The following is a 127,312-nucleotide window of genomic DNA, read 5'->3' as shown; positions in this document are numbered from 1 at the left end:
CCCCCCCCCCCCCCCCCCCCCCCCCCCCCCCCCCCCCCCGCCCCACTTCAGGGAACTTACTTACAAACAAGTCCCAGAAACCAGTCCCAGGTAACAAAGCCCACATACAAGGGTGGGTCAGGCCAGGTGGAGGTATCCAATCAGTGGGGGCGCATACTGTCTCCTAGCTACCAAGTAGTATGGGCCCCGCCCTTTGGGTCCCCTTTGGGCACCAATTCATACCAAGGTGATAGGCTAGTTCAAATAACTACTAGAGGGTAAACTGTAATTCAATTGGTCACTTATGTGTGACCTAGCAGGACTGTGCAGCTTTTTCTGTGTTACAATCTTATTGGTCACCTGTGCGTGGCCAGGCCCAACCACATGGCCTTTGCCCTTAAAAGCTAGTCTGTAAAGAAGAGAGAGGTCACCCTCTCTGTAAGGGGCGGCCCCGACCGGTCTGTTTGATGGTCGGTTTGATTCTTGATACTTGGCGTGAGACAAAGCTTTGCTTGACCTTCGCTTTGTATCAGTCCCGCTCCTTTGACCATGGACCCATTACTGGGGGACCCAACAGCAGAAAAGAGGCACCTGAGGATCTCAGTCGATTAAGTGTCTGCCTCCTGCTCAGGTCAGGATCCCATGGTCCTGGGGTTGAGCCCCACATTGGGCTCTCTGCTTAGAAGGAAGCCTCCTTCTCCCTATCCTCGGCCTGCTGCTCCCCCCGCTTGTGCTCTCTATTTTTCTCTCTCTCTGTGTGTCAAATAAATTAAATAAATAAAATCCTAAAAAAAAAAAAAAAAAGGAGTAAGCGGAGGAAAAGGAGTGGGGGAAGATATGAAGAAATATGGAGGGAGGACCTGTGTCTCCAATGTGAAAGGCCAAGATGAAGGAAGAGACTCTTCCCTGTGAACTTTCAGGACAACAAGAATGAAGAGAACAGCTTAAAAGCTGAAAGAGAGAGAGGAAAGAGAGACTGAAAAAAGACCAGAAACAAAAATGCCCTCAGCCTTCTAAACCACAACTTCAGAGCTGAAAGGTAGAAGAGGAATGCCTTCAACATTACAGTGAAAAATTACTTTCAACATAAAATTCAACTACTGAGTCAAATTATCAATCAACTGTGATGTTTAATGAAGATATTTTTTAGACTTGCAAGGTCTCATAAAATTTACCTGCAGATATTTTCTCAAGAAGCTAAAGAAGGATATGCCCCACTAAAATGAGTGAGAAGCCTGGGACACCTGGGTGGCTCAGGAGGTTAAGAATCCAACTTGATTTCAGCTGAGGTAATGATCTCAGGATCATGAGATTGAACCCCAGTTCCGACTCTGTGCTCCCTCTGTGACGAAGTCTGCTTGAGATTCTCTCTCAACCTCTCCCTCTGCCCCACCCCCCTCATCTAACTTAAAAATACAAAAACAAAAACAAGATGAGTGGGAAACCCCCAAAGATCCAGAAAATAGGATTCTAACGCCAGAGAGAGGAAAAGGGAAGGACAGCTGGGCAGCAGACCTGAAGAACATCCAACCCTGACTGGACGGGAGCCTGAGGACTCCAGGGGAAATTCTCCTGAAAGAAAGGCTAATGTCTCTGACCATGTGGAGAGTTGAACAGGAAAATTTAACAAGGGTTATATTAAAAAGGCAAATGCTAACTACACACACATATGCACAAACCAAAAAAAGTTATAACAAGAAAGGATATATTATCATAAAATACTACTTGCCTTTAAGGTGAATAATGTTTCATAATTACTATCACAATAATATAAACACTGAATATTGGTTTAACCAAAATTGTAATTTATTAGTCAGGATTTCAAAAAATGAAACAACTCTCAAATGGGGTAACTTGAGGAGAATTTCATAAAAGAGGCTTTGTGGGCATGGTGAAAAGAAACCACAAAGGAAGATGCGGTACCAGTATGAGGAGCTATTACCCACCCCTTCTCCCCTCCTCCCAATATACAGATCTGAGGATGCAAGGGGGTGGGAGCAGTTCTCAGAAACTGGAGAGAGTCTCTGACAGCACAGCCAGACATGCAGCACCCCCAAGAACCTAATGTGATAACTAAGGGCACAAATACCTTTACTCTCTTACTCCCCCCTAACTGCCTGCCTGTGCCCCACATTGATCAAACCCACCCTGAAGACAAGGGGGCAGAAAGTCCATTGATGGGGTCTGTATAGGTTAGAAGAGTTCTGGAATGCAGAAGAAGACATCAGAACAAAGCTTTAGTGGGTGGATATAGGAAGGGAATGAAAGAGAACACAATTCTCATGTGGCATAAAGAACAGGAAGTCAGGAGCTAGTGTCTAAATCGGTCAGTCAAGAAAAGCAAGATCAACATATGATTTAGAAATACGGCAGCCAACAGCAGAAAATAACAAGAAAAGTTGAAACAGGGTACTCTGGGACTGAGAGTGACAAGGGACAGGTCAGAGGACTACTGTTTTCTTTTTACATCTATTAGAACTAAAAAAATTTTCAAAACTTTGTATATGTATAACTTTGATTAAATTCAAAAAATAATATCCAGTCTAGTCATGAGAGAATCATCAGACAAATCCCAACAGAGGGGCATCCTATAAAATATCTCATGGATGCTCTTCAAAATTGTCAGGATCATCAGATACAAGGGAAATCTGAGAAAATCTCAGTCAAAAGGACCCTGAGACATGAGAGCTAAATGTTATGTAGTATTCTGGGTGGGATGCTGGAACAGAAAAAAGATAAGAGGTAAAAACTAAGGAAATCTGAGTAAAGTTTGGACTTTTGTAATGATAATGTATCAATATTGGCTTATTAATTGTAACAAAGTGTACTATACTAGTAATGTAATATGTTAGTAATAAAGGAAACTAGGGACAGAGTATATGGGAGCAGGAACTCTATTATCTTCTCAATTTTTCTGTAAACCTAAAATCATTCTAAAAATATTCTATTAAAAATAATAAGGAACTTTGCAGTAGAAATAACCTTAAAAGACAAGAAAACTTTATGCATTTTATTATATTTGCATTATTTAGAACTTTAGTAGGGTTGGATGTTTTTCCAGGTTTTTTTTTTTTTTAAGATTTTATTTATTTTTTTGACAGAGAGAGGCACAGATTGAGAGGAAACACAAGCAGGTTGAGTGGGAGAGGAAGAAGCAGTCTTCCTACGGAGCAGGGAGCCTGAAGTGGGACTCTACCCCAGGACCCTGGGATCATAACCTGAGGTGAAGGCAGAGGCTTAACAACTGAGCCACCCAGGTGCCCCTGTTTTTCCAGTTTTTTTTTTTTTCCAAGATTTTACTTATCCATTTGAGAGAGAGAGTGAGAGAAAGCATGAAAGGTAAGAAGGTCAGAGGGAGAAGTGGACTTCCCATGGAGCCGAGAGCCAGATGCGGGACTTGATCCCAGGACTCCCGGACCATGAGCTGAGCCAAAGGCAGTCAACCAACCAACTGAGCCACCCAGGAACCCTTTTCCAGGTTTTTTAAATGATTTTTTGCATTCAAGATATCAAATTCCAGAATTTCAACAGTGATCCTAGTTATTTATTCATTGGACAAGTATGTAGCAAATGCCAGCTCCACACAGGATATACCCCGTGCCCTGTACTTGGGATACAGGGACCTTTTCGAAATACAGTCCTGCCCTTGCCCTTAAACCTCTCAGAAGTTCCTGGGTACTCTTAGATTCGATTCACATCAGGGTACAAAGTCCTGCCCACCTCTCCCTGCAGCTTGGGCTCACCTTATAGCATGCTTCCACACCTCACTGCTCTCCAATCACAATGACCTCTTTTGGTTCTTTGGTTACCAATCCCCTCAGGACCTTTGCCTGTGCTGTTTCCTCTGACTAGAACACTCCTTCTGTCTTTGCTCCCCTTCTTTTAGCCCAGGTACCTCAGCTCAGATATCACTTCCTTAGAGACTTGTAATTATTCCCAATCATGTAGCTGAGTAATGTCAGTGTCCTCAAAGGAATGTTTGCTTGTTGGTTCTATGACAGCTGGGACAGCATCTTCTTGGGGACAGTTTCTGACTGTTCATACTGGTCCCTGGCTTCTGGCATAATGCCTGATATCGTGCAAGGACTCCATGGGTACTTGCTGAATGAATGACTGAGTGAATGGTAAACAGGATACAGTCCCTAGCCGTCTAGGGTTCCGGTCTAGTGCAGATCCAAATCAGGATGTTAGCTCTGGAAGGAGGTAGAGGTGCCCATCTCCCCTAGCTACTGACTGGGTTCCAGCTACCCCTGGGCCTGACTACATCAGCTCCTGGTCTACTGCTTACAGTAGTAACGTTCACGGACCCTCATCGCCATTTGCTTCCTTCAGACACACAAAAACCCACTGAAGACTGCATTCCCATCATTCCTGTGTGGTTGCTGGAAAAAAATCCCTGACATTCAGAGAGGCTAAGACAATTGCTCAAAGCCACACAGTCACTGAAAGCCCGTATTTGTTGCTGAAAGCCCACATTTCACCTAGGTTTCTTATCGCCTCCTGAACTGCACTTACCCTCAAACTTAGCACCAGCTCGGGTAACAGCAAGCACTAGCACCTGCGCTGGAGGTTTTGTCCCCGATGATGTGCTCTTCGGGCCGCGCGGTCTGAGATAGTTCGAACGTTTCTGACCTGGACCACGCGCGCCCCCTAGGGGTTACCGTGGAGCCTGGACGCACCGGTCCTCCTTTCCTCCTGGGGGAAAAAATCGGAAGTGACGGTGCACTCGTGAATTGTTTTGTGGTTGCAGAACCCACCGCCCCCCCCCGCCCCCCGGCACTGCAGGGCGGGTTTGTGGATTCCAGGGCGTGGGGTTCGGTCATCCTCTCCAGGTCCAACGCCCAACCTCGTTCCCAGCCTCTGGGCAGTCTGGAAGGAGTCAAGACCAGTTTGGAAAGGCTGCGGGGCTCCCCAAGCAGAGAGAGAGAGAAAGAGAAAGAGAGAGAGTCGCCCCAAGCAGAGACTGTGTGTTGGGGGGTTGTGGGGGTTTGGGGGAGGTGGGGGTTGGGGGGAGGTAGGGTGGAGGGCAGTGTCAGATGAGTCTAGGGCTGAATCTCGGCTTCCCGAAGGTGAAGTAGACATCTACTTTGTGGGAGCCAAGACTGTCCATGGCCAGACTGGCATCCAGGCAGCCTTAGAGGACTCTGACGGAGGCTGGGGCTCTCAGGACAATGGTGCTCCCCCAGAGCCTTGGGAAACTTGCACCCCTCAGCCTGCTGGGAGCCTGGCAGGGAGGCATCCTTTGCCTTTAACGTCTTGATTAGTATATAAAACATACTTGAGTGTAATACCAAAATAAATTAGAATTTTGGCCCATTGCTTCTAACCACTGCTTATTAAAATGGTCTTTAGTTCTTCTCTGCTAAAAATGATTTCAGGATACAAATTATTTCTATCATCACTTTATCCTTTCTTATATTTCCGGGGATATTTTGACTCCTAACAAAATACAGTCATTGTGTTAAGGGTTTTTCTTATCTGGTTAGTTTCTAGGTAAATTGGGGAAATATATTTGCATTTCATCAACAGCTTATTTAAAGGTGATTTAATCTGTTTAATCCCCAGTTTCATTCTAAACAGGAGTGGAGGCAGCAACAGTTTCTTGCCCAGTGATGTGTGCCAGGAAGAGAACCAAGGATGGGGGCAGAGAGGTGATTCAGTCAGGGATGGTGATGGGCTGCTGAAATTGTGACGGGGCACAGGCAATCCTGGCTGTGGTAGGTGAGCCTATGTATTGTGTTTGAGGATGGCCTCATCCTCCTGTTACCTACACAGCTGAACTAGGCTGTGGTCTGGAGGAAGATGTGGTCCATGGAGGTCACGTTAGTGGCCTGGCCCTCTCATTTAATCTCAGCTCTCAGTACAGAGGTTCACTTCTGCAGCCTCACAAACATTCTGGAGGGTCCAGAGCAAAAAGAGGGCATGAGAGGCAAAGAATCAATGGAGAAGACCAGAATGGGGAGAATGTTGCCAAATGTCAGTTTATTACCTGAACAAATTTGACCCTTTGATGTATGTGGTTCTCCTCCCACCACAATTCCCCCCTCCCACCCCCCATGCTTAAGGCCTTCTTAGAAGGTACATAAGAGGGCGTCTCAGTCCCTGGTCCTGAGGGATGTCAGTCTAACAAGTTTTACAATGGACACATAAGTCTTTTCTTTCTTGTGTCCTCTGTAATCCTATAGTTGGAGCAACTCTGAACTCTGCTGCATATTTTCAGAGGTTCCCACTTGCCCAGTGAGGCAGTGAGCTGTGCATGGGTATGGAGACTGGAAAGGGAACAGGGGTGTTGCTCTGTCTTCCCTGGTCACTCAGTCATATGGTGATGTGAGTAAAACCCAAGTAGAAATGCTGTCCTCTCCAGCACCCTCCTTAAGGCTCTCCTTTGGCCATAAACTCCAAGTACTGCTCCTTTTCCTAGAGTCCAATTGTGGAACAAAGAAGAAATGCAAATGGCCACTAAATACATGGGAACATGGTCCACCTCATTATTAACCAGAAAAGCCAATTAAGATGGTTTCAGATGGGGTGCCTGGCTGGCTCACTTGGTGGAGTGTGTGACCCTTGATCTCAGGTTGTGAGTCTGTCAAGAGGGGTGGTTAAGTGTATTGTTTTTGTCAGATTTGGATTTGAATCTCAGTAGGTACCAGCTGGGTGACCTTATGCAAGTGTGTTAATGTTAGAATGTAGCCTTTATTGAACACTTGCTATGTGCTAACCAGTAGAATCCTCCCCAGACTAGCATACTTTTGTTTTTCCAGTTTACAGGGGGCAGGGACAGTGACATGGAGCAAGTCATTTTTCGGAGGTCTCAGCTAGGATTTTTCTTTAAAAAATTAAAAAAAAAAGATTGTATTTATTTACTTGAGAGAATGAGAGAGAGCATGAGAGGGAGAAGCAGACTGCTGAGCTCAATGCCAAACTCAGTCCTGATCCTGGGACTCCACACGATCATGACCTGACCAGAAGGCAGTCGGTTAACCAACTGAGCCACCCAGGCGCCCCTCAGCTAGGATTTTTATAACCACCACATTACCCTAACTTTCTTGCGCCGGAAACTGGGACAAGAATAATACTAACACTTCCACTGTGAGTGGGAAGATTCAAGAGGCCTGGCAAATAGTAGGTGTTGGTTAAATTACTTTAAAAACCATTTTTATTATATTCTTTGTGTTTTCCTGAGTTTTTTGCTGAGAGCAGGCATCACTTGGACAGATCCTTTGGATTAAAAAAAAAGGCCTGTCAGGTAGCGAGAAAAAAACCTGCCGATCCCAGCCCCTCAGTGGAGATTCGGGGTGTGGCCATAGTTGGGGAGGACTACAGGGCGGGACGGGGCCAAGACAGAGGGCTGGGCTGGAAGGGCGGGGCCACGGTGCTAAAGTCGGGGCGGGGGGCGGGGCCCAAAGGGAAGGGGCCGGGCGCGGGCCGGCGGCGCATGCTCGGTAGTGCGGCCAGCTCCGCCGCCGCCGCCGCCGCCGGCGCCACCGCCCACTTGGGGCTGGCCAGAGGCAGGCAGCCGGGGTGCAGAGTTGGGTAGGGCTGGGCGAGCGCACGGCCATGGCCCCGTGGCTGCAGCTCTGCTCGGTCTTCTTCACGGTCAACGCCTGCCTCAACGGTTCGCAGCTGGCCGTAGCGGCAGGCGGCTCCGGCAGAGCGCGGGGCGCCGACACCTGCGGCTGGAGGGTAAGGAGAAACTTTTCGTCGTCCCCAAAAGCGTGGCGGGCGCAGTGCGCACAGGTGCTTGTGGGCAGCGGAGCGGGTGCCGACCTGCCTGCCCTACGCGGAGTCAGCGGCAGGGCTGGGATCACCGCTGCTCCCGCCCTTCTTCCCTCCCTCCGGGGGTGAGCGTCCGCCAGCCCCAGCCGGGATGAAAGGGGCCGCCCGACCCCCGGCTTTGTGTTGCTAATGAGGCGCGGCCACTGGCCGGGGTCCGGCTCCCAGAGGGCGGGCGAGAGGGGCGTCCCGCGGCGGGCGGGAGAAGGGCGCCCCACCCTTTGTTTCCGGACCCATGCCTCCTCCTCCCCGGGGCTGGGATGCTCCGAACTGTCTGGACTGGGGGCGCTTGGGAGCAGGAGTGGTCCTGTAGTCGACTCCTCTGGTCCACAACTCTGCAGAGCCCCGGGACTGACAGAGAGGGGACCCAGAGCGCTGGGGAGGGATGCGCCCCCTCTCGTGGCCGCATTGTTCCTTCTAGGCTGGGCCGTCTTACCCCACTTTCACCCCACCCCCGATTCCTGACTTGCTAGGAAATCTTGCCCTTCGTCTAGCGAAGGGTCTCATGGATGACCTACACCCCTTCTCCCTGGCCCCAGCTTGACTTGCAGATATTTTTCTAGGCCAAAGGAAGGCACGAGTTTGTCACCTCGGTCAGATGCTCCGGAGGAGAGTGGAGAGGTGTACATTCTTAGTCTCGTGTTTGGAGTCTTCTCCCAGTAACCGAGCAGTTTGATGCTGTCCGGGTGGGGAGCCATGTGCGCGGGGATGCTGCGATCCCCGGTGCCCACCAGGGTTCCTGTGTTTGGGCAGCCCCAGGACCCGGAGACTGCTTCTGTCTGCCCCGCACCTCCCACCCAAGCCAGGGCGGCCAGGCGTCACGGCACTCAAGGCCTTCAGACTTGTGGAGAGCTTTGTGAGGGCTATGCACTCAGGCAGCCAGGGACATGACCTTGGCTCTGCTCCCGCTTCTAGTTTCTCCACCTGAAAAATGGGAATAAATGGGGATTTCCTTGTTATCCCAGCACTGTTGGCGCTGAGAGTTGGGTCCTTAGAACAAAGTTGACTCACCTCTTCAGAGATGTACTGAAAGGCTTCAGCACAGTCAAGGCCTAGGACCTGGCACCCTTTTAGAGTCTCAGGATGTTGCTTCCAGCTCCCTTTCCCACAATCAGAGAAACAGTGCAGAAAACCAGGTATGAGCCAGGCAGCTGGAATAACTTCAAACCTAATAGCCTAGCTGCACTAAGACTATGCTAGACTTATACTAAGCTATAACACACCCTCCCACCACCAACCCCATAGGGAATATAACCTTCCTGTTTTGAGTAAAGCATCACATTTTAGTAAAATCTCACAATTATTATCTTTTTAAGATACCAAGTTCTTCCCAGTTTTTAGATCAAAAAGTTTCCCTTAAGGCTATCTCATATTGACTTATTAGTCCTGCTAAACTTTTTGGATCTAAATGGATATTTTGGTTTTTGAATAACTGTAAGAGCATCACAAGCATTTTATTCTGAGTTTACATATGACAGCTTAGGTGGATCAGTCCAATTGCTATTTTTCTGCAATTGTCTAGGTGGCTTCATGTGTCAGTTCACAAAGTTTGGAAGTTTTAATGCTTTGGGTATAAGAGCGACCCAAAGGAGCCACGCTGATGGTTTCGGTCTCTATGCTGTGGGAATGTGTTTATTTCCCCTAATTGTGCATCCCTGCCCTCAGTGGCCTCACAGTCAGGCTGACCTCTTTTCTCCCACCACAACTCCTAGTTAGGGGTGACCTTCTCAACAGCTTTTACCTTGGTCTCACTAATTGTGTCCTGTTCATCCCTTCTTGAATGAGCATGGAAGCCTCTGGGCCATCTCCCAGATTCCACACTCTTTCCAACCTGCTGCATGGCTCCTTTCCTCCTGGACTTGCCTTTTCGGTGCCTCTGATGGAGCCACCAGCTCTCCTCAAACCCTCTTGCCCACCTGCCTTGCATACCTACCTTTCCAGCCTGTCCCTAACTTTTGTGCCCTTTATGCTGCTGAGACATGCTTTCTGCTCTTAGGATGCCTTTTCCTCCCCTGAGAACCTTCTGCTTGTCCTAAGATTCAGCTCGGGTGATACCACCTCCAGGAAGCCCACCCTGAATGCCATTCCCCTTGCTTTGCCTTCTCATGCAGGTCCTCGCACTTTACTACTCACCACACTACATTGTCAATATTTGCTCATATCTGTGTCTTAGGACAGGTTTCTTTAGCCAGGCACTTAACCTCATCTTGGTGGCCTCAGAGCCTGTAAATCTTGGCTGAGCCCAATTAGACCCTGCAGCCTTCTTGCTTAATCCTGTATTAAGTGATGATTTTAGGAAGTGGATGGAAAGATGAGAGCACTGAGCTCCAGTGTCCTCTCCACAGCAGGCTTTTGCACATGCTGTTCCTGTCTGTGTTCCTTCTCTTTACTGATAGAAAGTTACCCTTCACCAACAGAACCATTCCACCACTATCAAGAAGCAAGAGTTAAGATCCAGTGTAAATGAGGATGCCAGTTTTAGAAACTGTTTAATGGGGCAATTAAGGGGCCGATACCATCTCGAACACAGCTCAGTGTTTTAGGAATGAGTTTTGGGCACACTTCTTTGACTCTTAAAAAAAAAAAATCTCTTAGGGCCCTTGCCAGGTAAAGTTGCTCTTGGAGTAATAAATACAATTTTCCCAAAGTAACAGTTTCTGTCAGTCAATTGCGCTGAGGTTTTTTTTTTTTTCTTTCTTTCATCTTGCTAGTTGTTCAAAATACACTGATGGGACAAAGAATTAGGCGTCAGCTCCCACAGGTTTTTGTTTAGTGGCATTTTCCTGCAGTGGAGAAGGAGGGAACAAGGAATGCCTTCTTATCTAAATGGGGTACATCTTCTCTGGTCTTTTATCTCTGAAACAAATGTCTACCCTGCAAAAAAGCCTGCTCCTCCAGGAATTCAGGAAGCCAGAACGCTGGCATCGTCTTTACAATGAAGTGCAAGTTTCCCATTTAAGGCAAATACTTCATCTCAAAAGGTAGGAAGGAATAGGGTGGTACTTGGAAAAGAAGAAGTTCCAGCTGGTTAAAATTTAGGTCCTGATAAAAGTCCAATCCAAGAACTCTCCTTGGCTGTGGGCCCAGGCATGTTTATTTGATTCTGAATTGGATGCGTTTTCATTCACTTGCAGCTCATGGCTCCCTAGCCTGCATCTGGTCTGCCTGTCTTGTGGCCATGTCTTCCATGTTAGACATGGTCTCGTGTCTCTTACAGAATTCTTGGTTAAAAAATGACTCAGCCCTGGTTGACACATTTTTCAGAGAGACATTTTTATAAGAACTGCAGTGCTTTCCTCCGGCCTGTTTTGCCGGGTTAATTGGGAATCCTCCTGGCCTGGGTCCATCTCTCTTGAACAGCCCTCCCTTCTTTCCCCTCCCCCATCCATCCCACCGGCGCCACCCCCCCCACCAGTCCCTGCAGTGCCTGGGGCATTGTGCTAGTTGTATTAACAAGGGGATACAGCTGGGTGAATGAGACCAGCAAGTAAGTACCGGCTAGAGACCCTTTCCCTCTGAACACAATTTCTCAAAGTAAAGTCTAGGGGCTTCCAGTATCAGGATTGCCTTGGGAGCTCGTTAAAATGCAGATTCAAGGCTAATGCAACCAGAATGGGAGTGAGATGGGGGTTCAGGAATTGGCATTTTAACAAATTCCTCTCACCGTTGAGAGCCATTGCTTTAGGAGAGAGGACTCTCCCCCAGGCCAGAGAAGGGGGAGAGAAACCACATTCTAAACATTTAAAATCCGAGTTTGACTTTAAATGACTTGCCTGGATTTAGAGAGGAAGTGGAGACTTTGTCAGAGCCCTGGCCAGTGAAAGGGGTCAGGCTGGCTGAGGGGATCCAGGGGAACCAGCTGGGCAGGGCACCCTGGTTTGGGTGGATGCCTTCAGCCTGGGGTGGAAAGGGAAGCCGGGAGTGAAGGCGACCCTGACGCTTCTGTGGGTTCCTCCCCAGAACAGCTGGGCTTGTCTGGAAAACAGTCTCAGGAAAGAGTAGGGTAGGATCCAAATCATATTCTCTGCAGTTCAGACCTTACCAACGTCCCTACAAAGGAAAGAATGGCTAATGCTTTTGTAAGTCTTTAAGTTGAGTATTTTTCATGCTTCATTTGGCCTAAAATGTGTGTGTGTTTAAGCTTTTAGACCCTCTTTTCCTCTTATCGGTCCCTGAGCTTTTCACATAGCGTGCCCAGCAGATGTCTGCTGCTGCTGGGGCCACCCCATCACCGATTAATTGTACCTTTTCGTTTCTCACTCCTTGTGTCTGCCTCTGATGGATGGGCTTTTAGTCTTCTGGAAGCTTGGTGACTCCCCCCCCCCCACCCCAGTTGTAAGAGTATGTGCTGAGGAGAAGGGGGAGGGGTGCTCAGGTGCCCCTAGAAGCTTGACAGGGTTGGGGGACAGTGCCCTCGGAGGAGACCTTTCTCCTGCACTCTACTCTGGCAGCTGAGACTTTTTCTGTTTCACATCTCCCCCAAATTTGGAGGTCCCCGGCCCTCAGCAAGCGCAGGGGGCCTGTCTGTGCTGGTGCCATGGGCCCCATCTCCCAGCAGCCAGACTTGGTCGTCTGGTGGGAGGCAATGTCCTCCTGGGCAGTGTTTGTCTTGGCTGCTGGGACATTCTGAATGGTCCTGACACACGATTAGGTGACTGATGGCCCCACAACACATTGTCTCCTCCAGGGTCCGGGGCCTTTGAAGCTCTTCCCTGTGGGAAGTAAAGAGACTATTTGCTCTATTAAAATGCCTTGGAATTTCCTCTGTTTAACCACAGGCCACTTCCTCTCTGCCACTCTAAACCCGGCAGGGCTACTGGCTGATTGAAAAGACACAAGCCCAGGAAAGAGCACATCCAATTGAAACAGATAGTCTTACTGCAGATTAAAGCTGGGGCAAATCTTTAAGAGGAAACCAAATCTGAGAGGGAAATCCTCGAGGTGGCTTCTTATCTTGTTCAACATTTAGCTGGTTGACATAGTTCACACTTGAACTCCTGAGTGCATCATAGGTTACTTTTTTTTTCTTTTTTTTAAAGTAGGGAAGTCTACGTTGTATCCTAATCAGTGTGCTATAGCTACATGTGGCAGGTTAAAATCATGCAATCAAGTGGATTTCTCCTTGTGTGAGTTGGAAAGTCTTTATTTTCTGGGAAGAACATGGTATCTGTCCATAGAAAACCATACCAGGCTTGTTCTCTTTGTGCAGTTTCTGTCTGCTGATTTTTATGGGCTCAGAAGTCCCAAGTAAGAAGTGTGTAGCCTAAAATCAAGAATATCTCTGGGAGACTGTCCCTCACCCTTTCCTAAGCAGTATCTTGGGAAAGTTTAATTAGTAACAGCAGGCGTGAAACCAAAAATTATCTAAGTAACAAAAACCAAACATTTAAACCCTGTGTGTACCCTGGTTTTTTTTTTTTTTTTTGTGATGGGGCCTAAAAAAGGAATAACTAGCTGGTTTCTAATGGAAACTATTATTTTAACATTTACAACTCCATTGTTCAAAGCATTTGTGATAAAAACGGCTTCCCTTTGCTTTGGTTCCTTGTTTGGAAATGTTGGGGGAAGGTGGATGTAGCTAATTAAGGCTACACCATTTAAAGGGGAGACTTAATAGGTACCAGCTGTCCTCGACAAATCACTGGGTGGATGACAAAATAAAGATGTGATGTGAACACACATGTAATTCTCTTCTAAAACGGAAGTTGGCCTATAAATTGTCTGATTTGATAGCGTGACTGGAAACTACCTCCATTAAAAAAATCTGTGCACTTTCAAGAAGCATTGGTTTTATAGTAAACCTAATGGTAAAGTGTCTTATTTGCATAAGGCTGGTACCTTAGGAGTTGAAAGGGCAGTAGATGGCGAGTATTGTTGGAAATTTATTCTAATTTTATTGTATGTTCCTTCATTCCAAACCTGGGCATTAATCATGACATTAATCATGAGGCTTTTACATTAAAATTACTACATTGTAGGGAAGGTTGCTTGAACTTAAGAAATGTCCTATAAAATTGAAGCGGCAACTTTGGAAGGGAATAGAAATTGATAGCATTCATTAAATGTTCGAAGGGATATTTACATTTCACACATTAAATGAATATTTCAAATGAATCCTTTTGAAATCATAAGGGATTAGGCTTTAAATATAACCTTTTTAGATGTAAAAACTTTATTTCCTTAAAAACTAGTTTTTCCAAGTGTTCTGTTTTGTCACTTTTGTAGAACGACACCCCCCCCAACCGTTCCCCCCCCCCAAACTGAATGGTAACTCTTTAAAAAATGCTGGCTATGGCCCCAGACTTCTGTTCTGAGATGGGGATAGAGGGAGGGTTTCCTTGGAACGAAGAAGTGCATTTTCCTGAGACAGGCCATATGGTTTAAAAACCCTTTCCTTGTGATTTTATTCTCTCCAGGTGATTTCTGGTTTCTCCTCTCCTGAAATGGCCTCTCTTTTACCAGAGGAAAATGCAATGTAATCCAGACCGATGCACTAGCAGTCGGCCCTAGCAAGTGTGGGCCCTGCTAAGTGAAAGTTTTATCGCTGCCTTCCTCTGGAGTGGGCACCATGGCTCTGGGTGGGGCACTGGCACTCACATGGACAGGATTTACTGTAACTGCTCAGGATCTGAAGTTCAAGAAGACTCGTCTGGAGTGAGGAGGGAAGACACGGTATTTTGAGCCATGTCAGGTCTTGGTGTGGTTTTGGAGTTTACTTATGTTTTCCAGGGAAAAGACAAGGACAGTAGGCCCAGGCTCTCTCCCCTGTCTGCACTGGCTTCCCACCCAGCTGGGGCTGCAAGGAAAAGGCACAGGGGCCCAGAGACAGGGAGGTGCAGGAGGGATTCCAAGGTACAGGGAACTCTCTGTCCTCTGCACCTCCCCACTCCTCCCAGAGAAACACGAACCACAGTTCCTGCTGCTCCTCAAACTAGAACATTGTGCCTATGTTGTTGCCTGTGGGTATGTGCCAGTGCCCGGGCGCTGCTTGACACTGTTGGAAATCTGGCATTTTAGCCGTTGTCCCCATTGGTTTCCAGTCATTCTGGCTTCCTGGTCTGCCTTAGTTTCCCCTGCTGTGGAGGAGGCTTACCTTTCTCTGGAAGGCTTCTCCATGTCGTGCTCCCCCTCCGCTGTCCCCCATGGGAATTTCCCCTGTGCCAGAAAGCCTGTCTGTAGTAAAATCAGACCCACCCCATCATGGCTCCAGATTTAGTGAGAATGCATTCAGCCTTTTGCAGTGATGCATTGAAGAAGACGACAAAACTTGATTAGTTTATGAAGAAGAATCTTAACTTGGATGGTTCAGAGGAGGCTTAGAAGAAGGGGTTGGGTGGCCCTGTAAGCAGAACCAGGAGGTGGAGAAATCCTTTGAAAGAAAAGTGTGGCAGAAAGAAAGAACTGGCAAAGCTGGGGGAGGGTGGTTCCTGGCCCAGGCTCGGGGCAGGAAGGCTGAGGATGTGTAGGTTGGGACTGGAATATAGAGTGCCTTGAATTTTGTCTGTGTGCCCCTGTCAGGAAACCCCATGAGGCTTGACAGGTTTCTCCAACAGATGAATCGTTTGATAAGAGTGACCCTCAGTGGCCATTTCTTCATTCAGTGTGTCTTTGGGGCTTTCTATGTGCTGGGCCAGATTTCTGGAGCTTTGATTGCAACATGGAAACAACCAGGACAGTGGAACAGCGATGTGACCACCCTGTTTGAAATAGCAACTTGCCGCCTTTGCCTCACTTTGTTTTTCTGCACAGAACTTTTCACCGTGAGACATCTATGGTGTTTTCTTGTCTGTCTGTCTCCCCCAGGGCAGTGTCTGCGGCATGAGGCCAGGCCTTATCAAGAGATTGGGGGGTGGGCATAGAGTAGGTTCTCCTTCCACGATCCTTGAATTGACCAAGTGCCCTGCAGGAAATTATAGTTGATGGTGAGAATGATGGTGGCACCTGTGGACGACCTCAGGGGGTCTCTCTGCTGAGGTCACCTGGAAGGTGAGCCATCGTCATACAGATGTCCTCAGAGGTTCTGGGGTTTCTTGTGTTTCTCGACATTAGTGCATCACGTGGCATTCGGTACTCAGAGTCAGCATAAAATATGCTCTCCCTAGTGACATCATAGATTATTGGCACCATGTGCCCCTCCTGGCCAATGCCAACTGCTGGGCTGCAGGGTGGTCCAGGGGATGCCTGAGGTGGCGATGGGGCCAGGATTGGTTGGGGATCCCACCTTGTAAAGTGTTGGTTGTGTCAAGAGGAGATGTCTGCATTATGTAGTTTACACTGCACTGTGGATAAAGAAAAAAAAAAAAATGTAAAAAGTTCCTGTCCAGTGCTAACCATGCATCCTGGTTTCGGACTTTATGAAATGATTCCCATTCCCTGGGAGCAGCTGCCAGCAGGTAGGAAATCTTTGTCTTTTTAACAGAGGTATGGGTCTCGTTTTGTTTCATCCCCTCTGGTGGTGAACACGTTTCATTGTCTGAAGTCACGAGACGGTCCATCCAGAATCAAAGGTGCTCTCAGCCTTCTTTCCAGGGCGGTGGGTTTGCTGGCCAGCTGTGGTAATGAGTTTTTGCCCAGCTTTGATTTTCATGGCTTGCCTCTCTGTGGGAGGAACTAGATATTTCTGATCTTACCTCTGCTCATATTCAGATCCAGCCAAGCAGTCAGTGACTTCCCGGGCTTTTTTGTGGGAGACTGTGGGAAAGGTCCTGGTTGGCTGGCTATGAATTAATGAAATCCTTAGAAGGCTTCACTAAAGATAGCTCCTGTGGTTTAAAAAAAAAAAAGGCATTGCCTTTTTAATTTGAGAAAGAGGTCATGGAGTTTTACCAAAATCAAGCAGAGAAAATGTAACATCTGGTTGTGCTGCCCAAAGGCTGCTTCGGGGCGGTGGGAGCCGTGGGTTCCCAGTGTCTGACTCGCCCAAGGTGACAGTCCCCCAGGTCCCTCGTAAGGCTGCTCTGGACACGCTGCCTCTTTTTCATTGTTCTCCTCCCTGGGTTTTGAAGTCCTCAAGAGACAGAAATTCTACCCCCACATCTTTACACTTGAGCACATTCCCCATTTACTGAGCTTTCTTCCTTTTACTTAAAGGGTCACACTTTTTTTTTAAAGTGCATAGTTTTCGAGTTGGTCAAGACTAGTGTAATTATTGCTTTTATCTCATTAAAGAAAGATGAGGGTGGAGAATAGGGGGAGACTTTGGGCGGAAGGCAGGGGGGTTTTAAAGAGCTGTTCTAAAAAGTTTTTAAATTAGTAGGCTTTCTGACATGAGGAGAAAGAGAATGATAAATTGCAGGAGAAGAGTTTTACGGAAAGGCATAAAGCAGCTTTTAAAGGGCCTATGACTTTTTTTAAAAGCAGAAACATGAATGCCTTAAACGTCTGTTGTATGCACATCCCCACCCCCGTTTGCCCAGTTAAGTGGCCAATGTTATATTATTAAGTTTTTTACATTTTATTTTTATCCTAGACCTATGCTGTATTAAGAGTTTATGTAGTTTTGTTTAAAAAAAATATTAGTCGTATTTTGGGCATATATTTTCTGAAACCAAACAACAAAGTGAAATTATTGCTGCGTAGCCCCCCGCCCGCCGTAGGTGGCCGGTCACTGGTACTTGGACTCCTCTTTACTGTATTTCTCTCCCATATTTTGGATTCTGAAATGTTTCAATCCTATAGAAAAGTTGAAAGCACGGTAAAATGAGCACCTATTTCCTCTTCGCCTGGAGTCCCCCGTTGCTTGCCCCACCTACTGCAGTTACGGGGCAGATCTTCGTGATTTCTTTCTGAATCACATTCCAGGATTCAGAGGATCCTATTTAAGGATCACTCTTAAATAGATCACTTTTTTTTTTTTTAAAGACTGTATTTATTGGATAGAGAGAGAGAGCGAGCACAAACAGGGGAACAACAAAGGAAGCTGCAGAGGGAGAGGGAGAAGCAGACTCCCCGCTGAGCAGGGAGCCTGACAGGACGCCATCCCAGGACCCCAAGATCCTGACCTGAGCCGAAGGCAGGCACTTAACTGAGCCACCCAGGTGCCTTCTAAATAGATCACTTTTACAGAGTCACCCTGTCTCTTCAGTCTCCCTTAACGGAGGACAGTTCTTCTACCCATTTCTTTGGTCCTTCATAGCATACACATTCTGAAGAGTCAAGGTCACTTGTGGTGTAGACGGTCCCACAATTTAGATTTCTGCTCATTTCCTCATAATGAGGGCCGATATTTGGCTAGATCCCTCCAAAGGTGATATTATGACATTGTGTGTTAGGTATCATCAGTAGGTAACAAATATGGATAGTTTCAACACTGAGCAAAATTTGGTTTTTCTGCTTGAAACTATTGTACGTGGAGACCTTTCCAATGGTTTCATCCAGTTCAGTCTGTGTTGTCTTTTTTTTAAAGATTTTATTTATTTATTTGACAGAGAGCACAAGTAGGCAGAGAGGCAGGCAGAGGGAGAGGGGGAAGCAGGCTCCCCACCAAACAGAGAGCCCGATGTGGGGCTTGATCCCAGGACCCCAGGATCATGACCTGAGCCGAAGGCAAAGGCTTTAACCCACTGAGCCACCCAGGCACCCCTGTGTTGTCTTTTTAAAAAAGGAGATGCAGGGCTCCTGCGTGCTCAGCAGGTTGAGCCTCTGCCTTAGGCTCAGGTCATGATCTCAGGGTCTGGGATCGAGCCCTGCATCGGGCTCTCTGCTTGGCAGGGAGCCTGCTTCCCCCTTTCTCTCTGCCTGCCTCTCTGGCTACTTGTGATCTCTCTCTCTCTGTCAAATAAATAAATAAAATCTTTAAAAAAAAAAAAGGGAGATGCTTTATGAAGGTTTCCCTTTTACTTTACTGAGAATCCAAAACGAAGGGTGTCATGTGTATTAGGCAGAAATATAACCTCTTCCCTTAAACTATTTGAAATCAGCTGGGCTCTCAACATTAGGACTGTAGCGTCTCAAGAATGTTTAAGGCTTTTGCTATTCACACGGGCTTGTTACAAGCCCTAGTAGGTGTTGCCCTCCGCAACTTGGAACGAGTTCCTATTAAAACCTCTATTTGGCTGGGGAAAGTTTCCGGTTGAACGCATCCTCACACCAAAATTCAGTCATTACTCTCCTTTGTGGGAAGAAAACATTGAACTTTATTTCCAGGAAAGGCCACTTCACTCAAAAACATGTCCTCGAAGTCAGTTTCCAGCCTTTTGGTTCTGTGATCGCCTGTTGCCTAAATTACTTTATTAGAATCCCCTCCAGGCAGACCGTTTCATTAGTTTAACCCGAATTCCTATCTTCTACCTAATTCCGTGGCTTTTCTCTTCTTTGTCCTTGCCCCTGATGTAAGGGCGTGTATAGTTAAAGACCTGGAAAGTACATATCGAATCTTGTTCAGAGTAAGTTAAATCGTCAAAAAGCGGCCCGTTGTTATTCTTACAGGGTACCAGGACACTGCCGAGACAAACCCTCCATCTTTTATTCATAAGTGCGGGGAGACAGGGAGGGCGCAGGCGGGCCTGTGCCCCTGGGCATTTGTTCAGCTCTCCCCACGGGGCCCCCTCCCCTGCTGGCCGTGAAATGTCATGCCGAGACCTAATAGTGGGACATTCAGCACGCAGAGAATGGGCCACAGAGGTTCACCTTTGCTTTTCATGTTCTTTTCTGGCACCGGGTCCCTGGTCCCCTCCTTGGTCTGACAGTGAAAGGCCAGAAAGCAGCAGTCTGGAGGCTGGCTGGGATGCGGTACAGCCCAGCCCAGCAGCCTGCTCCCCTGCTGGAATGTGCCGGACACAAAGGCCCGGCTGGGTGTGCCTGGGGGCGGGGGTGGCGGGTTGCCTTGGCTGGTGCAAGTCTGCTCTGGTCCCAGGGGAGAGAGTTCTCGTTTCCATGGCTGTGTCGGTTTTGGTGGGAAAGAGGGTGCAGAGTGCTTTTGATTTTCAGAAATCACTTGGGGTTCCCCATTACTGTGCAGAGGGGGGGCCTGGGGCAGAGAGCTGAGGCCTTGAGACCCTCGGGCTCTGAGGTGGTCTTTGGAGAAAGAGAAATCAGGCAGCATTTGCTGAGTAGGCCTAGAATTTGATTCAGTCAATAGTTCTCAACTGGGGGTGATCTGGGGAATCCCTGGAGACCTTTTTGGTTGTCACAGCTGGGGAGGGGTTTGCTACTGGCTTTTTGTGGGTAGGGGTCAGGGATGCTGCTAAATACCCTGAAATGGGTAAGCCGGCCCTCGATGATAAAGACTTAGTGGCTATAGTGCTGAGGTTGACAGACCCAGATTTAGGGGTCCCATTTTAGCATTTGAATTTCTCAGCTCACTTAGCCTCATAACACTTTTCAACTTCCTTTCAGTTTAACAGAAAGCAGTTGGTTCTAGAAATCTGCATTCAGGATGAATTTCCATTAAACTCTCCAAGACCTAGGATTAAACTATTGTGGTGCTCCTTGAAGATAGACCCTGAATGCAACTACTATTTTAAATGCAAAAGACGATTTTTTTTTTTTTTGCCATAATTTGATCAAAGTAGCATAACCTGTGCCTCTGTTTTTGTTACTCACTGATGGTCTGTGGATAACATTACATTTTTTCAGCATGAAACCCAATACTTCAAATCCCTAAAGCAGTCTCAAATTTATGGTTAATAAAAGCTTTTATTGTACTGGATGTCATCTGTTCTATCACTCTGGGGCTAGAAACTGGCAAGCAGTGGACAGGAAATATTTTCATTTCAAATCGCTTCAATCTTATGGTCTAGGGGCAAAAGTGTCTGATTTCAGGAAAGCCACGGTGAATAGCATAGTAATGAATGCATTTTTAGTTGATTAAGCAGGCATTCTCTCCCTTTCAAACAGTCTTCTCTCTTTGGCTTGGTGGAGCTAAATAAACACGTGATGTTACATGATAGCATTTCTTGTGTTGGCCATACTTTTCCTTTGATCATCTTGAACTTTTCAAAGTGTTTTCCAGGAATCCTCAGCAGAGCTGAAGAAGTTGGAGAGAATGGCTAAACTCAAAATTGTTGACCCTCTTTGTAATCGTTTACTTTCTGAGCAGAGGTGGTTTCTGAGATGATGTTGACTCCTCTGAATTCCCCTTTAAAAATGGAATTTGGGGGGCGCCTAGGTGGCTCAGTCAGTTAAGCTTCTGCTTTCAGCTCAGGTCACGATCTCAGGTTCCTGGGATTGAGCCCCGAATCGGGCTCTCTGCTCAGCAGGGAGCCTGCTTCCCTCTCTCTCTCTGTCTGCCTCTCTGCCTACTTGTGATCTCTCTCTGTCAAGTAAATAAATAAAATCTTTTAAAAAATAAAAAAATATGGAATTTGGTATCTTGCCCTTGGGATCATGCATTTAGGAGGAAAACACTTATTTATTTATTTATTTATTTAATGGCTGTCATTTTATTATATTTTGTGTCCTGATCTCCCCACATCCATCAGGTAAACAGGATGAGGAGAGTTCTATCCAAAGGCAGCCCTGTGTGGTGATGATGTATCCAGGACAGGGGCAACTTTTCGTCCTGGCTGCTCAGTGCCTTTGAACATATTATCTAAATCATTACTTCCCAGCGAGTCTCGGCGGTAGGCAATTATTTCTGATGTGGTTCCTTTTTTGCCAGATGAGGATTCCATGGCACAAAGAGCCAGGAAGGGATTAGGATGGCAGGGCACGTGATTCAGAGAGGACTCTCTCTGCCAGAAACCAGAGTCACAGGGTGCTTACCCTGCCTGTGCCCCCAGCAGCCAAGCCTGCCCTGCCTTCCGATCACCCAGCCCGCAATGGACGTCTGCCGCGTGCAACAGAGCAGCTAAAGGGGGTGGGAAGAGAGCAAGCCTAGATACCAGAGAGCACTTTGCAGATAATTAACCTAGGATTTGGCATTTACCCTGGAAGTTCCTAAACCTAGCTGAGTATCAGAATCACCTGAGGAACATGGTATGGGGAGCGGTACAGATTTCAGGCCTCCTCCCAGACCTGCCCAAGTGAGATTTCCAGGGGAAGACCAAGACTCTTGAGTATTTTTTAGAAAGCTGCCAGATCAGTGGTTGCCAAGGTTTTTGGGGTAGATGCAGGGTTTGACTACCAAGGGGCTTTACAAGGGAATTTCTGGGGGATGGTGGAACTGTTCTGTATGCTGATAGTGGTGGTGGATACGTAAATGGAGACATCGATGTATGTATAAACTCATGGGAATGTTCATTTTACTATGTTTTAATAAGAAATGTTACCCAGGGAGTATGTGGGAGAATGTCACCTGGAATCGCAGAGGCAGGTGGGTGGGCGATGAAACCTCTGAGCTCAGCGCTGTCTAGTAGACCTTTCTGTGATGATGGACGTGTTCTCTGCACTGTGCTGTTCAGTAACTATTGACCACTTGTGGCTGTTGAACGCTTGAAGTGTGACTGGTGTAACTGAGTAACTGAATTTTAAATTTTATTAAAATTACTTTACATTTAAATAACTACACATGGCTGGAGGCTACCATGTTGGACAGCTTGCCATTAGAGACCAACCTTGCCATACTGGTGGGCTTTGGCTCTATGCTAGGTACACACGGAGCCCAGTGGGTCTTTATGTTTGAGGGACAACAGTAAGTCGTTCTGAGTGTAGGGCAATACAGGAACATGGACAGGATGTGTAGGTTGGTAAGGACAGAGAAAAGGAACCTTGGAATGAAGACTGATGTGGGATCTGCCCAGAGGACACGCTTGCTGAACGGAGGAATCTACTTTACTTTCTCTAGTGTGGATCAGATAGCACTGACTTTGGCCCAGTTCTTCCTAGGACTTCCCAACCTTGTTCTTCTTAAAAGATGCAGCAGTTATTTTGGAAACTCTCTAATTGTGCCTCGTTCCTCTGAGATGATAGGTTATATAGGAAGCCATTGGAGGGCATGAGGGAACAATGTGTCAGGGAGTATCTGTGACCTGGCTGGGGGTATGCTGGGCCCCCCTGCCAACCCTGAGAGAGAGTGATGAAGAACCATTGTGGGCATATCCTGCTCCTTTTCAGGGAATGAGATCCTATAAAAAAATGCATTTGGGGCATAAACCTGCATATTACATTCAGACACTCTTAAACTTCCCTCCTCTGTGGCCCTTGGATTTATGTTATCTTAAATAGTGTTACATATAACACATATAAATATGTTCTAAAGAGTAAGATCCAAAGAGTGGCCCCTTATTAGCACAAACCAAATGGTGAAAGAAATTAGGTTCCAGTTTGTAGACATATTATGTCTTAAATAAATTTACTGAACGGCTAACAAACTTCACGAAGTATAGGCTTATAACTCAGGAGGTTTTGTTAATCTGATTTAAAAATAGGAATGCCTAGTGTGTCAACTATACTTTAATAAGAAAATAGGGGCACCTGGGTGGCTCAGTGGGTTAAAGCCTCTGCCTTCGGCTCTGGTCATGGTCCTAGGGTCCTGGGATTCAGCCCCACATTGGGTTCTCTGCTCAGTGGAGAGCTGCTTCCCCCCCACCCACTTTTTTAAAGATTTTAAAATCTTAAAAAAAAAAAAGAAAAGTGCCTAAACCATGGGGGGTGGGGCTTAAAAATTAGTGGAGCTATTCCTTTATTTTTATATGAAAACTTCACTTCTTCGGGTCCACAAGAGAAGGCCATTCTGAATCAGAACATCTTAAAGCAGGGTGTCCTTGTACTGTCTTTACAAATCGGTGACTTCAAGCTAATGTGAAAGAAAGGGGTGAGGGTGCTTAATGGACATTAAATGTGGTTCTTCCACTCTTGAACACACAAATGCATCTTGTTACAGGGTTTGGATCACTGAATTTATTTACTTATTTATTCATTCATTTTTTTTTTAAAGATTTTATTTATTTGACCGAGAGAAAGAGAGATCACAAGTAGGCAGGCAGAGAGAAAGGAGGAAGCAGGCTCCCCGCTGAGCAGAGAGCCCGATGTGGGGCTCGATCCCAGGACCATGAGATCATGACCTGAGCCCAAGGCAGAGGCTTAACCCACTGGCCCACCCAGGTGCCCCTCACTGAATTTACTTTTTATGGTTATTTTTGCTTAAATTTGTTTTCTTTTTTTATTTTTCTTTTTATTTTTTTAAAGATTTTATTTATTTATTTGACAGACAGAGATCACAAGCAGGCAGAGAGGCAGGCAGAGAGAGCGGGGAGGGAAGCAGGCTCCCCACTGAGCAGAGAATCCGATGTGGGGCTCGATCCCAGGACCCTGGGATCATGACCTGAGCCGAAGGCAGAGGCTTTAACCCCCTGAGCCATCTAGGCACCCCTCTTTTTTTGTTTCTAGTTCAGGTGTAAAATTTAGTGATCACCGGGCGCTCATATGACAAGTGTCCTTCTTAATCCCCACCTATTTTACCCAGCCCCCCCTTCGCTGGTAACTATCAGTTTGTTCTCTGTCATTAAGAGTCTGTTTCTTGGTTTGCCTCTTCGCCCCGCCCCCCGTCCGCATGTTTGTTTTTTTTCCTAAATTCCATATGAGTGAAATCATATGGAATTTTGTCTTTCTCTGACTAACTTACTTCGCTTAGCATAATACTCTCTAGCTCCATTCATGTCTTTGCAAATGGCAAGATTTCATTCTTTTTGATGGCTAATATTCTGCTGTATAGATATACCACATCTTCTTTTTTCTTTTTTTTTAAAGATTTTATTTATTTATTTGTCAGAGAGAGAGAGCGCGAGAGCGAGCACAGGCAGACAGAGTGGCAGGCAGAGTCAGAGGGAGAAGCAGGCTCCCCGCTGAGCAAGGAGCCCGATGCGGGACTTGATTCCAGGACGCTAGGATCATGACCTGAGCCGAGGGCAGCTGCTTAACCAACTGAGCCACTCAGGCGTCCCTACCACATCTTCTTTATCCATTGATTAGTTGATGGACATTTGGGCTGTTTCCATAATTTGACTATTGTTGATAATGCTGCTATAAATATGTATCCCTTCAAATTAGTTAAAAAAAATTTGTTTTCTAGAGATATTTCCATGTATTGACAGAGTTCACAGACATGGCACTTTTACTGGCCATATAATATTTTCATGTTGTATGTACTCCTTTCTTGGCCCATAAGCCCTGTTGATGAAGAATTTGTGCTGTTTCCAACAAATTGCTATTTTAACGCTGCTTGAACATCATACACATTGGTTTCCTGCATGCCTGCTTTGCCATTTTGGTTTGGTAGACTTAGCATATATTTCCCAAATGAAATTACTGTGGCAAAAGTTTTGAGGTCTTACTGCATGTTTGTTTGCCAGTTTGTCCTGTATAATGATGAAGAATTGTGTTTTGGGAAGAGGGCAAATTTGGTTTTCAAATTCCAGCTCCGCTGTTTTGCCCTCATTTACTATGACGTTGGACAAATTTCTTCATATGTACAATGGGTTAATAAGAGTTTATTCCCCAGGATTGTTTTGAGTCTTAAGTAAGATACTGCCTTTATAGCATTTTGCTTTGCACCTGACCACATAAAAAGTGCTTAGTCCTTGGTGGCAATCTGTTATCAGAGGAATAAGTGAGCCCATTTTTCCACATCCTAGAAAATATTGACATTTATAATTCTTATTTATTCTTTTGTTATTTTGGATGTACCTTATACCTGTCTTATTCTGCATTTATTAGAGAAGGACTGAATCTTTCCACTTAATTCACCTTCTGAGTAAGTTTTATTGCTTTTAAGTCTGATAGTTTTTTTTGTTTTTGTTTTAAATTTTTTCTCTACCATATAATTAGAACTGCTTTTTTTTTTTTTAATTTTTATTTATTTAATTTGTCAGAGAGAGAGTGAAAGAACATAAGCAGGGTGAGTGACAGGCAGGGGGAGAAGGAGAAGCAGACTCCCTGCCAAGTGGAGAGCCTGATGTGGGACTCCAACCCAGGACTCTGGGATAATGACCTGAGGTGAAGGCAGACACTTAACAACTGAGCCACCCAGGTATCTCTAAGTCTGATAGTTTTAAAGTGAGGTATGAATGAGATGTTGCTTAGTAGAGAGTATCAGGGAAGATGTTTAAGTGAAAAAATGAGGGTTTTAAAATAAGAATATTGATTCTTTCTGGACTTAATAACATATTATGAAAATAGTTGAATTTAAGCATTATGGTGGGAATTCTATTTGTATCAGTAATTTGGCTAGTAAACCTTTTCTTCATTTATATATTTTCCAAGGTCACTTTTGAATCGATCACATATTTCCTCCTTAAAAAATATATAAATCAACCTGTTTTATTGGAGTTCTCACAAATTCTGATCGTGGTTAGAAGCCACTGTTAAACTGTCTCATTTACATCAGCGTGACCTGCAAGATGAGGGCATCCCAGGCTAGCTGTCTGTGATTTGGACAGGGCACAAGATCCCGCTGACTCTCAGTTTATTTACCTGTCAAATGGGGCAGTCAGACTAGAATTTGTAAGATTCAGACAGTTATTTCTATTGAGATAACTTGAGCCTTTCATTCAGAGGGAGCGGTTTTTCTCTCCTACCCATTCCATCTCCTCACTGAGTGTGGTCACATTGGTTTCCACCAGGACTCTTACCTCGTGCACACCCGGGTGTCTGTGTTTGATCTCTCTAGAGAAAAGATACCAGCCTGTGGCTATGGTGCAGATCTTTCTCTAATAACATGAACTAATTGTCTTTCACCTAGGTTCTGAATTTAAAAAAAAAAATTCCGACCTAAGAGTGCACTTGGGATGAGCACCAGGCGTTGTACAAAGTGAAATCACTCTGTCGTACGTCTGAAACTAGTGGGACGCTGTACGTTAACTTGCTGGAATTTAAATAAAAACTTGAAAAAAAAGAAAAAGAGAGAGAGAGAGGCAAACCAAAAGAAAAAAAAAATTCACACACAGATGACTTTATTTTTTACACAACGTGCCCCGTCCACTTGCTGGTTGTGGTTGATTTGCCTTTGGGGTTTATCTGAGCTGCCCAGGGGCATCCATCTGCTTTCATCCTCGGCATTTCCTGTGTGCTCGTCCACCTTGTTCACGTGGCCAGAGGCCCCTTTGCATCACTTGTTTTTTAACATCACACCGCAGCCCAGATAGTCTTCTGGGCCAGGAGCTCTTAGGGCCTAATCAATCACTGAATCCATAAACAAGGGCACTGCCTCAGACTCCCCATGAGCTCATGAATTACATCAGGGTGTTGACAGTCCTAGAGGCCTGGACCACTCTTGTCAGCGACTGTCGGAAGGAGAGGATTCGGGATATGTGCTAGGTGGTAGCGGGGATAGGAGAAAGGCAGCCGCAGATGATCAGATGATCAGAGATAAGAAGTAGTTTGGCAGATTATCTGCATGTGAGTAATTGCAGAGCTGAGAGATTCACTTTTTTGGTTGTTTCCCTTGCACCCCCTTTTGCACCAGGCTGTCTTATTAAGAACACTAAGGAATTTGTGACACTCAGACACCCTAGCCCTTCACTCAGGGGTTGCTGTCCCCCGGGTTTCCCTCAGAGTCCAGGAGCTGTCATCCTGAGTGATTGCCACCTGCCCAGGTGAGGTGGGTCCCCGGTGAGGGTCCCTAAGAACATTTTTGGAAGAGCTCCTTAAAAGCAACCCCTTCATGTCCATAAGAGTGGACAGAGCGGAGGACCTGGACTTAGCGTACATGGGTGGGTAGAGAGAGAAGATCAAAGCAGAGACGTGCTTTCAGAAGATAAGGTGAAGGCTCACATTGGTGTCTTCTGATGTGCAGAAGGAGCGGAGACAGGAATGCCAGACTGGCTGTCAGGAGGACTGGCTCCTGTGGAGGGGCCTGTGACACAGGCCAGATGAGCAAGGGACCGTGAGAGGCTGGGGAAGAGGTCACCCGTTCAGAGACCAGCAGGGCCTGCAGCTTGTGCATGCTGAGAAGGCTGAAGGGAGGAAGAGTCTTCTCTCAGCGGTCATACCCCCGGAAGACCAGAGCTTAGATAAGAGTGATGACAGGTTGCTCTGGGAAGGGATGGGGTGGTTTGTTTGTGTGTGTGTTTTTTTAAGATATTTATTTGAAAGAATGAGCAAGAGGGCATGAGCAGGCAGAGGGGCAGAGGAAGAGGGAGAAACAGACTCAATGCTGAGCAGGGAGCCTGATGTGGGGCTTGATCCCAGGATCCTAAGATCATGACCTGAGCCAAAGGCAGATGCTTAACTGACTGAGCCACCCAGGCGCCTCGGGACTGGGTGGTTTTAAATCAGAAATTCCAGCTACAACAGGGGCAGAGCAAACAGTGTCTTCATCCCCCGTGGGAAGGTCTGAGATGTGCGTGGTACATGCAGCTTGTACCACGAAGGACCCTCCCCCTGAGAAAGCCTGGTGTGAACACCTTCTCTGAACCTTTGCCAACACCCCATAAATGGTGGTCCCTTTTCTGTGGCCTGTGGTTTGTGGTGCTCTGCCAGAAGAACGATGGGCATTCTTGTATGTTTGCAAGATCATTTGAGGGTCTCCCCGGCCCACCAGCTGGCCATTCACTGAGTGTACTCACGTGAGCCACACTGCTGAGGTGAGGCTGAGAGGGGGTGAGGGAGGCGGTGGCCTCCTTGCAGTTTACTCTTTGCTCGGGTTCTACCCCTTGTTCTGCCTGGCGCTGGCGGAAGCTTCAGCCTTTGCAGAAAGCTCTTGGCTGGGTGAACGCATCTTGAAATGGGCTTCGTATCCAAATTGAAAAGGAGGTAAATGGCAGGGACCCTCTCTCCTGTTCCCACCTACCTCCTGCTTCTGTTGGTACAGATACATTTAACTCCAAATAAGTGGCTGGAGATATAACACTGTTCTAATTTGGAAACGTGACCCTGGCTACGTCCGAAAGGTGCCCTTTTGCCCAGTCTTCACACAAGTCACGCAGGTGTGTCACTTCTGCCTGAATGTCACTTCCCGGAGCCCTCAGCCCCCATCTCAGTCACTGCTGGGCCCTTCCCCACAGCCTAGCCCTGCCCTCCGCACTTTCTAGGTGTTCTATGAGTAAGGACTAGATTACTCTGCTGAGGGCGGATATTCAACTTATACCCATAAAGGCTTTTGGCAAAAGGGGTTTATGTGGGGGCAGGGGCATTTTGGGGAATGTGTGATGCCTGGAGGGTCTTCATGACGTGGCAGTTCCTCATGTTAGCACAGCCTTGAGCCTCCCGGCCTCCTTCCTGTAAGGTTCCTGACAACCTCCATGGACTAAGACTTTTCATCTGGAATGTGTTCTTGGGAGTCCTGGGGGCAGGAGGAGGACGTCCCCAGGGCTGCCTCTCTGATGGGGGGGGGGGTCACCATTTTCACCCTCACGAGGCCTGATGAGGGTGACTTGGCCTTCATCAGGATTGCCCAGAAACTGTGGAGATGAGGTACTTCCAGTCCTGAGACAGTTCCATGCCTTTGCAAACAAAACACTTCAAAAAAGGGTGCCGCCTCCACCCCCATCCTGGTGAAAGGTGGCGGAAGGAAGCAGTGGCTGACAGCTGAGTTAAACAAACTTGAAGGTAGGTCACATTTCTGACATACCACTTTCCTCCACCGTACCAGCAGCTGCCCTCTACTTTGAAAGGGGGCTTAGCTGCTCATATAAACTTTGGTTCGTGAAAATGTAAACTATTATTAGGATTATCTTTTTATTCACAATATATGCCTGCCTCTCTGTCTCCCTTATTTATGCTCTTTTTGAAATGCTCCTTTACCTTCTGTACCCAGAGCCAGCATCAATGGCTGTAAAAGCAAAGGAACACCTCAGAGCAGACTCCCTCCTTAAATCTCTCTGTGGTTGAAAAGGACTCTGGGAGTGAATCACTGGGTGGAGGAAGCTTCAAATCTCCGCAAAGCTTCCAGGTTAAAACTGGGATGTGATGTTGACAAAACATTTCAGTTTAAGAAAGAATTTTTTTTTTCTTTCTTTGCAGGGGTGGGGTGGAGGTGAGGATTTTCCCCAAGGGTGATTATTTTATGCTTTAATAGAAAAGTGCTTGATTCTCACTTGAGGATCTTAGGCTGTCACCGTCTCTCCCCCATTTCATCACCACCCGGTAGACCCATTTACCACGCAGGATGTTCTGGAGGTTAGAGAAGGTCCAGAGGCTCTCGCTGCCACCAGCTGTCCCTGCCTCCCTGCTACTTTGCGGGAGGCCACAGAGGTCCTGTCTCACGTGCTCCTGTGTGGTTTGTCAGTGGAGGGCAGGTTTGAGTGGGAGCCAAGAAAAACTAATAACCTTTTCAATTTTTAATAAAATGTCTCTCCCACCCTTTGTTTTTTTCCCTTCACTCTTCCCTGAAAGAAAGAACAGACTGACTTTTTAAGCACATCTGGACACTTTTTGTAAAGCTTTTACCCCGAATTCCCAGAAGGAATGTATTGGCTCCCATTTTTCTAAGCAAAAACTGAAATGCCTCCTTTGTTTATAAGTACTGTGCTTGCATATTTTAATAAAACTATAAAGAAAGAAATTGCTCTGATTTAAGGGTCCTTAGCTAGGGCAACACATTCTCCTTTATGCTCCTCTTGAAGTCTTTGAGAAGTGCTAAAAGTTTATGGTTGGTTATTTTTGGTGGGGGTGGGGAAGGGATGCATAGGGGAATCCATGTGTCCCTTTTGGAATTACTTTTTCTTCTTTCTGTGGCTCTGCTGTGGGTATGGGGCAGGGATGTTCATAGCCCCGCTCTGTTCTGCTCTACCCATACATTGCCCTCATGGTGAATACCATATAGATACAATCAGATTATAATGTTCCAGATCTGAGAGCCCAAAGGTCTGCAATGGAATACATCTTCCCTTTATCACATAGTGTTTGCTTTCTTCTAAAAGAAGGAAATCTTCTAGAACCTTGTTGTTGCTGAGAAAATGAGGCTAATCTTTCATTAATATTAGTCTATTAGATGTTGGCATGGGGTTCTTCTAGGATGGGTAGAATTTTAAAAGCTTAAATGGGTGTCAGACTTTTTTTTTTTTTAAAGATTTTTATTTATTTATTTGTCAGAGAGAGACACAACGAGAGAGGGAACAGAAGCAGAGGGAGTGGGAGAGGGAGAAGCAGGCTTCTGGCTGAGCAGGAAACCCGATGCAGGGCTCGATCCCAGAACCCTGGGATCATGGCCTGAGCTGAAGGCAGACGCTTAACGACTGAGCCACCCAGGTGCCCTGAGTGGCAGACTTCTAAACACAAGATAAAGAGGCATTTACCACATTGGGGAACTTACAAGATGGCATGGCTCATTTCAAACTGGTGATTGCAGGAGTTTTCTCGTATGCCTTTAAAAATTACGTTTATGAAATGAAGTTGTACCTTCAGAAACATACGAATGTAGTGTGGTTACATTATAAGAGTTACGGCTCTGTTACTACCCAGCAAATGTTCATTAGTGATAAGCATTTAACCAGTGTGGTATTTATTGCTTCTTAGAATATGATATTCTCTAGACCTGTTCTGAGTGTCTGGAAATAAACTGTAGAGGTGAAATCCTCTTCTCAGAGTTGAAGCAAATTTTGACCACACTTGGGCTTTTTCCCTTTACTTTCACGGAAGAAGGCTGTTAGCCCCGGAAGCCAAAATTGTTCTACAAAGCCTGTCAGTGCTATAGGACATACATCTGTCGAATGGTGACAATTGTTGGATGATGTCCAAAACAGAATAGTCTGAAAATTAGTATTTGTATTTGTGACTTTGTGTAATAATTCACCGTTTTTCATGAGCTTTGGACAAATAGGGTTTGCTTGAACTGAAATTTAACTTGATAGCTTTGAGTCACACCAACAATGTTCTAGCTTACCTTTTCAACTTTTTGTCTTTGAGTTCTAGGAGATTGTTGGTGATTTGGAATGCTGGCTATTAAATGAGTTGGTTGGAGTATTTGGTTAAAAAAAAAAAATGACCTGATTTAGCACTAGTGGTTAATTCAGTGTTGGTTGCCTCCATATTTTCCAGATAGCATTGTTTCAAATATTGCAAAAAGGTTCTGTACATTTACCCGTGGCTCAAACTATAAAGCACTGAGCAGATCTTGGGAGGCACAGTGACTTGGGGTCCTATGTTCTTCTCCCTCACCTGAGACATGGGGGGCTTGTCCTGGGAGGATCTTGACTCCGAGGGTAGCTTTGCCTCTGTCGTAGCTTTGACCTGCACACAAAAGCCTGGCGGTGACCAACTGTCTTTCAGTACCTTTTTCCAGTGCTATCATCATTTGTTTTCTTAAGTTTTCAAACATACAAAAAGATTTTACTTAGATGGCCCTTTTCATACGCTTTCTACTTTTATAGGAAACTAGGGAATGCGTCTGAATAGCAGTGAAAGACTTGGGAATTGATACGGAGGAGTGATTCTAAATGATCCATCAATATGATTTCCTCAGGGATTTGTATCATCAGCAAGGTCGTTTTTGTGTGGAAGAGATCCATTTTGACATTTTTTTTTTTTTTTACATGCAATCTATTTGATATTCTTTTATTCTGTTTCATTCTTCACTGCCTCATGGCTTTTCCGGGCCCCTCTACTCAGCCAAGCTTCTTTTTTCCTCCTCATGTGCCCTAACTGTGGGTAGTCCCACAAAGCCCAGTTCCCGACCTTTTGCTTTTCTTTATTCCTTCTATTAGCTCATCTGCCCCTAAGGTTCTGTGACATGACTTCACAGATGACTGTATTCTAATCCTACATTTCAAAAAAAAAAAAAAATATTAGAAGAGACTTTCTAGTCACCTCACCTTCACTGTTTTTTTCTACATCCCCCTTAAAAAAGAAAGACTCTTCCTTTACAGTGTTCTCTTTATTGCTCCCCAAACCACGTCTCCCAAATTCCCAAACTAGGAGCCCTCAAGGTATCTTGGAATAGTCCATCATCACCTCTGGAACACATTGGCCCCGAAGTCCCACCTGCCATTTGTTCTTAAAAATGCCCCGCAGACCTGACCTCTATCATCTCCCCCGCCATTGCTGCTGTGCCACCTCACATCTGGACGCCTGCGGTGGCCGCCTCGCAGGCCTACCCGGCTCAGCTCCAGCTTGCCACCTTCCTAGTCTTCTTCTTCTTCTTCTTCTTTTTTTTTTTTTTTTAAGATTTTATTTATTTATTTGACAAAGAGAGAGAGAGAGAGATCACAAGTAGAGAGGCAGGCAGAGAGAGAAGGAGAAGCAGACTCCCTGCTGAGCAGAGAGCCCGATGTGGGGCTTGATCCCAGGACCCTGAGATCATGACCTGAGCCCAAGGCTGAGGCTTTAACCCACTGAGCCACCCCGGCGCCCCGCCACCTTCCTAGTTCTTCCTGCAAATGTGTCATGGCACTATTTTATTACTGTTAACTTCCTCCTCGAAATCCTGCTCAAAAGTACTGTAAAAGAGACACAAGATAAAATATACCATTTTAAACATCATTAAGTGTTATTTCGGTGATATTAAGTATATCCACATGGTGGGGCAACCATCCCTTCCTTCCAACTCCAGAACTTTGATCTTCCTAACCTACAACTTTGTGCCCATTGAAGAGTAACTCCGCATTCTCCCCACCCCCACCCACCCTGCAGCCTGCGGATTCTGTTTTCTGTCTTTGTGAATTTGACCACTCTCGGAACCTCAGTCAGGGGAACACTACAGCTTCTGTCCTTTGGTGCCAATGTCAGATTTTTTAAGATTGTATTTAGTGATTCTGGTCTTTAGAAATTTCCTTGAAGAGCTAATAAGAGCCAACAAAAGGCCTTTGTTTCAGTCTTATTCTCTCGCATGTAGTGAACTCTTACCTGGGAGCCTGGAACTGGTTTACCCCAGGTGCAGACAGAGTCAGGGTCGAGATGTGTGCGAGGGACTGGGGAAGATGAGAGGGGTGCTGACGGAGACTCCCGGCTTGGACCTCCACTCACCAAAAGTTACTGATTTTGTCATGGAGGGAAAATGGGGTGAAAATTGGAAGTGGATGGTGACCAGGCCTCCCCTTGCTGCTTCCCAAATCCATATTAGGGGCAGGGAATCAGGCCCATACTGAAAATAAATGACACGTGTAAGGAGACCCCACTTTGGTCTTCGCTGTTTTGTCACTGGCACCTCTGGTCTGCAGGCCCTGGGGTCTGCCTCATCCCTTTGATTCAACTCTCTGTTCCTTTTGGTTTATCCTTTCAAGCTGCTGTTTTATTGCCTCTTTCTTCTCTACCTGGAGCTTAGCCCATTGCCACCTTGGCTTGGATCAGAGGCCCTTCCCCTGGACTCCTGCCTGCTAAATCAGGCTGGGGCTCACCTCTGTGAGGACCACATTGTTCTTTTCTCGCCTGACTGCAAGATGCACCACATGCAGAACTGGGCCCTGGCCCCTCTGGTGCCCATTCTTTCAGGCCCGTTGGCATGTTTCACATAGAAGCCTGAGGGTATTGGTCATCTACTCCAGGACCGCTAGAGCCCTTGTTCTGGCTAATGAGGAAGGTTCCACAGCTACCTTGAGGTGTAGTGGCCATTCACCGAAAGCTTGCCATGGGAGCGGTGTAGTTGGTTACCTGTGCATTTGTGCATGCGTTTGCTTGAAATAGTCTCCCCCTTTCACTACCTCAAAGCTCCCAGTGCCCTAGGGTCCAGCTAGGGACCTATCTCCTCTGTGAAGACACTTATCTAGGGAGCCTTCTTCTGTTCAACACCGCCTTCTGAAATTCTCTTACACTTGGAGCTCAATCACATAACTTAGCACATTCATTCTTAAGGTTATAACATTATCGTCTCTAATCTCATGCCCTTTAGCGTTGCTTTCCAAAGGGAACTGAAAACTTTTGGAGGAGCCTTATTCTCAGTCAATCATAATGGCCTTCCCAGTGTACAGTATGTTTCTAGCCTTTAAAACATCTGTTGATAAATTCTAGGAGGTTATTCATGAGTAAATGAGGAAGAGAGAACCTTGGGGTTAAGTGTTGCTTTTAGATCGGGCAAAGGGCAGAGGTCATTCTTCTTCGATGTCCAGGCTACACATGTGTTATGATTTTAATCACAAAATAGACTTTACAGTTTTAGTAAATAAATGGTTTCATCTCCTCAGCTTGCTGTATAGACTCTCCCCAGGCTGGTGTTCTTCAGCTGCCCTTCTCTGAAGAGTTGAGCTCTTGGGTTTGTTTTTGTTTTCAAAAGATTTTATTTATTTATTTGACAGAGAGAGATCACAAGTAGGCAGAGAGGCAGGCAGAGAGAGAGGGGGAAGCAGGCTCCCTGCTGAGCAGAGAGCCCCATGTGGGGCTTGATCCCAGGACTCTGAGCTCATTACCCGAGCCAAAGGCAGAGGCTTACCCCACTGAGCCACCCAGGCGCCCCTGGCTCTTCGGTTTTTATGTGGCTGTAATGTGATGACTGCGTAGTCCGAGGATGTTGTCAGCCCTCTTCTTGGGTTTGTGAGTTTCCTTTTTTCATTTTACACAATTCTGTTATTTACATTAGACTAGCCAAGTTATCAAAAAATCCCCTAAATTCATGTAATTTTTAAGAACCTTCAGGATAAGCTAGAGTAATTTGGTTATTCAACAGAATAGCATGAAGACATTCAGGATACCCACGTCAGCAGGAAGCCTACTGAAATATCAACAGGTCTGCACTACACCGGGAAGCCGTCTCAATGCTCTGTCCCTGTTACCTTTCCATGTGTGCAACCAGTTGTAGAACAGGTGAAAGGGCCTGTCTTACTACTTTTTAATAGGTGCTTTCTCTTGGTAGAGAATGATGGATAATTAAAACTGGCAGGACCTTTAGAAAGAATTTGGCCTAGTTGTCCTAATTCTTTTTTTTTTTTTAAGATTTTATTTATTTATTTGACAGACAGAGATCACAAGTAGGCAGAGAGGCAGGCAGAGAGAGAGGAGGAAGCAGGCTCCCTGCCAAGCAGGGATCATGACCTGAGCCGAAGGCAGAGGCTTTAACCCACTGAGCTACCCAGGCGCCCCTGGTTGTCCTAATTCTTACCTCATTAGTATTTTTTGTTACTTCTTCCATTGGCCCCACGGACTTCTCCCAAAAGGCGCTGCATTCATTTTTAGCTGTTGGAGATTTATCAGAACAGGTGTTCTCTCTATTAGGATCTAACTTATGTCAAGCCATAGCCACAGAGCTTTTGTCAAGCCATGTGATGCATATAATAGGGACAGTCCAGAAGACTCTTCAAGTGATGGAAAAGGAAGGACGTTGAGGGAGAGTTTTATATCCATTGTTTTTAATGGAGATATAATTAACATGTAACAGTGTATACATTGTATACATTCAGGGTATACGATATGTTGATTTGATCCATTAAATGTTTCAGTATGATTACAGCTGAACCTCTAGCCAACACCTCTACCAAGTCACATAATAATTTTTTTTTTTTTTTTTTTTGGTGGTGAGAACATTTAAGCACTAGTCCCTTAGCAATTTTGAAGTATATAGAATAGTATTGTTGAAGTTGACTGGGGAGGATTTTCATATTGTCTGTACTTAAATTTCCTTTGCTTTGAATTTGTTTTATTTTCAAAAGTAATAAAGCCCTGGTCAAAAGAAAAGCATACACTTTTCCCTAGAAACTTGAAAAACCCATTCTTCGGGTTCTCTCTTTGAGAACCAGGGAAGATCACATCCTTCTGAGGAATTCATTTTCGCCAGAAACTCTGACCTCCCTTTTTTATTTTATTTTTGAAATGTTTAGTCACTGCTTTGATTTTTTTTTTTTTTTCCTGGTTAAGTCTTTGTTTCACCATAACCTCATGACAAAATGTTACAGCTTCTAATTTTTTTCCCCCATGTTGCTTTGATTTTGTAAACATCTCTCCAAGGGAAAACCTAGTGAGGGGACAAAATGTGTTGATTTCTGTCTACTGTCTGACCAAGGAAGTGCTGTGTGCCATTTTGCTCGTGTCAGTCTCGTTGGAGATGAGCTGGAACCCACCCCAGGACCACTTCATCAGGGAAGAAGTGAGCTCCTAACTGCTGCTCCACTGTCTTGTCTGTCTCACACGAATCTGCTTTCTAATTTCCCCCTCTATACCAACCCGTGCCAGGAGTCCTTGGAGAGGTAGTATGGGGAGGCCTTCATTCCTGGGATGTCTGTATTGCCTCTGTTCACCCACGGGAAAGTTGATCTAAGTCTGAAATCAACCAAGACAGTGATTCTTCATTTTCACCTCATTCTTTGCCCTCCTTCTCAGGATGACATTTTAGCTGTTCAAGGAATTTAAAACAAAGCTGAACATTTCTTGGCAAACACAATTATTTCCTGGCCTAAATCACCCAGTGATTTAATTGGTATGTCATTGTGTATGTGTGTGCTTTAATGGGAATTCCAGGTGGTATCATTGGGAAATTAGGAGAGTCTTCTAGATTTATTGCTTATAGTTTAAGGGCAGGCTGCTGGCTTCCATCCAAGAAGGAGGGAGACGTAAAAGTTGCAAAGACCATTAGTGTCTGAGTATATTCTTCCGATTGCCGGCTATTTTGAAGTTAGCTTGGCAAAAGGTAAAAGTCAGAACCAGTAGTGAAATACTTCACTCGTTTGAAACTTGTAAAGTTCATCAAAATAAACTTGTGGGGGGCTTGGCATCACAGAAGTGCTCGTGTCCTTTCTCTGTCTACCAACATTTTTTTGAAGATATGTCTGGAGTAGAAGTGAAAGCCAAAGATTAGTCTTCATTGAAAAAAAAAAAAAAAAGGACTTTTAGATTATCCTCCATTGCAGCTCTTGGGCAAATATTTAAAAACATATCCAAAACCTAACCCAATTTTTTGTGTTGACCACAAACACCGTAGACCTTCAAGGCAACTGAGCAGGAGCAGGGGAAATCAGCTGTTCTCTGGGTCTTCTGGATACTGTGAGTACCGTTAAAAAAAAAAAGAAAAGAAAAAGAAAGAAAGAAATAAGAAATAGCCACATTGTTTATTTTTTAACTTGATTCAGTGAAACTGACTTGACTGCAGATATGACTATTGTCACCTATGGCCTGAAAGGTGTGTCCCACTTAATGGGCTCCTGCGCATAACAGCAGAAATAGTTGTCTTTTACATTGCTACTTTGTAAAGTTCATGAGTCCTAACGTCCTGAGCAAAGTGGACAATTATAGACTTATGAAGGATTAATACTGCCTATGAAGGATGAGGTTTGAGGCATCAATCCAGAGTTCTATTTAAAATTGAGGTCTTGCTCCCAACTACCTCCCTCTGCCATTTGAATTTTGCTTTTAATCACCAAAGTTTCTCTTGGATCACTGAACCACTCAGGGTGTCCTACAGACCTGGAATTAAGCTGTTGAGCTATGGATAAGGCAGGCTGTTGGGGGCCCTGAGAGGATTGCATGGGTCCAGAAGCTTCCTGAAATACTGTGTGCACGATTGTGTGTTCACACGTGGGCCGCATCTCTCACCAAATACTCAGACCTTTCCATCCCCACCTATGAAGCTGTGACCCTTTGTCGAGATGGATGGTGGAGTAAATGATAGGGTTTTAGTGATGTTGGTTCCGGTGATGGTAGTATTGCTGAGAGAGGGATGGTGACGGTGGTGGTGTACCTGTTTCCCCGGTTTCAGATGTGATCGGTGTGTGAAAGTCTGGGAATATCGCTCAAAGCTTCAAAATATCCCTGCATCTTGAGACCATTTTGAGCATCAGCCCATGAGCATGCGTGAAGGGGACCCGTGGGCTCACAGGGATGTCAGACTGGGGGTGTTGCCCAGCCTGGGACTCATGCCTGAGCACCTCCATCTTTGTTCCTGTTTACCTAGTTCATGCCAGACAAGTGACCCAGACCTGGTAAGCGGCAAACACTCTGTAAATGAGAATGGCATGTTTATAGGGGATCGGCTCTAGGAAATCACATTTGTCACCTTTTCGGCAGAAAGTTAGCTGTTTGCTTCCACAGAGGCTTGGTACTGCTCTCAAGTAACTCGGATTCCCACCAGTCTGCCAGAACCAAGGCTGTTGAGATTTAAGTGTTTGGGGGACGGGAGGAGTGGCTGAGGTGGGGAAGGGATGGGGGGGAGAAATGTGGGGGGGGGGGTTGGGGGGGAGGAGAGGCTTGTTCACATGCTTGTTAACATTTGAGGGTCTTTGACAAAGGAAGTCTAATGCCCTGCCCCGGTCAGCCTGGGATTGCCCCCCGGGAGGCCCTGTTGTGCACAGGAAGTCAGACACTAATGCTGTTAGCGAGGGGACAAAGGCGCCCAGCCCGGGAAGGGCCTAATTGCTGTGTCCTGCCCCCAAGCGGCCAGCCTCAAGCTGGAGGGGGCTGGGCAGGATGCGCTAAGTGTTAACACCTGGGCCGAGCTGCTGACTTCCTGGTGTTTTTTTTTTTTTTTTTTCCTTCTGTGTGGCTGGGTGCACGCGCGCGCGCACACACACATTCACAAAGCCTGGCTGCATCTCACGAGGACATTTTGGGATGTGGTATCGAAGAGACTAGATGGAAATGGTTCAGGCTGGAGGTCCCACTGAACCAGGGCAGGGCTGAGAACCATTTTCCCATGAGCCCCCTGGATAACCACTTTCCCATGAGCCCCCTTGATCTGCCCACGGAGCTTGGTGACTTGGCTTCACTTTCACCTCTGTGCTGGCCGATTCCCTCCTTTCCCCCCGGAAGATCGGGGGAAGGCCAGACCTTGCAGAGAGGCAGATATATATTGGAAGAGGCACTGCTGCTGCATGAGACATTCTAGTTACAACTGCTGGGAGAATGCTCCGGGCAGAAAGAGAGATGAGGGTCTTGACCATTGCTTTGAGCCACCTGGGGTCTTGGGGAGGTAGGACGGTGGGAGGATGAGGAGTGGTTGGGACACTTGCCCCCACCCAACCGGGTTTGTTGCATTCATGTATCTATATGAATCCACATCTGGAGGGGTCGGATTGAGGAGCTGCATCCCAGGAAAATGGGGAAACCCAGATGTACCTCTTCATTTCCAAGTGGGGTCTCTAGATTCTTTGTGTCTACACATGGCTTTGGACCTGGGACCTGTGAAGCCCTCGGTTTCCTCAGGGAGTTCTGGGAATGCCCCCAAATTATGTAAGAATGTTTCTTGGTGGGGGGGTGGAAATTGGGTAAGGAATATTTCCCACAGGATTCTCTTATGGCTTCTAGAAACCTTTTTCCCTTAACTGCAATTAAAAGTGAAGACCCCCTGCGTTGGCCAGTAGCCCTGCTGGGATTGGGTTAGTGGCTCACTTCCTGCGATGGCAAGCGACCGAGCTCCAAGCCGGAGCCTGGGGTCCCTCCCATAGGCCAGCGACGGGTGGCAGCTGTGTGCACAGGTTGACTCACTTGGATTTTTGCAGCCAGAGAAGGAAAGAGTTTAAAAGGGACGCTTGAAGCCTGTCTCCTTCCTAGAGGAAGGGGGGAAAAGCCACAAATAACTTTTGAAAAGGGGTCTAATGTTGACTTGCTGCTTCCCACTGTTATTTTAAGGAGGTATTTCTCTCTGAGACCACCATGTGGACAAATAATAGGCTGACAGAAGGGGTCGCCTTGCTTTCGAGTGTAGCCTGTGATATTTCGATTAGCACTAAAACCTAAAAGGGCGGCCTTCCATAATTTCCAAATATGCGAAATCTACCTTGAAGGAAGCACATGTGTGGGGCACACTGGGGACCTGCCTGGCTGGAGGAGGCTGGGTCCCCATGGCAACATCACAATCCCCCATTTCTGCAGGCATTTGTGCTGTAAAAGCAGAATTCCAGATGTGATGCAGTATTTGGAGACTCTGTCCCAGGGCCTCAGAAACAGTATTTGAAGCTGTTCAATTCAGCGCACGCTCTCTGTGTGGTCCTAAGGCTTTTTATTAGTAGTTTGTTTTGATCTGAACATTTCCTCTGAGCTTAGGCATAACAATCATGTGTACAGCGTTCAGTTTTCCCCTATTGTCTAATCACTGTTTTGCCCTTGCTGAAAGATACTTTCTTGAGCTTCTGGAGTGAAGTTTTTATAACTACCTTTCACAGCTAAGTGGGGGCAAGCTGGTAGCCGATTTTCTGGGTGGGTGTTTGGGTGGTTGGTTGCTTGCTTCCTCTTCGTACGCAGTATTTACAGAAACCCGGCTAATCTGTGTCTGCGAAGTTGTCTCTGTGTGATTTTGAAACTGCAGATGGCTTGACGGTTACCTTAAAGATGCCAGCTCTTTACCATGCAGTTCTCATTTGAGTGGATGGGAGTGGTGTGCGCCGCTGAGGGAAAAGGTCTGGCTCGCTAGCCAGAGGCATGTTTTATAGCTTGCTTTTAACATTTTGAGAATTGGAAAAATGGAACAGCCCTGTCTGTCAGTATCAGCCATGGGAGAACACACAGCCCAGATCCTTAACAGACTTAATTGGAAAAAGTACTTGGGCTTTTTGCTTTGTGAAAACTAAGAAGGCTGCAGAGTTTTGTTTTGTTTTGTTTTTAAACACAGAAGAGTCAGTGGTGTGTGTGTGTGTGTGTGTGTGTGTGTGTGTGTGTTTGTGTGTGTGTGTGTTGATATCTCTGGGCTTTCACTGCATATGTATATTCCAGAGGCAAAGCAAGAAGAAAATTAAAGTCTGGAGCAGGGAAAGACATTTAAAAATACATTAAATTCTGTTTAGGCCAGTTTAGGAAAGTTGCTTTTACAATGTATAAATATATCAGATCTTTACATTGTATACCTTAAACTCACACAATGTTACATGTCAATTCTATCTCAATTAAAAAAAAAAAAAAGAAAAAATTTGCTATCTGAGAAACACTTCTGTAAATGCCCTAACACATCTTTATCTTTAGTGAATGGATTTCCTTGGGCATGAGGGTGGGGGCAGGGAAGGAGGGATAAGAATCCGCCTAGAAGGAAACTAGAGCTCTCAGTTTGATAAGCAGAACACATGGTAACTTGGCATCGGTTGGCTCCATGTTAGAACTCAGAAACAATTGTCCCTTCAGCTTTCCTTTGGGGAGCGTGAAATTAGGAACATGTGTGTGCTGATTAGCAACATGTCAGAGATGAATCATGATTACGGCTTTGGTCTGGTACACAGGCGATGCTTTGGAGTAGTGATTTCCTCCCTCCTCGAGCAAATCTCTCTAATTAGCTTAAGATCTCAGGGTCTTTTTGGGCCGACGCAGTAATTGCTGGTGGGAACACATCGGTACTCCCCCAGAGTTGTGTGTTCCCCACCAGGCATCCGAGAGCTCACCTCCCCAAATCAGACAGCTGGCACCCTTCGTTTCTGAAGTTGGTTGCATGGAGTTGGAAAGTGAGAGAGAACAGCTCCCGGGAATGTGGAGAAGAATATCTTGAATAGATCCAGACCCAAGATGGCTTTGTGATTTATTTGCCTTGTGTTTTGGGTTTGCCGGCATTCTCCTCAGCTTACATCACCTGGGGCTTCTCTGCTTTTTGCTGACTTCTTCCACCCTCCTTCCCCCCAACTCTTTTTTTTTTTTTTTTAGTTAAAGGTTTGAACTGAAGTGGGATCTGACTTCATTTATGAGGCCGTCTGAACTGAACCTGTGCAGAATAAATTGACCCCACGTTCTGCCTCTTGCCTTCGCCATGTCTACTGGTCAGAGACAAAAATTTCAGTCCTGTTGTGCATTTTAAGCCTCACAGAGCCATCTGCTATCTTTCATATCTCAATGACTCACTGGAAACCCAAGGTGGAGGAAATGTTAGGGGAAATAGAAAGTTATAAGTTGGCCTTAGTTTTTTAAAAGTAGTTGCTCAATGTGCCTTTATAATCCCATTATCTCAGTTCTTTCTGATGGATGTTCTCGTTTAATTTTCACCCAAACTCAGTTCACTAAAATGTTACCAGCATTCTAAGAAGTCCTTCCTTAACTGATCTGAAAGCAGTCTTGCTTAGGCCTTACTATTTGGCCTGCCTTCCCCTGGAAAGGGGGATACTGTAATTAGCACAGTCCTTTTCAAAATGCATTTTTTCCAAAATGGCAGCTCAGTTCTTTTGGAGCTGGATTGGAAATGCTGCTCTGGCAAGTTGGTGTCCTCAATGGGCTTAGAACCCCCAAGGACCCCTCAGGAAATGGGCCCTCAGATGGCCCCTCGTGGCTGCTCTGTGTAGGATCCCTGCCCTGTGGCTTTGTGTCCAGGCCTTTGCTTTTTTGCCATATGGGTGGAGCATGGTATGGATTTTGAATTTTATTCCTTTAGAGCACTTTTGGGTTATCGTCCCCTCCCCCTTTCCTGAGTAAAAGATGTTTTCTCCATTATGTTCCCATTTGCTGCTTCCGTCCCTGCTCACCATTGTGTTCAGAGCAGAGCCCCAGGCACCTGGGGCTTGCTTCTCCCAGCTAGCATTGGAACAAATTAAATGCTGCCCTAAGTGCAGCAAATGGGGGTGGCTAATTAACTAAGAATGTGACACCCTGAGGCCACAGCATTGGCGGTTTATAGATTTTAAGTAACAGGCGACAAACAAATATTCTTAATTGTAAGCTCATTAAATATCAAAATGGGTATAGTAGCTAAAAGCTTTGACTTGTTTACTGAAAAACAGCTTCCAAAGCCATTGACCAGCTTTGTAATTTGCTTACCCTTGTTCCCTTAGTGTGAGTCCTGATTCCAAGCCATAAATCTCCCTGTCACATGAAGCTAGGTCCTCTTGGGTTCTCAGTGTGCATTACCTGGCTTTGTCATGGATTCGTTTTCGGGGGAAAAAACTAATATTGATCGAAGGCTGACTATGGGCCAGGCCCAGGATTGTGGTGCAAGTTGCGGGGAGGATGAGTCTGTAGGGGGGCTGCCCTAGTCATTTTGCCTTCAGTCTCTCCCTATCTGTTCCAACCTGAACACTCTCCAGAGATAGGGGTCACTGGGTTGCCCAGTTCCCACCAAGACTGTTGTGGTCTGATGGTTAGTGCCTTTGTCACCTTGCCCTGACCTGTCCATCCATCTGCCAGACCCTCTGGGTCTGGATGATAAGACCGGTCATGTCTGGAGATGCCCCTTCCTGTGACCATTCCCCTTTCTACTTCACCTACCCCCACACTGCACAGCTCTCTCCTTGCTTATTTAGGGCAAGAATCTTCCCAGGAATGGTGCCATCACTCCTTCAATGCGTCACATGCTGTGTAGAGAGCCCTATTGGTGTCATCTCCCATAGTCCCACAGCGAGATTTTCCAGGAAGTTTTATTCAGATGCTTTATAGAGCTTAGGAAAATGAGGCTCAGGAAAATTAAGGAGCTTGTCTAAGGTCACCCAGCTTGAGAGGGTGAGATTTGAACACATATCTGTACAGCTCCAAAGCCCATTGTGTTAACCACTCTTCTACTCCAGATATGTCCGAGGCTAGCCCACAGAAGTGTATATGGCAGAATCTGAAACAGCCCTACTGGGTCTGTGTCCCATGTCTGCCTGCAGCCAAGGTGGGATAGACTTGCAGTGAGGACAGGGTGGGATAGACTTGCAGTGAGAAGCGATCAGTCTGCCCTGGGGTAGGAAGGGGAAAATGACAGCACATGAAGGATTGTGACATTCAGATCCATTTCAACCATACTGCCACCAAAAGTATTAGCTTTCAATTGTTGCTGTAACAAATTATCACAATTTAGTGACTTAAAACAACACACGTGCATTATCTTACAGTTGTTGAAGTCAGAATTTCAAAATGAGTCTTCCTTGGTGTTAAAAGCAAGGTGTTGGCAGGACTGGCTCCTGGAGGCTCTGGGAGAGCTCTGGTAGAGAACCAATGTTCCACCTTTTCCAGCATCTACAGACTGCCTACATTTCTTGGCTTATCAGCCCTTTCTGTCTCCATCTTCAAATCCAGTAGTGCAGCATCTTGAAATCAATGTTGGTCTCTCTGCCTTCTATTTCTGTGGTCATTTTTCCTCCTCTGACCCTCCTGAATCCCACTTAGAAGGACCCTTGTGATTACATTGGGCTCATCAGGATAATCCAGAATAATTTCCCCATCTCAGGATCTTTAAACTTAATCACGTCTATGTAGTCCTTTTTTGCTGTCTGTGTAAAATAACACAGGTTCTGGGGATTATGATGTAGACATTTTATTTTTTATTTTTTGTGGGGGGTATTAGTCTGTCAACCACACAGTAGAAAGAAAACAGTTGTGCTCTGTGGGCTAGCCTGGGCACACCATTTCTGATGGGGTTTCTTTTTTTTTTTTTTTTTTTTTTAAGATTTTATTTATTTATTCGACAGACAGAGATCACAAGTAGGCAGAGAGGCAGGCAGAGAGAGGGAGAAGCAGGCTCCCCGCCGAGCAGGACTCTGAGATCATGACCGGAGCTGAAGGCAGAGGCCCAACCCACTGAGCCACCCCGGCACCCCTGATGGGGTTTCTGAGGGCCCAGGAGCAGCAGGTGCATTACTTGAGTGTGAACTGGGCAAAGGCTGGTAGAGCACCTGTCTGATACAGTGCCGGGAAACCATGCGGTGGATGACTTACAAGAGTGAAAGGTCTTGCAGCGTACACGGAGTGGGTCCTTGCCATGGAACTGAGAGCACTGTGCTCTGTTGCCTTGGAGCTCAAGGACCCGGCGTCGTGACAGGGACTTTTAGTCTCTGATTTTTTGTGGAATTAGAAGTTCTGTTTTTCATGTGCCCTGGCAGAAGTGCCATGCTGGTCAAGTTGTGGGATGGATTATCATACCTCGGTCAAGTGAGTATGCAGGCAGATTTCTGTGTCAGAGACCCAGTGTGATGGAGCTCTACCAAGGTGGGAAGCCTATGGCGGGAACAGGACCTGGCTGATGGGAAGGGCGTTCTGGAATATTGGAAGTGCTCCAAAACATGGACTGAGCAGTAATGCAGTGCCTGGAGGAGTCTGGCAGGTAGGGAGGGAAGTCGCTGAGAAGAGAGGCAGAAGCCACATCAGGAAAGTTCTACAGGGGACAGGGAGCTTGGAACAGAGGAATAATGGCAGATTTGCACATTAGATCACCTTGGTGGCCATCGCCCCTTAAGATCAGGACCCAGGTCTGATTCAGGGCCAAGTGCCCAGCCCAGCAGGGCCTGGGTGCAGGTGGAGTGCTCTGTGGGTAGTGAATAGTTGTTGCATGCAAGCCTCACTGTCCTTTGAGGCCAGCTCACTGGGCGCCCTTCTGAGGAGCTCTGCAGGCAGCACAGACCTTATTTGGAGGGATTTAGGTTCTTATCTGCAGGATATAGCACATCTCATGGTGGTGGGCTTCTTTCCACAATACATCGCTCATTACAAGTGCCCAGTAAATACCTGTTAAAAACATTCTGCTATAGGGGTGCCTGGCTGGCTCAGTCTGCAGATCTGTGACTCTTGATCTTGGGGTCATGTGTTCGAGCCCCACGTTAGGTGTAGAGATTACTTAAAAATAAAAATCTTTAAAAGAAAAATATGCTGCAGTAGAAATATGGGGAGAAGAAGAACAAAGTGAAAGCTGACAGTCCTACAAGTAAGGTGACTGGTCTCACTCACTGGTCATAAGAGTCCTATGTGCTATTAAATGAAATGCATTTCCTTTTTTGAAAAGCCCTTCCTCTACAGGGTTTCATGTGGGCCTCCTCAAACCCCTTTCCCAGGGGAAAGTCATGCAAATTATCTTTTTAGGAAGATAGTTGAGGAGGCTGGGACCATGTGGAGTGAAGTGGTTTGCCCATGGTCACCAACAGGAGGATGGAAGGATTAAGGTATGTATCTTGGCCCCTTGCATTTTTGTTTCCCTCCCATGAAGCTCCCTTTCCCTCCCTTCTAGTCCAGTTATCCTTACTTCTTTCAAGCTTCTGGGGTGTGCTGTCCTCCCCCCTCAAATCATCCTTTGTGCTGTGGTGCCTGTGGTGTTTCATAGGCTGTGTGCTTTCTTTTTTTTTTTTTTTTTTTAAAGATTTTATTTATTTATTTGACAGAGAGAAATCACAAGCAGGCAGAGAGGCAGGCAGAGAGAGAGGAGGAAGCAGGCCCTGCTGAGCAGAGAGCCCGATGCGGGGCTCAATCCCAGGACCCTGAGATCATGACCTGAGCCGAAGGCAGCGGCTTAACCCACTGAGCCACCCAGGCGCCCCGGCTGTGTGCTTTCTTTTGGCTGGCTCTTCACCCGAGCTACGTATGCCTTGTGTTTCACACTGAGAGTTCTGGGAGGGTCAGGGTGTGATTTGAAATTCATCTATGTACTTTGTGTGTGATCCACATACCCCCATTAGTCTCCTTTGAAGGAATGAGTCACTTTGCTCTTGAGGACAGGGACAGTGGCTGTTTTGTTCTCCACTGTGCCTAGCGCAATGTCTAGCTCATAATAGATGGTGAGTGATTTTGTATCCTGGGGCTTTGTAAGGGAGGAGAAGGCTGTGGTTTGGGTGTCTTGGGCATTTCCTAGGGGTTTTGGGGGGGGGGGGATGGCTTTGTCTCTTGCTTGGTTGTGCTACTCCGGTCTTGGCCATCTGGAAGTTGGGCATCCTCTAGTGGCACCCCAGAGGCCTTGTCCCTAAGGAATTGTGGAGGCATTTAGGATTTTCATAAGAAAACCACCCTTTCCAAAGTGTTTCAGCTCAGGGGAGGAACTCCAGAATCTTGTGTACGTGGGAAAGGGAGGATCGAAACAGGAAAGCTGGAGAAGGAAGGTGCATCAGGAAGAAGCGGAGCCCCAGTAGATCATGGGCTAGTGCTCTCCGTTGTTGTAGATTTCATGTTAGCGCTTATTTCTTGCTTGAATTAGAATCTCGGTGTGTGCACGTTCGCGCATGCGTGCCTCCCATTCTGCGCAGCTGTGCCTTCCTGGAGCTGCATGTTTATCTGAGCTCAGGGATAGAGTTTCAGTGGGCATGGCTGGCTTCAGGATAAGCAGCGTGAACATGCCTCCAGCATATGGATGTGATGGGGTTGTGGCCCAAGACCCTGGGCTCCATCAGACAGGTTCTGCACATTGTGTCTCAGTGTGACAATTGCCCATTAAATACCAGGCTGCTGGCATATGGTTTTCCCCAGCATCCCCTTTGTTGAGTGGAAACTTTAGCTGTGTGGTTAGAATATTTTCCCATCATTTAGCTTTCAGAATTAACTGTTTTTGGCGAATTCTGCAATTAACCCTGAATGGCACATTTGCCGATTATTACAGAAACAGTCAAACCAGCCAGAGTCGGCGGATCTGCAGCTGCTCTTTCCCATGATGGATAAGTGGTGGGTTAGGAAAAGGTGGGGCGATGGGAGGATTCTGGTGCTCCCTCTGTGGATGTTGTAATTAAAGTGGGGAGTCTGGCGGAGTTGTTATCCCTGCTATTAAGAGTGCAGATGGCTAACAGCCACATCACCAAGAGTTAGAGTTAGCCCTTTTAAAGTCTTTTTTCTTTTTCTTTTATGACCCACCCTCTATATTCCAAGCATAGGTATGGATGCAGTGAAGAATTTTCTCATTAAAAGTAATGGCTTATTCCCACACTCATTCCCGGTCTTGGAATGAGAAACCAGTTTCCTTAGACTTGAGGAATTGCCTATCTGTCGTAGCTTAATAGAGCTTTTGGACGAGAGTGTCTGGTAGGCAAATTTTATAACCAATCACTGCTCAAAGTGGATCCAACTGGAAGGGCTCCAGCTGGCAGCTCATGGTCTCTCTCCCAATTTTACTGTTAATGAATTATTATTTAACCCCCAAACACAGAACAGCGTGCTCCTATTGTCTTAGGGGAAGTGAGTGCTCGTGATGCTCTTGGCCTGGAAGTTAAGAATCTCCTTGCACTGGAGGGAGGTTGGCAGCCAGTGGGGGAGAAGAGGCCCAGGGTGGGTGGGAGGAGTAGTAGACATTGCTCAGCGACTGGTATGACCCTGGGTCTTTGCAATCTTGTGTACATTTTGACTCTATGGGGATGGGTGCTGGAAAAACAAATTGGCTTCTCTCCTCATCACGTTCTCTTGTTTTCCCACAGGGAGTGGGGCCGGCCAGCAGAAACAGCGGGCTGCACAACATCACCTTCCGATATGACAGTAAGTAACTGGCTTCACCACTGGAGAATGGAGGCGTTTCAGTGATCTGAAGCTTACAGAGCCGTGCTTCATCAAGGACCCCGCGGCTCCTGGGGTGGAGGAAGTTTCTGAACCTGTGCAGGTTAATCGATAGAGCTAAGGGGGCTAGTCTCAATGAAGCCACTCAAGTATTTGGGAGCTTAAATAGGTCAAGTGTCTGCTGTTTTGGGAGAAACTCTGTATGGAGACCTACCCTATGTCTCCAAGACATAACCATGTCCTTAAGAACAAAAGCAGATGCTTGGAGGGGCCCAGTAGGGGACAAGTGGATGACACTGCTCAAGTGGGGGCATGCTAGGGAATGGTAGGGACTGTGGCAAACTGGCAGCCCAGGTCTGGTCCGAAGGGAGCACTGGCTTCTCCATTCCAGCTCTGTGGGGCCTTGCTTCTGAGTGTAGCCAGCTGTGATTTGCAAGAAGAAAGAGAAATTGGCATTTTTTTGTTTGTTTGAACATTTTTTAATATTGGTATCTATTTAAATATGTTCACAAGCCCAGAGTGGGCCAAGTGAACGTGTGTCCCAGATTGGCCCACGGGTCTCCTGTTGGCCATCTCCACAGGCCTGGCTTCCACCTCCAGTGCCCTACCTGTCACTGGTGAGCCATGGCAGGCCACTGGACTTCTTTAAGCCTTAGTTCTCACGTGCTGTAAAATAAAGATTAGTTTCTTCCTGAGCATCGTATTGAGGCTTTAATGAGGTAATGCTTTTAACTGCTCAATTTAGTTGGCCTGTGATGTGCACTCAGTAATGGATACCTGCCAATATTAGAAGTCATTCCAACCGGAATGGGAATACAGCATCTTTTTGGCCCTTTCTCTCAAGGAAGTGTGGCTTTATCTGGCTGAATCATTTCCTCAGGGCAGGGTGGGGTGCTTTTTTTTTTTTTTTTTCTGATTAAGCATATAGAATTCCCCCTCAGCAGTGCTTTCATGCTAAGAAGGTAATTATATAGAATTGTGAGCATTTTAGCCTTATGAGCCATAATTTATACGTAAAAATGTTAACAAGAGGAAGCTTGACTCCTGTTCAGTAACTCCTGACATTCGATTCAGCTCTGGCAGAGGATTATGAATCCGTGTAAGTGATGGGTGTGGGTCACAGTGAGGCCTCTGAAATGATCACTGCGAAAGCAAGATTTTTGAGGTTGTGTATACAATCTAACAATTTTGAGATACAAATATGTGTGTCAAATTAATGCCCACAGTTGCTGACTTGAGTACTTCAAGTTAACCAATGAGGACTTACATTTGAAACAGATTTCATGTCAGTGGTGTGTGCATGCTCTCTGGGTAAATGTTACAATGCTAATGAAAGATTTGCAAGTCTGTGATACTTAATTCAGCTAAGTAAAGGCATGTGTTAGAGATCTCTCTTTGAGCTACAGAGTTAATTTCTAATATATGCTCTTGGTCTTGGCTGATCTTGTATTACATTCAAGAGTTCAGAATTTTCTGGTCAGCTGCAAACAAGTATTTGCAGCTCTAATTTAATATGGGGTTTTGTGAAAGAGGATCTGTACCTGTAAAACTTAAAAGTATCTTATTATTTTCTTCATGAGACTAAATATTTGGCCCATGTGCGTGATGCCTGTCTCTTCGTCATTATTTTCTTTCTTATTCTTCAGCATTTAATTAGAATTTAATTGGCAACTCAGATTGACTCCCAAGACATCTGAAGCTCAGTTGCATTTTGGCAGAATATCATTTGGGCATAATTTTTTGGTAACCAGAATCCAAAATGTAAGAGTTCCTAATAATTGGATCCAGGTTTGTGTAAAAAATTTATTCATTGTTTTCCGCTGAAAAGATATTTCTTTCTCCCTTCTGCGAGGAAGTTTCTGTTACTGCTCCGTTGACTGGTTACCAGTTCTGTTTGAAATAGCTAAAAACAAATTACCAAGTTTTTCACCAAAAGCACGAAACTACAAAATCTTATTTTTCTACTCCTTTGCCATTCAATGTTACAAAGAAAGAGAATGTCTTACCTTTAAGTCAAAAGTGAATTTCATAGGTCTCCATGTCTCCTTTCATGTTGCTTTTCTCGTTTCTCCTTCAGGCTCTGAGGGGGTAATGGCCTGAGTAGGTTGTAATACATTTTCTCCATTCTTAGACTTCATATTTGCATAATTATATTTACAGAAACCTGGTGAGTGCTAATTTTGGCATTAAGAATGAACAAAGGAAGAAAAAAACTGATTTGCTCTTATTTGTGCCTCTTTTTCTAAAAACTATTTAAGTCAGAGGTTTCAATAAGTGGAAATGTTTGAATTTGGGGCACCTGGGTGGCTCAGTTTGTTAAGGGTCTGACTTCTACTCAGGTCGTGATTTCAGGGTCCTGGGATTGAGTTTCAGGTCAGCCTCCCTGCTTGGTGGGGAACATGCTTGTCCTTCTCTCCCTCTGCCCCTCCCCTGTTCATGTTCTCTCTCTCTCAAATAAATAAATAAAATCTTACCAAAAAAAAGTTTGAATTTGACAAGTATGATGGGATCTTGTCTTTTTTTTTTTTTTTTTTTTTTTAATGTTGGGAATCTAGTTTCAGCCAGGATTTTTTGCAGGATGACTACCTCAGATTCAGAACTTACTATAGTAATCACCTCTGTGTTGAGGCTAGAATGGCAAGAGCCATGCATGAGTCATCCGAGGCTGCTTTCTGTGCTGACCCAAGGCTGGTCAGCAGTGGAATCCAAAACCACCCAGCTGGTCTCTTAGCTGCAAAATGTTTCCTCATTTGTACACTGTGGGTGTTAAACTAGATGTTTAAAGAAAAATTTTTTTCTCTCCTAAAATTCTCTTCTGCACCCAGAGAACACATGTTAAATGCTTTGGGAGTCAATTTTCATTAGAAGTAGAATTTGGTTTTATTAATTATTAACATCTCTTCAGAAGAAGTAATACTGAAGTGTAGAGGTGGCTGCTTTTTAAGCAGATGGAGTTTATGGAACAGGTCCACCTAGAGCAGGTAGGCAAGATGGCGGGGCCCCAGGCAGTGTGGGAGCTGGGAGTTGCCAGAGTGGGAGGGGGTGCATTGTAGTGCATGTGTGGTGAACTGCAGTAAGAAATTTAAAAAGGAGGAATATTATGTGCACATTGGAAGGCTTGGAAGGATATTTTTTAGAAGCTGGTAGTAGTTACCTCTGTATGGTGGGAGGGCATGGCTGACTTCTACATTTTTCTTACGTTCTTATATTATTTTCAAATAGCCAGGGAATGTTTTTAGTCATAAAAGTGGGAAATGCGGGGGCGCCTGGGTGGCTCAGTCAGTTGAGCATCTGCCTTCAGCTCAGGTCATGAGGGCTCTCTGCTCAGCGGGGAGTCTGCTTCTCCCTCTCCCTTTGCCTCCCCCCTCCACCCCTCATACTCTCTCTCTCTCACACTCTCTCTCTCAAATAAACAAATAAAATCTTTTTTTTAAAATGGGAAGTGTAAAAAAAAAAAAAATGGGAAGTGTAAGGGTGCCTGAGTGGCTCAGTGGGTTAAGCCATTGCCTTAGACTCAGGTCATGGTCTCAGGGTCCTGGGATCGAGCCCTGCATGGAGCTCTCTGCTCAGCAGGGAGCCTGCTTCCCGCTCTCTCTCTCTCTGCCTGCCTCTCTGCCTACTTGTATTTCTCTGTCAAATAAATAAATAAAATCTTAAAAAAAAAAAAAAAAAGGGAAGTGTATGGTGTGGTGTACAGCAGGGGCAGAGGGAGCGGAGCAGATTCACTGAGCCTAGAAAATACCCCTGACAGCTTCACCTCAAAGTAAAACACCCTGACTTTAGAGGCATCATGAGTCGGTTTGGACATTTGATGGAACTGAGGACTTTTGGAGCAGGTACCAACGAGAGTTTTCCATTTTAATCATTGAGAAGGAAATGGAGATGAAGCAGTGTAAGAATCACGAGTTGGTATTTGGCAGGGATGGCTGGTGGTTCTCCCTGCATGAGTGGCCACAACAGCCCTCGGCCATTCACTAGAGTCTCATTCTGAGTCTGGTTGGAAGCTTCTGGGACCTTTTTAGGATCCTGTAGACTTTGAAGGTTTCTTTAGCAATACCAGGTATCACAGCTGCCCCCATGGTCGTGGCTGCGTTGACTGCTGGCAGTAGCTAATGTCCTCACACAGTACCAGAGAGTTGGTCTTCATTGTTTGAGCAACGTGGAGCTCTTTGAATTTGGTGGGCATTGTGGGTATCTTTGCTAACACATGGTGTCCGGGAACAGAAGTTTTACCTTTGAGATGCTATTAACGTTGAAGGTACCTTTGACGGTACCTTTGCTCGTCAGGAAGTCAGTTGGTCCCTTTTGTAGGTACTAATTGGATTGTTTAACTGTCTTGCTGTGAGCCACGTCCCCGTGAATCTCATCCTCGTCCTGCTTCTTTTTCCTGCTCACCTTGCCTCCAGGTTTCTTCTAAAAGCAGTCCCCAGACTGTTTAGTCATTTGTTTTGTTTCAGATCACTCTCTCATGCGGCAAACAGATTGAATCAATGTACATAAGGATTGGTTTAGGTAAAGTGTCATAATAGTAAAAAAGTCAATGCCAGGGGCGCCTGGGTAGCTCAGTGGGTTAAAGCCTCTGCCTTCGGCTCAGGTCATGATCTCAGGGTCCTGGGATTGAGCCCCGCATTGGGCTCTGTGCTCAGCAGGGAGCCTGCTTCTCCCTCTGTCTCTGCCTGCCTCTGCCTACTTGTGATCTCTGTCATATAAATAAATAAAATCTTTAAAAAAAAAAAAAGTCAATGCCAGATACATAGTCAAATTGTATATGTGTGAACAGATACAGTCACACTGTATGTGATCCTCCCCATGCTGTCCTAGAATTTCACTCAAAGGGTGGTTAACGGGGTTGGTACTAAACCCACAATAGCATATTACAGTTCTCCGAATAGTCAAACTTTGATGTCCTCTCTGGGCTTTTGCAGCGCTCGTCTTTAGACAGAATGGATTTGGCCACCTCCAGATGGCTCTGTGTAATTTGAGATGACCATGGACCTCAAAAAATAAATGTTTTAATCTAACTGTTCTTTGATCTCCCAATGCTCCAGATTGCACCACTTACTTGAATCCGGTGGGGAAGCACGTAATTGCTGATGCCCAGAACATCACCATCAGTCAGTACGCTTGCCACGACCAAGTGGCAGTCACCATTCTTTGGTCCCCGGGGGCTCTCGGTAAGTGGTCAGATGGAGTCCGCCACGTGGCCGGTGTGGGTGGTCACCAGTGCAGGGGTCCCAGTGTGACAGCCTCCAGGAGCCGGGCAGGTCTTGAACTAAGTGTAGCTTAGGTGTGCTTGGGCCCAGATACACTACCTGCTTTGTTGCCAATACTTGCTAGACATGCACGGGGCTCGATGCTGGGCCTCGCGGCTCATCTTTTATTCACTTGGCTGTTACTGAGAGAGATGTAGGTTTGCAAAATGATAGTGTGTGGTGATGAATCACATTGACCCCTTGGCCTCTGGGTCTCAGCAGTAGTCGGGGGACAGGTGACCTGTCCAAGAATGTAATGGCCTCAGCATCCAGCATCAGCCATCTCTGTGCCCACATGGATATCCAGGCAATGGCACATGTTGTGAGTTTTCAGAAATATCCAGTTTTCATAAAACCCCCTGATATCATTTTCTTAAAGATTTTTATTTATTTATTTGAGAGAGAGAGAGAGAGAGAGAGAGCATGTGCAGGGAGAGGGGCAGAGGGAGACACAGACTCTCCGCAGAGCAGGGAGCCTGATGTGGGACTCGATCCCAGGACTCTGGGATCATGACCCGAGCAGAAGGGAGATGTTTAACTGAGTGAGCTACCCAGGCGCCCCCATAAAATCACTTTATTTGTTTAAACCATGTAGGCTGAAAAAAAACCAAAATGAAGAAACAGAGAAAAGCAAACCCACATTGTCTGGCCAGATTCCGGTTAGGGCAGAGTCTGCTTATCCCCTTTAACAAGCTGATGATACACCAGAGAGGATGCGCTAACTGGGCGTAGGACATGGGCAGGGCTTATTTGTTCAGATGGGCCTGGGTGCGAACCCAGATTCTACTTCTTACAAGAGGCCTCTAACCCTTGCTGAGCCCTGCTTTGCCATTTGTAATGTGCAGATGATTGCCTCTTGGTTTGTTGTAAGATTTCCAGACACACACACATGCAGTGTATTTCTAGAAAGAGCTTTTTTCTTTTTTTAAAAGTTTTTATTTAAGTAATCTCTACACCCAGTGTGCAGCTTGAACTCACAACCCTGAGATCAGGGCTTGCATGCTCCACTGACTGGGCCAGCTGGCTGCCCCTAGAAAGAGGTCTTAAAAAAATAGTAGCTGTTGGGGCACCTGCATCACCTAGTCTGTGGAACATGTGACTCTTGATCTTGGGGTTGTAGGTTCAAGCCCCACATCGAGCATAGAGATTACTTTAAAAGAAAATCTTTAAGAAAAAAACAAAATGGGGGGGGGGAGTGGCTACTGTTATCATCATCAGAACCTGGTCCTTGGGGCGCCTGGGTGGCTTAGTTGTTAGGCATCTGTCTTTGGCTCAGGTCATGATTCCGGGGTCCTGGGATCGAGCCCTGCATTGGGCTCCCTGCTTGGTGGGGAGCCTGCCTCTCCCTCTCCCTCTCCCACTTCCCCTGCTTGTGTTCCCTCTCTCGCTGTGTCTCTCTCTGTCAAATAAATAAGTCAAATCCAAAAAAAGAAAAAAGTACCTGGTCCTCAATCCTATTCCTTTGACATTGCCACTGAATCTTAGAATTAAAACAACAACAACAACAAAAACTGGCTAAGGGAAAAGTACAATAAAAGCCTGGATTTCTTCATCTGAGCAGGATAAATCTCAGAAAAATCCGACTGTAGGAGAGGTGAGTGCAGAGCGAGGGATGATAGATCAGACCCACGGGCCTGACTCACTTATCCATGTAAATACCGCTGGGTCTGAACGCAGCGGGTTCTCCAAAAATAACATTATCTTAACATTTAAAGATAAAAACATTCTCTGTGGATAAACGGGAAGTGGTCACTCCATGTAGGGCTGTACAGCAGAGGGGCTGGCCTGACAAATTGCAGGCTCCTTTAGAATGAAAGGAAGGGACTCAAGCATGTGGTTGGAAAACTAACAGGTGGATTGGTGAGGGCAGAATGTGGTGCTTTTCAAGCACAGTGATTTGTGGGTGGACAGGTTCTGCTTCTCTGAGGTTCTTTGAAGTCCTATCAAGGAAACTTGCTGGGAGACGGAGAAGCATTCGGGGTAAGAGCACCAGCTTAGAGCCAGACACTGGCAGGGTTCGAGTCCCACATCTGCTATTTAATTCCTGTGTGATCCTGGGCAAGTCCTTCAGGGTCTCAATAGCTGTTTCCTCATCTGTCAAATGGGGATAACACCTTCCTTCCATGGATGTTAGGAGGATTTGTGGGTTTTAAATGATGGAGAGGAGCAAATAATCTTGGGCTGTGGGTTGGCAGGCTTTTATCCTCCCAGGAAGCTTTGTACTTGAAATGCAACGTGGCAGTCCATACCAGCATATTTTACACTGTGACCCCTGAAAATGTGAAGCTCTCATTGTGCCCCCTTTGCCCTACTCACCGGAAAATATATGTTCTTCATCAAATAATTATAGGAGGGGAGAACCTGTTCAAAAAAGATTTCCCTGTCCCTTGCCATCAGTAATTGTCCCACCTGGTTAATTGCATCCTATGTCATTACTTTTGCCTTGTGAGGGGGAAGGGTTGAAATTGTCTCCTTGTGGAGTGTTCAGAAAGAATGCGAAATCGATACCGCGCCAACTGAGGCCGGCTTCGGGGATCTCCAGCTGCGGTTGGACCGCTGCAGTTTCCATGGGATGCAGAGTGCTGGGGCTGGCTCTTGTGATCAGCAGAGCTAATCCTCAGGTGGCAGGAGGCTGGTCCGACGCCTTTCAGCAGCACAGTGGGCGTCTCAGGCCTCTGAGGGCTGTATGAAGAGCACACACTGGGCAGCCCTTGGGTGTCTGCCTTTCAGGCCTGATTAGAGCAAGAACTGCTTTGTAAATCACATAGGCATTCTAAACTATTTAATCTCAAGCCTAGGAACCCCTTGGGTGCAGACACACACTTTGTTGGGAATTTTGTGCGTGACTCAGTGAACCATGCCAGCAAATACAGGACAAAAACTTAAAGCAGAAACATGGTTTGGGGGGAGTCGGGTCCTAGTCAGCACTGGGAATTATCATCAGCCGAATACACCCCATCTGATGACCTAGAAATTATGTATTCCACGGTAGGCTTTTAGGTTGAATTGTGACTTGAGCCTAAGTGTTCGAACCCTGATGTCACAGAGGCAATGGGCATTTGTGAAATGGCTGGCTGCAGTAGAGCTAATTAATTTTCTCTGAAATCACCTGGCCTGTCCCAGAGGAATGCAGGGCACGTGGTTTTCCTCCCTTAAAGCCCGGATATTCGGGCCGAAGTTAGAATTCCTTTAACTCTGTTGTGTAGGCGGAAAGGAAGGCAATCTGGGAGGCAGGAAAAGTGTGTTCAAAGGTAATTAGGTCCGCTTTTCATAAAAGAATTCTGCTTTGCTTAGGCATCGAATTCCTAAAAGGATTTCGAGTAATACTGGAGGAGCTGAAGTCGGAGGGAAGACGGTGCCAACAACTGATTCTAAAGGACCCAAAGCAGCTCAACAGTAGCTTCAAAAGAACCGTAAGTCACACGCACAGAATGTGCTCCTGAAGACACGCCATTGTTCTGGGGGTCACGCCATGGTCTGCTTGAACGTCTGTGAAACTGGAGAAGGAGGGGCTCTGGGGTCCACCCCTCCTGCCAAGGTGGGAGAGAAATAGCTCGGCAACACTTCAAGCCTGCTCCACGCCCAGAGAATCCCTCCAGCACACACCTCTCAGGTTACACGTCCTGGAAGGTGGGTTTGTGCTCCCGAGAGGGTGTGAGCTCTTCCCCACCAGCTCTGAGGTTCCACGTTAACCAGCCGTGGCTTCCCTGCCAGAGAACAGGCAGCACTGCCGATCTTTTATTCCTATTAAATGTGGTCCTGAAAACAGACCCCCCGGGTCTGGAAGAGTGTGTGGGTGACCGTCAGGGAGGCCTGAAGGTCTGGTGTGTAGATGGAGGGTTGGGTGATTTCTTCATGATATCGTGTCTGTTTTTATTCCCTTTTAGGGAATGGAATCTCAACCTTTCCTGAATATGAAATTTGAAACGGATTACTTTGTGAAGATCGTCCCTTTTCCTTCCATTAAAAATGAAAGCAATTACCACCCTTTCTTCTTTAGAACCCGTGGTAAGTATGGCCTGCCTGCTGGGTTCCCATCATGAGACTGCTTCTGACCCCAATGACTTTTTGGGCCGATATATTGAAGAGCCCACCAAATACTAGTGTGAAACCAGCATGGTGAGGACAAAAGCATCCAGAAAAAGTATCCAGAAAAGCAATTCTTAGAAGTTCACCTGACCTGAGATGCCCATTGCCAGCTGGTTCAAGAATAGACATGATGCTTGATTTTTTTTTTTTTTGGAGTGTGTGGGGGTGCGCAGCTGCTATAAGACAACCATAAATTAGGGGGGAAAGGACAAAAAAGTAGCGGTTGATTTTGGGGATGAAGAGTAGAGCATGAAATAATTCCATCTTTTTTTTACCTGTTATCAGGAAAATGGCTTCTGTCATTGTCTGTTTTCAGGATTACATTAAGACAGTCAAATCAGTAACCCTGAGATTGCCTCTTTCTAGAAAGTTTGTTTAACATCTATGTATCAGGCCCAGTTCTAAATGCTTTCTTTTTTTTTTTTTTTTAAGGTTTTTATTTATTTATTTGACAGAAAGAGATCACAAGTAGGCAGAGAGGCAGGCAGAGAGAGAGAGGAGGAGGCAGGCTCCCTGCTGAGCAGAGAGCCCAATGCGGGGCTCCATCCCAGGACCCTGAGATCATGACCCGAGCCGAAGGCAGAGGCTCTAACCCACTGAGCCACCCAGGCGCCCCTCTAAATCCTTTCTAAACGCTGACTCAGTTTACCCCCATCCCGACCCTTCAGAGAATTTAATCCTCCCATCTCCACTTATTAGATGTGGAATTACACACCCAGACGTTAAAGAGCCTCTGGCCGGAGCTGGGATTCAAACCCAGAAGTCTGACTCTCAAGTCCACGCTCTACAGCCAACTGTGCCGCCTTCCCTTTGCCATCTGTTCTGCACACGGTGTGGTGTGTCTTTCCTCAGCCTGAATCTCCGCTTTCGGATTCGGTGCCCAGGCATCCCAAAACCTGCAGCTGTGCCCTCTTGCCCTGCTGGTTGGCCTTTCTTGTCTGGCGTTCCAGGCCCCCCGACGGTCCGCTGGCAGTCCAGTGTGACAGCCCTTCCTGCATCCTTATTGCCGTCCTCCCACTCTAGGATGTTTTTGTTCTCAACTCCGGAACTCATACTCTGGTTGTTTTCTTTTTGCCTTCCTTTTCTTCCTTCCTTCCTTCTTTTTTAACTGTAATTTCTGTGCAGCAAAGTTATTTTATAACAGTTGGTCTCATTTTCTTAATTAAAATAGGATTCCATAGGGCAAAGACTATGTGCATGTTACATCTCAATGCCTGGCATATATAACCAATTAGAGGATTCGGACGCATTTATGAAAAGCTCGCTTTGATCAGAATTAACATAGTTTAAGGTTAATTTTTCCCGTCGGAATCAACATGTCTATTTGGAGGTGAGGCAGAGGCAGAAGAAGGAATTTTTTCACCGTTTCAGTGCCCTGGGATCTGGAGGCTGCCTTGCTTTTCTTGGCGTTGTGTGGGCATTCGCTGGAGGGTTCTCCCTGGGTGAGCAGCATGGCAACCTGGACCAGCTCTTGGGCCTCTCTTACTGTATTAGCGTCACATTTAAGCCCTGCTTCCAAGCCCTATTGGTTTGGTGCTACTACCTGGTAGATGTCTCGATGCCATTTTTAGACTCCATCAGAGCATTTGCTAGTGAAGGTCACAGCCATCCCAGGACAGTTACCAGCATCACTCCAGAGTTCTGTTGTGCCTAAACCCCCAGACAGAGGAGCAGGGGCTGGCTTTATTTCTGTTCGCAGCTAAACCAGAGTCTGTGGCAGCAGCCTGAACACAGTCCTCCTGCCCTTGGCTGCTGACCTTGAAACTCTGTCATGCTCGACTAGCTTCAAGAGTCTGGGTGACTTGACACTGTTTCCATTTATTTGGCATAAAATGAAGTGCGTTCATATTTTTATGTTGTCTAATTTAAATTTTCATGAGCTATAACTACACTATACTGAAAATCCTTGCTGAATTGGCATATCTTATACTTTTCCCCACACTACCCTGCACCGTGTATTTGTATTTTATTGAACATCCAACATTTTTATTTTATCTTATGTATTTTATTTCCTCATCCAGAAGGATGAGGAAAATGTCAAACTGTGGAAACTAAAACTTTGCGTCTTTCTTCATAGCCTGCGACCTGTTGCTGCAGCCGGACAACCTGGCCTGTAAGCCGTGTAAGTAGCTGGTCCCGTCCGTCAGGTCCTGCCCACACGGCGGCATCGGGGGGGCCCCTGGGTGCTCACTCTGGTCCTTCCTCCTCCCAGTCTGGAAGCCCCGGAACCTGAACATCACTCAGCACGGTTTGGACATGCAGGTGTCCTTTGATCCCGCACCACACACCTTTGGCTTCCGTTTCTTCTATCTTCACTATAAGCTCAAGCATGAAGGGCCTTTCAGGAGAAAGACCTGTAAACAGGTGAGCTGCTGCTGTGCGTACATTCAGGAACACTGCATTTATTTATTTATTTTTAAAAGATTTTTTTTTTTTTGGTGGGGGGGCGGGTGCCTGGCTGCTCAGTTGGTTAAGCCTCTGCCTTCAGCTCAGGCCATGACCTTGGAGTCCCATGATCAAGTCCTTCATCGGGCTCCCCCCTCCCATGCTCTCTCTCTCTCTCTCTCATTGTTTTTATTTTTATTCTCTTTATTTTTTAAAAAGATTTTATTTATTTATTTGAGAGAGAGAGCACAGAGGGAGAGAGAGAAGCAGACTCCCTGCTGAGCAGAGAGACTGATGCAGGGACTCAATCCCAGGACCCCTAGATCATGACCAGAGCCAAAGGCAGACGCTTGACCAGAGCCAAAGGTAAACGCTTAACCAACTGAGCCACCCAGGTGCCCCTAATACATGTTTTAAAGTGACCCCTGTGCCCCTGGAATTTGGATGGTTCAACATGAACATGAGGCTTTATTTCAGCAATTGGTAGATAATCCAGAATGTTAGGTCTCAGGGACAACACTCACTCTCCAGTTATCTACACACCTGCTATCCCACGGGGGATGAAGCCTGGGAAAGGTATTACCAAGGAACCAGAAGAATTAAGTATTTCTAGTTCATTCTGCTCTATTTTATTTTATTTTATTTTATTTTTTTAAGATTTTATTGATCCACCTGACAGAGATCACAAGTAGGCAGAGAGGCAGGCAGAGAGAGAGGGGGAAGCAGGCTCCCCGCCAAGCAGAGAGCCTGATGTGGGGCTCGATCCCAGGACCCTGGGATCATGACCTGAGCCAAAGGCAGAGGCTTTAACCCACTGAGCCACCCAGGCGCCCCTTTATTTTATTTTTAAAAGATTTTACTTATTTATTTGAGAGAGAGTGAGAGAGAGCATGAGAGGGGAGAAGATCAGAGGGAGAAGCAGACTCCCCATGGAGCTGGGAGCTCGATCTCGGGATTGTGACCTGAGCCAAAGGCAGTCGCCCAACCAACTGAGCCACCCAGGCGTCCCCATTCTGCTCTTTTAAACATTAATTGGGTGCTCACTGTGTGCCAGTCGCCATGTTTTATGCTGATTGAATCCTTACAACTCTATGCAACAGAGGCTGCTGTCACCCCACTCTACAGATGGGCGACCCAAGGCTCAGTGAGGTCACCTGGCTCGCTCAAAGTCACACTGCTAGTCAGTAGAAAATCACATCTTGGAGCCAAGGCACTAAGATTTCAGGGGCTTACTGTGATTGTACACATAGACCAAAGTTAAGTAGAAATTCAACAACCAAGTTCTTAAACTGAGGGCTGTCAGCAAGAGGGGTAAATGTCTCGTGGAAGACCACAGGACCAGCCTCTAGTAAGCACCAAGAGAGGTTTTTGGTCATGGTAGCAGAACCTAGCACCTTCCTAGATGTGCTTCTGTTCTGTTGAGTTTTGCTTTCCTGCGGGCTCTCACCTCTGTCCTTGACCTCCCGTCGAAATTACAGCGTATAAAATATGCACAAACATGGGCAGGTAATTTCTTTCTTCACCCTTTCAATAAGTAAAGGGTATGCTAACTAGGTTCCTTGTCTGCAAATGAAATCGTCCTACTGAGGGCCCCACTAAGTATAGACTATGATGGGGGTCCTGCGCTCTCCTGGGCTTTCCTATCAGAGTGAAGGTCAAATCCTGTGTAGCAGATAAACAGGGTTGCTTACTGATCTAATTGTATTCTGAACATGGTAAAGACAGGTGGCAAGTGTCCCTCAGCTCTGGGGGAAAAGAGAGGTCCAGATGACCCTCATCTAAGAAGAGAGTTTTTAAAGGGTTGGTGTGGTTTCTTTGCAGGAGCAAAATACAGAGACAACCAGCTGCCTCCTTCAAAACGTTTCTCCTGGGGATTATATAATTGAGGTATGTATAACTCAAGAAAGCCCTACTATTAATGCTACAGAGTGAATCTAGTTCATGAAGAATTCCGACTGTTTACAACACCAAAATTTCAAGCCATTGAAGGTAATGCATAGTTGTATTTTTATATAGTCCTTAACATGCTTTTTAGAAAGTTTGTATGTAATCAGTCTTTGATGTTTCTCATTCAGCATTTAAAATAGTTCATATAAATATTTTTATGAAACCATATAGTCCACATAACCATGATTTAGAATTTCTATACAGTATTCCTTTGTAGGGGAGGAAGAAATTCCTTCTTTCCTCCCTGGGTTCTTCCAGCTGGTTTAGGAATTAAATTGACGTGAGACAGATTAAGGGGAGAAAAAAACCAGAGTCTTACTCAGTGCGCACAGAGGCCCCAAAGTGAAATTGAAACCCAAGGAAATGACAAAGGCAGGCACAGTTGTTATGCTTTTTGGACAAAGAGATGATAAATTTGTGAAGAATTGACAGGATAAAGAAAATAGGTGTTTGGGAGCTTTAATTAGGAAAGGGTTCTAAGTGGAATTTAGGCTGAGTTAATAAATTAGACAAAAAAAGTAACAAGGTTTGTTTTTACAGTTCTCTTGACTTTAAAGTCCCTATCTTAGAAAATTAAGGATGTCATTTTTACTTTATAGGGAAGTGAGGGTATTTGTCATATGGGAGATCTATTTTCTGCTTTCCAGGGGGACAGAGGTATGGTCTGAGGGTCCTTGTACTACTTCTTTCACCAGTAGTTACATTACAAAATATTTATTAGTAGGCCATTGTGTTACCTACTGTGGCAACCTGCTCTGGGCCCCTACTACAAAAATCTCTTTTTTAAAATTTAAATTTAAAAACTTTTATTTATTTATTTTTTAAAGATTTTACTTATTTATATGTCAGCAAGAGAGAGAGGCAGTCATAGGGCAATGCAGGCTCCCCATTGAGCAAAGAGCCTGACTTGGGACTTGACCCCAGGACCCTGGGATCATGGCCTGAGCCAAAGGCAGGCGTTTCACCGACTGAGCCACCCAGGTGTCCCTAAAAACTGCTAGTTAAACAGAAAGGAAAAGTTCTGCCCATTATATCTGCCTATACTTCTTTCTGCTGACATTTTCAATATCCATATACATGAAATTCTAAAATACCACTGAAAAAAGCAAGCAAATGATAGTATTTTTCCTCTTTTATTTTAGATTCCTTTTCCAGTATCAAACATACCACAAAAATAGGAATAAAAGAAAAATAGAAAAGGAAATGAAAAATTTGTTCACAGCCCTGCTATTTAGAGACAGTCACCATGTCTTAACGTTTTGGGAGACACACGTGTTGTATGACTCGGTAGTAGTTTGTGGTTTTGAACAGACACACCTGCTGAAAGCATTAATGGTGGCCCCGTAAAATGAGCGATAGGATGCCATTATAATGGAGGATTGTTAGAACATGGAACTCACTAGCTGAGCTCACCAATGAATGAACAATGTTTGATTCATGGAAGGTGATGAAGTTGAGAGTTTTGAGTTGGTAAAGCAGAGATTTATCTGATTTAATGTCTAGTCTCAGCTCGTAAACGATCCACGGCATCAGCTCACCGTCCTCCTGCCCCCACACTGTCCACGGATGGAAAAATGAATGAAATCTGTTGAGATGTTATCACTTCAAAAAAATAATGATACAACATCCTCTGTTTTGCAGCTGGTGGATGACACTAATACAACAAGGAAAGTGATGCATTATGCCTTAAAGCCAGGTATGATTTTTTTTTTTTTTCTGCGTGAAATGTTGGCTCTGGAATGCAGTAGACCATGCTATTTGATACTTTCTGTACTTCATGGTTTAGAAAATCAAAACACAGCATTTGGGTTCCTCTCTCTCTCTTTTTTTTTTTTTTTTTAAAGATTTTATTTATTTATTTGACAGAGAGAGAGAGATCACAAGTAGGCAGAGAAGCAGGCAGAGAGAGAGGGGGAAGCAGGCTCCCTGCAGGGAGCCCGAAGCGGCGCTCGATCCCTGGACCCCGAGATCATGACCTGAGCTGAAGGCAGAGGCTTAACCCACTGAGCCACCCAGGCACCCGAGTTCCTCTCTTTTAAAAGATGTCCCCTCAGGGGCACCTGGGTGGCTTGGTTGGTTGAGTGACTGAGTCTTGACTTTGGCTCCAGTCACGATCTCAGGGTCGTGAGATCAAGCCCTGTGTCAGGGTCTGTGCTGAGCCCAGGGATTCTACTTAACATTCACTCTCTCCCTCTCCCCCTACCCACCTCACTCTTCCAAAAATAAATTAATAAATAAAAATGTTCCATCAAAGCAACTTTCCTTTCATCCTAATGTTGATGCCTGGAAGATGGAGGCCAGTGTGGTTGGTGTGTATGTGTGGGTATGTGTGTCTATGTGTAGCTGGGACCAAACAGTCACTTGCCCTTGGAAGAAAAGTGGTGGGAGGTGAGGTTTCCCAGGGCAAAATTCTCACAAATATTTACTGTCCCAGTGACTCTAACTGTTGAATAATATTTTACATATTCTTTAAAAGGAATCCTTTCATACTCATAATAATCATAACTAACATAATAATCATAACTAACATAATAATCATAACATAAGAATCATAATCATAATAACTAGAGAAAGTGGTCAGGGCTCCCAGAACCTGTTACACTGCTTATGTTTAAAAAGAGGAAAAGAGGGGTGCCTGGCTGTCTCAGTCGGTAGAGTGTGGGACACTTGACCTTGGCGTTGTGAATTCAAGCCCCACATTGGATGTAGAGATTCCTTACAAATAAACTCTTTAAAAACAAAAAAAGGGAAAAAAAAAAAGAATTCTCTTTGAACTTGTGCTGCTTAAGTTTCAAGCCTTGTCTTTGACATTTCCCAGCACATTCCCCATGGGCTGGGCCCATCAGGGCTGTTGCCATCACTGTGCCGCTGGTTGTCATCTCGGCATTTGCGACCCTCTTCACCGTGATGTGCCGCAAGAAACAACAAGGTATCTTTTTGCGTGGTGTGTTCCCCCCAGGTAGGCAGGACATCAGCTAACGGGGGACCCTGGGAGTCCTCGGGCCCTTGGTACTACTGTACCCCACTGTGCCCCCCAACCAAATGGGTATCTGGGAGGCCATGTGGGTTCTGTAGTTCCTAGCATTAAGATACTTGACTTTTAACCGCAGGAGCTATGAACATGAGGCCATAATTCTGTTCCCAAACTCAGGGTAGTAAATTCAAGAACATAAATGAAGCCTGAAAGTATGAGCGAGGGGAGAGGCAGGTGTCGGGAGCGAACTTTTTAGGGAGCTTGGAAATGTTTTCTATCTTGATCTGAGTGATGATTGCACAGGTATCTACTTAGATTAAATCTTACCGAGACTACTCTTAAGATTTATGCACTTTACCTTTGTAGGTTATACCTCAATAAAAGGGTTTTCTTTTGGTTTTGCTTTTTTTTTTTTTTTTTTTTAAAGAAGGTCAGCTCTGTTAGTGCTTAATTGGGCTGGTAGGTACACTTGATTGTAAGACCTGCTTCTGGGTGCTCTCTGCTCACCAGAGTGGTCCTGACAGTTTTCTCGGCTTACCCAAGGTCATTTTCAGGTGAACAACCCATTTTGGCCATTTGTTGCTCCACTGGAGAGATCAGCTGTCCTGTTTCCAGTGGGGACCCCAGGGACTGGGGACTAGGTGTATCAACTATTGTTTCTTGAAGATGGCATTAAGTCCCTGAGTCTTAGGGCACAGGACAAAGCATTGCTTGTAGGCATCAACCCTATCTTCTTTTCCAATTTAGAAAATATATATTCACATTTAGATGAAGAGAGTTCTGAGTCGTCCTCGTACACCACGGTGCTCCCCAGGGAGAGGCTCCGGCCACGGCCCAAGGTCTTCCTCTGCTATTCCAGCAAAGATGGCCAGAACCACATGAATGTTGTCCGGTGTTTTGCCTACTTCCTCCAGGACTTCTGTGGCTGTGAGGTGAGGAATCAGAAGTCTCTTCTCTTCCCCCTGGGGAAGGACATGTGCTCCCTGTGCTCTCCACGCTCTCTCCCTCCCTCCAGGCTTCCTTGGGCAACATTTGCCCTCCCCCAGTGCCTAGCCCCCTTCAAATTGGGGTCAGCCTCACACTCCTCCATCAGTCTGTCCTGCCCATCACCAGCACTAAATGTTCCCGAACCTTTAGTCCTAACCCTTCTCAGAAGCCTCTTGTGGCACCTACCTGGCGGGAAGTTTGATAAACATCAAGAAGACCGTGCAGTTGCCTGGAGGGGTATGGCCCATGCCCTGGGAACACGCAAAAGGACTGGGGGGAGGTGGTCACTCAAGACATCTTGGTGAGCCTTGACGGGTCAGAGAGAGGATGGAAGATCAAGCAGGGGGTTTAGACAATACTTTGGAGGAGTTTTGCTAAGAAAGGAAAACAATAATGTATCAAGGACTCAAATGGTCTGCCTCGGTTTCTTGCCTGTTCTTGAGTTGAACTATAAATATGTAGCTTTTCTATGTCATAGGGCTAATTTTAGAGTGAAGTTTGAAGCTCTCATGGAAGGCACACTCTATTTCTTACCAATGCAAGAACTGTACAATGGCTGTGTAATGAAAGTTACTGGTGCTTTGATACTGCCTGCTGGTGGGTTTCTCAGTCTCTCCATGTGCCAAGGCTGCCCCCTAGTGTCTATAACGCCTATTTACAAGACTGACGCGTGAATCTGGGGAGATGGGCAGACCCCAGCCGGTACTGAAAAACCAACTGGAACCTCTGGTTGGTGCCACACGGTCTTCAGACGACCCATGTGCTCTGCTTTGTAATTAACTAGCTTCGGGGATGGGGAACACGTCTTCCAATTGTGAGTGTAGTACTTACTGTAGAAATTTTGGAAACTGGAAAAAATGACCAGAAAAAATGACCTGTAATCTCACCCTGGAGGAAGAGGATCCACAGTTAATATTTGGTGTGTTTCCTTCCCAGTTTTTTCTACATAGATGAACTCATGCATATGGTTTTGCATATAGGGGGTATTAGAATGATTTTTCTGTCTTTTCATTTAATAATTCTTTACACTATTGGAAGTTCTATGTAAACTGCAATTTTATTTTATTATTTTTTAAAGTTTTTATTTAAAACCCGTCAGTTAACATACAGCGTAATAGTAGTTCAGGTGTACAGTATAGTGATTCAGCCCTTCTATACAACACCCAGGGCTCATCTTGACCAGTGCCCTCCTTAATCCCCACCCCTATTTCACTCCTCCCCCATCCACCTCCCGTCTGGTAACCATCAGTTGGTTCTCTGGAGTTAAGAGTCAGTTTCTTGGTTTGCCTCTCCCTTTTATCCCCCTAGGATGGTTTTTGTTTCTTAAATTCCACACATGAGTGAAGCCGTATGGTATTTGTCTTTTTCTGACTGACTTATTTTGCCTAGCACAATACTCTTTAGCTCTATCCATGTCATTGCAAATGGCAAGATTTCATTCTTTAGAGCTGAATAATATTCCGTTGTAGCTATATACACACCACATCTTTATCCCTTCATCAGTCAGTGGACATCTGGGCTCTTCCCATAATCTGGCTATTGTTGATAATGCTGTTATAGACACCAGGGTGTGTATATCCCTTCCGATGTGTATTTTTGTATTCTTTGGGTAAATAACCTAGTAGTGCAATTACTGGATTGTAGGGTAGTTCTGTTTTTAACTTTCTGAGGAAGCTCCATACTGCTTTCCAGAGTGGCTTCACCATTCACTTTTAAAGAGCCAATTTTATTTTATTTTATTTTATTTTAAAGATTTTTATTTATTTATTTGACAGACAGAGATCACAAGTAGGCAGAGGCCGGCAGAGAGACAGAGGAAGGGAAGCAGGCTCCCTGCTGAGCAGAGAGCCTGATGCGGGGCTTGATCCCAGGACCCTGGGATCATGACCTGAGCCGAAGGCAGAGTCTTTAACTCACTGAGCCACCCAGGAGCCCCAAGAGCCAATTTTAAATAGTGATCCATAATATCATTTCACTATAATTGAGTTATTTCATATTGCTAAAGAGGTCACTAGTTCAATTTTACCTCATTTTTGATGACTTTCCAGAACTGGAAGCCTGGAAGTGGAATGGCTGGGTCAAAGATGGTAACATTTTAAAAATGCTTGGTATATACTCCCAGTTAGCTTTTAGAATGTATAATGCTAGTGAGAGTTAAGGCAATTAATTAATTAATTAAGTCAATTCAGGATTATTTTCAGCCGAGTGGGTGGATCTTGGGGACTGCCTTCCTTAGAGCCAAAGAGGAAGACAAAGTCATTTCAGAACCCCCTTCCCCATAAGAGACTGTGGCTCCTGTTCAGGCATAGCCACTGAGAATTCGTTTCTGGACTACAGAAGGAAAGAGGCGCTAAAACTGCCAATAGACATTTTCAGCAGAATCAGATGAAAATGGTCTGAGAAGGTGAAGCCCTCTGAGGGGCACATGCATGCCCCATTTTCTTTGCTTTGTGGGTGCCCCCACCCCCAGCTCCCTCCCAGATCCTCCTTGGGATTAAAGGCCTTATATGGATATGACCCCCCCACCCCCAGACTGCTGTGACATCACGGTGGGCAGTGCCAGTCACTCACAAGTGAGCTACCTGCAGTGGCTATGTTACTGCAGTCCAGCCCCCCCCCCCCCCACTCTGGTCGTTGATGGACTGGTAAACAGCATGGCTGACCCTGGGGCTGTGAGACGGGCCAAGGAGGTCTTCTCTGTCCATCACATTCTGTGGATATGAGTCAGCTAGCATTGTGGGCCACTCTGACATCCAGACCTGAGCTGAATTTCCTGCCTGCTTTGGGGTCCCTCACTCAGACCTATCCACCATCACCTTCCAGCTTTGCCTTTGGGACAAAGTGTCTGCTGCACTCATCACAGAGACCGGCCCCAGGCCTCCCATTCAAGGGGCTCACTAGCACACTCAGAGCCCCCTTGAGGGCCTCACGTGGGATATGTGACTTTGGCAGGTTGCCAGAAGCTCTGTTCCCTCCGTTTTTTCCCTCGTAGGGGGTGAGTGGTAAAGGCCCCCACTTCAGGCAGAAACAAGCACACATGCGGGGGGCCTGGCATGTCGCTGTCACCCACAGAACGCTAGCTATTCCCAGATCCTGCATCCCTGAGCCCGCATGCAGCAGTGCTGATGACGCGTGAAGGACATACGAGGGGACCTTCTCCTAACCCTCTTGTTTTTGTTGCCCGACGCCCCAGGCTGTGTAGGTGAGTGAGGTCCCTGTTCTCATTCCAGGTGGCTCTGGACCTGTGGGAGGACTTCAGCCTCTGCCGAGAAGGGCAGAGAGAATGGGTCATCCAGAAGATCCATGAGTCCCAGTTCATCATCGTGGTGTGTTCCAAAGGCATGAAGTACTTCGTGGACAAGAAGAATTACAAGCACAAAGGCAGCGGCCGCGGCTCTGGAAAAGGGGAGCTCTTCCTGGTGGCGGTGGCGGCCATCGCGGAGAAGCTCCGCCAGGCCAAGCAGAGCTCCTCTGCCCAGCTCAGCAAGTTCATCGCCGTGTACTTCGATTATTCCTGCGAGGGCGATGTTCCTGGCGTCCTAGACCTGAGCACCAAGTACAAGCTCATGGACAACCTTCCCCAGCTCTGTTCCCACCTGCACTCCAGAGACCATGGCTTCCTGGAGCCTGGGCAGTACCTGGGACAGGTGAGCAGAAGGAACTACTTTCGCAGCAAGTCAGGCCGGTCCCTTTACGTCGCCATTTGCAACATGCACCAGTTTATCGACGAGGAGCCTGACTGGTTTGAGAAGCAGTTCGTCCCCCTCCGGCCTCCCCCACTCCACTCCCGAGAGCCAGTGCTGGAGAAGTTTGACTCGGGCTTGGTGTTAAATGAGGTCATGTGCAAACCAGAGCCCGATGGTGATTTCTGCCTCAAGGCGGAGGCTGCGGTCCCCGGGGCACTGGCCAACTCGCCCTCGGAGGGCCTGCAGTTGGGCCTGGACCAAGACGCAGAGGCTGGGCCCGGGCCAGGGGGCGGCTCGGTCCTGCGGCCCCTGCTGCACGCCAGGAAAGCCTCCAGCCCCTTGGACATGCCTCGGGACTCGGGCATCTACGACTCGTCAGTGCCCTCCTCGGAGCTGTCCCTGCCCCTAATGGAAGGACTCTCGGCAGATCAGACAGAAACATCTTCACTGACAGAGAGCGTGTCGTCCTCCTCCGGCCTGGGTGAGGCACGGGGGAGCTGAGGGTGCTTTGGGGTTGGGTTCCTGATGCAGTCCATAGCCTTTGTCCCTAATTCCCAAATCCATGCAAGTGTTTTTTTAAGTTGGGTGCAGACTCATTGGCAATGAAGCTTATGGGCAGAAGCACGACTCCACTGACAGTGTCGATTTCTTCTAGGCGATGGAGATGTTCACTTATGTGAGCAGTGAGTGAATACTGAGGCTAAGTGAGGGTGAGCTACCTGGCCCCTGCCAGGAGTGTTATGCCACATACAGTGTGTACATCGTATCACCTTCCTGACCTCCACAGGCCTCTGGCTACCGAGACAGAGCTTGCCCCAAGTGTACCAGATGAGGGTCTGTGGACTTTGTGTTTGTTGGGCTTTGCAGTGTTCGCCACCCCTCACCAGTGCCAGTGCTTTCAAAGCCATGTCTTTTAACGATCCTGGGGTTGGTGGGCACGGTGTTCTGTCCACCACAGCTGACTCAGCAAAGGGCCCGGTGGGGGGGCCCTGTGGGAGAGCCCGGCCTCCCCAGGGAATGCCAGCAGGATGCCCTCTGGAGTTGTACCTTACAGTGCATGGAGTCGTACATGCAGGCCCTTGACTCTCAAGTAAGGGAACCTGCCAATAGGATGGGACTGCTCAGTCTTGACTTGGTTGGGGGGGCCTGCCTCACTCGTAAAGCCCGTAGTGCAAACCGAGGTTCAGCCACAGCCTGGCCTGAGCCCCCGGTCCGGTAAAGTACAATGACGTGTGGCTCCCCCATGTCTTCTTTCCTTAGGTGAGGAGGACCCTCCTACCTTCCCTTCCAAGCTCCTGGCCTCCGGGGCGTGCAAAGCAGACCCTGGTTGCTACGGCTACACTGGTGAACTCCACGCGGTCGCCCCTTTGTAACGAAACGGAAGTAGAGTCTAAGCATTGCCACTTTAGCTGCCGCCTCTCTCTGGTCCCCCAGCTCTTCTCTCTGGTTGCGCAGTCCACTTGGAGCTGAGGTCTCCGACAAGGATATTTGGAGTGAAATTCGGGCCAATACTTGCTCTCCGTGCCCCATCCCTCTACCTGGTATCTTGGCCAAGTCTCCAATTTTCTCAAACCATATGGGTATCTCTGAAAGGCATATCCATAAGGCCCGAGAGCAGCTTGTCCCGTTAGGTCAGACCTTGGATTAGAGTCGGTTCTGGGAGGTAGGGAGGAAACAGGCACAGAGATGCAGGAACATACCTGCACTGATCACTCAGATTTTGTTTCTCTCTGCAAACTTTGCCTGTTTGCCGTTGGCTACTTTGAACTGAAAGTTGTGTGGGAGAAGCACTCTTAGTACCATTCTAGCCACAGAAATCAAGTGCCAGTCTTTCTGGGATCCATGTTGCTACAGATGATGGTTTTAGTGTAGAATTTGCAGTGCTGTGGGTGTCCAAAAGAGCTCCGAGTCAAAGGTCAAAAAGGTAACTGAGTCTACTATCCCCTTTCCTAAAATGAGTCTTTATGTATTAGTGGGGGCATGGCTGGCTGAGGTGGGGGCTGTGGGGTTAGGCTGAACATGCCATCAGTATTTCCTGACCTGGGTTGGTCATTGTGCAGAAAGCATCAAAACTTAGGGCACAGGAACACCTGTTGGTGTGAGGAGGCATCATGGGGGGGCCAGATCTGCCTGCCAGGTTTCCCTGGGTTCTGTTCGCTGTGCAGTATCTCAGACGTTGCTGCCTGGAAGTTTATTTTTAAAAGACAAATACCCAACTGGGCTGTCTTACTGGAAGCTGGAGTTCATGCTTCAGTGGACTTCTCTTCTAAAGCTGTGTCTGGAATATTAGGGATCAGGATCGACTGAAATATGGCTGTGCATACAGATGGCAGCCACTTACCTTGCCGAGCCAGTTTTGACTAATGAGAAGTCTCATTTTAAGGGGGTGCGAAGAAGGGAACGGTCACGAAGATGAGTGTGCTCTTCTAATAGCATCTGAAGAAGACAGGAGACCTGAAATCATTGAATTCTTGAATCTTAAAGTACTCCCCATCTCCCCACTCCCCTCAATAACCCAGCCTGTGAATCATGTTTCACTGCGTGTTTCTGTTCTACGTACCAGACAAAAGATTTGTCTCTTGTGCTCTCTTCTACCAAAAGAGCTATTTAGAGCTTAGGGGGAAAGAATTTGCTTTAAAAAGGGAAAGTAAATGTTCTGTTTCTATGAATGATGTTTCTCCAGAATTTCTGTTTCCAAAAGAGAAAACAGGTGTTCAAATCCTGTTTGTGTATTAGGTATGTGGGTCATGATGACTTGGTCTTCCCTGTAGAAACCCCTGTCCCCTTGAGGGCTTGTAAGCATATTTCTCCACCTTTTTCGTGGGTGCTGTTGGATTTGAGCACCCTGCTTTTACTCAGCACTCACACAGGGGATCCTGGGTTTCACTCCTTTAGCAGACAGGATCAATATTACGGGAGATACTGAGGAACAGCTCAAGGAGGGGTAGGAGGTGACACGGGGCATGACTTTTCCATCCAAGCACATGCTTGGCAGATGGGGAAGGGAAGGTTTGCAGCCTTGCTGGAAAGAAGAGGTTTGTGTGTATTTTTGATGCAAATGCCACACTGCATGTTCTGGAAAGGCAGCTGACGGCTTCTTGGAGAAGAACGTGCTTGTCTGTCTCCGGCATCAAGTTTCCTGCAGCTGCTCTGAAGGGGAGACAAGGGAGCTGCAGAACTGTCTCCCCCATAAAACCAGGCATCTTGTTGGAGAAGAGATGTTCCATGTCACTGTGGAATCTGGGACATGTGCAGAGCTCATGCCCACACGTGACTGTCCTGCCATTCTGCCGTTGGGATAAGTTCTGCAAGGGAACTTGCGAACATGAAAATTCACTTTGGAACATTATCAGAGAGACTGAGGCCAAGAAATGGTGCATGCTCCAAAGGAGCCATGAGGAGCTACTTTTGGGATATTCAGCTTTGCACATAAAATGAGGCATCTCTGAGAAAGCGATCCCCAGAGCAGCACGGAGGACTGGGGGTGGGGGGAACATCAATGGAGCTCCATGAGCATGGGCAGAGAGATGGCTAAATGAACTTACTTCTTTTGAAGATGCAAGAGGAAAAACTGTGCTAGACCAAAAATCAGGTAAAGTTTTAGTTTGGATTTAGGGTTTGGATACCTATTTTTAAGAACTAATGTTTCTTATGTTTCAACACAATTAAATTCTAACATACCAAGTAGCAAAACCATAGTATGAATGCCTAAGTCAGACTAAGTTGAGATGTCCCAACTTTGTGGTTTTGCCTTATTTGTTTCTCCTCCTCCTCTTCTTCTTCTTCTTCTTCTTCTGTACCCTTTCCATCTCTTGCTGGGAATGAGAACAGTTGCTTTGCAGATTAAGGCAAAACATCTGTTTTAAGCAGGGCTGCATTCTTTGACATTGTTCCGGATAATGGAAATGGTAAGATAGAATTCAGATAAAAGTTCTGCTGAACCACAGCCTTTCAGAAATTGGGGCTATAAGACTTAGACTATAGGGATGGACTCCATGAGAAGCCATGATCTGGAGACTAAGAGGCTTGTGTGGCTAAGTTAGCTGGTGTCCTCTGGGCAGGAGAGCAGGGGTAGGTGCAAGGAACCAGGTAAGCAAGTCTTGAAGGTAGTTGAAGGTAGGGAGCTAGTTGTTGATCTTAACTCACCAGTGCCCTGCAGAAAGGACTTCGCATCGGATATAGTCAGCTTTGCAGAGTGGGAGGGATTAGGGAGCTGGAAGCCCAGGTAAAGGTGAGCTTTTCTCCCAGAGGTTGGCTCCAAGCAACAAGAACCACCTAGACAGACCCAGGCCAGACACACAGGAGGGGCAGTGTCCTCCAGACGGCCAAATCCTGGGCCTTTGGGGCACACTGGTCTCCAGAAAGAATCAGAAGTCACTCAGGTCCAGGCCTAGGTGTTCATGTTGGGTGACCAGCCAGGTAATAGCATTTTGAGCCAAAAATGAGATGGGACCTTAAAGTCATGAGACAGGTTTTGGTTGACACATTAGTAAAAACTGAAGACAGTCCCAGAGCACAGTTCGAAAAGTGTCTTTAACAGCCATGACATTGGAATCCATGTGTAGTAATTTAAGTTCATGTATGTTGACACATCAGAGTTCAGTCTTGCTACTTCATAGCTGCAAATGTCTTTTTTTTTTTTTTAAACCAACGCCTCATCTCAGATTCCCTGACTTAAGCACAAATAAACAGGAAGACAGTCCCTCCAAAAATGTGGAGTTAGATGATTTTCAGAACTTTTCCTTTTTCCAGAATTGAGCATCCTTTAAAGAAACGAAAACTATTTTATTCCTGGAGAAGAAATGATATACACTCCTCTTAAAGAAAACCCCACGATCCCCAATAGCCTCAGCACTAGGTTGACTCTTTCAGGGGAGAATTATTCTTTGTGTCCTTATTGGAGAGATGTAGGTGGACAATACCCATGTGAGGGTTATTAGCCTTTTCTGTTGTTTGTGAAGACTGTTGCTCTTATGTAGTGGATGTCTTCAGGGGGTGCCCATGCAGCAGGCCAGGAGTAATGATAAACAAGGTGTGGTGATAAATGACAATGAGCTGCCTCCTCAGTGTCAGAGAGACCATAGGGCATGGTGGGGACTGTGCCAAACAAGTGCTTCCTGCAGGAGGCACTTCCCACCTGCAGGAAGGCAGCTCTTCCAGGCAGTTGTGGCCATGTAGTGTTTACTGATTTTTCCATTTTTCAAGAGAGGCTGAGAATATGAAATTTTTTTTTTTTTTTAAAAGTAGGCTCCTTGCCCAATGTGGAGCCCAGCCAGGGGCTTGAACTCATGATCCTGAGATCAAGACCTGAGCTGATATCAAGAGTCGGATGCTCAACCCAACGGAGCCACCCAGCCACCCTGACAGTCTGGGTTTTATATGAAAAATTATGATTTTTTTAATGGTATTGGCAACTAAATAAATCTTTTTTTTTTTTTTTCCAATTCAAGCTCAACAGAACACATGAGTGGGCCTGATTTGGCCTACTAGCTGCCAGTTTGCCCCTTTGCCTCATAAGATTTGAAATGAAAAGCATTCGTGGTAATTACAGATGTCTGGTATTACCAGAAAATGCTCTTGCTAAATGCAGCTGATGGCTAGATCATTTTCCCCCATCTTGCTCCCCCAAAGAAGTTTGATATGATTGTGAATGTATTTGCGATGTTTTGATTATTTCTTTATGTTTTGTGGTGCCTTAAGAGAAAGGCAAACCAGTTACTAATTTCAAAATCAGATTTATAAAGGGGTGCCTGGCTGGCTCAGTTGGTACAGCGGACAACTCTTGATCTCGGGTTGTAAGTTCAAGCCCCACGTTGGGTGTAGAGGGTTACTTAAAAAATAAAATCTTAAAAAAACAAAACAAAAAATCAGATTTATGTTCTCCAATTTAAAAAACCTAACACTTGGAGCAACTTTCATTTGAATTCCACAACCTAAAGGACATATTTATAGTTTTAGTTCTTGGCTTAATTTTTAAACGGTGTGCAATTCTGAGCTTTGGCCAAGAGTTAAAGAGAAAAGCAGACATTGTAGGGGGTGGGGCAAGGAATCCCCACGTGTCCACCAGAGTCAGGCCATTTGCATTGTCTTCTGTTTGAAACGATCTGTGAATCGACTCTGTTTTGGAGATGTGAAACAGTACACGGAGAAAAGCTTTTCCTGATACTGAGAGATCAGTTAGGAGTCCTTATGGGGTGTTGGGTCATCCTTTCTGTGTCACCTCCCTTTCCAGGCTCAGGGTGGAAATAAACAAAAGGAAATCTGACTGTAAGCCAATAGCTTGGCTTCCAATTTCAGAGTTTTGGACCTGGGAGAAAGTTTGGATTATCTAGCATGTCTTCCCCCTGCTGGTGTCAGCGGGGTCTGAGCCTGAATTATTTCAGACATATGGCTATGGATGGGATGCTGGATTTTCAGGGAGGGAAATTCAGTAACCTACCCCACTGATCAGATAGTTCTTTGTACATATTACAGAAATTCAAACCAGCCTTCTTTTGTTCCGCATGTCGTGGAAGAAGAACAGCTGGTTACCTTCCATGTATTTGAAAACCCCAGTGAAGTCATCCCCTTGGTGTTTTTATTTCTGTGGTAAATAATCCCGCCTGCTTAAACCATTCTTCATAGCTCTTGTTTCGCAAGCGCTTGATCATTTTCACTGCTGTTCTGTGTCTCGGATTCACGCTCAGTTTCGTCGTGCAAACAGAACATGGTGCCTTACTCACATTGGTGCCTTGAGAAGGCCAAGGGCAGGATGGGGATTACAGGGAAATCCTCACGCACCCAGGTTCTCTTACTACTTAAAACTGTAATGGCACTTTTAAAAAGTGGTATATTGCCTGTACTCATTTTGATGATTACTTGGTTGCCACACTCATCCCTCCTGCCCAGCAAGAGCCTATTACGTCCTCCCCACCCTTCTTGTGGTCAGACACTTGGTGCTTATTCCTGATGTGTTTAATACCATTCCTGAGCTGCTTCAAGACCAGCTCTCACCTTCTGAGTGGCAGCTCCCCCTCCCTGCCAGTTTTAGATTCTATTTTCGCACCTCTCTAGACATCACCTCTCATTGATGACTCACAATATTATTAGATGGTTTGGACTTCACTTTAACCACTGGCGAGATGGAGAGCAGTTGGCTAAGGGCTGATTTGCAAAGAGAGTGAGGGAGGACCTCTTGGGAATTTTGGCCGGCTGCCTCTCCTCCCATTCTTTGGTTCCTCCCTGAAATTCTGCTGGGACCGCAGACAACCTTAGGAGCTTTCCTGGGTTCTGAAGGGCTGGAGCCATGACTCTGAAATGACTCAGCACTGTGTTTTGCACAATCAGAAGTCTGACAAAAGCAATCTGATGATGATCATATCTGATGTTGATGCCAAATAAAAGTCCAGTCGAGAAGATTCAAAGAAGCATTCTTCTGTTTGTACACGATACGGACAAAGTTGCCTGCTCCATCTGTTAGACAAAAAAATTACTGTCGGGTCACACTAACGTGTAACTGTTATTTAAAAGTTTTGGGTTTTTTTCCTCAAGGAAAAAGAATGGTGAGTTTAGACAGAGCAAAAACTTTTGTAAAAACCACATGTGTTCATTTAGAGAGTAGGTAATTTCTATTTTCACTAATTTTTTTTTTTTAAACTACAGAAGCTCTCTGTTACTACGTTCTAGGGGGGAAAGCCTGTGGAACATGAACATGGTGGTTGTTGTCCTTGTCTTGGTTTCATCTTTAAGATTGTCCTTGCTGGGGTTTAGAGGAATAGTGAGCACTGACAGACTGTAACAGTGTGCTCTATTTTTACATTGAAAACAATGTCTTATTTGATTTGTACATAACTGTAAATAGGTGACAGTAGGTCACAGCTGACATTTGCAAAATGTTGTTTTTGTACCTTAGCATTTCTGCACCAAATAAAATGTTTTAAGATTGCAATGGTTCGTTATTCTGCATCATCTTTCCTGTTTCCTGAGGAGCTGGGTGCCTAGCACAGCTTTCTGAAGGCTCTGCCTCTGAGAAGGAGAGAGATTATCCAGGGTGAGGAGGCGAAGGCAGCCAGTAGGTCTTGCATGGAAAACCTGCTGCCTTGAGCATTTGCCTTGCCTTCTGGCAGGCAGTTGCATATTGCCTGTGTGGAGTCCAGAACAGGGATATTCATGGTCAACTGTCAGGACAAATGGAACTTCTTTTCAGAAATTTGAAAAGCAGGGCACCTGAGTGGCTCAGTCCTTTGAGCATCTGACTCTTGGTTTCAGCTCAGGTCGTGATCATGGCATTCCTGGGATCCCTGCGCAAGCCTCTTTCTCTCTCTCCTTCTGCCCCTCCCCCTGCTCTCTCAAATAAATAAATCTTTTAAAAATATATTTTATTTATTAGAGAGAGAGCTTGAGTCGGGAGCAGGGGCAGAGAGAGAGAGAGAAGCAGACTCTGCTGAGCAGGGAGCCCAACACGGGGTTCGATCCCAGGACCTGGGATCATGACCCGCGCCGAAGGCAGATGCTGAACAGACTGAGCCACCCAGGTGCCCCTCAAATAAATAAATCTTTAAAAAAAAAAAGTTGAGCCACTGAAATGTGGGAGCCACAAATGTTCTGTCATCCAATAAAAGTGGCTTCTCATTCTTCCAGTAGACATTCCCTCACCTCCTGTGTGCAAATATTGAGAGTAAATTTGTTACACTGCTTAAGCAAACAGATCTAAAGGGACTCAACTGGAAGACGATCAGGCAGATGCTGAAGTAAGTACTTTCTTTCCTCTTAGTGGGGGGGGTGGGGATTTGGTTTTGGACAGCAGAGAAACCCTATTTTTTTATCACACTGGTAGAAAACAGTCTGCTTTTACAGCTCCTTCTTTTTTCTATCTTTTTTCCTTTCTTTCCATTTTATTTATTTATTTTTAATTTATTTGAGAGAGTGAGAGAGATCACAGAGGGAGAGAAAGGGCTTGAGCAGGGAGCATGATGTGGGGCTCGATCCCAGGACCCTGGGATCATGACCTGAGCTGAAGGCAGACGCTCCACCAACTGAGCTGAGGCAACCCTATCTTTTTTTTTTTTTTTTAAGTACTATCTACACCCAGCACGGGGCTCAAACTTATGGCCCCACCATCCAGAGTCGCATGCTCTCCCGACGGAGCCAGGTGCTCCTCCTGTTCAGCGTTCTTACAATTGCCAACATCTGTGGGGCAACTGGTTTTACTTTGTTTTAGAAATGCAAACTTAAAGGGCGCAAAGACCAGCTTCCCTTGCAGGCTCTAATTAGAATTTCATTTGCTTTGGTTGAATAAGAGACTACTGACAACAAGCTAAGCAGATGGAGGAGGGAGACGTAGAAATACATCTTTGCTGTCCTGGGCATCAGTGGGTCTTCAACAGATGCCCGTTTCCCACCCCTACCCCCAGTATATCCTGTCCTCACTGTCCATGGGAACAAAATCAGAAATGGTCCAAGAATAGGGTAGGTAGAGGATGCAGTGAAGGAGGGAAGGACACAAACCCCAGTAAGGCCTTTTGCAATGAGATAAAAATTCAAATACGGTCTTTGGGATTAAGGGAAAGTAATACAAGATCAGTGAGCTTGGCTCCCCGGCCTCTTTGGGGGGGGGGGGGTGTTGCACCAGTTTTCAAATTTATAGATGACACAACCCTCTTGCATCTCAGAGTCTGAAGTATGTAGTGGGGATATAGTAATGGCTAAGATGCAAACATGATCCCTTCCCTCCTGAGTCTGTCTCTTTGTATATATAGGAGTGTGGGCAAGAAACCTGATTGTTCTGAGCCTGTTTTTTCATCTGTGGGACGGGACTGAAGACCCACTGCATGGAGGTTATTGTGAGGTTCAGATGAGATGGGGGTCCATAAAACACCCGTGGCCAAGCTTGGCAAGTGCCTGGCACTTGAGAAATAGTGACTTATTAATCACTCTGTGGAAGAACAAGACTTGGGTTCTGTGGAGGTCAGATGGAAATGGGTGGGAGACAGTTTCCTGCTCAGAGGAGCTGCAGCCCAGGGACTTTGTCAGGTGCTGAGATTAAGCATCTTATCCCCTAAGAGAAGAGAATGGATCCGTGCCTGGCTGTTCTGGTGTTGGTCCAGGATGGAAAGGATGGGGTTTGGGGAGGGGGAGGTGCTCCTGGCAAACTTAAATTGAGACAGTAATGCTGGGGTTCTTGGTAGTTGAACATATGTATCCTGTGTCGGCAGACTGAAGTCTGAGATCTGCTCACGTTCCATTCACCAGGCTCCTTTTATCTTGGTCACCTGTCGGCCCTAATAGAGACACATTTTTCTAGACTTGCTTCTTCAAGGACCCTGTGCCAGGCAGATGAACACGCCTTACCCTGGATGTGAACAAAAGCTGGGATTGTTTCTGTAACCTGTAAAAGGTTAGGGGAATTCTCTGCTTTTTAGAAGTTGAAGGGGGAGGAGACAGAAGTGGTCCTCCAGGATGGTTGGTCTTGCCTGGGGATTCCCGCTCTGGGTCAGACACATTCCAGGTAGCGAGCAGGTGTCAGCCTTCAGACAAACCACAGACACTTCCCACCAGTCTGGGCAAGGCCAGGCCACGGAGGTCTCGCGGCAAAGAAAGGCGAGCACTCCTGGCCGCAGAATGCAAACAGGCAGGTCCTGCCTTTGGTTTGTGAACCTGAAGTTAGATATACTTAATGACCCTGCACATGTGTGTATAATTGTGCATTCTTATTGGCAAGAGTATTAATTTTTTTTATCATTGTGATTAAAATGGGTCTCAGGCACCCTGAACTTAGATCTGTGTGACCCTGGCAGGTGACTTGGTTAAGACTTAGTTCCCGCATCTGGAAGACAGGTCATTGGTCAGTACCTCACAGGGCTGATATGAGTCCGGGTGGAGTTTGGGTACAGACCCTGACATGTGGTAAGCCCCTCTGCCTGTGGGCATGTGGTCACCTGGGGCAAGTTAAGGGGTTGTGGCTGTGAAAAAGGATCCCCTAAATGTCTCCCTCAGCCCTGGCTGGGGGAGCCAATGGGCTAAGTAACTGATGTGAATTCCTAACTTTTGGAGATCTTAGTTCCGAAGGGCAGCTGGCAATGGCCTCCATAACAAATGCCTACTTGATCGGATGTCCCTAACTGCTTGAAGCTTCCAGTGGCCTTGGAAGTAAACCCTGATGTTCTGACCTGGCCCCTTGCCAACCTCTTCTCTGTGTGTTCCTTTTTTCTTTATGGCCATACCAGAATTTCTTGAGATTCCCCACTCATGTGTTCCTGCCTTGGGCCCTTTGCATACATCATTTCTTCTGCCTGAAACACTCTCTCTGTCTCCACCCCTCCTTTGCTGTCAACCTTCCCTGACTGGCCTCCACCCCACTGTCCACTCTGGTCTAGGTCCTGACACCTGCCTTCAGGGGCACTTGGCTCAGTTTGCAGGATTCTGTGATGGACTTTCTTGTCCACAAAAACGGCTGCTCCTTGAGGGAGGGCTCTGTCATTTACAGAGTCCTTCCTTTGGGGCTGGACTTTGATTCTACTTTTTGAACCGGCTTAGGACCCCAGCCCTAATACTCAGCGGTCACTGGTGCAAGACACCCCACCTTTCTGGTCCTCAATTCCCTCATCTGTTGGCTGGGGGTAAAATGTATCTGCCTCATGGGATTGTCATGAGGATAAATCAGGTAGAGGGCATAGCCTGGTGTGGGTACATGGCAGGTGCTCAAAACCATTGATATTTGTTTCTGATGTCATCAAGAGTAAGTAAGCCCACTTCCCACTAGTAAATTTTTTTCCTTTTTTAAAAAAAGAGTTTAAAATCTCTTTAAAATGATTTTATTATTTATTTGATAGAGACACAGCGAGAAAGGGAACACAAGCAGGGGGAGTTGGAGAGGGAGAAGCAGGCTTCTTGCTGAGCAGGGAACCTGATGCGGGGCTCAATCCCAGGACCCTGGGATCATGACTTGAGCCAAGGGTAGACACTGAACGACTGAGCCACCCAGGCGCCCCCAACTAGCAAATTTTAAAAGGTTTCCTGGAGGAGTAAACTGTGTCTATTTCTTTGCAAATTGAGGTAAGGTATCTGGACATTTACCATGATCCCCAGGGCTGGGAGCCCCTTGAATGACTTGCATTATCTCAGGGTTTCATTCCCTGTGGGTACTGGATTCCTATACGATATGGCTCATATTAGAATTACCCCTGTGGGCTAGAGGCCTGCGACTCTGCCAAGATCCGTGCGATTGCCTGACTGTATCATATCCTCCCTTTGGATATGGTGACATCCTATATCCGGGCAGGGCCCAGGTTAGATTTGAACTTGGCCCCTCTCTGTCTTTCCACTCCCCTACTCAGGTTTGCTTCTCAGGTTTTCCTCTAACCCAGATTATGGGAACAGAAAGGATCTGTTTTCAAAGGAGCCCTTTATTAGCCACTTGCAGAGCATTGCTTAGGTCTGAACACTAAGACCAACACCTTAATCCTCCCACAGGCGTCCCCATCCCTTGGGTGAGGACCGTTGCAGGTTAGTGCTGCTTCATAACCGATGGCTCCACACCTTTCAGCCTCCCCGCCCTCCCCCAAAGGGAGGGGACATCTGTGTGTATGTAAGGTGCTGCTGGGAGAATTGTTGACGTCTTTCCCCGTAACTCCGCTTCCAGATCTATCTTTAGGAAATAACCAGAAACGTGTGCCAAAATTTATTGCACACTGGTTTTCATGGTCAAGCATCATTTATCCTGGATACTGAGAAATGGGGTGCAGACCAAGTACCAGTCAGGCTGATTACAAGAAGAAGGCACGTTCATATAAGCGGCCCTTAACCGATCACGTGGTAGGAGAGTACTTCGTGACAAAGGGAAGAGACTCACGGTAGGTTGAGGAACAAATGAAGGACACAAAGCGGTTATCGCTAAGTGGGTGTGCTTGTGGGTGGGTGTTACGCTATTCTTTTAACCCCTCGGTATTTTCTACAGTTTTTAAGTTTTATTTATTTATTTATTTTTAGTAATCTCTACCGCCAGTGTGGGGCTGGAATTCACCCTGAGACCAAGAGTCGCATGCTCTCCTAACTGAGCCAGCCTGGTGCCTCTCTGCGTTGTTTTAGGACCAGTGCAATCGCATAATCAGAGTGTTTTCACTGTACGGTCACGCGTCACCATTCATTCTCATGGTACTGGGTGGGCCAGGGTGGTGGGGTCTCAGCGTCTCCTCCCCACCTGCTCGCTTTACCCACCTGTGCTACCCTGCGCCTCACTGGCGCCCCCTCCTTTCCTGCCATGGCCTGGCATCACTCACACCACATCTTCCTGCCTTGCTGTGGCCCCATGAGGGTCTCTTGCCAACACCCGCCTTTCCCAGTTGATGATTTAGTGAGGTGACTGTCCTGGCCCCCTTTCCATCCCATCTTGCAGAGCTGGAAGGAGATGGGGCTGAATTCAAGAACAGGCCCTCCTGAACTAATTGTCGGGAGGAGAAAGATCGGCTCGTCATCAATGTCTTGGCCTCTCTGTCAGTTTCAGGACTTGGTGGACAGAAACACATGTTTCTTGCCATTCCTTCTACACTCCACCCCCACACCAAAGGACTCCCTTTGGGTGTATTTTTTGTACCCCCCAAAGACTCTTTTTTTTTTTTTTAAGATTTTATTTATTTGCCAGAGAGTGAGAGAGAGCAAGTGAGTAACACAAGCAGGCAGAGAGGCAGGCAGAGGCAGCGAGAGAAGCAGGTTCCCTGCCAAGCAAGGAGCCCGATGAGGGACTTGATCCCCGGATCCTGGGATCATGACCTGAGCCTAAGGCAGCGGCTTAACCCACTGAGCCACCCAGGCGTTCCCCCCCTCCCCAACCAAAGACTCTTAAAGTGAATCCAGGAGCCAAATCCTTTCTGCTGCCTCCCCTCCACAGGGCCAAGCATGGCGTGGGTGGGAGGGGAGGGCTGCGGTGTATAAACCCTTGTGGGATTACATTGATTTTAGTCAACATATCCTACTTGCAGATCTGTTCTCCTTTCTGGAAACCTTGAATTGTAAAACAGGAAGTCAAAGAGTTTAGTAATAATAATAATAATGCACATTGCCTTTGCTGTGCACAGGAGACTTTCCCCTACTATATTCATCCCTCACTCAGCAGCAGTGGGATCCCATCACCTCTGGCTGAACCTTTCAGTGGTCAAGGTCTGGTGTCACACCATGACCATCAAAGCCTCTCTAGCCTTGTTCTTCCGCACCCGTTCCTCTCCATAAACTCCCAGAAGTGTGCCCTGTGCTCTCCCACCTCTGGGCTTCCGCATCGCCTATTCTCCCCCACCCACTGCCTGGTCAGGGCTCAGCTGAGGCCTACTTCCCACAGGAAGTCTCTCTCTGCCTGAATGGGGGCCAGTGCTTCCCCAGGTGTGCTTCTCCACATCCTGCTCCCTAACTGCCCAGTAAGGGGTCTGGCTGTTCCTTTGTCAGCTGTGAGCTCCATGGGGTCAGGGACTGTGTGTCGTACTGAGATTCACGACTGTTCCCCAGAGCCTAGCACAGTGTGTGGCATGTAGCAGATGCTCAAACTGTTGTTAAATGGAAGCTAATGGAAATAAAACTTTTATCTTTGACAAGGCTGCCTGGGTAGAACACCAGGTGTTGACCTGTGGGTCTGAAGCCCTTGCTGAGCTCTGGGTTCATGCGGGGAGTGGAAGTCCTTTATTATTACTTAATAAACATACCTGGTAGAAATAGTGTGGAGTGGGTAGGGGAGAGGCCCGCAAAAGAGGTTTTGGGGAAAAGGCTGAGGACTAGGGGCCTGGATATAGGTTTTGCTCTCCGAAATGGAAATGGAGTACTGCATAGGGTATGTGTTCCTTGAACAAGAAATGATTGGGTCAGGAGGCCCTGGATTTGGGGTCAAGGAGTCCCCTTCAAGTTGTAGTGGAATGAAGTTGCAGCTGTTGAAATGAAAGCTGGTTTGCTCAAGATGCTTCATTTCTGGCCCAAAAGGCAGGATGCAGGCCAGGAAGAGGCCACCCAGAACTAGGAGGCGTGTGTCTGCAGCAAGACCCAGGGGTTGCAATGAAGAGTCTCAGCTCTCAGATCAGTTCTGATCACCTCGGGCTGGTCTTGGGGGGTGGGGGGTGGGGCTGGGAGGTCTGCCTCCCAGAGGCTGCTCTCAGGACAGGTGCCTTTCCAAGGAGTCCTCAACAGCCCCGGCTTCCTGGGAATGCAGGGGTGGTGGTTAGAAACGAGGGAGGTCCCCTCAGGCTGCTCTTGCCACTTACTGGAGTCAGCCTGGCAGGAGCCGAAATTCTTGGGCTGATCCTCTTTCCTCTGACTTGAGGGCTGGCCTCACTTTTCCCAGCTTCAGTTTCTTCATCTGGGAAGTGGGCCCGCACAACTCCTACAGCTCGCAGGGCTGTTGTCAGTGTTAGAAGTAGATCAAACACTTAAAAGGCACACCCAGAGGCGCCTGGGTGGTTCAATCGGTTTAGTGTCTGCCTTTGGCTTAAATCAGGATCTGAGAGTCCTGGGATGGAGCCCCGGGGTAGGGCTCCCTGCTCAGCGGAAAATCTGCTTCGCCCTCTCTCTCTTAAATAAATAAATAAATAAATAAATCTTAAAAAAAAATTAAAATGCACACCTGACACCATGAAAGCAAGTACTGATGAATTTTCTATTTTTACCATCACAGTTTGTACTTTCATGAGAGCTATATACCCTCATGAATAGCGCATTCTTTATTACTGGTCCTCGGGGGTCCTGAGGACGGTAGGCGTTTTCTGTCGAATGAATGAATGCAGAAAATAGTTTCATTTGGATTCGCCTGTTTATTTCCGCACGGTGACCCAGGCCACTGGCGGCTCTTCCTGAGGATTTCTGGGCGCGCGGAGATTCGCGCAGCTCGCTATCGTCCTCATTTTCACCCCCACCGTCCAGGAAAGCGAGGCTCGGGCACGACCCGACGCGGGGCAGGTCAGCTTAGGGCCGGGGCGGAGCTCCATGCACAGACTCTGGCCTTCGCCCGCCAGGGCACCCCTGGGTCGCCAGTCCCCTCCGGCTCCGATACTTGTCCCGCAAGCCTACTCCGGGGGTCCGCAACTCCTTCGCCGCCGCGAGAGCGGGAGCCGGGCTGCGCACCCCTTCCCCGACGGGGTAAATTCTCCCCCGCCAGACTCTGGATTAGGTAAAAGGGCGGCCCGGGGGCCGGGCTCCTCTCCTTCGTCCGCCTTCCTAGTCTTCCCAGGGACCCCGGCGGGGCGTGCGGAGGGGGGAGTGCCGAGCTGCGGCCGGGCGTAACTGCGTCTGGGTCTCGCGCCACCCCGCTCGCGCGCGGGCGGGGGTCCTCCGCCCGCCTCACGCCCACGTGGCCGGCGCGTCCGCCCCGCCCCCGCCGCCCCCGCCCCGCCCCCGGCCCCGCCCTGCCCGGGGGAGCCGCCCCCGCAGCAGCCACCACCACAGCAGTCGCCGCGGTGCGCTCTCCAGCCCCGCCGGGCCGAGCCAGCGCTGAGCGCCGCGGAGGTGAGTGCGGGAGGCCGGCCGGGAACCCCGCCCCCCCGACTAGACCCTCCCTGGCTGGACGCCCCCGCTAGACGCCCCGGGGCCCGCCACTTCCCAGGGCTGGATTCTCCCGGTCTTGAACTCCTTACCCCGAGCTGGACCCCTGCCCCCACCGCCGGGTCTCCCCTGCGGGTCTCGGTGCCAAAGCGGGCTCTGCGAGCTCTCCAGCCCGGGGCACTCGGAGCGCGCTTGGGCGCCTGAGCGCGACGCAGGTGGGCAGTGCCACCGCCATCCCGGACCGGCCGCCGCTGGCGCCGAAACCCTGATTTTGGTCCCTGGGAGCTTTTAAGCGAAAGTTCCCGGAACGACTTCCGGGGAGGGAGGCGCCACCTGTCCTCTCCCTCCGAGTCTTCCCCAGCCTTGGTGGGGCGCCCACAGGTCAGCGTCGCGTCGGGCGCTGCTGGTGGTGGCTCGCGGGGCTGCCGGTCACTTCGCTGCCAGGAACCGGGCTTTGAGCGCGCAGGGCGGCGGCCGTGGTTCCGGGCCCGCCCGGGGCCCTTGTGCTGGCGGCTGCATCTTTTTAAATTGAGCAGCCAGAGGGTCTTGAGGTAGAGGCGAGGGAGGCGGACACCAGGGAGTTAGGGTGAATCTCGGTGCCTCCTAGCCAGAGACCGGTGAGCATTTTCTGAGTGTGGAAGTGGACCGAGCGTGGAGGGGGCGGGGGGAATGGGTTCCTTTGGACTTTTGCCACGAAGGAGAGCGGCACTTGCGCTCTCAGCCTCCTCAGGGACTTGAGCGTTTTTGAAACAGAGCGACTTGTTCCTAGAGGACTCTTTCTCCATTTAATGCCTGAACCAGGCTTGCTTCCAGCACTGGGCAGAGGTGTGAGACCTGCCAAACACTAGTTGTCCTGGATGCACCCGCAGAAACTTATGTTAAAGCATTTCATGCGCAGCACAAGGTATAACTGCTTTCTTCCTTGGTTGGGGTGTGGAAGAGGAGAGCTTTTCTATGAATTTGGCTTAGCTGTATAGTCTCAGGCAAGTTACTTCACCCATCTATGCTTCAGTTTTCTCATCTGTACGATGGGGGTGACAATAGTACAAATCTTAAAGGGTCGCATAAGGTTCAAGTTCTTAAAGTGCCCGATACATGGTAAATTCTACTTATGTAGTTGTTCTTGTTATTTTTATGGCTGACATCTAACAGGGCATCCGCATGCCTAGCTCCCCAGTGAGGTGGGTATGGGCAGGCACTCTTGCTCCTTCCATTTCTAAGAACCTGAATTATTCACACAGTGGTGTCCCCTTCGGCGCTGAAACACTTAGGCTTTGTGGTAATGTTTCCTATGGTTAAGCAGCCTTTTGCAAAATGTATCTCAGAATATGAGATTGGAGATGACCTTTGTCAAGGACACTGGTGGGAAATGGGGTCTCAAACCTTCTCTGGAAATTCTAGGGTGTGACTGGATATTTGCCTCACTGAGGGGGAGTGGATAAGGCTCCACTTGATTTCCTTCAGGCTTTGGGCCCCCCGGTAGGCTGACACCCTGTCTGATCTCTGTGAGTGTGGGAGTGTAGTTAGGGGCCTGAAGACCTGATCTTGTCCCCTCCCCTCCATTAGTGGAGCCTGCCCCAGTTTAGCTTCTTTCTTTTCGTGTTAGGCCCACAGGCAGGAGTTCTGATTCAGGGGACTCCAGGAATCTCCCAGAATGTATATGAGATTAGAAATGTGGATGAAATCTGTTTGGAGCACAGGTGTATATTTTTCCAGAGAGTTCCCTTTTCATCATATTCTGCAAAGGGCCTGCGCCCCATAAAAGGGGACTCTGCATTGCTGGTGGGGAGATTCTTACCGCCTGTACAGGAGCAGACCCAGGTTGTCACCATGACCTCTGTCTCCCAGAGGCGGAAGTGTACACATGACGTTTTGTGACCCTGCTCAGGGTATAACTTCCATTGGAAAATTCAGGTCTGCCTTAACTTGAGAAGATCTGATAAAGAAGTCAGCTGGGGAAAGGAGAAGGCAAGCTGAGGGAGTAGGGACTGTTGGCCTGTGGTGGGGCCATTAGGAAGGGATGTGGTTCATGAAAATTTGAACTCAGATTGTCTGAAGAGACTCCTCAGAGTCTTTGCAAATGCTCTTCCTTCTGCCGAGCACACTCTCCTGCCGCTCCTTCTCAAGTCTGGCATGATCTTTGCCTTTAGCCTGGATGTGTCTTCTGTGGAGAAGATTCTTCTGACCACTCTGTCCAAAGCAGTCTGTCCCCCTTATCAGTACCTTTCCCATTCTCCTATTGTATTTTATTCATGCAGCTTCCCTGAAGTGGTCATACTCATGTATCTATTTCTGGGTTTATTGTCTGCTTCCACCCAGGAGAATGTAGACTTCAAGAGGGTAGAGGTGCTGCCCTCTTTACCACTGAACTCTGGCCCCTTGCATACAGTAGATGCTCAATAAATGTTCCTTAGTGACAGAATGAATGAGCAGCCTCTGAGTGAAGTGGGGGTGAGCTGAAGAACTTTCTTTTCTCCTTAAGTAAGCTCTGTGGTCACCATGGGGCTCAAACTCAAAGCCCTGAGATGAAGAGTCACATGCTGTGCTGACTGAGCCAGCCAGGTGCCCTGGCCCCGGATATATTAAAAAAAAAAATTCATCCTTGGATGCATTATCTTAATGGTTTGTACAAATATTGTCTGATTCAGATCACTTTGCACAGGCTGAACAGGTTGAAACGAGTGAAAATGAAATGCTTTTATACATGATTCTGATGAACTGAGTCAGTTTGCATTGCTCTGTGGGAGATCGCCAGTGTGGTGGGTGGAGTGGGGTCTGCTCTGGAGAGGTTTGAAGAGGAGTTTTGCCTTCTTCTTCACTTTAGTGAATACTGTTCATTCAGTTATGAAAATGGGTATACTTTTTCTTAAAAAAAAAAAAAAAAGGAAGACTAGTTATATGGAGTCCTAGCTCCATGGGTGCCTTAGCCTCTTAGCTTAGCTCATTTACTCCATTTAGTCAAGAATCACTTCTGGAGGGAGGGCTCTGACAGTGGCCACAGAGCAGTCAAGAAGGCCGGCAGTGTCGCTCCCTTGTGGGGTTTACGTCCCAGTGGCGGAGACGGACCATCGACATGTAGAGCTATAGTATGATATCAGAGTGTGGTCAGTGGAATGATGGCGATGAAGGGGATCCAGAGAGACTGCCCTGGAGGCAGCATTGGGTTAGGTCAGGGGTGGTTTCTCTGAGAAAGCAGCATTCCAGCAGAAACCTAGAGGAATGAGCAAGGTGGATTTCCAGGGGAGGACAGTTCCACGCATGTGGACCCAAGGTTGTGGTTGAATTCCTGGTTTGACCAGTTGGCTCTTGAACCCTGGACATGGTCTCTCTCATGGGGGAAGGGGGAGGGGAAATGAGGCAGTGTGGGCAGAACCTTCCTCACCTCCTCCCCAGATCCTAACTCATGGCTGGAGTAAGCTCTTGGCACTGTGGGCTCTCATGTTTGTCTAGAAGGCTTATGCCTTCCTTTCCAGAGGGACCTGGAGTGATGATGTTTCCTGAAATTGCCACCTGGGCAATGAGCATGAGCCTCTGCTGGAAGTACTGCTGGAAGTATAACCCTGCACATAGTAAGACTTGCTTCCCCTCACCTGCCCTAGCCATGGGCCCCCTCCTCTTTTGTGTCATTTGGTCGTAAGCAAGTCATCACCTAGAGGGAACCACCTAGAGGGAAAGTAGTTACTTAGTGAAGCTTTGATGGAAAAAAAAATGAAGTGATGAAAATGTGTAGGATCATGGACCAGGAGATGCCCGCTTCCCATTCTCTCCACTGAGTGGTTGATTGGCTGATCATTGGACATTACTTAGCCAAGCATAAAGGAGGTATGACAGGGAGGCTTCTTGGAAAAATGACATCTAAGAAAAGAAAGGGATGGCTACAAGTCCCTTCTATTAGAGGGTGGGGTGGGGTGGAAGGGAGAGAGAATAGCATGTGCAAAGGTCCAGTTGAAGAGTTACCAGCTCTCAAATGAGCTCAGGTTCTCATCAGTTATAGCAGTGTGTGTGTGTGTGTGTGTGTGTGTGTGTGCGTGCACACGCACGCATGGCTGTGTGTGTGCACGTGCATGCATGTGTGCATGTGTACCCTTGTATTGGTGTATTCTGTGGAAAAGTAACTGTCTTAGCCGTCAATAAATGCCAGTTCTTCTGAATGGCTGTGCCTTGTGCTACTGGGCTCCGGCCTGGCATCCTCATTTATCATCTAGAACCTTCCTGTGGTACAGATCTTCTCAGTATCCCCATCTTCCTGACTAAGAAAAGCGAGGGGGGAAGTGGTGAATAATTTGCCAACTGTGTCTTTCTGGAGCTCTGTTCAGTTGTATCAGAGGAGGTGGAGGGGAGGGGGATCTTCCCAGAAGACTGATTCAGTGATGTCAAGAGAGCCAGGTGCATTTAAATCTCTCCTACAGATCTTGCTTTGGTGTACAGCCCCTGCGGAATGACAGCTCTGGGAGGGCAGAGGCTGGTTCCCACCAACTGCTCAGTCCCTGGCACGGTGAGGATTTGCTGGGGGGTTAAGGGATGCTCCAGGGTCTCTGGTGGCCACAGAACAGCAAGGCGGGAGGAGGCCATTGCTTTCTTTCCCCAGGTGACTCCTGACTTTTCCAAGATAGACCCATGACTCAGGGCAGAGTTGGACATGGGGCCCAAGTCAAAACCGAATGCTCCAAGGAGAGAGGCTGGAGACCTTGGCCAGAGTTGAAGGACAAAGCAGGCTGGTCGGTGGTGCCTTGCCTCGCTCATCTAGCTCAAGACTGAAATAGTTATTTAACAGCCCAAGTTAGTTATTCGTCCCGAAACCCCACCTCCGCTTTATGATAACTTATGGATCAGGATTTGCTGCTCCTGTGGATAGAACCCCGAGCCCTGAATCCATCTTTAATTCTGAGCTTAATATTTTCCTGGAAGCTGGGGTGGTGATCTAGCGTGGTGGCTGGTTTTAAGGCACATTGATATGTCTGGAGGTGGGAGGCGTCCTCGTTCCAGGCTCAGCTCCAGCATTGAGTTACTAGTGGAGTGACCTTGGGCAAAGTGCCTGACCTCTCCAAGCCTCAGTTTCCATATTTATGCATGGGGACAGTGCTTGACTGGACCTTATGGGTTTGCCGTGGAGATGAATGCACAGAGCGCATATCCTGTCACAGCCCCTGTGCAGGAAGGGCCGTGGTCATTCCCTGGTGACCTAAAGCAGACACATGTCACTCCGTCACGGCACTGTGCTCACGAAAGTTTGCTCAAACACACCAGGAGTTCTTCATTTGGACTTGGAGACTTCATCAGGGGTGGGTGCTACGCTTTTGGAGACGATTGTATTCGGAGCTAAATCTGGATAATGGAGCCGAGGGCATGTTTGTTGTGAGACAGATGCCAGGTGTGAAATGGCGTGAGTTTTGGTCACGCCCAAATGGTCCTCCCTCCTGTCCCCATGGTCTCTCCCAGGCCTCCCCCACTACAGGGGGGGCCTCCATGTACCTGTGGCTCTCGGAACCTGGCCGCTTCGGTGGACTGTTCTAGATCATCTTCCCCACATCCCACCCCAGGTCACCTGCTGGACCCTCCAATGCGGTTGAACCCAACAGCCCCTCAAATGCCCCAGAGGATTTTTCCACCTTCGTAGCTCTGCCCCTGCTGTTCCTACTACTTGGAATACTCTTTCGCTCCTTGCAGAACCTCCCACACTCCTCAACTCCAGGGGCCTCTTCCCTCTTTCCTTCCCTTTTGCCTAGAAAAAGAAATGCTCCTACTTGTATTCTTCATGTACATAAATGTAAACAAATCGGAAATTGTGGAGTAAAAAGTAAAGTTCCACCTCCCTCATCCCTGGCTTGCTTCCAGAGAGAACATTTATGATCAGCTGATTGGGTATTTCTCCTATGTTTTGATGTACAGGTGTGTGTACCTGTGAATGTCTTTAAAAAACCAGCAGAATGGGCTCATTTTTAAAATTTTTTAAAGATTTTATTTATTTTTAAAGAGAGAGAGAGAGAGAGAGGAGGACCAGGGCGGAGGGAGAGGGAGATCATCTCCAGCCGACTCTGCACTGAATGTGGAGTCTCACACAGGGTTCGATCTCACGACCCTGGGATCATGACCTGAGCCAAAACTGAGAGTCAGATACCAAATCAACTGAGCCACCCAGGTACCTCTATTGGGCTCATTTTGTGAATTTTTCCTCATTTAGCCGTATGTCCAAGAGTGCTTTCTCTGTCTATACACATCTCCCCTCTTTCTATACCCTCACCTCCCCCAAGGGAGGTACAAGTTTGTGTGGACGTGTATTTTCAGTTCTCTCGGGTATGTACCTGCAGTGGGATTGCAGGTTATATGGTGACTCGCTGTTTGATATTTTGGAGAACTGCCGTACTGTTTTCCAAAGGGGCAGCGCCATTTTGCAATCCCATCAGTAGTGCTTGAGGGTTTCAATGACTCCACATCCTCACCAATGCTTGTTAGCGCCCATCATTTTTTAATTACTGCCATCCTAGGGCGTGTGAAGTGGTATCTCATCATGGTTTTGATTTTCACTTCCCTATGGCTAGTGGTGTTGGACATCTTTTTTTTTTTTTAACTTAATTTTTCGTGCAGTTTTAGTTTTTCTTTTAATAATGAAATTGAGAGGAAAGTACAGAGATTTCCTTTATATTTCCTGCTCCCACACATGCACAGCCTCCCCCATTATCAATATCACTCACCAGAATGGTGTATTTGATACCAGGGATGAACCTACATGGACACATCATGATCATATGAAGCCCGTATTTTTTATTTAAGATTTTATTTATCTATTTGACAGAGATCACAAGTAGGCAAAGAGGCAGGAAGAGAGAGAGGAGGAAGCAGGGTCCCCGCCGAGCAGAGAGCCCGACACGGGGCTCGATCCCAGGACCCTGGGACCACGACCTGAGCCAAAGGCAGAGGCCCAACCCACTAAGCCACCCAGGTGCCCCAAGGCCTGTAGTTTACCTGAGGGCTCACTCTTGGTGTTGTGCCTTTAGTGGGTTTGAATGAATGAATAATAATAATTCTACACACAACTATAATATCATACAGAGTATTTTCACTGCCCTAAGAATCCTTTGTCTCTACCTTTTCATCTCCACCTTCCTGCCTGCACAAACACTGGTCTTTTTACTGTCTCCATAGTTTTGCCTTTTCCAAAATGTCATATAGTTAGGATCATACGGTACGTAGCAATTGGTTTCTTTCACTTAGTAACATGCATTTGAAGTTCCTCAGTGTCTTTTCATAGTTTGATAGCTCATTTCTTTTTGGTTCTGAGTAGTATTTCATTGTCTGGATGTATCACAGTTTATCCGTTCACCTACTAAAGAACATTTTCGTTGCTGGTAAGTTTTGGCGCTTGTGAATAAAGCTGCTATAAACAACCACGTGCAGGTTTTTGTGTGGAAAAGTTTTCAGCTACTTAGGGTAAATACCAAGGAGTGTGACTGCTGGTATGTGTGGTAAGAGTATATTTGGTTTAGGGGCGCCTGGGTGGCTCAGTGGGTTAAGCCTCTGCCTTTGGCTCAGGTCATGGTCCTGGGGTCCTGGGATAGAGCCCCGCATTGGGCTCTCTGCTCAGCAGGGAGCCTGCTTCCCTTCCTCTCTCTCTGCCTGCCTCTCTGCCTACTTGTGATCTCTTTCTCTGTCAAATGAATAAATAAAAATCTTAAAAAAAAAAAAAGAGTATATTTGGTTTAGTAAGAAACCTGCCAAACTGCCTTCCAAAGTGGCTGTACCATTTTGCATTCCCACTACCAACAAATGAGAGAGTTCCTGTTACTTTACATCCTTTGCCAGCATTTGGTATTGTCAGTGTTGTGGATTTAGGCCATTCTAATAGGCTTGGGGTGGTATCCTGTTGCTTTAATTTGCATTTCCCTGATGACCTATGTGGAGACTCTTTTCACGTGTTTACTTGTCATCCATGTATCTTCTCTGGTGAGGTGTGTGTTAAGGTCTTTCTTATTTCCAGTTCAGGTTGTTTGTTTTCTTATTGTTGAGTTTTAAGAGCTGTTGGCATGTTTTGGGTAACAGTTCTTTATCAAATATATCTTCTGCAAATAATTTTTTGTAGTCTGTGGTTTGTCTTCTAATTCTCTTGGAATTATCTATTGCAGAGCAGAAGTTTTCAATTTTTGTGAAATCCAGCTTATCAATTATTTCTTTCAGACATTGTGTTTTTGGTGTTATATCTAAAAAGGCATCACCATATGCAAGGTTTTCTAGGTTTTTCCCTATGTTATCTTCTAAGGATTTTATAGTTTCGCATTTCATATTTATGTCTCAGATCCATTTTGAGTTAATTTTTTTTAAGATTTTAATTTATTTATTTGACAGATCACAAGTAGGCAGAGAGACAGGCAGAGAGAGAGGAGGAAGCAGGCTCCCTGCTGAGCAGAGAGCCCGATGTGGGGCTCGATCCCAGGACCCTGAGATCATGACCTGAGCCGAAGGCAGAGGCTTAACCCACTGAGCCACCCAGGCGCCCCTTGAGTTAATTTTTGTGAAGAGTGAGAAGTCTGTGTTTAGATTCATTTTTTTTGCATGTGGATGTCCAGTTTTCAACCATTTGTTGAAAAGAATATCTTTGCTCCATTGTTTTGCCTTTGCTCCTTTGTCAGAGATCAGTTGCCTGTATATGTGGGTCCATTTCTGGGCTCTCTGTTTTTTGATCTGTTTGTCTGTTTTTTTGCTAATACCTTGCTCCTTTGTCAGAAATCAGTTGCCTGTATATATGTGGGTCCATTTCTGGGCTCTCTATTTTTTTATCTGTTTTTTTGCTAATACCACACTGTCTTGATTATTGTAGCTTTGTAATAAGTCCTGAAGTCTGGTAGCGGCAGTCCTCCAACTTTGTTCTTCTTTAATATTGTGTTGGTTGAATATCTTTCCATGTGTTTATTGGCCATTTGCATATCTTCTTTGGAGACGTGTCTTTTCAGATATTTCACCAATTTTTAAAAATTGGGTTGTTGGGGCACCTGGGTGGTTCAGTCGGTTAAGCATGTACCTTCGGCTCAGGTTGTGATCCCTGGGGTCCTGGGATCGAGCATTGGGTCCCCGCTCAGTGGGGAACCTGCTTCTCCTGGTCCCCCTGTTTGTGCCATCTCTCTCTCTGTCAGATAAATAAATAAAATCTTTAAAAAAAATTGGGTTGCCTTTTTATTATTGATTTGTTTTTAAATTTTTATTTATTATTGTTTTTTAAAGATTTTATTTATTTATTTGAGTTAGAGTGTGAGAGAGAGCAAGCAGAGGAGGAGGGGAAGAGGGAAAGGGAGAAGCAGGCTCCCCACTGAGCAGAGAGTCCCATGTGGGACTTGATCCCAGGACCCTGGGACCATGACCTGAGCTGAAGACAGATGCTTAATCAACTGAGTCACCCAGGCTTTGCAGTAACTTTTGAAATCGAGAAGTGTGTCTTCTAACTTTGTCCCTTTTCATGATTGTTTTGGCTATTCTGGGTCCCCATATGAATTTTAGGATCAGCTTGTCAAGTTTTTGCAAAAATGATTTTTTTTTAAAGATTTTATTTATTTATTTGACAGACAGAGATCACAAGTAGGCAGAGAGGCAGGCAGAGAGAGAAGGGAAGCAGGTTTCCTGCTGAGCAGAGAGCCCGATGTGGGGCTCGATGTGGGACTCGATGTGGGGCTCGATCCCAGGACCCTGGGATCACGACCTGAGCCGAAGGCAGAGGCTTTAACCCACTGAGCCACCCAAGCACCCCTGCAAAAAAAGATTTTAATAGGGCCCTTCTGATTGCAGAGACAAAACCCGGGGACATCAGCATCTCTTTTCCTTGTTGAAGAAAGTGATAAGTATAGTGTCCTGTCTAATCTAAGCCGGAGACCTCGGATAAAACATTTAACTCCTGAACGTGTGAAATGGGAATGCCTCTAGCATAGACTGAGCTAATGGCAGACCTGGCTTCCATTTATCTGAGGGCGTGATGGTGAGCCCTAGAGATCTTCCCATACTCCCTGCCTCACCAGAATCCTGGTGAGAACTGGCACTCCCCGCCCCCCCCCAACCCCGGCCCCCCAGCCCTGGAGGCACCAGGGAGTGCTGGAGGGTATCAGAGTGAGGCTGCATTTTCACTTGTTTCATCTATTGAGCAGAGCCAGGATTTCATTTAAGGAAAGGGTTCTGCTAAAGCAGTTTTTGCCTCCTCCCCGCCAAACTGGCATCATGGTTTAAAGAATGGAATAAAAATAAGAAAGGAATACTATCACATAATAGAAGATTAGTTTACACCTCTACCTGCACTTATGCATTCCAGATGTCATGCTTTGGCACAAGTCCACAATTGTGTTCTTACAGAAGAAGAAGTGAAAAGCGAAGTGCCTACGTGTGTGCCAACAAACTGCTTTTCCAAACTGAAGGAACAGCTCAGGGAACTACACTGGGAGATGCTAACCCACTCCACCTCAGCGTGCTCTCTGCTGGGGCGAGGGGCTCCATTTTAAACAAAATGGTGCTACTGTGTGTGAGAGAGGGGAACAAAACAAAAACACAACACAACACAACACAACAAAACAAAACAAAACAAAACAAAAACAAAACAAAACACAGTTAAAAAAAAGGAATTAAAAAAGTATTAATTTACGGAGATTTTTAGTTTGTTTCTGGAGGGGAAGAACATGATAGGCAATGGAAATTATTTTGAGATCTTCAGAACCCAAGTTCCTGTGGTTTAGCAGGTTCCCTTTACCCAATCTGTTAGATCAAGCTGTTCATGGGGATTTTACTTCCATTCTTTAGTGTGGGGTGTGGGTGCATGCCTGTGCACATGGAAAGTTAGGGGAAAAACACAGTGATACAACCCAGGCCCAGAACAAGGAAGCGTGTTACGGAGCTGAAGTTCCAGTCTCCGAAGATACGGCTCAGCTGCCCTTGTGTAACCTCTTCCCATGACACACCTCCCAGGGGGGTGCAGGGGACGGCTTCGCCCCAGCCTGGCTTTAATTTTACCAAAACCCTGTGCCGTCTTGCAAACTCCAGTGGTTTTCTCAACAGATCACTCGCATTTCATCTGTTCTGGGCTGGGCAGGGCCTCACTAATCCTTGGCCAGCCCTGTGAGTCAGAAAACATTTAAATGACCACCAAGCCTTTGAGGAGAGAGAGTTGGCAAGTGGGTTTAGGGAGGTGGGGTGACTCTTAAACAGCACGGCAGCAAATGAATGGCAGAGGTGATACGAGGGTGAGCAACCCTGTTTTCTTACGCTAATAAAGAAAGTTATATTATCTTTCCAAATGAGATAATAATGATGATTATTATCAATAATCCGAAGGTTATTGAGCACTTATTATATGGTGGGAGTCTGGCTTTTCCTACCTGTGTTTGACTGTGACCCACTGTAAGAAATAAATCTATAGGCTATCATTTGGTGTATTTGTATGTATGAGTGCACATGTGTGTGCAAGCACATGTGTATCCAGAATGAAAGTTTGGTGAGACAATACTTATCTTATGTATGTTTAATGTCCTCCAGTCATTCTTTGCTACATTAGTGGATTTATGATTTTTTTTTGAAATGATGGCTGTGAGACCCACTAGATTTATTTCACAAATAGGGGAAAACCTACTGTTTGAAAAACTCTGTGCTAGATGGTTTGCTGTGTGTTTTACATGTATTATTTCATTTAATCCTCACAAAAACCTCAGGGAGAGGGTACTGTTATCCTCATTTTTGGATGGGGGAAAAAAGGCACAGAGAGGTAACTTGCCCAGGGTCACACTGTGAGTGAGTAGTGGAGCTGGGATGGAACCCAGAAAGGCTAAGTCCTATTACAAGTTCATGGCATGAACCCAGGACTTGTACCTGTCTCCTGTAATGATTAGGGAAGAAGGTATAATTTACTATCCTTTAAAAAAAATATTTATTTTTAAAGTAGATTCCATACCCAGTGTGGGGCTTGGACTAATGACCCTGAGATCAAGAGTCACACACCCTACCAACTGATCCAACCAGGTGCCTCTTAATATCCTAATGAGTTGTTACAGATTGAAAAGGTAACCACAAAGTGGATACAAAATTAATACCACTTGTTTGACTTAAAGTTGCATTTAAAAACACATATATCCACTATGATGGCTTTGATCAATACATAGATGTTATTCTTCCTCAGTTGCTTTATTTTGTGGGTTTTTTATTTTTTTAAAAAGATTTATTCGTTTAGGGGCACCTGGGTGGCTCAGTGGGTTAAAGCCTTTGCCTTCGGCTCAGGTCATGATCCCAGGGTCCTAGGATCGAGCCCCACATCGGGCTCTCTGCTCAGTAGGGAGCCTGCTTCCCCCTCTCTCTCTCTCTGCCTGCCTCTCTCTATCAAATATTTGGGAAAAAAAAAGATTTATTCATTTATTTTGAGAGAGGGAGTGGGGGGAGCAGGAAAAGAGGGAGAGAAAGAGAGTCCCAAGCAGACTCCATGCTGAGCAGGGAGCCCAATGTGGGGGGTGATCCCATGACCCTGAGATCATGACCTGAGCTGAAACCAAGAGTCAGATGCTCAACCACTTGCACCACCCAGGTTCCCCACGTAGGCTTTTTATTTTTATCTTCTTAATCATCTGATGACTTGAAATTTCGTGCAAGTACAGATAATAAGGGATAATTTACAATGGAAAGTAAATAGTTTTGGAGGTGTATTAGTCAGGGATCTCCAGAGAAACAAAACCAACAAATTGAACAGGATGTTAATATATAAAAGTATATAATATATATTATGTAATATATAATGATGTGTAATGTGTACATATATAATATATGAAGTGTATAATTTATAATGATATATGTTATATACAATGGCATGTATGCTCTCTCCCACTCTCCCTCGCTCTCTGGTTTCCATATATATATGATATATGTATATTGATAAATCACATATACTGAGCAAGAGAGGGAGAGAGATATATATATTTAAAGGAAGTGATAGTCCCCCTATGTGAGTATGGAGGCTTGGCAAGTTTAAAATCTGCAGAGTAGGCTGGCAGGCTAGAGAGGCGGGGAAGGCAGTTCAAGTCCAAAGGCAGTCTCCTGGCAGAATTCCTTCTTGCTAGAGGAGGAGGTCCATCTTTGTTTTATGAAGGCCTTCTACTGATTAGATCAGGCCCACCCAAATTATGAAGAGCAATTTGTTTTACTCAAAGTCTACTGATTTAAATATTAATGTCATCTAAAAAAATACCCACACCTTCACAAAACGTCTAGAATAACGTTTGACCAGCTATCTGGGCATTATGGTCTAGACAACACATAAAATTAAGCATAACAGGGAGCAAGATACTGTTCCGAAGAAAGGAAAAAGGCAGTGAGTGGGAAGCTTGAGTGTGACAGTGTTACAAATAGAAGGACATTTCAGAAAGAATTCCCCCCCACCCATGACTGATCGCCCCCTAAAGCCCATCCCTGGTTCCCATGCAGTTAGACAACCATGGCATGGGTTGGCAGATGGGAGGGGGTGGCAGGTGCAGGTTTTCTTGCTTTGAGTTGAGTGCATTTTTCTTACATTTCTCTCTTACACCAGAGACCTGAGAGTTCATGGCTCCAAGTAAATAGAGCCATTTATGTGCAGCCAGTGGGGGCTTGTTCAGTGGCTTTCTCTGTAGAGGCTGTGTGCTGATGTAGCATTTGTAGCTCAGCCTAAACTTGGAAGACTTTGCTCCCTTCTCCTGTGCCACAAGGTACTGAGTGACCCATGGGCCACTGGCCACAGAAACTATCTGGGGCTCTTTGGGTGGGAACTCAGGCTGTCTGTGAGTCCATGGTATCCAGACAATATTAAATTTATTATTTGTTTTTCATTTTCTCTGATTTTTATTAACGTATAATTCACATACCATAAAACTGATTCTTTTAAAGTGCGACTTAGTAGTTTTTGGTGTATTTGCAGGGTTGTGCAGCCATGACAACTATCCAATTCCAAAACATTTTCATCACCCCCCAAAAATACAGCTTTTCTTTTGGAAATAATTTAAACCTTTGAGAACACTGCCTGCTGGATCAGTCCCATCAGAAAACAAACATGCTGTTATTTCTCCCAACTTAAAAAAAAACAACAACAAAAAAACCCACAACCAAAACCCTCTGTTCACTTGTCCTCCTACTTATGCCCCCATTTCTCTTTAGTTTAGAGTAAACCTTCTTGAAAGAATTGTTTGGACTTGCTGACTGTCCTTCTCTGCCTCCCTTCCCCTCTCATTGGTTAAAAAAATTGTGATAAAATACATGTAACATAAAACTCACCATCATGACTATTTTTAAGCATCCAATTCAGTCTTGTTAAGCGTATTCACATTGTTGTGCAAAACCCCTAGAACTTTTTCATCTTGGGTGATGGGAACTCTGTTCCCATCAATTCTCCACTTCTCTCTCCCCCCAGTCCCTGGTAACCACCACCCTACTTTCTGTCTCTATGCATTTACCAACTCTAGATACCTCACATAAATGGCATCAATACAAACAAGGCACTATTTGTCTTTTTTGTCTGTGGCTGGCTTATTTCACTCTGCATAACGTCTTCAAGGTTCATGTATGTTGTAGCAGGTGTCCTTATGCCTTTCCTTTTTAAGGCTGAATGATACTCTCTGGTATGTATATGCCACGTTTTGTTTATCCATTCATTCTCTGAAGGACAGTTGGGTTGTTCCCACCTTTTGGCTGTTGGAATAATGTTGCTGTCCTGTTCTCCTGGGAACCCGTGATTCCCAGCCAGGTTTGGGTTCCCCTCATGAACATCTCTTGCCCAGGTCTGTGCTCGTTGCCATGTTGCTCATCCCAATGGCATATTCTCAGGCCCTGCCCCCATCCAGATGGGCATTTTCTCTTCTTTGAAGCTCTTTCTTTACCTGACTTCCAGGGCACCTTTCTCTGCTGGTCCTCTAACCACCTGCCAGTTAACAGCAATTTCATCCTTCTGATTGTTCAGACCCAAAGCCTGTCATCTTTGACTCTTATCAGGAAATCCCACTGTTCGTACTTTCAAACTATACCCAGAACGTGGCCACTCTTCACCCATTGTCCAAACTACACTCCCCTCTCACCTGAGGGACTGTGGTGATCTCTTTGCTAGTCTCCCAAGCTTGGTCCTCACCTCCTTCCAGTTTGTCCTCAGTTCACAGCTAGAGGGACTCTTAGTGGGCAGATTACCATTCCTTTGCTCAAAACCCTTGAAGGGCTCCCATCTTAACAGCAGAAGCTAATGTCCTCACGGTGACCTACAGGACCACCGTGATCTGGCTGTGTTTCTTCTATTACTCCTTCCTTAGTTCACTCTTCCCCTCATTACCCCAGCTGAATCATAGTAGCCTCAATGCTCTCCTCTAATTGGATGCCCCAGGACCTTTGCTCTTCCTATTCCCTCTGCCGGGGATTTCTCTTCTGGCGTTGACATAATTTGGTCCTTCACTTCCTTCAGCCTTTACTCAGATATCTCCTTCCCTAACTGTCATGTCTAAACTATTACCACTCTCCCCAATATCCCTCTCTCCCTTCCTTGATTTATTTTGTCTCCTTACTCCTGTCACTGTCCGGCATAGGGGATATGGTTTTTGTCTGCTTCCCTCACTGGAAAGTGAATTCCACGAGGACAGTGTTTTTTCCTTCTGTTCTCTTCTCTGCCGGATCCCCAGCACCTCATCTGGCACCAAGTAGACACTCAGCATATTTATTGAACCAATAAATGAAAATTGGGAAATTAGAGATAAAAAGTCATTTATGATTCTTCTATTATGATACAATGCTTGCCTGTATTTTTTCTTACCTACGACTTGTTCATTGAGATAGGTATATGTGTATGTCTGTGTCTCCCAACTTTTCCCACCAAGCATTCTTGTACAAACTTCTTTTTTCTTTTCTTTTCTTTTTTTTTTTTAAAAGATTTTATTTATTTATTTGTCAGAGAGAGAGAGGGAGAGAGAGCAAGCACAGGCAGACAGAATGGCAGGCAGAGGCAGAGGGAGAAGCAGGCTCCCTGATGAGCAAGGAGCCCGATGTGGGACTCGATCCCAGGACACTGGGATCATGACCTGAGCCGAAGGCAGCTGCCTAACCAACTGAGCCACCCAGGCATCCCTTCTTTTCTTTTTTTTAAGTTGCTAGGTACTCTTCATGATTATTACTTGTTAAACAGTACATCATGTTTCACTGAGTTGTAGCAACTTCATTTATTTAACCTTGTTTTGTTCAGGACTATTGGGCAGCTTCCAATTTGTTGCTGTTGTAGATTGCACCACAGTGAGCGTCTGTGTTAGGCATTTGCCAAGCCTCCCTCCCTCTCCTTGGGAAGGAGTCTCCATTCTCCCGAGCCTGGGTTGGAGCCATGGCCCCGGGCTGGGCCCATCGCGATCTCCACCACTGGCTGTGATGACTGGCTCAGGGCCACATAGAGAACCTGCCCAGCCAGGCCATGGGCTTCTCCCAGCTCACCCTGACTTGCTCAGAAGCAACAGAGAAGATGCTCAGAAGCACCCAGGTCCAGACCAGTAAGGACAGGGCCCCTGACTTGGAGTAGTGACAGCTTGGGTACATCATCTTTGGATGCCGTCACTTGACTGAGCTTTTCCACTATCCTTCCAACGAATACCCCTTTTCCCCAGTCTAGATGGAGTTGGGTTTCTCCCTGCAAGGAGGGAGTCTAGACTAATTCCACCAGTACAGCATCTCCCCCATTCCCCTTTTCAGTGGAATTTAGGCTAGAACAAGGAACGATGTTACAGACCTCAGTAAGGCATTGTACAGGACAGAAAATGCATGGGGGCTGAGCAGCTCCATTTCTTTGTCACAACTGGAGAAACAAGGTGAAAATGTCATCAGTCTGGGTTCAGATGCTGGCACCGCCCTCTGACAGGGGTAACCTCAGTTTCCTTGTCTGTAAACTGAGGATGACAGTAATCACAGCCCATCTCAGGGAATTGTTTAGAGAGAAAAACTCATTTATTTGTACACCCGTATTCATAGCAGCGTTATGCACAGTAGCTAAAAAGTGGAAACCACCCGAGTGTCTGTTGGCAGATGAGTGGATAGACAGATGTGGTAATTACATACATTGGAGTATTACTAGCCATAGGAAGGGAGTTCTGCCACCTGCCACAACAGGGGTGAATCTTGAAAACATGCCGAGTGAAATAAGCCAGACACAAAAGAACAGAAACTGTGTGATTCCACTTACATGAGATTCCTCAAATGACAGATTCTTGGAGGCAGAAAATAGACCAAAGGTTACCAGGGCCGGGGAGGGGAGAAGGGGGAGCTATAGTTTAGTGGGTACAGAGCCTTTGCTTGGGATGATGAAAAGTTTTGGAGGCAGACAGTGGTGATGGTTAGTGTGATGCACTTACTGCCCCTGAATTGTGCATTTAAAAATAGCTAAAATGGTCAATTTTTTTTTCTATCTTGTTCTATTATTTATTTTATCATTTTTTTTAAATTTTATTTTTTATAAACATATATTTTTATCCCCAGGGGTACAGGTCTGTGAATCGCCAGGTTTACACCCTTCACAGCACTCACCATAGCACATACCCTCCCCAGTGTCCATAACCACACACCCCCAACCCCCCTCCCCCCATCAACCCTCAGTTTGTTTTGTGAGATTAAGAGTCACTCATGGTTTGTCTCCCTCCCAATCCCATCTTGTTTCATTTACTCTTCTCCTACCCCCTTAACCCCCCATGTTGCATCTCCTCTCCCTCATATCAGGGAGATCATATGATAGTTGTCTTTCTCCAATTGACTTATTTCGCTAAGCATGATACCCTCTAGTGCCATCCACGTCGTCGCAAATGGCAAGATTTCATTTCTTTTGATGGCTGCATAGTATTCCATTGTGTATATATACCACATCTTCTTTATTCATCCATCTGTTGATGGACATCTAGGTTCTTTCCATAGTTTGGCTATTGTAGACATTGCTGCTATAAACATTCGGGTGCACGTGCCCCTTCAGATCACTGTGTTTGTATCTTTAGGGTAAATACCCAGCAGTGCAATTGCTGGGTCATAGGGTAGTTCTATTTTCAACATTTTGAGGGACCTCCATGCTGTTTTCCAGAGTGGTTGCACCAGCTTGCATTCCCACCAACAGTGTAGGAGGGTTCCCCTTTCTCCGCATCCTCGCCAGCGTCTGTCATTTCCTGACTTGTTAATTTTAGCCATTCTGACTGGTGTGAGGTGGTATCTCATTGTGGTTTTGATTTGTATTTCCCTGATGCCGAGTGATGTGGAGCACTTTTTCATGTGTCTGTTGGCCATCTGGATGTCTTCTTTGCAGAAATGTCTGTTCATGTCCTCTGCCCATAAAATGGTCAATTTTTTAAAAGATTTTATTTATTTATTTGACAGGCAGCAATCACAAGTAGGCAGAGAGGGAGGCAGAGAAAGACAGAGGTGGAAGCAGGCTCCCTGCTGAGCAGAGAGCCCGATGCGGGGCTCGATCCCAGGACCCTGGGATCATGACCTGAGCCGAAGGCAGAGGCTTAACCCACTGAGCCACGCAGGTGCCCCTAAAATGGTAAATTTTATGCTATGTATATTTTCCTATAATAACAAAAAAGTATCAGAGGAGTTAGAGGGTATGAAATGGGTATGAATATCACAGTTAGTCTCTTGGACTTTTTATTCACAGGTTAAAAGTGAATTAAGATGGAGCACTCAGGGGAAAAAAAACAGCCACAAACCAAAAGGAGGTGGTGTGTAAACTACCCACAAGAGCCCAGAGGGTCCCTCTGAGATCTGCTGCTGCTGGCTGGGGTCCGGCCTGGCAGGAGCAGCTCCCCCAGCCAGCCTGCGTGCATGGAGTGTTAGTGACTGAGGGCAGGCTAGTCTGGTCCCCTGGTCAGATGGGCCCCAGCCAGGACTAGAGCCCTGGTGAGTCACAGTTCCATCCCCCAGAGAACAAAGGGAGGTAGCAGGGAGGGGCTGGGCTGTGACTCAGAGGCCACCGCTGCCCTGCCCTGACTTCCTCTGGGTGCACACCCCCTCCAACTCTGGCTTCGGCTACCCCCGCCCCTGCCCTGTGGGAGTAGGGGCAGGTGTGCCCACTTCCCATGCAGGCCATCAGGAGGCTCCCCAGCAGAAGTTAGAAGTGGTCCAGAGTTGTTTTTCAGCTCCTTTTTGGAAATAGAAATCATAGCAGCTACACTGATGGAGCATTTGGTGTGCACCTGCTGGGCTCAGGGCTCTGCAAACTCTGTCTCCTTTACGCCTCTACCTCATCCCAGCAGCTACAGCAGAGGCAGTGGGCTAATGGGGTAAAGCAACTTGCCTGAGGTTACCTGTCGGGCCACAAAGGGCAGAGATTCAGAAGCCTGGACTTATAATCATGCTAGTACACACATGCACACTTGTGCGCGCGCACACACACACACACATGTGTATGTGAGAAGGGTTTCAAAGGGTTTCAAAGTCAACTGAATGCCCTTCATCCTCTTAGAGAACATGTGTGGTGCATATTCAAGAGGAGAGCTGAGATGTAGCGGAATCCTCCAGTGGATTCCAGTTCTGCTTAGGAAAAAATCCAAATTTTTTTTTACCTTCACCTACACACTCTGCCACTCCCTGTTATGCCTTCTAGCAAGATCCCAATCTCTGTTCTTTCTCAGCCTTTGAGTGTGACATTCCTTCCATCCAGAATGTTCTTATTCCTTCTCTTCTCAGGGCCAGCTCCTTTGCAGACACAGGTCTTGGCTCAGACGTTACAAGGGAGAACTCCCCTCAGTGCTTCTCCCTGTTTACTTTCTCATCCCTCACGTTTTCTTGGTCCCTTCTCCAGGCTGAGGGCATGGTGATAACAGGGGCTATGTCTGGTCATACCCTGCGGCCCCCCTAACCTCCAGCCTGCAGATGCAGAGAGCGGGCGCCCAGCAGATCACACAGCCAGGTGCTATCTGACATTGTCTCTATGCATATTCCTCTTAACTCTTTCGCGTTTTATTTTATTTTTTACCGTTTTGCATTTTAAAAGGATTTGACCTGTGTACAGTTGTCAAGATGGACTGTGGGAATTTGTGGAAGCTTCCCCTGAGATGAGAGTGCTTTGTATATGGTGTGTGTCCAGAAATTCTCTCAAACAATAGGGATGTGTACATCTGAATTTTGTTGGGTTGTAGGCGGCAAGGTAGAATTAGATGCTTCTGCAAGATCCAGTAAAAGCCCAGGGGTGTCTGGGAAGCCAATCATCGGTCCTTCTTGTGTCTGGTTGGTGGTCACAGCTGATGGAACTTGAAGTACACGCCAGCCTCTGCTACCTCATACCATATATATAAAAACAACTGGAGATGAGTTGGGGACCTAAACGTGGAAGGCAAATCATGGAGCTTCTAGAAAATACTAGAGAAGAATGAAAATTAGGCTAGGCATAGAATTCTTCGACAAGATCACAAAAAGCACTATCATGCTTTTTGTGAGGAAAAGAAGGAAAGAAATTTATAAACTAGACTTCATTAAAATTAAGAACTCTTTCTCAAAAGACACTATTAAGAGAGTGAAGAAGCAAACTGCTGTCCGGGAGAAGATATTTGAAATACATACGTCCCACCAAAGATTCATCTCTAGAATATATAAAGAACTTCTACCAACCAATGAGAAACAGACAACCCAATATAAAAGCGACAAAAGACTTGAGCAAACATGTCACCAAAGAGGATTCCAAATGACCAATAAACATATGGAAGGGTGCTTAGCCTCAGGAGTCATTAGAAGAATTTAACCACAATAAGATAGCACTGTGTGTCTACCCAGAATGGCCAAATGAAAAAGACTGACAACGAAAATGTAGTTAAAGATAAGGAGCAGCTGAAACCCTCCAGTACTGCTGGTGGAGGTAGGAACTGGTACAGCCACTTTGGAAAACCATTTTGGCTGTGTCTACCACAGCTGGACATCAGGCTCCCCAGGCTGTAGCACTGCTAGGTGTAGATGAGTGCCCAGGAACTTGCGCACAAATGATCCTAGCAGCTTTATTCATAAGTCTCAAAACATGGCAATGATCCAAGTGCCCATCGGCAGCCATATGGGTAAGCGAATAGTAGATCCACGCAATGGAATATACTCTGCAATGAGAAAGAGCCTTTGGGTGGGGCACTAAGCGGGAGGGGCACGGGGAAACCATCTAGGTGGCTGGACATGTTTTATATCTTGATTTGGTTGGTGATGACATGGGAGTGTAAGTACCTACAAACATGACTGAGTTGTACACTTAAGATTTGTGTAGTTTGTGTATGTCGCAAACTTATTTGTTTGTTTCCAAACTATTTTACTGTAGATTGGGGAAATCTATCAATGTATATCAATACATTGGGGAAATAGAATACATGGTAGTCTTTGTCTCGAGCCCTCGGAGGAAGGTTGGGGAACTGAAACGCTGTCAGAGGCCAGGATGGGCTGGAGGGAGGCCTGAGTTCTCCCCATGATGCTGCTTCTCCCCGGTGTTTCTCCTTGTCTTCACCCATTCCCCCCCCGCCCCCCGACACTGCAACGTGAGCAGTACCCACCTCTCACCCCTGGCGTGATCCTTACCTGGCAGGAAAGACCAGTGCTTGAGAGGGAATGTGGACCTTTCCTAATTGTGGTGCTGTTTAATTTATTAATTTTTTTTACAAGATTTTATTATTTATTTGACACACAGAGAGAGAGAAAGAGAGCACACAAGCTGTGGGAGCAGCAGGCAGAGGGAGAAGCAGGCTCCCCGAGGTGCAGGGAGTCCAATGCGGGACTCCATCCCAGGACCCTGGGATCATGACCTGAGCCGAAAGCAGTCGGTTAACCAACTGAGCCACCCAGACGCCCCTGCAGTGCTGTTTAAAGGAGAGGTGCATCTATCTGGTGCTCTCCTCAGAGTCCCTATAATGTCCCAACCTGGAAGAGGAGGGAACCTGCGCATCGGTTAGCTTTCCCCAAAGCCCAGGATTAAACGGTGGCGGTGGCTGGTATTACAGGCTAGGTTGGAGAGGATCCAGTGAGGAAGTGGAACCCGCCTCTGTCTGCCCGGGCATATCACTCCGAACCCACACTCTGGGCTGATCCTCAGCAACAAATTCAAGTCTGTTACGTCCAATGCCTGGGGCAGCCTGGTGGCTGTGCTGGGACAGATCTCTGAGCTGAATGGATCTCGGGGGTCCCAGGGCATGGTGTGAGCTGTAGGGGATCTCTGGCTCTGGGCTTGGGTGCTTTCACAGGTGTCTTTCTGACAGGAGAAGGACATGCTTCATTTCCAGTCCTCCAGGCTGGCTGGTTGGGACATTCTAAGCCTCAAAAAACAGCATGCCTTCAAAAAAGTTTGGTGCAAACTCATCCTTTGACTATACCTGGCCTGAATTAATAGGAGGCTTTTCCTAGGATGCAGCAGAATAGTCACGTGCATAGCTGCAGAAATGCTTACGTATTTGACTATGGTTGCCGTCCCTCACCCCGCTGGTGTTTCACACAGCATGCTGTCCACACTTCATGTCACCTTTCTGAGATGCAAACATTGTGAATTCTGAAACGCAGCCAGCTGCAAGGGTGGGAAGAGGGGTTGTGGACTTGCCCGCGACGGGTTATTCTTCAGATGGCTGGTGAGGTCATTGTTTCTTTTTTGCTAATATAGAAGGATGCTACATGAGTGAGTGTCCATGGTAGACTTGGAACTACTGGGTTGGTGGGCAGGCAGATTTTACGTTTTGGTGGTTCTCAGCAGGTGGCCTTGCAAAGAGATGAGAGAAAACGACAATTCTACCAACAGCGTGTGCATGTGAATTTGGTCCTATTACTCCCTTGTTTCCATGAGCCTCTTCGGCTGCCCCCAGGCTTTTGTCCTAGCTCCTTTCTGTGGTGTTCACAGTCTTCCCTTCCCTGTCTGGCCCTGGCCTGTCTGTCCAGTTGCTGATTTCCCTGGCTTCTCTGCTGCCAGTTGCAGAGTCCCTTGGCCAGTCAGCGACTACCCCCTACCCCGCCACGCACATCCCTACTGCGTCCGCAAGGGTTCATCTGTGGGTAGGACAGAGCTGCCCCTGCTCTGTGGCCTTGCCTTTTGGAGGACGCTGGGGACCCAGCTGAGTTCTGGTGTTCCTGGGAGGTCGGCTGAAGGCCTCTGAGCTGAAAGAACTGGAGTGAGAGGGAATGGAGGGGATACTCTGGAAGGCCCCATGGCAAACCTGGGAGGAAGATTTGTTATCTTCAGGCCTGTGGGGAGGCCTTGCAGGGGATTAAGCCAGGGAGTGACCTGGCTGATTGGGTTTGTATTTTCAATACCACAGGTCATAATGGAGGCGGTCTGTGGTGTTAGAGGTCAAGTTCAAGAGAAGGGGGTAGAGGACAAAGGGCCAGGCCTGATTGTACAGAAGGGGTAAGAAGAAAGAAGGGTCAAGGCCACCTCTCAGGTCTCTGGACTCACAGTTGGGTGGACAGAGGCGTCCTTGCCTGAGCCTGAGCCTGGTACTGAAAAGAGCGAATGCTCTGGTTGTTGGGGTTCAAATCCCAGCTCAGGCTTCCCGGTGCCAGGACCTCGGGCTCATCATTTGGATTCAGATAGCCCTCTGGCAGGGCTGTGGGGATATGCATAGCACTAACGGTAGTCAGGGGGCTGGCGTGTGGTGGGTGTTGGGTAAGATCCTCCCTCCCTTGTTCCACGAAGCCACGTGCAGCCTAGCTCCTCAGTCCGAACTGCCTGCCTGGACATCCATTTCCAGGTGCCTCTCCGTGTCAGGCCTTGCTTTGGTTTTCCCACTGGATCTTGAGTAACTCAGAATCTACATCATAGGGAGTGGAGCCTGGACAGCTGCATTTCTGAGAAGTTCCCCAGGGGAACCCAGCTGCTCTATGAATGGCAGGAACTGTGTCTTATGGGTTGACCTTGGGTAAATGCTCTTAGAGTCAATAGACGCCTGAATGGATGAACCATCAATGAGAGGGCCTTGACACCCGCCAGTGAAACCCAGCAGGCTGGACCGATTCTGTTTCCAGAGCAGCCCAGTACTGGACCGGCTGCCTCAGTCACCTGAGAGGGGTCTTTAAGGTGCAGATTCCCAGGTCCAGCCTCGGTGACTGATTCAGAAGGCCTGCGCTGGGGCCAAGCATGGTTCTGTGCACAGACGATTCTGTGCTTTGCTGAGTGAAGGCACCTGTGGGTTCTGAGGGCTGTAGGTCCTCCCAGCTCTGCCATCTTATGACTCTATCATGGAAGGACCTTGTCCTCAGCCACAGGCCCTTGCACATCCTGCCCTGCAGGGTGAGGTGGGGCTTCTGGGTACCAGGTCACCAGGTAGAGTTTCTGGGTAGTGGCGGCAACTGCTCCCCTCCTGCAATTGGTAGGAATTAAAATGTCCTGCTGTTTTGAATTCACGGGTAAGTGTCTTTATTACAGCTGATGTCCCAGCAATGTGGGGGCCTGTGCCTCCAGATTTGCTTTGGGTTGTGGTCTCGGGCTCCCTGCCAGCCTCTTGGGAGGGGAGTGATGGGGAACAGCTGTTCTCACCCCGGCAGAGCTCAGGGATCAAATGCCAGGCTTTGACTCCAGAAGCATCTGCCCCTTTCCGTTGTCTGCCCCTCCCTGGACTCAGGGGAATGATTAGCACCAAAAGGAAGGGTCCTCCTTCACTCCTGTCTCCTTGCTGCCTGCAAATCTTCCAGATGGCTTTTGTGGAAGGTGCAGTCTTACTTGTGACCTGTGCAAGGCTGCTGTGTGATAGAAGTCCCATTACGGTGTCAGAGGGGCCTCCCTCGTTTATTCTTAGCTCAAGCAGGGAGTGACTATTCAGAGCCAGGCCAATGCTGGACATGTGACTTGGCTGGCCCTGCTCCAGATGGCTCATTCCTCGCTGTCATCTCTTGTGTGTGCTGTGGGTGTGTGCCTCTTGGAGGGGAAGGGGAGGGATCTGGAATCCTAGAGGGGATCTCGCAAAGCCTAGGGGTCAGGGAGGAGGGTGCTGGGTGGGCTGGCAGGAGGGGTGGAATGCTCCAAGGCTCATCGAGGGTGACTGTCACTCAGGTCACTGTCTTCTTTGTGACTGGGACTGGGCTGGCAATTTGCTTCCTCCTGACATCTCTGTGCCTGTAGAGTCTTGCCTTCTGGGTGGGTCTGGAATGGTTCCTCACCGGGTATTTTTATGTTCCCTGGAAGGGCTTTCTGCCACTTCATTCCATCCTCCTGCTCAGCGTCCCAGCTCCTGAAGCCTCAGGTTCTGTCCCCCGGGCCCTTAGACCTAGCTGCCGTGGGCCACCTCATCCCAGCCAGGTCTCCCCTCGTACATCTGGTCTTCCAAGACCCACAGCACTGGCTGTGACGTGGACTCTGGAGCTTACTCACCGTGGAACCTCTGAAAAGTTGTTAACCTCTCCCCAAGCCCCTGTGCTTTCTTGTCTTTTGGGTTATTATGAAGGGGCAGGGCACACGAACCTTTGTGAAGCCCTGTGCTGGGTTCTTCACTTGCACTGTTTCACTGAATCCCCACGGAAGTCCCATGAGGTAGAAACCTCATGGTGTCTTCCTTTATAGGTGAAGAAACTGAGGCACAGGAGTCCTTTCCAATCTCTCATAGCTCCTAAGTGACAAAGGTCAAATTACCCAAGCCTTCAGTTGATTATCTCTGTTGCGAATGTGTTTATAATTCACAATATATTATAGGTGTTCTAGTAGTAAATGGAAGATTGTATTATTGCAGAATTATGGTATCCTGGAATCATATCTCTCTTGTGTTTCACTTAGGTGAACTAAACTAGAAGCTTTTAGAAAAAAGAAATAAATATTTAATCCTGCTGTTCCACTGAAGTGCGTGTATGTTCGGGATGGGTCACCCAAGCTAGCCCCACATCCCACATGCCCCGGATAGTGTGGGGCAGCCCTACTGTGGTGAGTCTGACCCAACCAGAGACTTGACCTGGAGTGCATTTGAGTGCATTTGAACACACAACCACCTACTCTAGCTCTGGGCTCTTCTGGGCTCCTCGAGGGCTCTTCTGGAGCCCCGCTCCATTAGGCACCTTCCTTGAGGGGCTTTCCAGGGATATTTTGGACTCTGCAGGATGTTCCCACTAATGTTAGAATTTGCTCTGCAGGGTCAGAGGGCTGCAGTTGGTCCTCCCCTTTGCAGGGTCTTTCTCAGCTGACACATGGGATCAGAGCACAAAGATGGAGCTAAGATTTAGCCAGAGAATTTTATTTTATGGGGAAGTCCGGCTGCGTATTTACTCAGGTGCCAGAGCCTCGGGGTGTTGGAAGTTTGGAAGCCTGGACCCAGGAGTCAGACAGACCCAGCAGCTCAGTCCCTGCTCTAGCGTTCCAGGTGCTGGAGGTTGACCTAGCTGCTGCCGCTGGAGTTCGTTTCCTGATCTGCAACACCTGGATGCCAGCGTGCATCTCACGGGGATCTGTTGTGACTTCATATAGGTATAGAGTAGGTCCTTGATAGGTCTTGTTCATCTCCTCCCCTTAGAGCCCCATAAATTCCCATGAATCTTGAGTTGTCTCCCAGTGGCTAGCTATATACAATTTCATGAAATGTGATTTCCGGTTGGGCTTTTAGGAGAGCTCACCTTTCTGCAGGTGTTTTGAAGCCCTCTCTGGGCATCCGGTTTGCTGTACTGGGCACTGGTCCTTGCAGGTAAGGAATAAGGAGGCAAACCGACTACTGTGCTCCCGCTGAGTTAGCGAGTGTGATGTGTGTTAGTGTTCTGTGAAGTTCATTTTAACAAATGCCCTGGTTGGCAAAGGAACAGGTCAGAAAATCTCTGCCTGTTTTTTGCCCAACTGGGAAAATTGCCACAAGGCCTTTTCTGGGACTATTTTCTATGACCGTTGTTTCCCTTTTGGTCTTTTGTTTGAGGGAGGAGGGACAGTGTGCACATGTCCTGGTTTTCCCTTGCACTCACTAGCTCTGGGGGCCTGGGCGAGTCACATAAGCCCTCTGCATGTTCGTTTCCTCATCTGTGAGAAGGAGATAAGAGCCTTACAACGTTGTTGAGAGGGTGAAATGGAATCAGAGCATCTGAAGTCCTCTACAGTGTGCCGGGGACATGGGAAGGCCACTGTCACTGTTGCCCATGGTGAAGAGGAGGAGGACAGTGAGGGCTGTGGTGACCCCCCTCAGACAGGCTCTGCTGGGGCAGCATCCATCTTCTATCGGGCAGCACAGATGGGAGACTCTGATGGCTCTGACCACAGTGCCTTACTTATCCCTCCTACCGTTGCTCCTCCGTGAATGGATAAGCGTGCTCTCTCTCCACCAACAGAAATGTACCAAGTGTCCACTAAAGACATTATTGGAGAGACTTAGAGAGAGGCAGGTGGTGGTAGAGGTTTCCTATGAAGCGAGGTTTTTCAAACTTTGTTGTTGTTGTGTTGAAACTACAGAATATGAGAACTTACCCCGGCATAAGAATCATGGGAGTAGGGATGCCCTGGCTGAACTCAGAACACCCTCTGGTGTAAGTACAGGCAGCCTGGACAGGACTTGACCACCGGTGGTATCCCCACTGGCCCCTTGTTCTAGACCCTGGGATGTGAGCTTACACTTGGGAGACTGGAGGCTTGTGATGAGGCCCCCAAGAACTGACCTAATCTCCCGTCCATGCCTCCCCAAACAAGCTTGCCATGCCCACACTCACAGCCTTGACCTAGGCGGTGAGAGCGGGTGCTGTTACCTGCCACTGTGGCACTCTCGGCTCAGCCTCTCCATGTCATGAAGACACGTGGAGAGCCAGCTGCCTATCCTGGAGGCTGCCTGGCACCAGGGCAAGTGTGGAGTTCAAACTACTTGTTGGAGCAAGTATGAAATGGCATCAGCCTGTTGCATCCATTTCCTCACTGAGGCACCTTGACTTCGTATCTGGGCTGTGGCACCCGAGTCGTTGGGTCTCTAGGGTACATCTTTCTTTGATAGAGTGACATAAGGACTTGGGTGGGTGCTATGGGGTTTTTGCCTCTTGGGACCTCATTTTTCTGTAATGCAGGGGTGGCTGGCTCCCCGTGGTTATTTCTTCAGCTGTGTGGTGTTGGCATCCGTGATGTCCTGATTCTGTAGCAGGTTCGCATTGTCCTTCGTTAGTGTGGAGAAGTGCTGTCAGCTGGCTTGTTCGTTTGTTCAGCTACTGTTATACCTGTCAGTGTGTTCATGGTTGGGGTGTCAGGAAAGCCGGTGCAGCTGGGGAGACACTTCCACACCTGTGGGTGGGATTTGGATGAGGGAAGAGTGTGGAGGGAGACTAGTGGGACACTGACGGGCTCTGGGAAAGGCCGAGGGCACACGAGTTGTTGAGTGAACACAGTGTCTCCCAGTGAGTGTTGTGGGGATCTCATTTCCAAATTCTTGCCCCAATAACCACCACCACCACCCCCCCGCCCAGGAGGTCCACAGAGTCTGGTCTCCAGGGAGGGTAGAGTAGGCATACAAGTAACAGTGGGTAATGCCAGCCACTCACAAGTGCCTCTTCTTGGCTAAACCCTCAGCATAAATTATGTCATTTAACTTGGCAGTGCACAGCCCATCAAGAGGAGGTACTGTGGTATTCTATCCCTCCTCCTACTTCCTTCTACCCTCTTCTCACTCTCGTGACCTCTGTTTCCTCCCTGCTGTTACTTATGCCATGCCCTTCACCCAGAGCAATACTGGATTGTTGGCCTGGCAATGTTATTCCTCCTTCAAAACTCAGCCTAGGCAATGCCTCCTCTGAGAAGCCTTCCATGATTCCCTCAGGCTGATGTAGGTGCTGAGCCCCTTGTAACTATATATCTCTCTATTGCTGTGGTCTCACACTGTACTGTAATGATACTTTTTTTTTTTTTACTAAAAGAAACTTTGAAACAATTTTAATAACCTTCAAAATATAAAAACACTTTTTTTGTGTGTTCTTGTAAAGATGCTGGGGGTACAGATATAACTGAAGCCCATCTTAACCTCCAGCCAGCCCCAAGTTCCTCCTCAGAGGAAGCCAGTTAAAAGTTACCAGTTAAAAGTAACGTCTTCTCAATAGTGTGCCTGCTCCTGGGCACAGCCCCTTCCTTCTGTATCTACACAGACGCTGGAGCTGATCTGTGAGAGGATGAGGGTGAGTGGATGGCGCAGGTACCTGACCGTGGGGCGGGCTTGAGGGGAGGGAGTGCTTGGGCTTGAGCCAGCCGCCACATGATATGCTGGAGACCGCAGGACTGCTGATGTCATTATCTCTGCTTCAGTTTCATGGCTTCAGCCACCCTCCGGGGTGGTGGCCTTGGTACTAGCCAAGGTCTCTAGGTCACAATTCTTGGCCGTCGAGGAGATGAGGTCATCTGGGGCAGGTGGCTTGGGACTTTGTGGTCACAGACTGAGTTGTCCAATCAGCCTTCAACTCTGGCGTTGGCTTTGACCCTGAGATTGGCAGGCAAAAAAAAAAAAAAAAAGTATCCATCTCTCTCCCTATTCTAATAAAAGGCTAGAGGACAAATTCTGGCTGTTTTTTTTTTTTTTTTTTTTTTTACTGATAAATGTTTATAAAGCCCCTTGGATGCCAAGCATGATGCAGAGCAAGGAATATGCAGAACTTCGGCAAATCTCTCCAGAGGGCCTGTCCTCCTTTGAGATCTGCGGCTGAAAAGATCTTATTTGGTGAAGAGTCTTGATTTGTTATTTGTGTACTGGTGAGGGGTTTTATAACATATTAAAAATATATGTGTGTGTGTATTTTTTGTGATCAAGCATGTCACAGTGTGTATTAAATACCAATAATACACCTAACTCTGGCTTTTGGGTGGGGCATAGGGAAGCGAGTGGGCTCTAGAATCAGATTGGATGGGTTCAAATCCCATCTTTCCTGTGATGAGCTTTGGGACCCTCAGCATGTTCTTTAGCCATTCTGTGTCTCAGTTTCCTCCTATTCAAAAGAGGGATCATGATAGCATCCACTTCAGTGGCTAGGAGAAGAGGAAATGAAATAATGCATGAGGAACACTGAACGTGACATGAAGCAGAGGCTCCAGATAAACAGGCTGTTAATGTTAGTAGTCGTTCTTCATTAGCATAAGAAGTTCACATCAGTAAGAATTGAATGTACAAGACCTGATTTCTGTTCTTGCGTTTGCAGTCTTTGTGGGGAGCTTAGATTTCGGTACTCGATACAACTAAGAGTTAGTATGTGACAGTAGCAAGGAAGTCCAAATTCTGTGGTTTGTATTGCACGTCCTACAGGAGGTGGGGGGAGCTCCTGGGAGGAGGTGGGGCTCCCTGTGGACATGTCAGATGGGTGAAAGGAGGGAGAAGGACCAGGGGGCAGGTGTCAGGGAAACATTCTGGGCCAGTCGGGTGGGCAGTGATTGCCAGGGTAGGGGGTGATGAGTGGGCCAGCTGGGATCTGCTTCATCCAGAGGTGAAATGACACATGCCTGTGGAGTGGAAATGGAATGAGAGAGGCAGAGAAGCTACTGCTTCTCTTCCTCCTCCTCCTCCTCTTCCTTTGTTTTAAATACACTTATTGTATTTTTATAACTATTGGCCTGGAATTGTAGGATGCAAAGTTGGGGGATTTAGCATGGCTATGGTGATTTATAGAGAACAAGGTTTCGGCATCCTTATCCACTTGAGAGGATTACTGAGGACTTGGGTGGAGTGGTGGTGGGGGGACTTTAAACAGATCCAATTAGTTGTTACAAAATTCCTAAAGCTTCTTATTAAAGCATAACATACCTGCAGAAAAGGGCACAGATCATAACTGTAGCTTGATTGTCACAAACTGAGCACATCTGTGTAAGCAGCATCTAGATTAGGAAACAGACCCTTGGCCAGCACCCCGAAAGCTCCCTCTTGCTCTCCTCAGCCTCTGCTCCCCCAACCACAACTGCTGTCCCAACCGCTACACTCTTATGTTGGGGTCTTGGCCTCAGCATCTTCTCATGAAGAGCAACCTGTGTTGCGGCAAGTAGTTGTAACTCCTCTGTTCTCATTGCCATGAGTGACCACCATTTATTTCATTCGTTCTACTGCTGATGAGCATTGGGGTCCCTTCTGGTTTGGAGCTTGAGGTAGGTCAAGTAATGGCCCCTGAAAAGATGTCCATGACCTAGTGACAGGTACCATTCACTGGTAATACCTGTGACTAAGTTGACATGGCAGAGAGCTGTAGTAAATGTTTGTTAAGGATCATGACATGGGGAGATGATCCTGAATTATCTGGATGGGGCCATTGTAACAAGGATCCTTACAAGAGGGAAGAGGGAGGGTCCAGTTCAAAGAATGAGACATGGAAGTGGAAGCAGAGGTGAGAGAAGAGATTTGAAGATGCTACATTGTTGGCTCTGAAATGGAGGAAGGGGCCAGGAGATGAGGAATGCAGGTGGTTTCCAGGAGGTGGGAAGGACAAGGGAATGGGTTGTCTTCTAGAGTTTCCAGAAAGAATGCATCCCTGCTGACCCATTTTAGATTCATTTCTGACCTCCAGAACTATAAGAGGATAAATTTGTGTTTTATGCCACTAAGTCTGTGGTGATTTGTTACAACAGCAATAGGAAATTAATAGAGAACTGTTACTCATAGTACTACTGAGAACATTCTAGAAAATGTCCCCTGGTGCACATATGGTCCTAGGAGCAAGTGCAAGTATTCCCGCCGTTCTCAAGGGCGGTTAGACCCGCCTGTGCTCCCACCAACAGCAGTGGTGAAGTTGTAGTTGCTGTATATCCTCGCCATCACTCGGTGCTTCCTGAGAAGAGAGATTTTTCAGTGCAGAATTAACAGGGCTTGGTGTCCAAGGGATAGGGCTGTGCCTTTCAAGAAGTTGGTGCTCAGCAAATGCTGGTCCATGCGGACCCAGCCAGCCGAGGAGAGGAATGAGGAAGAGGTGGTGCCAAGAGTTTAGCTGGGGTGAAGTGGAATTCCTCTTCCATGGAAGTGACTGGGATGGAAACTCCTGAGTCACGTTAGATTAATACAGAACTTTTCAGCTTCAGAGTTAGAATGCCACTGATGTTTGCGACTCTGTGATTGAGCAAGGTGGAGTGGCGGATATCGTGCCTCAGCAGAAAGCTTGAGCTGTTCGGCTGGCTTCTCAGTGTTTGAAAACTGCCCTCATGCAAGCGCTGTGACTTTAGGTTGCTCGCACCCTTCGGAGCTCTGGTTTTGGCGTCTGTAAAATGGGCATGGTCCTGCCTTCCCTGTGCGGCCATGGGTGGATGAGAAGCCTCTGGGTGCGAGCCCAGAGTTTACTGCCTGTACACAGGTAGCTATGGTTATTTGGGACAACGGCATTAGGATAATAAATTCCTTTTATGGAAGTTGGCAACCCTGGCTTCAGAGTGTTCAAGGACTGACTGTCTTGGGTGGGTCTGACAATATCAGGCCCATTGGTTGGCATCCAGGGTCGGTGGGGTCAGGCTCATGGTCCACCCTCCTAAGGCTTTATAGAGACACTGTCCCCCACAGCCCCCCCCATTCCTGAAACTGCTTTTGAAGCTATTCATTCATCATTTGTTTGTTCATTCCCTCAGCCATCACTGAGCTTTACTGTGCACATTATAATGTAGTGATTAGGGGCACGGATTCCCAGATCAAATGCTTGGTTTAGATCTCAACTTTACCGTTTTGTTGTCTGTATGGCATATGGCCAAATCTTCTTTGTGCCCAGTTTCCTGATTTGTAAAGTGAGGCGGTATCTGCATCCTGGGCTGATGTGAGAAATGGATGAAAAAATCCACGACAGTGCCTGGCCTTGGGCACCCCTCAGGGCTGGGGTACAAGAGTTGGGTGCCCTCAATCCTTGCCCCTTGCCACAGGCAGAAAGGTGATGGTTTATTGGTGGTTGTCTATGGAATACTTTCTCTAGCACGGGGAGGGAAAACCTGAAACCCTGACCCGGAACCAGCTAGGGCTCCTTTGAGGGAAGGGTCTGATCCCTCACAGCTGCTTGAGAAATGGGGCTTCGAGGAGAGTTGGCATAGTTTGGGGCTGTAGGTGTCGAACCTCCTTGCAGTGGTTACTGTGCTGTGGAAGGGCTTGTACACTGAGCAGATGTGGCCTCCAGGCTGAGCTGAAATGGGCTGCAGAAGTGACTCTGGTGTGGGCTGCTTGCTTTCTCCCCTCTCCCTTCATAGTGGGGATAGTGGGGAGGTGGTGGCCCTCCGAGGCTCCGAGCCCACATCTCACTACCCTTCCGTCTTTCCTCATTCCAGGTCCACATCTTCCCTCTTGCCTTCTTCTGGGCCCCTCTGTAATGCACATGCCTTAGCTGATGAAGTTAGCTCTGATGGAAGCCAGAGCAGTGGTCCCAGACAGGGATCCAGATGCTAAAAATATCTCATGGTGTGCTTTTTGCAAGTTAAATAAAAGAGCAGCATTGGAGACTATGGCTGGGGATTCTCCCCAATACAGACTCTTTCCAATGCCTTGGGGTGCTCGAGTCCAAGATAATCCGGTCCTGCTCACCTGGATTTGAGAGTTTATCCTCATGGAGACTTTTTTTTCAAAAGGATATTTTATTTTTTAAAGTGATCTCTGAACCCAAATGAGGCTTGAACTTACAACGCTGACATCAAGAGTTGTATGCTCTACCGACTGAGCCAGCCAGGTGCCCCACAATAGTGCTTTGATCCGGAAAAAGGCCAGACTCATGGTGGGGCCGATGGAGGAGGATGGGTGGGAGATTGGGCCAAGCAGATCTGAGGTTCAGCAGCCTAATGTTGCAGCCTGGGAGATCCTGGAGGATCACAAGTGTCCGAATTACCTACCCCGAAACCCCTTTTGCCTAGGAGGCACCAGGTTGAAGGTCAATACTCCCCCTCTCAATGTGGTCTGCACAGCCAGTCTTCCAGTATTGAAACTGATGGCTGTTTCTTTGGTTGACACCAGATGAAGCAGCTGGTTTGGGTTTGAGACCATGCCGTCGAAAGAGAATCTGCTCTCCTGCTAACCCCACCCCAGGTGGGGAGGAATGCAGTACGTGAGGCTGAGGAGGGAAACTCAGCCTCCCATCTCAGACTCACCTGGGGCAGATGGCCACGGGGCAGAAGAGCGAGCTGGCAGAGCCCTCTGCCTATTGAAACGTTCTCTCTCTAGTTCTCTATCTTATCCCTGTGTCTCTCCTAGCTTCTGTTGCTTCCAAGCACATAGACTCAAATCCCTACCTGTGGATGTCATGTTCATTGGGATATTTTACCACTCCACGTAGTCATTTTGTGAAGCAAAGCTCACAGCTCATGCCTGTGGGTCCCAGTGTCCCTATTTCTGCCAGGTGTCCTGCTCTTGATGGTCTCCCCACTGGGAGGTATTACATACTCATTAACATCTTCCTCCATCTAACACTGACTAAGTACTACGTAACTTACATGTGGTTTTACCCAAGTTGTGATTGAAAATAGTTTGGCCTTACTTGTCTCCATAGACATAGGACATCAGAAGCTCCAAATAACCAAACTCACCCTTAAAAGGGCCCCGAAGGGAATATTTAAGGATAGTGCCAACTGTGATGAGAGTTAACTAGCCTTAAAAATAGGATCAGAGGGGCGCCTGGGTGGTTCAGTGGGTTAAAGCCTCTGCCTTCGGCTCATATCATGATCCCAGGGTCCTGGGATCGAGCCCCACATCGGGCTCTCTGCTCAATGGGGAGCCTGCTTCCCTTCCTCTCTCTGCCTGCTTCTCTGCCTACTAGTGATCTATCTGTCAAATAAATAAATAAAATCTTAAAAAAAATAGGATCAGATAAAACAGTGACTTAAAGAATAAAGCAATTTCTCTCTAAGGTAGTAGTTCCAAGGTGGCAATCACGGGCCCAGGTGCCTTCTGTCGTGTTGCTCCATTGTTTATAAATGCACGGTCATTGTCTGCACAGTCCAAGCTGAGTTCTAGCCAGATGGAGCCAGTGAGAAGGGTGGGTAAATTGTGTGCCAAGTCTTTAATATGTAGATGGAGAAGTGGCACCTTTCCTCTCTCATTCCACTGGGAACTTACCTGCAAGGACACCAGGGAGATGTAGTCCCCGATAAAACTCAAATAACTGTGGCAGAAAGGGAGAATGGATTTCAGTGGACATTGGACCGCCCTTGGTATATTCCCCTTGTATGTATTTAATGCAACTTTTTGTGTGTTTATAACATAAATATGTCCAGGTTATACATATTGGTTGTTTTGCTTTCAGAAAGAAGACCTGGCCCAGCCATGCTGTGTCTATGGACATTTCCACAGTAATGAATCAGTGTGTCTTTAGAGGAATGGAAGGAAACAAGGAAAGGTAAAAATATCTTTAAAAATTAAAAAAAATTTTTTTAAAGATTTTATTTATTTATTTGACAGAGAGAGAGATCACAAGTAGGCAGAGAGTCAGACAGAGAGAGAGAGAGAAGCAGGCTCCCTGCTGAGCAAAGAGCCCGATGCGGGGCTCGATCCCAGGACCCTGAGATCATGAGCCGAAGGCAGCGGCTTAATCCACTGAGCCACCCAGATGCCCCCAAAATTAAAAATTTTGAAATTATCACATGCATCAGTTAAATACAATGTAGGACTTCATCTACGTCTATGTATGTCAGTGGAAGCCATCGAGAATTGGAAATAGTAGGACTTCTTTTGTCCCCTTTCCCTATCTCCAATTTTTGACACCAGAGGAGGATACCTTTGTTAAGTATGAGAGATTTTTTTCTACGACTTAGAAGGAAGAGTTGGTATAAAAAGAACTAATGTGGCATAGAATTAAATATTTGATTCTAAAAGCTGTGGGCACTCATTCCTAGAAACTGTGGACAGTTTCTCAGTTGATTATGTCTACATGTGTGGGTGGCCAGTCCCTGAAAGAAGGCAAAGACAGTCCCTTAGCTTTGGTGGCCTCTACCTCTTTCTCTTTCTTCCACCTCCTCTTTTTCTTCTTAAAAACAAATGTATTCATTTAACTTAATTTTAATGCCCAAGAGATGCATAGATATATTTTTCCTAGGTAAAAATAGATGACACACCCTTCCCTAATTTCATTCCCAGCCTCCCCACTCCACACCTGCCTTTCCCAGAAGTAACTACTGTGACCTGCTTTTGTATATTTCCTTCCAGAACTTTTTCTAGGTGCTTACATACTGAGAAAAAAGCCATTCTTTCTTTCCTTTTCTCCCCACCACCCTTCTGTTCTTTTGATACAGGCAGTCATACTATGCTTATTGGTCTATTTTGTAACCTTTTAAAAAATTAATCTGTCTTAAAATGTTTTCAAGACAGTACATGAGAGTCTTCCTTTTATCTGCTACGAAATGAATAGCATATGTGTGTCATAAGAATCCCACTGTTTATTGAGCCGTGTTCTTGTGGGTGGTGGGTAGGTGGGTCCCATTGTTTGCCCTTACACTGTCGGGTATGTGCCTCCTGCACACGTGGGCAGATAGTTCTCTTAGGAAGTTACTGAGGAATGGAGTTGTTGCACCATCCTGTGTATACATTTAAGATCTTACTACATATTGCCAAGTCATTCTCTAAAGGCAGCTTGTCAACAGGGTACCAGATCTCCTGTTTGCCTGCCCTCCTGCTGGACCCCAGCTCTTCATGCTCTTTCATTTTTGCCAGTCCATTGGGTGAACAATGGTATCTCTCCGTGGTTGTCATGTCCTCCTCCTTCTCTTGACTCTGGGGAAGTTCATCTCCTCAGGTCCCTGTTACCTGGTTTCATTTCCCAATGGCAGAGGGTAAACCTCTGTCCTCAGAGGAACCTAGTGACCCATCCCAAGGCCCAGGACATCTGGGCGGTCCTGGTCCGATCTGGGAGTGGGTGCTGCTTTGTTTTCTCTTCTGAAAGTATCTAAGCATGCTTCTCCAGGAGAGTATGTCACAGGATTACCCGCTTCTCTCTAGACTCCTGGTTTTGAAGAGCCTTTGGCTGGATTTTCCTACTTCAGGTGGTTCTATCCACCGACTATCGCCACCATCATCACCATTGGCAATCCTCCGAGAAGATGCTGTGTGTCAGGCTCTGTGTGGATTACTGGGCTGATGTATCTCATTTAATTCTCACATGGCCCTATAGGGTAGGTAGTTGTGTTCTTACCCTCATTATGGCCATTAGGCAACATTAGGACAGAACAGCTCCTACCATTGCTCTCCCTTGCAGTGACAAACATACCCACATTGAGTTCTCCTTGAGGACAGAGCTGTGGGGCCATCACGCTGGTGTTTGCGGTTGCCTTAGCCACACTTGGTTGTTATTCTGCATCCATGGCCTTCCCTGGGGGAGAGGTGGGAGCTGAGAGTTCAGGTTTGGGTTTGTCCACAGCCGTCATGTGAACACAGGCTCCTGCGTGTCATCAGCTTCTCTGTTCTGGGGTCTGGTTGGGGTGGCAGCCTCACCCAAGTTTGTCCAAAATGCTTCTCTGGAACGGGGTTTTCTAGTGTTAGAAAATGAAATCCAACCAAGTAAACTTGAAGATTGAACTGGCTTTTATTAAACGATTCATGACCTGGGCAAGTAGAAAGGAGCTGTGAGGAGGTGTACAGAATAGGAAGGTTTTTATAGGAAGGAGGTTGGGCAAGAAAGTTATTAGCAAAAGTAAAGATTGTTTCAGGTCAAGACACCTTTTTTGGGTTGGGGAGGGAATAGCAGGGTTTTAATCTTGCACGTGATCTCTCTAGTGCTGATGAGAAAATTTCAGGTTGACTTCTAATAAGGTCACTTTCCTGGGGTAGGTTGAAACAGTAATGAAGTCTTGGTTAGCTGTTGTGGGAGAGTAAATGAGTCCAGTTTGGGCTCTTTTTCCCCTTTCTTTCCTTCCTTCCTCCTCCTCCTCCTCCTCCTTCTTCTTCTTTTTTTTAAGATTTTATTTATTGATTTGACAGAGAGAGAGATCACAAGTAGGCAGAGGCAGGCGGTGGGGTGGGGGGCAATGGGCAGGCGGAGCAGCCTCCCTGCTGAGCAGAGAGCACGATGTGGGGCTCCATCCCAGGACCTGAGATCATGACCTGAGCCGAAGGCAGAGGCTTCGCCCACTGAGCCACCCAGGTGCCCCTCCTTCCTTCTTTTTTTTAGGTTTATTTATTTATTTAAGTAATCTCTACCCTCAGCGCGGGCCTTGAAACTAACAAGCCCAAGTTCAAGAGTCGCATGACTGAGTAAGGCTTGTTTTTTTTTTTCCCCTTTTCTTTTCTTTTCTTTTCTTTTCTTTTCCTTCTTTCTTTTTTTTTTTTTAAACACCAGGTTGGGCATATTTGTCATTGGAGTAAATCTGCTTTATGCAACGACTGAGCTGTGGAAGGAAGTGTGTCTGTTGCACCCACGGGCCCAATCAGTCACCCTACTCTAAAATTGCAAGTTTAGATCTCATTCTAAAAGCCGGCAGCGTGCAGTTCCAGAGGCCTTCCTAAATCCCCCCTCCCATGATGTTTCAGAGACACCCACGTGTAGACCCAGATGATCTTAGGCTCATTATTATAATATCGTGTTTCTTCATCCGTAGTTTTAAGCAGTCTGGCCTAGGGTGATGATGTGTTTGTCCGAGTTCACGCAGAGACAAGCCTTGGGCTCAGGTCCCGGGTCTGACTCTGGCTCTTTGTACATCACAGTTACCTCTAGTGTTGTTATTAGAACACTGAGCAGTACTTGTTCCAGAAACTGAGTTCATAATCCAATAATGCCTTGAAGGAAACTTGCCCATTGATCCATCAATTGATTATTCATCCAGTGGCCATTTACTGAATGCTGCCTGTGCAGTAGACACAGAAAGATGGGTAAGGTGAGTTCTTAGAGGATCCGGAGTCGGGTGTGGGGGCAGGAGGCACACGCTATGAGCTGCAGTTAAGTGGAAAACTATTCTTGGTTGGTCAGTGGTGATAATAATAAGCTCTGCTGCAGTGGGTTGTTGGGGCATGTCCTGAGTTAATCACAATAAAGTACGTGGCATATTGTAGACACCCAATAAAGATGGCTGTTTTCATGGTTGTCTGTTTATTTTTATTCTTACATAGGGTGAGGAACCTCGGAAGATTTTTTATCAGGAGGCTGATAGGGCCAGACTTGTGTTTTATTTTTATTTTTAAAAAGATTTATTTATTTATTTGAGAGAGAGAGTGAGTGAGCATGAGTGGGGGTAGGAGCAGAGGCGGAGTGAGAAGCAGACTCTTCGTGGAGCAGAGACTCTCCGTGGAGACTCTCAGGGAGCCCGACATGGGCTCCATCCCAGGACCCTGAGACTATGATCTGAGCCAAAGGCAGACGCCCAACTGACTGAGCCACCCAGGCACCCCTGACTTGTGTTTTAGAAATGGTAATCAGGAGCACCTGGGTGGCTCAGTGGGTTAAGCCTCTGCCTTCAGCTCAGGTCATGATCTCGGGGTCCTGGGATCAAGTCCCACATCTGGCTTTCTGCTCAGCAGGGAGCCTGCTCCCCGCCCCCTGTCTCTCTGTGTGCTGCTCTGCCTACTTGTGATCTTTCTGTGTCAAATAAATAAATAAAATATTTAAAAAAATAGAAATGACAATCAGTTGACACAAGTTCTCATTGTATGTGTTTATATTTTAGTGTCTGCCTCACTGAAAGGACTGTGAATTCCATGGGGCCAGATCATACTGCTTTGCTCACTATCATTTAACCCAGGGTGTGGCACACAGTAGGTGCTCACTAGTGTTTCTGGACTGAGTGTAGGAGGCAGAGTATTGACAATGGGACCCTCAGGTATGGTGATATGACAAAGCTGGCCAGCAAGAAGGACCCTCAGCTCTCCGAGGGCTAACTGCACTTTCCCGAGGAGAGTGGCTCCCTGGAGACCCCGGTTTGGCTCCGGTGGTTTGTGGGCGTTTTGTCTTTAAACCTCGTGATTTTATTGAGGAGACCTCTCCCTACAGCCTTTATTGCCTGAGCAGTGGTGACTCACCACTTCCAGCTCTAGGAGTTGCCTCACGAGAACACAGGATTTCTAGGAGCTGAAGCCCCTGGGGAATTCAGTTTTCTGGGGCCACCAGTGACTGTGGATGGATAATGCTTCCCTGGGCCTCAGTTTCTCAGCTCTGCCACAGTGGAATTAGGCATGTGAAATTTCTGTTGTTCGAAGAGGAAAATTTTGAAGGGAGAAGTCCTTGCTCTACTTGTAAATCCCTCCTGTCAAGGGACTGGTGACATGCGTGCATGGTTAGGACTGAGCCCATGCCAGAGAGATGGAAAGGTTTAAGTTTGTGTGTTCGTTGATTCATTCATTCATTCAGTCAGTCAGTCATCCATTCATTCATTCAGTGGGTGGGTCAGTCAGTCAGTATCCCTTCACTGCTCAGCAGCCATAAGCATTTTGGGAAAATGCTCAAATAAGGAATTATAAAGACGTTTCACTCTCAGCCTGCACAAATGCAAGTCTCTTTATGAAAATAAAGATCTTCTCAGGCTCGCTCACGTATTTCAGTATGTCTTGAGCACCTCCTCTGTGCCAGCTCTGCTCGACTTCCCTCTCCTGGAAGGCTGGCCTTGCCTGGTGCAGAACACCCACATCTGGCTCAGGGCCCAGCACACAGTAGGCTCTCAGCCTGTGAGCGGCTTCGGTGGACTGAACGGGCCAGAAAACAGTCATTTGTAGACGGCGACACGAAGGGCTGTATCCCAAAGACAGGTTTGCCCTGTGTTTCATGTTCAGGGGTATCTGATTTGCAGCCTGCTTGAGAGCCCTCACCTGTAGACGGGTTCGGTTTGCTGCGTGCTGTTAGTCGTTCTCATGATCTCCTTATCAGCTTCCATCTTGTCCTCAGGCTGGAGCTGTTTCGGTCACTGATTTTTATGATCTCCTTGTTCACTGCCCACAGGGCTGTGTGGGGCCCCGTTCCACTTCCTCCACCCTCCCAAAATTCAGCTGCTGACCTTGAGAAGCTGGAAACCCAGCAAAGGGGAGAGTGCAACCTCTCCTGACCTGAGGCTCTAGCCTTAATCTTGGACTCACCAGCCCTGTGACCTTGGATAAGTTCACTCTCCATACTGTCTTCTTAGAGATCACTGCAGTATTTCCTACAATCTGCTCATTAGAATATGGTTTCTTCCAAACACCAGTAGGCTTTGCAGGGGAAAATGGGGCCTGTCGCCAAACTTGTTTGGG

The 127,312-nt window shown here is 46.9% G+C and overlaps 2 protein-coding genes across 2 annotated transcripts in view; both read left to right on the top strand.

Moving 5' to 3' along the window:
• Window positions 1–7,536: 7,536 nt before the first annotated feature.
• On the top strand, window positions 7,537–75,070 carry LOC111144241 (interleukin 17 receptor D). The gene is made up of 13 exons (XM_022498455.1): window positions 7,537–7,662; window positions 48,462–48,519; window positions 53,586–53,711; window positions 57,084–57,202; window positions 57,677–57,797; window positions 59,956–60,000; window positions 60,091–60,242; window positions 62,085–62,150; window positions 63,852–63,906; window positions 65,029–65,139; window positions 65,932–66,116; window positions 69,402–70,338; window positions 71,118–75,070. The coding sequence occupies exons 1-13, from the start codon at window positions 7,537–7,539 to the stop codon at window positions 71,228–71,230; spliced, it is 2,214 nt and encodes a 737-aa protein (XP_022354163.1). The 3' UTR covers window positions 71,231–75,070.
• An 11,176-nt stretch (window positions 75,071–86,246) lies between these two features.
• LOC111143883 (Rho guanine nucleotide exchange factor 3) overlaps window positions 86,247–127,312 on the top strand; it is a 312,758-nt gene continuing 271,692 nt past the window's right edge. Inside the window, 2 exon segments of the mRNA XM_022497910.1 lie at window positions 86,247–86,309; window positions 121,416–121,508. Of these exon segments, the coding sequence (XP_022353618.1) occupies window positions 121,447–121,508 (62 nt within the window). The 5' untranslated portion in view covers window positions 86,247–86,309; window positions 121,416–121,446.

Source organism: Enhydra lutris, unplaced genomic scaffold (genome assembly GCF_002288905.1).
Source record: "Enhydra lutris kenyoni isolate GAN:26980312 unplaced genomic scaffold, ASM228890v2 scaffoldscaffold10, whole genome shotgun sequence".
Lineage (NCBI taxonomy): Eukaryota > Metazoa > Chordata > Mammalia > Carnivora > Mustelidae > Enhydra > Enhydra lutris.
Note: the sequence above shows the minus strand (reverse complement) of the source record. Positions and strands in the feature narration are given on the sequence as shown.

Bases quoted from the DNA above. Each gene is read 5' to 3' on its own strand.
- LOC111144241 (XM_022498455.1), top strand. From the start codon at position 7,537: ATGGCCCCGTGGCTGCAGCTCTGCTCGGTCTTCTTCACGGTCAACGCC. The intron at 7,663-48,461 runs GTAAGGAGAAAC...GTTTTCCCACAG, and splicing joins CCGACACCTGCGGCTGGAGG to GGAGTGGGGCCGGCCAGCAG. The intron at 53,712-57,083 runs GTAAGTGGTCAG...TGCTTTGCTTAG, and splicing joins TTGGTCCCCGGGGGCTCTCG to GCATCGAATTCCTAAAAGGA.